This window comes from Microcebus murinus, chromosome 6 (genome assembly GCF_040939455.1).
Source record: "Microcebus murinus isolate Inina chromosome 6, M.murinus_Inina_mat1.0, whole genome shotgun sequence".
NCBI lineage: Eukaryota > Metazoa > Chordata > Mammalia > Primates > Cheirogaleidae > Microcebus > Microcebus murinus.
This window is the reverse complement of record NC_134109.1, coordinates 46254966-46399144: the sequence shown is the minus strand read 5'-3', so window position 1 is coordinate 46399144 and position 144179 is coordinate 46254966. Positions and strand designations below refer to the sequence as shown.

Sequence of the window (144179 nt, the reverse complement as noted above, 5' to 3'; positions counted from 1 at the left end):
AGTCAGCACTCCCTGGAGCATCCTGTGGTCAGCATGTCATGGAATGCATTCTTCTCGGAGCTATAGCTGGAATTTTCCAGGGCGAAGTCCGTGCCTAGGACGAGTCATAGGGGAGTTGAGGGTCTTTGAGGGTCCTTGCCTCTAACAGGGGACAGTTTTGGAGAACAGTGTGGGAAGAGACAGAGGCCTGGGAACAAAGATGACCCTGAAAACAGGAAGATGGCTGCCCTCCTTAACTTTTGCTGCTAATATTAACATGGAATTGGAAGAAAGCAATGAGCCATTTTATGCCATTCTCCTACTCTCTCCTCAATGAAAAAATCCCTGTTTTAAATTTCCTTCAACTCTCTTTTGTGTCTTTTTTGACAATGAAAGGATTAAAAAAAAGGGTGAGAGAAAAATAGCTTTGCTATCGAGACGGAAAAAAAAAAGAAAAACAATTAAAAAAAAAACAAAACCAGAAATCAACATGATAATCTGTAATCTTAAACACAAAGTTGCCCCAAGAGCCAGACCCTTATCCATTCCCTTCCTGTAGCTGAGAACTAATGAGATGGGTCGCCAGAGTGTGGGGTAGAAATCAGTCTCTGCATCTCATTGCCTTTCTAATGCAGCTACCAGCTTCCTTAGTCACTCTTGCTTTTTTAACTTCAAATTTAGTAGTCAGGTTCTGAATGATAACAACTTCCCAGGTACAATGCTCTTTGTTAAATGCTGAAACAAATGCCTTTGACACCGTCTCACTTCTCTGCACTTCATTCTCTTGGGCATCCAGTCTGGCCTCTGAGTGTGCCCCTGAAGGGGGTTTGCACAAGGACCCAGGAGTCCCAGCCAGTATTCCAGCTCCCCACGGCCAACCTGGTCTTCCCCACACAGGCTCCTGTCTATTCCCACTCAAAAAGAGTTGCCAGAAGATGTGAAATCACAAATCTGAAACCCCCACACTTCATAAATTCAAGGTGACATTGTTGCTGTTCTAATTTTTTTAAATTATAGCTCTAAGTTTTTCGCCGAAAAGGCTATAAACAAGAAGATAGTTTGGTTTGTGTTTTTTCCTCTTTCTTACCTAAAGCTCTCCTTTGAATTGCCGAAGGAAATCCGTTACTGGAACACAAACACAGAGTTATTACAGTGGATAGTAAAGTAAGATATGGTGAGCTCAGGGGCTCAATTTTTTGCTTCGTTCAGTAACATATTTCAGAAGAGCCTCAGTAATCGGGACATAATCTATTTATCAACAGGAATCCGGAATACTCCCTTGCAGTTGATTTCAGAAATCCATTTGACTCTTGCAGAGTGCTATAACCAAGGTGAGAAAGGATAGAAACAGCTGTAGAATTACAATTAGCAAAGGGAGAAGAGTTCACTGTGGATACTAAACACGCACTGGCATTTGGCCACCAAACTCTGGTTCTTCCTTGGAAGCTCCTGACACATCCCATTTGTAAAGGCGGTTAATAACAGCATCATACCTACACCCCCACAGTTACAGCTAAATAACAATTTCCATGATAAGCCTTTATTTTTCTGCAATTGAGAATTTAAGGCAGCAATTTCGTCTACAATGTCTAAGCCCAGAATTTATTTTTGGCTTTTTCCAAAGAAAGTTGTACCCATTTAACTTCGCCTGACAGTAAGAGAGAAAAATGTTTTTAAAAGTACGAATTTTAATTAGCTAGGCAATTTGCCTTTCTCTGAACCGCCAAACCCTGGCCATTGCTAAAGGCAGGAAGCCAGTTGAAGTGGAACCGTGATCAGATGCAGGGAGGCAATGTCAAGGGTTTGCAGAAAGCAACAGTTGCCCATAACCTGGGTTAGTAATATGCATATTATTTTAATGACCTATTAGTGCTTGGCTTTGAATGAAAATCAAGTGATTAGAGAAAAGGATATCTGGACAGCAATTTTTAGAACACGAAGGTAAGCGGTATTTTTCACCACTTGCTTTAAAGAGCAGCCTGATGCCCAGATGTTGACCTTTAAGCTACCTCTCCTAGCCCTGGGGGGCTTCTCCTGGCATTTCCTGGGCAGACCCCTCCCCCGACATCCCCTGAGCTCCAGCTTTTGAAGCCTCTGGCCAGGGCTGGTTGGATAGCAAGCAAGCTGTACCGTAAGGGAAAACCTGCTGGCTGGCAGTTTCTAGGGCTAATCTTATATTTTGTTTCCCAAGTCCATCTTTCTGTGACACTCCAGAGGAGGGTTTTACTGCCCTGGGATTTAGAATGTGTGTTTCAGGAAAAAAGACTCTTACAACTTCAGTCTGGGTAACTTACCTTTTTTTGCCTCCTTGGTGAGAGGAGACCTTTGTGGGAGATGCCTTCACATCAAGCCCATGTTGCCCTGTTTCCCTTCCCTTGTTGGGTAGTTACCTTAGAGTTAGTGGCAAAAATTCCATGTTCAGTCACTTGCTAAAGGACTCATGAGTGCATTTTGTTTGGAGCTTTGAAAATCTCTATAAATTTAATAAATGGCTCAAGAACTGCCTCCAAGCTTGGGTTGCTAGGTAAAAAAAAAAAAACAAAAAAAACATTTTTAATCATTTATGCACAAGTAAAACCACGAAGTAGTGACTTTGACTAGATAAAAGGCTTGAGACTCTGAGGATATTGTGAAGCCACTACCCATAAAAGGCAAAGGTCACAGTCCTGTGTCTACTAATATGCAGATAAATGTCTCCAATGGGTAGGTTTGATAACACTGAGCAATTATAATAGTCTCTATCATGGCTTAGCCATTTAATTTATTTTCTTGGCCATTTTCTTGGCAGTTAATAGCCTCTGATTTGAATTTTTAATTTTTCTTGTACCACAGTGGTTCTGCTTCCCTGATGAGAAGCACCAGTAGACAAGTCATCGTAGCCTTCTTGGCAAAACCTCCTAACACCAAAATCGGCTTCCCAAATGAAGACCCACGTATCCTGCCAATCAAAAATTGTCTTTTCAACACCCAGTTAGCCTCATTTGTGCAGTTTTTTTAAAAAAAAAATTTTTTAATAGATTTTTACAGGGTGGGGAACCTATGGCTTCAAGGCTACATGTGGCCCTCCAGATCCCCAAGTGTGGCCCCTTGACTAAATCCAAACTTCACAGAGCAAATCCCTTTATTAAAATGATTTGTTCTGTAAAATTTGGACTCAGTCAAAAGACTGCACTCAAGGATCTAGAAGGACAGGTGTGGCTCTAAGGCCACAGGTTTCCCACCCCTCCCCCTCTCCCCCTCTCCCTTCTGAGGCTCCAGAGTCCTTTAAGTGGCTCTGTAGGTGCATGTTCTTTTAAACGGAAATTCCCAGAGGGAGGGGTGATCCCCACCAATGACTCCTTAATCTGAATTACTCCAGTCAGAAAATCAGATGTTCCAGGAAATAGAATTAAGGAAAATGGAACTAAGTTTTGAACCCGTGGAACTCTGGGAGAAGGTGGCCAGACCACCAGGCAAGGCCTTTGTGTGTGTAAATGCAGGAGAAGGAAGGGTTGGAAAGAGAATTCTCACTCATTCTGTAACTTGTCTGTGGCTAGAAACAGACATAGAATTATGTCTCTAAGCATGACTGGATGATTCGGAGCAGGGTTGGCAAACTATAGCCAGCCACCTGTTTTTTATATAGCACACAGACTAAGGGTAGTTTTACCGTTTTTAAAAGTTGGAAAAAAAAAATGAAAAGAAGAGTACTGTTTTATGACATGTGAAAATTATATGAAATTCAAATTTCAGTATCTATGAATACAATTTCGTTGAAACACAGCCACACTGATTCATTTATGTATTATCTATGGCTGCTTTCATGCTATGATGGCAAAACTAGTAGTTTTGACAAAAGCCATATGGCCCGAAAAGCCTAAAATATTTACTTACTACCTGCCCCTTTACAAGAAAAGTCTGTTGACCCTTGATTTAGAGCAAAGTGTTTTTGTTCATTTCTTTTTAGCTATAATACTTTGGGTTGAACAGTTGTTTAACATTCATAAAATGAGCAAATAACATTTCTTCCCTTTCAAAAATAATTAGAATGTAGAGAAATAGTTACAGAAATGTTGATCCCAATGTGGTTAACGTACACACACATAGAAACAAAACTTTAGGCCTAACCATATGGTACTGGTTAAAGTATGGTGCATTTATATAATATATTTCTGTAAAAGCATTTATGGGTGCCATGATCTAAATGTTTGCCTTTCCCCAGAATTTATGTGTTGAAATCCCAGCTCCCAAAGTGGTGGTATTAGGAGATGGGGTCTTGGGAAAATGATTAAGTCACCTGAGCCCTCCTGAATGCGATTAGTGCCCTTATAAAAGAGACCCTAGAGAGCTGACTACCTCTTCTACCATGTGAGGACATAGCCATCTATGTACCAAAACTTGGGCCCTCACCAAACACTGAATCTGCTTGTACCTTGATCTTGGACTTCCCAGCCTTCATAACTGTAAGAAATAAATATCTATTGTTTATAAGCCACACAATTTATGGTATTTTGTTATAGCAGCCTGAATAGACTAAGACAAGGGGCACAGAACTATGCTTCCAATTTTAATTGTTAGTAGAGTATGAATTCATAAAAAGTGCTGCAATAAAAATATCTTCAGGCCGGGTGTGGAGGCTCACACCTGTAATCCAAGCACCACAGCACTCGAGCCTGGGCAAAACAGAGCAAGACCCTGTCTGGAAAAAAAATCTTCAAAAAAAAAATCCATATCAAAATTTAAACACATTGTGTGATTACAAGTAGTTTTTCTCTTCTTTTTTCTTCTCTATATTTTTAAATGGTTTTCAGTGAATAAATATTACTTTTACAAAAGTAAAAACATATAATGAAAAATGCTTTTTCCTTTCATAATAGAGATGGATAGAAAAACAGAACAAAAATTATCTAACAGTACATTGGATAATTTTCATCATTCACTAAAGGTAAAAAAAAAAAAAATCCTGGGAGATAGTGGAACAAGAACCTTGGCATCAAGTGGCTCAGAGACCAAGTCTGCTGATCACTAGTTATGTAATCTGGAGTGGACTGCTTACTGTCTCTGAGCCTCAGTTTTCCAAGTTCTCAAATAAGGAATATAACATCCTCTTGGGGCTTTTTAAAGCATTAAATAAAATCATGCATACAAAACAACTAACTCACATGGTGACAAGTATATAAGCACTAAAAAACTGTCCATTTTCAGTAATTTTATGGAGAATATTTGCTATAGAGATGTCCTGCATTTCATGGTAATTTCTCTTGTGATTAAAAAGAAGTCCTAAAGTGAAATGTATGGATCAAGGAGCAGGGGAAGGCGAGTGAGTGAATAGCAGAGCAGCAAGAGGACAGGAACACCACCTGTCCTGAGGACAATAGAAAATGGAGCAGTTCAACAGAGGCATTGGCTTTGTCGTTTGGTCAGGAAGCTTCCATCACTACTCGCAGTAGTTGGGGACCACTAGATTCGCTGGGTGTGGGCAGAGTGACTGTACAAGAGTGATGGTGCAGGTCTTGAACCGTCTTCCAACAGTTCACAGTTTTGCATGTCCTTTATATTAGAAACATCAGGGATCCCAAGATGCATAAGGCACAGTCCACTCCAGAGTGAGCTGCAGTCTCAAGGTGGGTTTAGAGGGATTGCTTTTGGTAAGGCAGTCAGCAATCAATCACTGTGTACCCACACACTTTCCAGTTCAAGTATTTAATAATTAGCATTCTAAGGAACGTTCACACACTCAGGGTTAGCAAGAAGAAAGATTATTACTAAAATACTATTAAAATAACCATGTTTCGAGGAAATGATAGGATATGACAGGGCCAGAAATAAAAAGAATCACTAAAGAAATTTCACGATAAATCGCAGGAACAAATGCTAAGAGCTTAAGAGAATGGGGAGAGATGAAGAGAAGGTTCTATAGCACATTGTATTGCTTCCAACAGATGCCAAGAGTATCTCTTGGGTAGGATAATGCCAAGTGGAAACTCTGCAATGTGCCATATTCTTTTCATCTTCCTTGCCCATCTTGTTTTCCAGGTAATTCTTCTCTGAGAGTTCATTTTCCACCTTGGCACTCTCACAGGCCCTCTCTACATTGTATTATATATTTCCAACCTCCTAAACTATTGTTTACTATTAATACTAGCAAGTGAATATGGTCTACTCTTCGAGATTATAAAGTGTCATTGGCCTATATGGGCTATGCTCTCAAGATAAATGAGGGGTAAAATGAAACAAAACACAACCAAAAACACAACCATCTCTTCATGAAGCCCCCTGTATCTCCACCCCTGCTGCCTGGCCACACATCTAATTTGTTACACAGTCATTACTTTTTCCATGCTATTTACTTCTCTGCAGGTTTCTTTTATATATATTTGCATTATGTTACTTATTCTAATTTTAGAATGGGTTTGCATAGGCAGGCCTTTTCTATGTCATACAAGGGAAATAAATCATTCTTACTGTGTCCATGCTTGAAGTATTTAGAGTCTATATAATTACATTGCCTATATCTTACTGCAAAAGATATGTGTTCTACTGGAATGTCTATCTTGAGGATGCTGAGAAACACTATACAGGATTAACTTTCTGTAGGATCTGGGATATGGCTCTTTCTGTAGCTGAGCCCCCTTGATAATTTGAGATGGTATGTGGACCTTGCAAGGATTGAGAATGTGATGTGGGTTATACATTTCAAGACCTGCTGAAAGAGAAGGCAACTAGAGTCACAAAGTATGTTATTCATCTATTAAAGGGAATTAAAGTGGCAAGTCAGAAGAACCAAGCTAGATCCTTGGTTCCCAGAACTTGTGTTCTTCCCACTGCTGAAGCTGGGTACACTGAGCCAAGCTACAGTGACTATTAATTACCCAGGCTCCATGCTATCATATTCAGAGGGTCAGAGAAATTATTGTCTTAATTGAAATTTGATGATGTAACCAGCAGTAAAATGGGTCAGTTTCCAGAGGCTACAAAAAGTGTGTTCTCTCCAGGGTAAGGTAAGGACCATCGTCTGCCACACCCAGGCATCCCAGTGAGGCACCTGGAAGTCCTCGGGTCTTCAAGCACCTGGCAACACCTCCTTCGGCTTCTGGCAGGAGGAAAGAATGATCCTCCCATTCTACACACTCATACACTCACATTCTTTCATATATAGACTTGTACATTTTCAGTAATATACATGGCTAGACATTCAAAAATACACATGCATAGCCATACATATAATGTGCACACATATAAACACCCATATATACATAGTCACACATATAAATACTTATGCATGACACATGACACATGCACACCCTCACACACACACACTCATGCACACATTCACACACCTGCTGGGCACGGTGCAGGCCCTTTCCAAAGAACAGTCTCTGGCCCCCAGCCTTCTCCTGCCTGCCACCTCTGCCCCACGGATGCTCTGGCCTTGGGCTAATCTCCAGGTGACCCTGGCTCTCCTGGCTTAGCTCATGAATTATTTCTGTCCCAATAACTTTAGGATTGAGTGTCTGAAATGAATGCTGAAAAGCAGGGAGGCTGTGTGTATTCGTCAAGGCTTCCCAGAGACAGAACCAATATGATATACAGATAGAGAGAGAGATGAGAGGAAATTTACCAGGGGAGCTGGCTCATGCGATTATGGAGGCTGAGAAGTCCATGCTATGCCGTCTGCAAACTGGAGACCCTGGGATGCTCAGGAGTGCTGCCCCTAGCGTGACTCAGCCCAAGTCCGAAGGCTTCAGAACCAGGGAAGTCGATGGCAGTGGCGCAACTCTCAGTCCAAGGTCAAAGGCCTGAGAACCCCCGTGGGGGTGGGAGGGCGGAGAGGAGGGGCGGGGGTAGGGAAGACACTGGTGTAAGTTCTCAAGTCCAAGGACCAGGGAGCCTGGAGTTGTCATCCAAAGACAAGGAAGAAGGAGAGTATCTCAGCTCCAGCAGAAAGAGCCACACGTTTGCCTTTTCCCTGGTTTTACTCTCTCCAGGCCCCCAGCAGATTGGGTGTCGCCCGCCTGCACAAATGGTGGGTGCTCCCCTCCTGTCCACTCAGACTCACATGCTAATCCCCTCGGGAAACACCCTTACAGACACACCCCAGAATAATGCTTTACCAGGCTTGTAGGTGTTCCTTAATCCAGTCAACTTGACACCTAAAATTAACCATCACGCTGCAGTTGGGAAAGCGGGAGGCAGGGGCTCTTTCTTCATCTAGGACAACGTCGGACCAGTTCATCTCTTCAGTCTCTTCTGGCTCAGAGCAATCCATGGGACTGTCGATGTTTGGTGCCTTGTGCTGGAAACTGTATTTGCGCATCCAGTTTAAAACTGAGGGGGGCAGGTGGGGCAGGTCATGAAGATCAAAGGGGCCCCTTCGCTGAGGTGCTAATGCCAGTCTTGACTGACAAAGAAATGACAGGGTTCACCTTTCCCATGGTTGTTTTTCCTTCTTAAATTTATTTTTATTTACTATTTTTCATTATCCAAAAACACGATGGGCATTACGGATAATATTTCGGAAATGCAGGTGAAGCCAGGGCCTCCCTTCCCCCATGCTGCGCCCCTTGCTCCTGGGGACAGCCACTGTTGGCAGGCAGCTGTGGCCTCCCAGTCTGTCCTGGTTGGTGGGCTCATCTTCCCGACGAAAATAGCACTGCAGGAATGGCCTTAAAACTGGCCTTTCCCCCCACTTAATCATATGTCTTCAAGGGCTTTTTATTAAGTCATTTTAAAACAAAACAAGTCACTGGCCTTCCGGGCGGGGCCCCCTTCCCTGTGTCTGCCCAGTGCCACGCTGTGCTTGCGGTTCGTCAGGCATCCCTGGTTCTGGGTCCCTGCCTCTTCCCGGCTCGCAGTCACAGCGCTCCTCCGCAGCGTCTGGGCTCCCGCCTGTCTGCTGTGGCCGCGAAAAGGAAGCAGAGTCGTCTTACTGTAATTATTTGAGGTCCGGGGCAGTTTTCTGTGCATCAGATCCAGTAACACAAAACAGAAGAAAACCATTATGCCCCAAACCCAGCTATTTTGCTCTCTCCCACACAGCTCTTTCTGGGAAAGGGCGACCGCGGTAACGTGGAAGAGGGAGCCCGGCCCGGGCGGGCGAGGAGCTGTGACGGCGACAGGCTCTGGGCGCCCAGGCAGGGCTGACCCAGGCAGAGCACGGCAGACAAGGCTGGGCTTGGGCTCCTCTGGGAGAGCAGCCCTATGACTAAAACAACACAGACGTGGTCACACGTTTTCCTCAAATCCTGGCTCCATGACCAGCTCTAGAACCTTGGGTCAGAAACTCATTATCTGCACGCCTTATCCTTTTCTCATCTTAGAAAATGGACTTAGCAGTAATTACAGCTACTTTATGGGGTTTCGTGAGAGAACGCATGGAAAGTCCTTAACACGATACCTGGCGTGAGGTAATTCCTCAAGAGGGATTAACTGCCGACTGAGCTTCCTCCCCCACTTCCTTCTCTCAGAATTCTTCTTGGTGGTTCCACCATCTTGTGTCTGCCCAGCGAGCCCCCCTCTCCCTGCTCAGGCACACTTGCGGTAGCTGGGGACCCCTCTGCTGCCCCGGCCTTCTCCAGCTGGGTGCTCCCCTGGGATGTGCCCTCACTCACCTTTTCCTCAAACCTCAGAGCTAATTACTTTAGAGCTTCCTCTCAACGCCCCACCCAACTGAAGCTAGCATCACTCCTCGGTGCATTTGCCATTCATTCTTTCAATACCTATGTGTGTCAGCGCCTACTGTTTGTGCCAAGCACTGGGATAGGTGATGGGGAGAAAGACACAGTCCTGCTCTGAGGAAGCCCAGTCCACTGGGGTCAGAGATCAGCAAAATGGCTATTACAATGTAGGGTGCCAAATAAACGTTCTGGTGCAAAGGTGTGTTCTAGATGTCTCCAGGAGGGCGTGCACACCAGCCTTGAAGTAGCTTTCCTACTTATTTATTTATTTATTTATTTATTTTGAGACAGACTCTCTCTCTGTTGTCCAGGCTGGAGTGCTGTGGCGTCAGCCTAGCTCACGGCAACCTCAAACTCCTGGGCTCAATCGATCCTCCTGCCTCAGCCTCCCGAGTAGCTGGGACTATAGGCATGCGCCACCATGCCTGGCTAATTTTTTTCTATATTTTTAGCTGGCCAATTAATTTCTTTCTATTTTTTGTAGAGACGGAGATCTTGTTCTTGCTCAGGCTGGTTTTGAACTCCTGACCTTGAGCGATCCTCCTGCCTTGGCCTCCCAGAGTGCTAGGATTACAGGCATGAGCCACCGTGCCTGGCCTTTTCTACTTCCTAGATTTTTCCAACTCTATCTTCTAAACCACCTATTGAATTTTTTATGTCATCAATTACATTTTTAATTTCTAAGTATCTTTTCTTGTTCTCTCTTTATTCTTTTTTCATAGTGGTTCTTAAATGGTGTGGAGGAATGAGCCAAACATGTAAATTTGGACCAGAACAGATTCTAACAACCTGAGCAAGAAACCTAGTTGTGATGATCCCAGCCGCTCAGTGTTAGGCTCTGTAAGATCCAAGGAGTCCATTGGCCAAGCTGATAAACATAGTTATTCATTCCTCACTCGTTGCATCCATATTGTTGTCCTCTGTGTCCCAGGTTGTGGTGTGGAGTGGTGAGGGGCATGGTCTGTAATTTCATGAGTTCACAGACAAGTGGAAGAGTCCAGCACATGAACAAACAATTACAACACCAAGGGATAAACTCCTCACGTGTCTGTGTATGGATTGCTCAGGAAATGGTTGAGGAAAACACTGGGAAGGGGTAGGGGGAGAAGGGGCAGCAGAAGAGACGATATTATTGCCATGTCTTAAAGGATACGAGGAAATTTACAGGCAGAGAAGGGGCAAAGGAAGAGGCAAAGGAGGGAACACACGCCTGGCAGAAAGGCATGCATTCTATCAAGGAGGCACTAAAGAGCTCACGGTATGTTTGAGATGGGGGTGAGCAGTTGTGCGGCTGGAGTTTAACATTCACTGGGAGGGGGAAGCTGGGGGAGAGGGCACTGGTAGTAGACACACTCCAGGGAGTTTGGTTAGCTTGGATTGTGCAGGGCCTCACCTGTCATGTTAAGGATTATTAGTGCCTTGTGTCTGTGGTTCTTAAACACTTAACATGGACCCTTTTTAAAATGTGGTGCAAATTATGGATCTTCTCATCCAAAAAATGCACAGAAACACAAAGTTTCAGAGCTTAAAGAATCTGAAGCCCATCCCTCTCCCTTTGCTCAGGCAGCAGAGAAGCCCCTGACAGTTTTTAAGTAGGAATGTCAAGTTCACATGAAGGATGGTGTTCTGGCTCTTCCACTTCTAGCTGTCTAGAGCTGTAGGGTCACCTCTGGTGTGAGCGTCACATGCCCGTAATCTACTTGTGGCTTCAGCTGCAGCCGTGGTGGGCAGTTCTGTGCAAGGTCTGACTTGCCCTCAGGTTGGCAGGCCACCTCCCCCGAGCTGGGCACAGGTTCAGTCCCAGGGCAGCCCTTGTCCCAGGGACCTATGGGAAAGGGGAGTTGGTAGAAAAATGCTGCTGTCTCCTTTCTCCAGGCCACCATTTCTCCAGCCACTTCCGTCTTCCAGAAAATTCTCAAATCTCTCATAAGCTGATAGCTTCCATCCCATTCTCTTTTTTATACCCTTTTAAAAAAATCTTTACTGTTTAGTGGCTATTGAGCAGAAAAAGAGATAAGTGCTTGTATTCACTTGGCCATTACTAGGTAGACATCTGTTTAATTTTTTTGTACTACTTAGAATAAAAAGTTTAAAATGTAAACTTTTTAAAAAAATTTTAAATTTAAAACAAATGTTAAAATTGAAGGAGTTAAGAAATTTAAAGAAATTAAACCAGGACCCCTAAAGTTCCTACAATTGAGTCTAAAGATTAAAGAACTTTAAAAATTACTTAATTGTCCAAGTGTAATACCATGTGCCCAGTGTTTCATTATAACTTTCCCTACAAAAGTCAAAATATTCAGAGTGTGTGGTATGGTACTAGTTTATGCATAAAAGGGAAATAATACTAAATCCTAATTTTGAAAAAGTGTATTTTCCCCCTGGTCCCAGGGTTAGAAATTGTTAAACACTCTGCAGAACTAAGAGATCAAAGCCTTCCAAGTGAACTCAGGTGTTTGTTTTTTAAGTGATCAATTGATTGAAAAGAAAATCAGAAAAACCAGTTGATGGCTATGACCTTGACTTTTTGTCTAACCTACAGTTGTGGCATTGTGTAGACAGAGTCAGAGTTTCCAAATGCACTGGCTTGCTTAAATACAGGCATAGGAGAAATTGGATGTGGGGCTTGCAAGCAGGAGAATGTGCCGGACAAATAAAATTATTGAGAAGAAATTGAGTAATCTTTCTATTGCTTCTTGGCTCTGTGATACAGGAAAACCACTTTTTGTGGTCTCTGAGCACGATCTCCAGAGAATGGCAAGCCAGGAATCTCTTTGTAGAGGAGAAAAATAAAGAAGGAAGCTAGGGAGGGGCAGAAAGGAAAACAGGAATGGGAAATTTAAAGAAATTTTTAATTTAAATTTCCTTAAAAGTATTGTGGGGTCTTATCTTGTTTTTGTTGTTGTTTCATCTTATTTTACCAGAATTTCCCATAGAAATTTATAGAACAACCTAGTAGAAAGAACTCTGGCACCAAAGAGAAGGGCTGAATGAACATCATGTAATCAGTTTGTTGTAGGGTTGCAGTTCCTTCTTGAACACACTGGAATCACCGGAGCAGCATTAAAAAGGACAAATGCAGTCGGGCACAATGGCTCACACCTATAATCCCAGCACTTTGGGAGGCCAAGGCAGGAGGATCTATTGAGGCCAGGAGTTTGCATCCAGCTTGGGCAAAATAGTGAGACCTCCTCAATATAAAAATAAAAAATAATTAGCCAGGTATGGTAGTGTGTTCCTGTAGTCCTAGCTACTTGGGAGGCTGTAGCAGGAGGCTACAGTGAGCTATGATTCTGCCACTGCACCTGAGCCTGGGCCATAGAGTGGGACCCTGTCTCAAGGCGGGGGGAGACTAATGCCTGGGTCCTGTTCCTAGAGACTCTAATTTAGTCTGGGATGCAACTTGGACATTAGAATTTTGAAGCTCTTAAGGGCTTCTAAAGTGTAGCCAAGGTTGAGAACCACTGTTTTTTTCTCACTTCATCTTATACTTTAATGTGCACACAAATCATGTGGGGATCATATTAAAATGCAGAATTGAATTCAACAGATCTGAGTAGGGTCTAAGAGTCTACATTTCTGTACAAGCTTCTAGGTGATGCAGATGCTGTTGGTCTGAGAACCACACTTTGATAAGCAAAGGACTAGAGATTTCTGGGGTGCTTTTCAGCTGTTACTACCAAGTTGCTGAATTTCATGCCTTTAAATATTACTCTATTAGGACTTAACTCCAAGCATTATGGTGTAAGAAGTTGGTGGACTATTATGCAGCCGTGAAAAGTTAAGCTAATAGAGATTATATAGTGATAATGGGGGAATGTTTACATAATGTAAGATGGAAAAAAAGTGGCAGAAAATTTATATGATCAAAAATATGTCAAAAAAGCATAGAAAGCACTGGGAAGAATTATATCAAATGTTAATAGTGACCTTGATGATGCTATTTTCTTCTACTTATTTTTATAGTTGTTAAGTATTCCATAATGAATACCAATTACCTTCATAGCAAACAAAATATTTTCAAAAGAAATACCCAAACACCTGTAAGCTGGAAAAATATAGTGTATTACATACTTTCACATATCTAATATTATGTTTACCTTCATCCTTATATTAACAATAAATACAGCTAATGTAAATCTCTTAGTAGATAAGAAACTCTAATGAGACAGGTGTTTTAATTATACAGCTAGTAATTTACAGAGCTAAGGATAAAATTAGCCTTGTTGTCATAATGTGGTTCTTTCCACTAAAACATTCCATCTCTCTGTCCAAATATATCATCTTTGCTTCTGTTCAATAACTTAGGGAGTGCTGCAAATTGTAAGTAGCCACATTAGACAAGGGAAAGATGGCTAAGCCAAGTGCAAGAAAACCTGAATTCTAATCTTATCTTGCTAGGTAACAAGCTACATTACCTTGGGCACATTGCTTTAATTCACTGAGGCCTCATTTTTCACTTCTGTAAAATGGGTATTAGTAGAAATGCCTACTTCAAAGATCATTATGGAGATGAAATGAGATTGCACACGCTCACTAAATGATGACTCACTTGAGACCTAACTCTGTAGGTTTTGATTTGCTTATCATGGAGTAAGAGAGTAGACTAGAAAAATCTCTAAGATCTCTATGCTTCCTTCAAAGTCCAACTTCCAAGATTGGAGAACTGTACTTTTGGAAGATCTGTAGAAACAAGACTACTTGGAATTTCTCTGGACATCAAAGAAGTTTCTGCCAGTTCTTAGCACTAGGCAGCAAGGACAAAGAGTCACATTCAAAGACAAAGAGCCACAGGCATGGTGGCTCACACTTGTAACCCCACCACTTTAGGAGGCTGAGGTTGGGGGGGATCACTTGAGCCCAGGAGTTCAAGACCAGCTTGAGCAACTGAGTGAGACCTCCATCTCTACAAAAAATAGAAAAATTAGTCAGGCATGGTGGTGTGTACCTGTAGTCCCAGCTACTCAGGAGGTTGAGGCAGGAGGATCACTTGAGCCCAGAGTTTGAAGTTTCAGTGAGCTATGATGATGTCACTGCACTCCAGCCTGGGCAACAGAGGGAGACCCTATCTGAAAAAAAAAAAGTCATGGTCAAATAAATTCAGTACAACATGGCATGTGCCATAACGGGGATATATAAAAAGTGCTATGAGAGCCCAAATATGGCTGTAGCAGAGATGGTGATAACATGGGGTTTGAAAGGAAAGGGGAGGAAAAGGCATTCAGGCTACGGCAAGCACAGGTGCAAAGGCTTGGAGGCACGAAAGAAGATGTCTTATGTGGCTGGAACATAGATGGGAAGAACAGTGGAGATGAAACCAGGACAAGACAGTTTATGGAGGACCTTTTTAGCCACCGTGAGTTTATAATTTAATCTTTGCACCAGAGAGTGATATGATCAGATTTGTGATTTTAAAATGAACTCTGACAGTAGTGAGAAAGATGATGTGGAGGAAGAGGGGTGAGTTGGGAGGTTATGACAGTAATCTAGATAATGGTGACAAAGAAACACAGAAGGGTGTACTGGAGAGACTGATAGGCCTTAATGATTGTTTGCACGTGTGGGTGTGGCTAAGGAATGAGAGGAGGAATTCAGAGATGCCTGTGACCCAGATAGAAAATGCACGACAAAGAGCAGGATCAGGGTGAGCAGTGCTAATCCATTGAGTTCCCAGGAAGACAGACTGAGCAGTTTCGTGGATGTGTGTATCTCCAAACTGGAGGGAGAGAGATTACAGACTCTGTGCAAGTGATGGGTGGGTCAACCTAGATCTCTGAAAACACCAGCAATATTAGAGGTTTCCAAGGCAGTGTGCCTTGAAATGTGGTGCAAGGACAGGGAGCTTTGCCTGCAACACAGTCCCCTGGTGCTGGGCTCTCTCAGAGGCCCGCAGAGACAGATTCTGCAGGCTGGGGGATGAGCATTTACATCTTAGCAAATCCCTCTTTGCTCTAAGAAAAAGGGCCCTTTGAAAAACTGATGAAAGCTATGGATCTAGTACCATGCAAAAAAAAATATAATGTGAGGCACCTATGTAATTTTAGATTTTCTAGGAGCCATATTTTTAAAAAGTAGAAATAAAGAGGTGAAATTAATTTTAGCAATATATTTTATTTAGCCCAATGCACACAAAATATCATAATTTCAACATTAACTAATACAGTAGGTATTAGAGAGATATTTTACATTCTTTTTATCACTGTAAGTCTTCAAAATCCAGTGCAATTTTACACATACAGCACCTCAATTGAGGCTACCATATATCAAGTGTTCAATATCCAGGTACAGTAGTGACCACTGCCTTGGACCATGCAGCTATAGACACCTCCCACTCTCCTGCCCTGAATAATACACAAGTACACAAAATTTTTCTAGAATTCTGGGGAGTCTCATAGGTCATAAAGCACATCTATGCTTGGCTAATAACTTTTTTTTTCTAGGGACTTTGGGTTTTTGGGATTTTTTTGAGACAGAGTCCTGGCTAGTGGGCCGTGGCTAGTGGGCCTGTGGCATCAGCCTAGCTCACAGCAACCTCAAACTCCTGGGCTCAAGCAATCCTCCTGCCTCAGCCTCTCGAGTAGCTGGGACTATAGGCATGCACCACCACACCCGGCTAATTTTTTGTATATATATTTTCAGTTGGCCAATTAATTTCTATTTTTAGTAGAGATGGGGTCTTGCTCTTGCTCAGGCTGGTTTCAAACTCTTGACCTTGACCAATCTGCCTCCCTCAGCCTCCCAGAGTGCAAAGATTACAGGCATGAGCCACCATGCCCGGCCAAAGGGACTTCGGGTTTTTTGAACCAGATTCTGGGAGAGTAAGGGACTTTCTTCAGTGCTGTAAGGCTTAAGTTTAAATATTCTAGTCACATAGACTATAAAGTAATGTATACCGCAGAATGATAAGAATTCAACTTTGCAATTAAAGAACAGATTATCTTTTTGTTCTGTGATTCTACAGTGGACTGTCTACTCCAAAAGATGGAGTTTTACATTTTCACAGGACACGCTGTTGGTTGCAGTCTTGGTGTATTAACTCTGTGGATATCGTTTCTAGGCCAAACAGAAACAAAGAGTTAATATGTGACATTTTCTTGGTAGATCATTTTAAATAAGATTTTTTTAATTCAGTGAATTCTTTTAATTGGTGTTGGTGGTTTCCTTTCCCCATACAGTGGTCATATACATGTTTCAGAGAAATGTCTTGACACACTACTCCCTTCAGACTCTTACGTGTAGTTCCTTTAAAGCAGCAGCCTCATAAAGAATACTTCTTTCTGAATCTCAGGCAGAATTATTTTTAGAAGCAGCCTCATGTTGTATTTGAAAGAATGACCCTTCCTGTAATTGGACCGTTGGGATGATTTGGTTGTGGTCTCACATAATTATAGACCTGTGACAACGTTCTAAGGGCCATCAGCATATTTCCAAAGCCTCCAAAGCAAGGGTATGTGGTTAATTGCTCACAGGTGTTTTCTTGTGCTTATGAATACACGCAGTCTGTGAGTTTTACAAAACTTGGCAGAAAGAAGGGCCATAAGGCTGAGGAGTTTCTTAGATTTACTCAGCTAATTAATCAGGCAGGGTAGGGATTTGGCTAGTCCACGGAGGGAGCTAAGCATTTAGAGTATGACTGACGAGTAACTTGTACTTTTGAAGGAGAGTTTGAGAGGAAAATAAAAGGAAACAGAGAAAAACTTCAGTAAGCTGCGGCCGCTAAAAGCTCAGTATAGTGGCCCAGTCTGTTCTGTCCACTCTGCAGAGGTAGGCCAGCTCTGGCCAACTGCAAAGAAATGGTGCTGAATTCTAAAATAAACCAGACTGCTTTGAGGTATGAATTTTAATTTCTAAAATTGTATACAAGATATAAGCCTCACTGTTGATTCTTGTTTCTTGTGACTACTAATAATCATTATTATGGGGGCAACGGCCTTGAAAAATATGGACATGCTGAGGGGAGGAATCCTATATTAGGTTTGTTTAGAAATCCATCCCAAGCAAGTAAATATGGCATTATTCGGTGGCATAATACAAAAACCCAAAAAAATAAACCGATAATTGCTGCAGATCATTTCTGTGTCAATTATCCATGGGAATGAAAGCACAAGGGCCTGCAGAAATGAAATTCAGTATAGCCAATTAGACCACAGCATTCTGCCCAAGAAGCTGGGTGGAAAATTGTTTTGTAATTCAGTTTCACAAGCACAGATTGAATGCCTATTGTTGGCCAGGTGCTGATGTTCACAAAGACGAACATGACATGGTTCCTGGCCTCAAGGAGCTTACATTTGAGGGGAAAGGAGGGAAAAACAAAGAGAGAACCCCACTTGAACATGCTTAATGCTTTGGAAGAGTCTTAATCCAGCCAGTGAATTCTAGAAATATTTCATATAGAGTGTAGCAGATGAGCCAAGTTAGGAAAGCTTAGTAAGAGTTAGTGCAGCTAAGAACGCCTGGTATTCTAGCGAGACTACTGCCAGGATTATGTGGAGAGCAGATGGATGTGAGCCTAGAGACAGAGGTGGAGATGACAAGCTCCAGGGACACCTTTCTAAAGATGAGAAGAGGAGGGGACTTAAACTTGTTTAGAATCTGAAGGGAAAGATCCAGTAGAGGGGAAGAGATTAGAGATTAAAGCAGGTCTTGGAAGATCTTGGAAGACATAGGTATAAAGGACATAATTTAAAGTGTTATCCTGAGATAGAAAGAGGGACATGCCAACCTCTAAGACTAGAGGGAAGGACAGCAGGGTGAGGGTGGATGTGGAAAAGCGAGAGGATAGGAAGTTGAGGGTCTGCTTTACAGCCTTACGCTTTCTGGTGAAGTAGGAGCTGACGTTATTTGCCTAAAGCCATGGTTCTGACCCTTGGCTGTACACTGACTGGAGTCATCTAGGGAGCTTTAAAACAATATTGATGCTTGGATCCGCTGCCAGTGAATACAATCTAACTATTCTGGGATGCAGCCTAGACACTGAGATTTTTGAAAGATCTTGGAATGATTGTAATGGGGTGCTACTGGTGTAGACCAGACTAAAGGGGTTGCAGGAGTGGTCAAAGTTGGATACAGCCACTGAGGGTGATGGAAAAGGGGACTGAGGATAAGCCACATAATAGTGAGACAGCTTTAAAGATCAGGTGAGTGCTAAGATCATTAATTTATGAGAACTCCAATCTACAAGGGCTAATATTTTTTTTCTTCCCAGCAGCAGTTACCACAAAGGAGGCTGGTTGTGGGGCTGTCCCAAGGTGGATTTACTGGGCTGGCACTGGTGAAAAACACAGGCTCAGAGGAACTGAGGTTTGAGAGGGGGCCCAGATCATTTCTATGCAGTCTAGGCTGGCTTTGGAAGAAAGTAAGGCAGGAGGTGGCCTCTCCCTATTCCACCATAATTCTATATTTCTGCTAGAGGAAGTTCTAATGAGCAGGAATATGAGCCAAACAACAAGCAAGTAAACAAACCACTGGGAGAAACAAAGGGACCAGATACTCCACCACCTATCTAAGTCCTGTGTCACCTAGAGGTGACCATGTGTTCTGCTTACTATGAAGATGGATGTCAAGAACTGCATATCATGCTCATCCCTTTTTGAAAATCACTTTATATGCCCATGAAACAAAAAGCCAGGTTATGTTTTATGCTGGGTATGGCCTTCCCATTTGTCATAGAAAGCTTCTTCTAAAGCATCAGGACTGCTGTGTGGTAGCCACCTTATTTTCCACAGGGGCAGGCAGTGTTGCTCTTGCTAAGGCAGTGACCTATTATTGAACCATTTTGCATGTGCACAGTGAGTCATTGTTCTGGCAGAATTCCCTGCTCTCCACACACATTTTTACCTACCTTTGGAATGTGGGAACACTGACCTTATATATGATAGCCTGGCAGAAAAGTGGCTCTGTCAGAGATTTTAGTACTGAACAGCAGGGGGAAGGGGAGAAGAGAAGGGAAGGGAAGAGAGCAGGCAGGGAGGGTAGGGGTGGGACATGTACAGAGAAGAAAGGGAATGATGACCAAGAGGAGCTAGAAATTATTCTCCCACCTGCAGTATTGCTCAATATGGGAAACCTTACTGAGTAAAGTTCAATACACCAGAACTGCATTTCAGTTACATAACCAACGTGAATATGGACCTATTACATGAAATATATTTAATATGATATATTACTGCACATATATGTGTGAGATCTTGGGCATTTTACCTAACCTCTTTGTACCTCCTTTTTTTCTTCTTCTTTTTTTATTTTTTATTTTATTATTTATTTATTTATTTTGAGACAGAGTCTTGCTCTGTTGCCCAGGCTAGAGTGCAGTGGTGTCATCATAGCTCACTGCAACCTCAAAGTCCTGGGCTCAAGCAAGCTTCCTGCCTCAGCCTCCCTAGTAGCTGGGACTACAGATGTGCACCACCACATCTGGCTAGTTTTTCTATGTTTTGTAGAGATGGGGTCTCATTCTGTTGCTCAGGCTGGTCTCCAACTCCTGGGCTCAAGCAACCCTCCTGCCTCAGCGTCCCAAAGTGCTGGGATTACAGGCATGTGCCACCATGCCCCAGTGTGGTGAGGGTTTTGAGAAAGAAAAACCAGGTGTATTGTTTGACAATAATTATATTTTCTGAGTACATCACATTACCTGCATTAGTCTGGGTACAAGGCTTTTCTGAGGACTTACATTTAGTTAGGACACAAGGATAGAAAGAAACTAGTTGACATCTAGGGCCTGGTAGACAGTGGGGAGGGAAGATGGGGGGAGGAGGCCAACACATAAAGAAAAAAATACTCTTTGGAAGAGTTGTCATAAACATGGCCAGAAAGATTTCTCCCCAAATACCCCATAAAACACACCTCGCCACATCACCACCTCCCAAACCTTCCCTAACTGCTCTGAAAGTGCCAGAGACAGATGGGGATCAGAGACTGACTATTCCACATTTGGAGCATAGAGGCTTATAGCTAATGCAGAGTGTGTGACGGGAACTGGGGACACAGATCAGTCCAGATGTTTGGGGAGCTCTGTACTTTCTAGCAGCTGGTCCACTGTACCTACCAAAATTATGTTCAGCTACTTTGTATACTTTTTGGAATATCTGAAATATCTCAACAGCTGAATTCCATGTGTTTTCTTTAGGGGTATAATATTACTCCATGGGGGAAACAGTCAGAAGGTAAAAAGAAAGATGAACTTGAGAGTACTAGCCAAGTCCTTCCTTTATGACAACGGTGTTCAAGTTGTCCTAGAAGACAAGTTATTTCCCCTGTAGTCTATACAGTCACCCAGACCCTTTTTACTTTCACAGGTGACCAGCAAATAGCTGTGTGATAGCACAAGTGAATTCACCTTTATGAGCCCCAGGTGCCTTATTTGTAAAATGAAGTGACTAATCTAAATGGTCTACATGAGATTTCTTCCCGGTCTATCCTTCCACATCTCTGACTTGGCTCCCTGGGAACGCTGTGTTCAAACATGTGGGGATTGGCTCGACTTGCTCTGTGGAGGTCATCCAAACCTGATTTCCACTCAGCCTGGCCTGTGAATTCTACTTTTAAATTGGCCTGGGAACTTCTCTAAAATTTACAACTAGATGGAATAAATCCATCCAGGGCAGCTAATTAGCACAAACATAGCTGCCAGCAGTAACTTAGGGAGGAAGTTCCATAAGGATAAAGGGGGAAAGATTCTCCCCAGACCATAAAAAAAGTTCCACTGATTTGGCACATGGTTGGGGACTGGGTGCCAGGAAGAAGGGCAGAGGGGTGATTACTGAGTCTTTTTCCCTGAGAAAGGTATGATTCCAAGGTGGAAATGTATAAATAGGCCCCCGTGATCCTCTATTTAGAATGAAGTTAGGCTACCCCAGTCCAACATTTGCCTGGGCCTGTCAGAGCAGGGCTTCTGGAACCAGCAGCCAAGAACCATCATCCTTTGACCCTTAGGGATGTCACCCTTCCCAAGATGTCTTGCCCACTCCACTAGCCTTTCTCTGGATGGTTCTCTTGGGCTTGCAGAGCAGTGGCAGTCCAACCCCAGCAGGACCTATCAAGACAGGGCAATGTGTAGACTCAGGCTACTGCCACTCCTATGGGTCTCAGCTGTTTTCTAAGGGCTTCCACTAAGCATTAGTGACTGAAAGCTGCTGTGCACCAAGGTCCCCAAGCCATATTGCTCACATATTGTTGGCGGCAAGCTGGCACCAGCCTTAGAGAGCTGGGCAGTGCACCCATACTTGTCTTCAAGTTCTGACATTCCCAGAGACAGTTCCCAAGTAGGAAGTAGTAAATTCAGGGAGAAGCAGCATCCAGACTAGCTGATTTGCCAGTTTGCTGATAGGATCAACTTTGTTTGCTGTGATGGCTTTCACACCACCACATTCTAGAGCTGAAGTATAATTAGCTTAAACACAGACTGGCATTTAACCACACCACTGTTTATGTGCCCAAATCAGCACTCAGAGGAAACTGCCTTTTAAACCTTAACTTTTTGATGTTACCTCAACATCGCATGTGACTTCGGCAGGGAAAATAAGCCTGGTTATTTGTGTTGGATGTTATATGACTCAAAGGCTCTGAAGTGGTGGCATTGGACCCAGTAGCCTACCCACAATAGAGCTGTTCTGACATCCTTACTGGTCCCGCTGTGCAAAACCAGCTTCTCGTGGGGGTGGAGTTTTCTGCCTTGCTTTTCTGCCTGCCTTTCTCTAACAGCGATGGACTGACACAGCGTGACCCACCAAGGCCAAGTTATTGCCTGGATAAACTTCCTTAGCTCCACCAGCACATTCAGATGCAATGTTGCACCCGAAGGACAGGCCACCCAGATGATCTTTTTAACCAGGCCTGTATGTCCTGCTGCTCCACCCTCGTAGGCTGTTCAGAAAGATGGGTGGATCCTCATGAAAGCATAACAGAGAGGACTGAATCTACTGGATTAGGTGTATTACTTACAGATTCTTGGATCTCTAAGTGGAAAACACTATATACATCAATTACTGATTTTTTTAAAAAGTCTTAATATATAATACCAAAATAATACTTTTTAAGAAGATAGAAAAACACACAACAGAACGGAACATTCCTTGCCACCCGCTGTAAATAGGTCAATGTGATTACCCCCGTTTTAAGACTGGGAAACAGATTCTACCAGGCCCAGCTGGACCAGAAAGCCAGTGAAGGTGCTAAAGTTGGAACTGAAAGCTCCTTACCTGGGCCCAGCTTGTGAGGTCACAGAGGGGACCAGCATAAATAGCATGATCATACCATTTGTCATGCAAACCAGGACTGTATTTTAGGATGAAAAGGAAGTTATTAAAATGTAAACAAGAATACCAGGCATAACTTGGAACTGTGCTGGCAAATGAGGACTTATATCCAAGCTATTCTCCTACAGCTTTTGCCAATGGTACCACATCTGGGTGAACCATGAAGCCAATGAGTGCAAGTTTCAGGTCCCTCACTTGCGTGGGTCCCTGTGAGTAAGGGAGTGGCTGGGATTTGATTTGCAGGATGCTGTAGGTGCAAAACAGAAGCCAGTTTATAATTAGGAAGTGTTTCTAAGCAAGCATTTCTGGTAAGTCATCTAAAGATATTTTAGGCAAAGTCCTAAATCTCCAAGCCTTCAGTAACCTGTTGTGATTACTTTCCTTGCTCTAAATAATCATTCATTTGTGCACTTAATTTTACATGTGATGTTTTATTCTTTTTCTTAAAGAGCATCTCCCTCCCCACCCCCTCACTCCCACCCTACTCATGACCAAATTGTAAAAGCTTGAGGCTCCACACCTTGTGTTAAGGGCACCTGCTTAGGTGGGGCAATAGGGAGAGAGGGGTAGGAATCAGTGTCATCCCAACAGAGTACAAATCAAGCTATTTCTGACCCTCACCATATTTATACCAATAACAATAGAATAAAATGATCACTAAAGGCAGCTCTAAAGAAAATAAATCTCCTAGCTGGAGCTGAGGATCACAGATAATAGATAGGAGTACTACTAGCAGTCATCCTGACTCCTAGTCCTTGATTATAGGAAGAAATACAGAAGAAAATGGTTCATTGTAGGTTTGTGAGCTTCAAGTCCTTTTTTTTTTCTGAGATAGAGTGTTGCTCTGTCACTCTAGCTAGAGTGCAGTGGTGTGATCATAGCTCACTGCAACCTTGAACTCAAACTCCTGGGCCTGAGCCTCAGCCTCCCAAGTAGCTGGGACTACAGGCATGTGCCACTGCGTCTGGCTAATTTTTCTATTTTTTTTGTACAGACAGGGTCTCCCTCTTGCTCAGGCTGGTCTTGAACTCCTGACTTCAAACGATCCTTCCACCTTGGCCTCCCAGAGTGCTAGGATTACAGTTGTGAGCCACTACACCAGCCCCAAGTCCTTTTATGGTATCCACTGGTAGAGCCATTTCCTGCCCTAGAGCTTCACTCTGAGTCAATCCCTGACCAACCCCCAACTCACACGTACAGTACATACTCAACTCAGTTTCCAGAGTATTTACTCTTATTCACAGTACCCTAAAGATTCATCCCAAATCAAGCTTTGGGAGCTCTTCAATATAATTCCTTCTCTGTAGCTTTGTTATTTGTCATACAATCCTCAGTTTTCTTGAATGTAAAATAAAAATAAATAATATCTGCTCCTCAAAATAATAAGAGATCAAATTTTAAAATCAACTGGCCTTTATACACATTGTTAAAGCAATACCTGTGTGTATGGAATGTGAGAAAGGAATAGGTGATTGTTAAAACAAAACAAAACAAAAATTATCTTGGTGGAATTCCTGACCATATTTTAAGAAATGAAAAAAGATTGTGGAATCTCTGCCCCCTTGGGTTATGCATTTTGAACCAGTCTCTCATCACATGTCTTGACTGACAATCAAGGGAAAAACCTTTAAGATGGGCTTTTGAATTCCACAGGTCCAAATATGTTAGATTATGAAAAACAGCCTGGCTGATCACTCTGAAAACTGTAATTCTGCAAATCACTCAGCCCTCTTCCAGCTCTGTCGCCTTTCATATTTTTGCAAAGGTCACCTTTACTTCTTCTCAATCTGGATGACTCCTCATCATCCTCCAAAGTTTTCCCAGCTAGCACAGTTTCCTGGAATGTTTCTGATCACAGCTGCCCCCTCCCGTCACCATTAGCACCTTGTTTCATCAGCACCCTCAGCATCACTGTGTTCTGCCTGTGTTGTGAAGTCTCATTGACTTATCTGTCCCTCCCACTAGGCTATGACCAAGCTGAGTGTAAAGACTGTGTTTACTGTAGTTGTAGGACATTCAATAAATAAATGAAATGAAATGAATGAAAGCAAGAAGACACTGTATGGCGATTTTAAAGCAAGAACTGTGGTTTAAAGCACCACATGTACTCACCAGCAAATTGATATTAACGAATCAACTCCTAAGTGGACATATAGGAATAATATTTATTGGGTGTCGGACAGGTGGGAGGGGAGAGGAGAGAATGGGTATACACAAACATAATGAGTGAGATGTGCAACTTTTGGGGGATGGTCATGCTTGAAGCTCCGACTCAAAGGGGGAGGGGAGGCATGGGCAATATATGTAACCTTAACATTTGTACCCCCATAATATGCTGAAATAATAATAATAATAATAATAAAAATCCCTGGGGAAAAAAAAAGAACTGTGGTTTAAGGGCTCTGGAAATAGATTTAAAAATTTTCCTATCAAACTTATTCTGATGTTTCCCAACTTAGAAATTATAACCCTTACTGGAACATCATGTGGGTAAACTAGTCAAAGATTGGATAAGAGGGCAGTCACCGTGGCTCATGCCTGTAACTCTATAGCATTTTGGGAGGCCAAGGCAGGAGGATCGCTTGAGCCCATGAGTTCTGTCATGACCAGCCTGAGTGGCATAGCAAGACCACTGTCTCTACAAAAAATAGAAAAATTAGCAAGGCATTGTAGGGTATGCCTGTAGCCCCAACTATTCAGGAGGCTGAGGCAGGAGGACCAATTAAACCCAGTAATTTGAGGTTGCAGTGAGCTATGATGATGCCACTGCACTCTAGTCCAGGCAATAAAATGAGACCCTATCTCAAAAAAAAAAAAAAAAAAGATTGGATAAGGATAATTCCAATGGTCTGGGAGACTGAGTGGAATATAAAAGGGTAAATTGGACTCTCCAACTTGTGAACTTTCCCCCTCTTGCATTCCTGGATTTCAATAGGGCACATGGTATGGGTGTGTTACCCCACTGTGAAATGTATACATCTAGCCCATTGCTCTGTCTTTTACATAACAGCCTTCACAAGGCTCTGCTTAGCCAGTGCACGATAGCATCACCTAGAGCTGCTTCAGTCCAGCAGCCCCAGAAGCCCAGAGGGATGCTTTCCACTTGCCCTTCTAAACTGCAGCGCTGAGATCGGTAAACATCAGCACCAAATCTTTTACGCTCAGCAAATTAGTGAAATGAATTTTTTTCAGCTCTCCAAATTTTAGAGCTGAGGGAGGCTGGGAAAGTTTGTTTGGGAGGCCAGCTTGTCTTCTTAAAATGCACCGAAATAATTGTTCACCTTAATCTTGTACAAATTAAAAACAGTAATTAAACATATTGGAAAATTTTTAAGTTGTCCAGGTCTCCAGAAAATTGTAATGATAATAAAAAGTTACATTGTATCTAGAAACCATGCTTGAAAAGCATAAAAACAGTTAACACTATCTATCCTGTTATACTAAAAAATGGCAACACTATCATAATTTTAACAGAACATAATTTACTGCTCACTCTGTCTTCAGCACAGTATAAACCAGAAGGGAGTGGAAACAGGGCAGTTTGAGGGCATGTTCATGACCCAAATCAGTATTTTGAACACTTGGTATGTTATTCCAGCACTCTGTGTATTTAGAATCGGATGAATTTGTGTATGTGTGTGTGTGTGTGTGTGTGTGTGTGTGTGTGTGTTGAGGGGAGGTGGTGGTGTTGGTAGACAGGGTTGTATATTTTTCTCATTTAGCAGAAACGAATTCAGAAGAGGTTCAATAATTTCTTCTGTTGCATTTTCGGAGAATAAATGACTGAAACTGAAAACAGAACCCAGAAATTCTGATTTCTAAGCCTATATTCGTCCCATGGCCCTTCTGGGATTCTCCTTATCTTTTTTCTTTTTTAATGAAAAAGAGACATATTTCTGCCCATGGCAGGAAGGAGTACTTGGGTAACTCTTCCTTGGCCCCTGACTGGAACTGAATTTCATTAGTGACACAGTGAGGTACTGTAAGATAAATTGCTATAGCCTTCAAATCTGTTTGGCCCCTAGCACAGACCCCATCACTGTAACCAGGTGAGTGTCCTCATTGTTCTCTGATACAACATGCTCATTTCAAGTTCCAGGTCTTAGAAGAATATTCTTCCCTCTCTTCTCTGCTTATCCCAACCTTGCCTTAGTATCAGGTCCACCTAGGGCTCACATCATTTGAGGAAGCTTCCCCCATTATATTCGGTTCATGTTAACTTCTCCCTTCTCTACATTCCTCTAGCATTTACTGTATGAGTCATCCTTTTAAGAACTTAATTCTATTCTCCTTTTCTTTTTACTAAATTATGCGATCCTGAAGAACAAGGTCCATGTCTTATTTTTCAGATGGGAGGGATTGTCATACTCTAAGTTCTTGCTAGACATTAAATAAGTAAGATAAATACTTATTCAAGGAGCCAAAAAATCATGTAATTCTTGGTGGTACTCCAAGGTTTGATGAAGAACAAGATAGCATGATGGGAAGCACATGGATTTTGAGTCAGATAGAATTTTTCTAATCTCCTCAGCCCCAGTTTTGCTTGTTTGTTTGCTTTCTGTTCTTTTTTTCCTATAAATAGGAGTAAGAATACCTACTTTACCAAGTTATCAGGATTAAAAATAATAAATGTGAAATACCAGTACAATGCCTTCTATGTAGAAGGCTCTAAATAAATAGAAGTTATTATTGTTTATGTACCAAGACCTGGAAGGTAATTATCGTATTTTGTATCTTGTTTGTCAACAGATTAAAGCATTCTGACATTTATCTTATTGAAGAAAAATAAAAATTATTGAGTAACATTATTTGAACCCATGATCAGAGACCTTTAGAGGGAAAACAGGAAAGTTTATAGTCTGTTATAGGCTTGCTGTGTGACTTTTTCTTTATTTGCCATCATCAGGGGCAGGACTGAGATTTCTGCATAGTGAATATAGCAGCAGCTACATCTTCATAATGAAAGGTTTTAAGGCATATTCCTCTGGAAATCACTTATTTCCTTCTCAGAATTTGTTGTTCTTCCCTACTACTTTTGCCTGATGTCAGATTAAGAAGACAAATAATTCTAAGACATACCAAAGGGAGATCTTAAAGGAATTTGATATATAATAATTCACCTTGAGTCAAATGATTAGTTTTAGTTACTTAAAGCATATGCATATATGCACTGTGTGATAATGTTCTTTTTTCCCCCCTTTTATTTCATCATATGATCGGAGTACAAATATTGTTAGGGTTATATATATTGCCCCTGGACCCCTCCCCCCACCCACATGCCAGAGCTTCAAGCATGTCCAATCCCCAGGTGGTGCACACAGTACCCGTTATGTAGGTATACACCCTTCTCCCCCTCTCCCCTGTCGCCTGCCCACCACCTGATAAAAGTGTGGTTTTTTTTTTTTTTTTTTTGACATTTTGGTTACATTGTATATATTTGCCTCTCCCTAAGAAGGGTTAGAAATATGCCCTTCCCCCCCACAATGCTCGATCTGTAATCCTTCCTATCTTTTCCTCAGTGGAACTGATGCCAAAATCTTTGAATTAAATGTAGCAAACAAAATTGCTACTTAAATCAGTTCTAATTACCTAGTAACCTAAACACAAATGGTTCTTTTATTCTCAGCTACTCCAGTGACTTCCAGCAAATGAAGAGTCTGAAACGTGCTGGCTGTCTGGAGAACCTATAGCTAGAATACAGGTGAGTACCCTACAAAAGAAGAGACTCTCGTTTAAGAGAGTTTTATAACCTGGTGAGCAATTTACAAAGCACTAAAGAGGAGGACTGTATAGCTCAAGGACAGAAGTCTACAAAGAACTGACTTGCTGCCTATTCTTGAATAAGAGTCATCTACCTTTCTCCTCTCATGGCTTCCCCATTTGTAAAACTGAAGGTGACCATTTTTGAAAAATATTTATCATCATGAGGTCTATTTAGGTGGTTAGTATAGGGATTGAAGACACTGGCTTTGGAAAACCTGAGTATGAAACTTGATTGTGCTACTTATCAACTGTCGCTTTGAGCAGAGAACTTTTTATGTCTTTTCTCCTCCATAACATAGAGATAATTATTGTACCTATCTCATAGGGTCATTGTGAAGATTAAATAATGTTCCTGGGATATCACAAGTACTCGATAATGTTAACTATAATTTGTAAAGTACTATAAGCTTCAGGGAAACAAGCCCCATACAATTCAAAATCCAAATTATTCAACTGGCAGATAGGCCTGTGAGAGTATATTCAGTTTTAAGTAGGTTTTAAGTATGCTTTCACTTTAAACAAGCATGGCACTATATGCCTAATGAGCTGATATTTAGTTGATTCACATAATTTCTGATTATTTTGCACAGCCTTTAGAATTGCAACCATCAGTATTATAAGTGATCATTTTTATTTGCATGAGATAGTGCTCCCTCTCTCTTGATAATCTTACTCTGAAATACTAGGACTGCATGAAGTTGAAAAGGGGCATTATTAAGGTATCAAGTCCTGAGTTAACCAAACTTCACTGTTCTTTGAGATCCTCAACCGCACTTATTTTCTTAAAAAATATAAATTGTAAATTAATAATTTCAGTTTCTTAGATATATGTTTGTGAATGAAACTTAGAAAGATTTTTTTTAATTTCAGAATATTATGGGGATACAAACATTTTAGTTACATAGATTGCTTTTGTACAGTTTGAGTCAAAATTATAAGTGTGCCCATCACCCAGATAGTGTGCATAGAACTCATCAATACATGAGTAGATTAATATTAATACAAAGACATTTTATAAGTGTCTGAAAAATACTGATTGAAAGACAGGGTTTTCCTTGGCTTGAAATATTGCATATTGGGATTAAGCCATATCAGAAGCAAATCTAGCCAGATAGGATACTCTGGTGGACAAGTGACCGAGGGACCAACAGATGGAGAAGCACAGCCCAGAGATCAGAAATCACGACAGAGCAGGAGTGAGAGAGGGTAGGGCAGAGAGAGACTGCTGGGTCATGACAAGAAATGGCAGGATGAACATGTTGGGTGCTGGTTCTCAAGAGACCAAACCAGGCAGGCAACCCTTGCCATTTCCATTCTTGATGCTCGAGAAAAGAAGCAGCTTCAGTCCTGCAGATCATCTCCCCATGCTTTCTTTGGCTCTACTGTCACCCGACCTGCATCTCCCCTTCGCTCACTGCCCCATGCCTTACCTATTTAGAAAGCTGGAGCACTGGGGCTGTTTACCCTCAGAGTCGCAGAACAGTGAACACAGTCATCCAGAGGTATCCTTGGGGGATTGGTCCAGCAGCCCCACCCCCATTCCCAGATACCAAAATCCAAGGTTGCTCAAGTCCCTGATATACAATGGTATAGTATTTGCATATACCTATGCACATCCTCCTGTATACTTTAAATTATCTCTAGATTATTTATAGTACCTAATACAATGTAAATGCCATACAAATAATTTTATACTGTATTATTTAGGGAATACTGAAAAGAAAAAAGTCTATATATATTCAGTATAGACACATTGTTTTCCCAAATATTTCCCATCCTTGGTTGGTTGAATCCATGGAGGTCTGACTCCATTTGAGCTGAAAGACAGATGTGTGCCTACTTCCAAGAATACAACTTGATTATGATATTCCCCATAACCACTGAATACTACTTTTAATATGGTGAATATCATTTCATGAATTACATAAGTATTCTTTTTTTTTAACAACTGAGGTATAAGTGACATACCATCAAATTTATCCATCTAAAATGTACGATTTAATGACTTTTCAGTAAGTTTTTAGAATTATGTAATTATCACCACAATCCATTTTGAGAACATTTCCAACATCTCCCAAATATCTCTCATGCCTGTTTTCAGTCAATCCCCATTCCTATCCCCAGCCAACCACTAATCAACTTCCTGTCTCTGTAGATTTTTCCATTTAAATGGAATCATTCTGTCTTTTGCACCTGCCTCCTTTCACTTAGCATAATGTTTTTGAAGTTCATCCATGTTGTAGTTTGATTCAGTAGTGTATTCCCTTTTATTGCAGAATAATGTTCCATTGTCCATGTACCAACTGATAGACATTTAAATTATTTCCAATTGCTATTATGAATAATGCTGCTATGAACATTCACATCCATGTCTTGCTGTGGATATATGTTTTCATTTCTCTTGGTTAATTCCTAAGAGCAATATCATAGGTGATATCGTAGGGCTAACTTTTAAGAAACTACCAAATTATTTTCCAAAATTAAAAATAGTTTACATTCCCAACAGCAGTGTATGAGGGTTTCAGTGGTTCTACATCCTTGCCAACACTTCTTATTGTCTTTCTCTAATTATACCCATTCAGTGGGATCCTAAGCATTGTACAGTGACTAGAGTCTACATATCAAATTTGAAACAGGCCCTTTGATGTCTGTGCAAGCAGAAAGGGATGTTTAGTTGCTATTTCTCATGTTAGTCAAATAGAATCAGTAGAAAAGAAAGCTAGTGCTTGATGTGGGCAGGTGCAGAGGCTCTGTGCTGACAAGTAGCCTTCTCCCTGCAGCCAACTGACCAGTGGCTTCTCCCACACGACTCTTCCTGTGCTCCAGCAAATTGAAGTAGATCCCTTTAGGATAAGCCTTTCATAGTCCATGGTGTTATTTCCAAGCAAGTCCTTTACTCTTGATTTTCTTCTCAAAATGATGGGATTGGGTGATAAGTTATACATACAGAGAAAAACAGAAGAAAGCAAGGAACTCAACATTTGTTAACTGCCCACATACTGGATATGAAATGAGCATCTCCATATTTTTTATATCATGAAACTCATAATCCTTGAGATGGTTTTATAATCACCATTTCACAGGTGAAGCAGCACAGGTGCAGAGCGATTAAGCAAATTATATAAGGTTGCACAGATAGTGAGTCAAGCTGGGATTCAAGCCCACGTCATCTGGTTCTAAGCTGGATTTTATTTCACTATGACAACTGAGAATAAACAAAGGAGAAAAATTTTAATGAGCAGAGAGAATAAAAGTAAATGTCAATTAGTGAGAAACAATGAGATTTTACAAAAGCTAATTATTATGCCTAAATCATGCAGCCAACAGTTATCCTGTGATACAGGGCTTCTACTCATTTCCACACGTTGGTGCCATATGTATATGCAAAGGTCAAATCCTGGGGACTAAGAGTCAAACTGGCAGCTTTAGGAGGAATGTAGAGGAGTGGGATTCTTGCTTATTGAAAAGGCATTTTGATTTTCTCCTAGCTAAGAAAAGATTGTTCATTCTGAGTACTTGCCCAGATAATGCAGAGAAAATCCAGAAAGACATTTCTCACCCAAGGTGAGAAACTGAGACATTCCAGAATTAAACTGGTACATTTTTTGAGTAATAGTTCTGCTTCCCTCTGGTAAGATGAATCTTTACTGATGTCACTGCCACCCACTGCCACCTGGCATTTCTGCATGGTGGCAGCCAGAGCAGTATATAGAAGGAATGGAGCACTTAGGAGAAGTTACAGGGCACTTGGAGAAATTCTCTCAAAGAAGCCCATTTACAGATTCCCCTGTGGATGCCCCTTACTCTCTGTCTTTAGGAACATTTGATTTGTGTCTCCCATTCCATTTTTCCCCATAAATGCTTATATGGTCATCATGAGATGAAAAAGTAATACTTTAGGATGTCTAGTTTCATTAGTTCACCTATTCTTCACAGAAGCAAGTTAGGTGTTGCTTGTGCCTTAGGTTGAAAATGTGGTAAGAGGAACAGGGATGGGAGGTGAGAACATGAGTGATACACTGTGAAATTACTTTTTCTCTTTATAACAACACAAACTCTGGTAATTAGAAATTATTTGGATTTTTATCAATTAAGTCTTCAAATTTTAGGGCTTCAAATTAAATCCTAACTTAGGCAGCAGCGTATTACTCAGCTTATCTCTCTTGTACTTAATAGCACTTAGAGGAAAAATTAGCAAAAGTGACTACAAGGTGTTTTGCCGTAACAAATTCTTATTGGTGTACCTAAGAAAAACAGTCATAATATTAGCATGGATTAATGCGCTCCCCAAAGCTATGTTCCAAGAGATATTAATAAGCAATCTGTTGGGAGAGGAGCCAAACTCCATAATCAAGTAAGTTTGGGAAACACTGAGTAAATTTCTTTGTAAAACACCAAAGAGCCTTTAATACAGTTGTTAAATGTGCATTAGGAGCCTCCAAAAGGGAAATGCTGTGTGGCATACCTCTTGAGCTGCTTGAAAAGAATAACTTTTTTTTTTTTTTTTTTTTTTTTTTTTTGCGACAGAGTCTCACTTTGTTGTCCAGGCTAGAGTGAGTGCCGTGGCGTCAGCCTAGCTCACAACAACCTCAAACTCCTGGGCTTGAGTGATCCTTCTGCCTCAGCCTCCCGAGTAGCTGGGACTACAGGCATGCGCCACCATGCCCGGCTAATTTTTTATATATATATCAGTTGGCCAATTAATTTCTTTCTATTTATAGTAGAGATGGGGTCTCGCTCTTGCTCAGGCTGGTTTTGAACTCCTGACCTTGAGCAATCCGCCCGCCTCAGCCTCCCAAGAGCTAGGATTACAGGCGTGAGCCACAGCGCCCGGCCGAAAAGAATAACTTTTAATCTCAGAAACATTTTGCAAAACATTTTGGGAACGATGGCACAGAAAATGCACAGTTCCTTTAGAAGTATAGTTTCTTGTCTATATAAAGTTCTCACATCCTAGAAGCCCTTTCCATCTCATTCCATCCTGTCTTTCAAAGATCTCTGAAAAGAATTCAGTCTGATAAATCCATAGAACATGGAAATATATTGAAAGAAGAATGATGTCTCTGACCCTTTCTACATCCGAACTGTCTTCTAGAAGCCTAGAGAGCCAGCCTGATTGAGCTACTGGTTAATGGTAGTTTCAGGTGAAAGGGGAATTCTTCATTAAAAAGCAAAACTAACTTGTATAATAATGAAATGTAATGCATGGAACTTGTTTGGTCCTGGATTTTAAGAAACCAACTGTAAAATGACATTTGGGGGATATGGAAAGTTTGAATGCTAAAGAATTATTAAATAAAATCCTAAGGGGTGAAAATGGTATCTTGTTATACAACAAGATGTCATTTCATAAGAGATGCATACTCACACATTTACATGAAATATCATGATGTCTGGGATTTGCCTTAAAATACCTAAAAAAAATAGATGTAGCAAATATGGCAAATGTTAATAACTGTTCAATCTAAGTAATGGGATATATATGAGAATTTTTATATTTTTCTGTAGGTTTGAATTATTTTCATGATGAAAAGTTTTTTAAACACAGATTTTTTCAGCCCCAAATCTACCAAATTAAACTCTTTGGAGACTGGGCCTAGGAGTCTGCTATTGTTTACCTCCTCCTCCTCTTTCTTGTTTTTTGTTGTTGTTGTTGTTTTTAAATCATACTGTCCCCAGATGGTGCACATCTCACTCATTATGTATGTATATACCCGCCCCCCTCCCCCCTCCCCCCTCCCCCCTCCCCAATACCCTATTACTGTAGCACCTGTGTGCCCACTTTGTCCGAGATTTCTAGTTGGAAGAGCTGAGATGTTGGCTTTCTCTGGCCTGTTACAGCCTTTACACTTTACCCAGTCATTCATAGCCCAGTACTTGGTTTTTTGTTTTTGTTTTTTTTTTAAACAGAGTTTCACTTTGTTGCCCAGGCTAGAGTGAGTGCAATGGCGTCAGCCTAGCTCACAGCAACCTCAAACTCCTAGGCTCAAGCGATCCTTCTGCCTCAGCCTCCCAAGTAGCTGGGACTACAGGCATGAGCCACCATGCCCGGCTAATTTTATATATATATATATCAGTTGGCCAATTAATTTCTTTCTATTTATAGTAGAGACGGGGTCTCGCTCTTGCTCAGGCTGGTTTTGAACTCCTGACCTTGAGCAATCCGCCCGCCTCAGCCTCCCAGAGAGCTAGGATTACAGGCGAGTACTTGGTTTTTTAAGAGCCGACAAAGCAGTGATGTAGGTGTGCGAGCTAATTTCAATATAGCAAAAAGCCTATTTATTGCCTAGATATGTAGTTTGAAGCTGCAGATGCTAACTTAAAAGATCAACCATCTCATTAAACAAGTTTAACATTGCTCGTTATTACTGATTAGTTTTGAAGTGTTTGTAGTTTACATCTTTGAATTAAAAATGAGAAAGTGAATAATTATTAGCCATAATTTAGAGTAACCTTAAAATTATAATCAAAAGAAATTGTTATGTTTTACAAATTAAACATTTTAAAGCAAGCAATACAAATTATAACTCTAATCAATTTCTAACAAGTATGCCTAAAAATAAGTTTCTTAGAGTGAATGGACTATGATTAGTATAATAAAGTTATGTGTTATACTTCACATACTAAATAACTATTAACTTTCAGAAGTGACATTTTCATGTATCTTTTAAAGAATACAGTGATGAACAGAGAAATTCAGTCCATGCAGAATCCATGCTATTAATTAATATCATCTGTACTTTTAAAAAACTCTATATCTAAAAATCTATACTTCTGAAATGTTATGGCTGAAGGTTCACGGAACATGCCCAAGCATCATGCCTACAGTTCATATGATCAGCATAAAGTGGGTCACCAGCATGATCCGCTGTGTCCTAAGACACAACAGCCATTAAATATGAGTTTGTGAGCTGTTTGGGTTTTTCTACATTGAAATGAATATGTAACTACACTGAATATATAACTACATTTTCATACCTTGAGATGAATATGTAGCTATTTTTTTAAAATGTGTGTCTGTCACCACCTAAAATCATGTGGCATACCACAAGTAGTACTTTTACTATACCTTGGGAGACATTAACCTAATTTAAGAGCAACAAGAATATATCAGATCCTTTGCTAATAGGGAAGAAAGGAAAAAAAATATTCCTCAAGGGAAAGAACTGTGCTGTAATTATATTTGCATAACCTGTACCTAGCACAGTGTCTAAAACATAATAGGCATGCAGTACATGTCTGCCTGGATAAATGAATGAATGCTTATCATAGCTCTGAATTATCTCCGTCCCTTATTCCCAAAACCAATTATTTGTCAAGGTGAAGGCTTTGATGAAAGCTTTTAGGTCCAGGAAAATTAAATTGCTGAGCCTGGTCCCTTTGTAGGAAATGTAAAACTCATGAAATCCAAGTACTCTGGGGAAATTCAAACACATTTTCATTTACCAATATCCATAAAAAAGTAAAAAAAAATAGCTAAATTCACTAAATTACATGGATGTTGAGCTTTTGACATTTTTAAAAATACAGAATAAAGAAAACAGAAAACTCCCTCACACAAATTTAGAGATAGCTGAATTAGGATAACTGAAAGAATGAAATCAGAAAGACCAGACTTGAATCCTGGCTGTGCCACTAGTTATGTATAAAACTGGTAAAGTCAGTTGCTCTGAGCTTCAGGGTTTTTTTTACCTATAAAATGAAAATGTTAGGTTAAATTATTTGTAAGTTTCCTTCCAGCTCTAAAATACTATTTTCTGATTTAAATAAAAGCCATTATATCAAAATCTTTTAAAAACTGATTTTATTCTGTAATTAATTGATTGCTTCCATTTAGTATATAATTGAATGATGTCAAATATTAATATATGTCATTCTTTTATTTAAGGAACACACTGTTGGTCTGTGTGTGTGTGTGTGTATTTGGAAGAGTAACAAGAGTGATACCACTGGCTAGAAATAGTTGGGGGCTGCGGGAGGGGGATGTGGAACTGACCTAAAGCAAATGGCATGTTATCAGTACAGATACAATTAGTAACATTTTACAGTACCACACATACTTGCAAATGCAATGTATCTAAAATAAACTTAAAGGGAATGGAGAACAAGGAAAACACTCCTTGGCCCTCCACTAATTAGCATAACAAGTCACAGAACTAAAGGGATTTCTTTCGACATCACAATTACAAATAGTGGGCCAGGGAGAAGTGGCTCACACCTGTAATCCTAGCACTCTGGGAGGCCAAGGAGGGAGGATGGCTCAAAGACAGGGGTTCGAAACCAGCCTGAGCAAGAGCGAGACCCTATCTCTACTAAAAATAGAAAGAAATTAATTGCCAACTAAAGAAAAACATATGTATAGAAAAAATTAGTGGTGCGTGGTGGCACGTGCCTATAGTCCCAGCTACTCAGGAGGCTGAGGCAGGAGAATTGCTTGAGCTCAGGAGTTTGAGGTTGCTGTGAGCTAAGCTGATGCCATGGCACTCTAGCCCGTGTAATAGAGCGAGACTCAGTCTCAAAAAAAAAAAAAAATTACAAATAGTGGGGGAAATCTCCAAAAGCAAAGATAAAGATTAAATTTAGAAGACAAATTGGTATCTGTACATTTGCATGACTGTAAGCCATAAATCCAACTAAAAGTTTTTTCAGATCCATTCTAATTTAACTCATCTTTTCCCAAATCCCCCAAGAGATTTTTAATGGCTGGCTTTTCTTGAAACTCAAGGACATTTACAGGACAGCATGGTGCCCAATCCCCAATGCCAGTGGGAAGGGAAATTTGTTCCTACCTCTCCATTCAGACTGGGAACCTCCAGATGTGGGTGGTTCTGCATTGTCTGCATTCCTCCTAGAGACTCTCCGTGCTGGGCCACTGCTATGGCAGCCACAGCTGACATGGGAGACTCTTGTCACATGCTATATTTTACCACCTGGATCAACAATGATAGGGACTAAAGGCAAAAGTGATTCCAGGGACTGCCAGTCAGTTCCCAATTTGTGACCTGTATTGTCCAACTTTCTCCTTTATACTGTATGGCTCAGATTAAATAATTAGAAATTTAAAGGACAAAAGCTGAGTTGCAGGTAGAATGCAGAGGGGTGTGGCAACATACCTGAGAGCTTTGGTCATTCTTCCTTGAGTCTGATCAATTTAAGACATAGCCAAGCTTAAGCTGTTGGAGTGGAAGGAGCATCATTGAGCATTGCTTTATTGACTCCTTCTTGCCAAATGACCTCACATAATTCTCTATAATTATTTTTAAATAGTTCTACCTACTGGAAATGGGCTGAGAACTTTGTACCCAGCCCTTCCTGTTCCATATTTGGGTTTGAATCACTTTAAATGGGCACATATCTTGAGTACTTCTCCCAGTTTTCAGGCAGCTTGCTGCCTGAAAATCAGAAACCATTGCTAAGAAAGTGAACACTCCAATGTCAGGATTTATTTCTTTGTTTTTTTTTTTTAAATAGAAATGAACTGTTTCCATTTTTTATAGGACTTTTTCCTTTTCTTCTTTTTTAAAAAAATTATTTAGAAACTCCACTGCCAATGAGCTGTTTAACTTTTGAAAATTTGTTTGTACCCTGATTTCCTTATTTATAAAATAGGAATTATGATGGTACCTATTTCATAGGGTTGCTGTTATAATTAAATGAGATAATAAACTTAAATAATAAACTCAAATTTGGCAGTAAATAATCAATAAATCATCAGCTGTCATTATTTTAAATGCATTGCATTCCTGGAAACCACCCTTTTTAATTCATCATTTATAGAACAAAATAATACCTATTCATGCAACATTGTATTTATCTATGAGGCATCACCTTCCAAAGCTCTGAGTGAATCTGTACAATGGGGATGAAATGTATCCCTATATATGTGGAAATATATAGATGCTCATTAGGCAGCTTCAAAAAAGCAAAGCTATGGAATGGGAAGAAGTAGATATTGAGATGCTCATATATCCTGTTCAGTCTATATTCCATTTTCTCCAAGCTGCCCTTCAGCATATTTATGGAAATGTTAATTAAGATTATGATTCATTTACACACTATTAGATTGATGTAGAAGTTTCTGGGGACTAGATGCAATTATGTTATTCACTAAAACTGGTAGGTCCCATTGCTTTATCTTTAGTTGAATGGCTTTTTATTGACCAAATTAATAATTACAATTTTAGTTATTCCATTCACATACAGGAAATTAAAAATAGGCCAACCTTCCCTAATGTGAATTGGATGTGCTGACGTAAATGTCCTTATTTTGATAAAAAGATTACTAATCACAGTTTAACACATTCTCCCTCCCCCACGTTTTATTCATTGGAAGGGGGTGGGAGAGTTACAGCACCCAAAGCATGTGTGGGCTTCAAATTAAACATTTCAAAACTATTTTAAATTGACCCTCTCCATTTAAAATTTGCTTTAGCTTAAGCATCAATAAGGCAACTACCCATATGGTCATGAATGGGTGTCAGAGTCATTTAGACTTTGTTGCTGTTACCTTAATTCGAGACTCCCAGCCCTGTCACCAATTCTTAAATGGTTCTGATTGCCAAGTTTGGAAACCATTGACTAAAAGAAATCTGCTAATAAGTCTAAGTGGAAATCAGGCAACATTTGAAAAAGATGCTTAATGATCTCCTTTTTACAGCTACTCTTGTTGGGTTTTGCTTTCATGAGAATTTGAATATATTTGAATATATACTTATATATTCTTTATTATAAATGCTAGTGATATGATGAACAGTGAAAGTACAGAGGTAAGGACATGGTTTTAATCAATATGAATATGATCAATATGATTTTCACAAGCAATTTTTGATAGGCCTAATTATCATTTCAAGGTTAACTTCTACAAACTTGGCAATGGCTATTTGTTTAAAATGTGCATAGTTTAATCTATTAAATACATTTCTACTGCACCACTTAAAAATAAAATTCAGCAAATTATTTAAGTAACCATAATTATTATCCACTGTAAGAGCCAATATCCACTCATGCCTGGTTAAATTTTGGAATTTATACTTTGTTAACATAACTCTTCTTCTTGAAGGCTATTTTTCATTCACTAGGTTGATTCTTAACTGCTGCTAATCTAAGTGAAAAGTTTGCGTTTCCAACTTTTTTTAATTTTTTTTTTTTTTTTTTATTTTTGAGACAGAGTCTCGCTTTCTTGCCTAGGCTAGAGTGAGTGCTGTGGCGTCAGCCTAGCTCACAGCAACCTCAAACTCCTGGGCTCAAGCAATCCTCCTGCCCCAGCCTCCTGAGTAGCTGGGACTACAGGCACGAGCCACCATGCCCGGCTGATTTTTATATTATATATATTAGTTGGCCAATTAATTTCTTTCCAATTTTTTTTTTTTATGGTAGAGACGGGGTCTCGCTCAGGCTGGTTTTGAACTCCTGACCTTGAGCAATCCGCCCGCCTCGGCCTCCCAGAGTGCTAGGATTACAGGCGTGAGCCACCACACCTGGCCTAATTATTATTTTTTGTAGAGACAGAGTCTTGTTATGTTGCCCAGGCTGGTCTCAAACTCCTAGCCTCAAGTGAGCCTTCCACCTCAGCTGCCCAAACTGCTGGGATTTCAGGCATGTGCCATCGTGCCTGGTATTTCCAATTTTTTTCTTCTTGGTCTTTGCTATCATTTAATTGGGATTGAGATAAATCTTGTCCTAGCTATGTTGACAAAGAGGATATGTTCTACCACATTAGAAATTTTACAGTCAGAGATAGAAATTATACCAATGTAAAAAAAAAAGCTTTTGTTTCCCAGATAAAGGGATTATCCTATTTATCTTTTCCCCTCAAAATCTCAACATACTAAAACAGACATACAGAAAGACATAAAAGATACAGAAAGACATAAATGTGTATTGAGTGTCTTGGGGCTGTGGAAACATCCAAATAAAATTAGGGTAAGGGGAGAGGTAAAAACTGAGCCCAATACTTTACTCAGTAGGTCCCAAAGACATGATCTCTCACTTCCAGCAACTCTTTTCAGCAAACCCTTGGCAGGCTCAGCCAGCATCCCCGGATGAAACCTATACCCCACCCTGACTGATCATCAAAATGTTCCAGGCATGTTTACCTTTTAGATCAGTGGTCTCAAGCAGGGGCAGTAATTCTTTGTTGTGAGGTGCTACCTTCTGCACTGTGTGATGGTTGGCAGAATCCCTAGCCTCTGTGCACTAGAAGCCAGTAGCACTGTCTGTCTTCCCCCCCTCTTGAGGTAACTTTTGCAGGAATACTTTTTAGTTAAAGTACAGCTAGTCAGTCAATAATGACAGAGGGCTGGTTTTCAGAACCTTCTCGGGTCTGCTCAGAACGGAAGGTAGAAAGACCTAGAGGGTTCTGGACATCTTAATTGGGCTACTTTTTAGAAAAAGGAAGCCAGAAACTAATAACAAACTTCCAAACCTTGAATAGTTTAGCTGGAATCATTCATCCATCTGTCAAACATGTACCGAGTGCTTTGTGAGGTGTGGTACTAGATGTATTATGAAATTCACAGTGACTTCAGCATCTCTGTAGGAGGAAGAAGGGTGAGGATGGTGAGATGTTGAATATTTAAGTGGGACAATTTGAATGTAAAGCTCCAGGATGGGAGATTAGGTTTTGTTTACCTCTGTGTCCTTAATGTCTCATACACAATAAATACTTTTTTTTTTTTTTTTTTTTTGAGACAGAGTCTTACTCTGTTGCCCAGGCTAGAGTGCCGTGGCATCAGCCTAGCTCACAGCAAGCTCCTGGGCTCAAGCAATCCTGCTGCCTCAGCCTCCCGAGTAGCTGGGACTACAGGCATGTGCCACCATGCCTGGCTAAAATTTTTAATATATATATATATATATATTTTAAGTTGGCCAATTAATTTATTTTTATTTTTAGTAGAGATGGGGGTCTTGCTCTTGCTCAAGCTGGTTTCGAACACCTGACCTTGAGCAATCCTCCTGCCTCAGCCTCCCAGAGTGCTAGGATTACAGGTGTGAGCCACAGTGCCCGGCCGACAATAGGTACTTAATGAGTATCCACTAAAGGAATGAACAAATGATTGATGGAGAAGGCCCCAGGAGAGCTAGAGGAGCTTGGGTTGCAGAGCTTTGGTAGGAGGAGACTGATCGGGAAGGGTCAGGAGAGAATGGCCTGAGAGAAAGATCAGAGAAGTTTGGGGGCAGAGAGGACTAGAGCTCTAGGGAGAAAATGCCTGACCAACTCTGCACCAGAAGGAAGGCAGTTTAGGGACAAAGAACAAGACCTTGAGTCAGATTTCCTGGGTTCAGATCCTCACATCATTGCTTATTTTCTTTAAGGCCTTGTGCATCTGTAAACCAAGGATGATAATAGCATCTTCCCCAAAGGGCTGTTGTGAAGAATGAACAAAGTAATACCTATAAACATCATAGATCAGTGACCAGAGTCGTCATCATAGATCAGTGACAAGAGTAAGGCTAGGTTGATGCTTGAGGGTGGCAGGAATTCAGAGTGGGACGAGGGACTTGAAGAAAGCCATACGCATCTCCACAGTCACTGTGGCGAACAGAAAGTGAGTCAAGCAGGGATGAATACAAGGTGACCAGGCATCTGTGAGGGCTCCACTGACAGAACTGTTGTCTTGGTGATGTGATTAATTACTCATTTACTCAATTTCTTTAAGCTTCCTCAGTGACTTTAAAGCAAAATGTAAGAAAACAGATGATTGAGTTGATCTGAATTTTGGGTTTCTTAAAAAAAACCTGGATAAGAAGGTCAAAGAGATTGGGACATGAGACTACCCCAGGGATTAAACTGAAAAGGAAAGAAGTCAAGCCAAAAAACAGCTAAGAAACTGAAAAAATTGGGAGGGATTTGGGGACCAAAAGTCTCAAGGTCAAACAGCAGGTCTAGGAGGAGATGGTGGATATATGACAGGATGTGGTGGACAGTTTCCACAGTTTCCAATCCAAGGGTTCAGAGGTGGAGCAGCTCTAGATGACACACGATCCAGTTAAACTTTACAGGGGGGTGGGGGAGACTGAGCAGATGGAGACATGGACAGTCACTTTCCCCTTGTTCAACTCAAACCACTCTGTTCCCAAGCTTACCTCATCAGAAGGTTGTGTTGGCAAGGAATTCAACAATTGATAACCACTCTAGTAAAATCCCTCTAACAAACTTCTTAATATGTTGACAGGCTATAGGGTGTGTAGTTAAAGGCAGTGGGAAGGCTGAAAACAGAAAGAAAATATACAATAAGGAACATCAATAGATATAGAATATTGATCATTGTATCATGTATTCATACTTGAAAAAAATAAACAGTGAACTGGCTGCTATAAGGTGTCTCATTCAAATCAACCAAAAGTCTTCTTTAGGGATAGATCCTTTCTTATCAGTACCTGGGATGTCTGCCCAAGAAGCATATCAAAAAATTTTAATCCTTGCCTGCTCTCATCTCAGTGCATCTTAATTCTCTCTACCCTACACTTCACACACACATACTCCCTCCCTTCACATAATTTATGGGATGTATTCATTTGACAAATACATGCCAGACACTGCTCTAGATGATGGGGCCATGGCAGTTAGAGAGATTTAGGTCTGTGTTCACATGAAGCTTAAATTCTAAAAGGAGAGACAGTTGATAAATAAGTGAACATATCCATAAATAATTTCAGATGGTGAAAATGCTATGGAAATAAGTGATATGATAATATTTTATATTGACTTATATATTAAGTCTGTATTATACATAAAATTATCATATATTAGGTCTATATCTTTATTATCCTTTAAGAAATTGGGGTTTATGTGACAAAAATTATGCAATATAGACCATTAGCAGAACAGAAAATTACTAATTTGCTGATTCTCTTTTCTGCTCAAAAAGTCACATAGAATGTTTGGCTTAAGTATATATGACTCAAAAATATATAATAAAAATTTTTAAAAAGAATATGTTTAAGAAATACCTACCCCGCCCTCAGTCTTAGCTTCAGAGCTAGATCCAGTTAAGAGTGCTATTATTGCCCAGCACTGTTTTTCCCTCTATGCTGTCAAAACTAAACGTCTGGATCTGAGGGCCTTTGAGAACAATCTTCCAATCCATGATTTCTAACTCAGACACCATTGGCTAATTAACAGTGTTCTTTCCTTGAAGAACTAGATGTGTAAGAATTCTATTACACTAACAGCATGATTTATTAGATAACCCTCAAAAAAGAAAAATCTAGGCCAAGTGCAGTGGCTCATAATACTTGGGAGGCTGAGGCCAGAGAATTGCTTGAGTTCAAGAGCTCGAGACCAGGTTAAACAAGAGCAAGACCCCATCTCTACTAAAAATAGAAAAATTAGCCAGGATTAGCCGGGTATTGTGGCATGTGCCTGTAGTCGCAGCTACTCAGGAGGCTGAGGCAGGAAGATTGCTTGAGCCCAGGAGTTTGAGGTTGCAGTGAGCTATATGATGACACCACTGTACTCTACCCAGGGCAACAGAATAAGACTCTGTCTCAAAAAAACAAAACAAAACAAAAAAAGAAAAGAAAAATCTAACCACTGCCTTACCTGTAGAAGACTTTCTTAAGATTTTTTTTGCTGTCTGGCTCCATAGCCAAGCCAAACAAGAGTGAATGCAGATTTTGTTTCTAACCTAGGATCAGGTAAGAGGAAAAATAGGGATCTAAGGTAGGTATCCCAAAACATTTTCTCCCTTTCATCCAGTTGGCCTTGTTTTATTTATGTCTCAGGCACACACTGATAAGGCATCATAAAACACGGAAGAGAACTTCAGTGGCTCAAGACATCCATAATGTTATCATTTGTGTTTGAAAGTGACTCCTCCAAGAATATTATCTCAGGTGAAGATAATCAGAGTGTGCCTGAGGCATAACTCTGGAGTAGCCAGTCTGTCACCAGATTCCTGGCTTCTGTTCCTCTGTCATCCAGCTCCCCCAATGGGAATGGAGGGAGTTGCTTCCCAACTCAGGGAGGGGGTGGTGGGTAGGTGTGATTTTTTTTTTTTTTTTTTTTTGTAGCTTTTCAGAGAGTAATCAAGGAATCAGAGATGAAAACCTACTCTGGGACCTTTAAGATCCATTGCATAAGCACACAAATGGCATTTGTTAACTTAGTTTTATACTCTAGGGAATCTACCCTTTGTCTCACCCTTCTGCTCAACATTTTCCTATAGTAGAGACCTTCTACCTGTCCTCAGTCTTCTTCTGTATAAAGTAAAGCCTCTTACATGAGGCAGCAGTCCTATTTTCACACATAATTCCTCAACCATATTTTAGTTAGCAGCAGTATCCTTTAACCTAGCCTCTGCCACCTGCTTTTCAACTCCAAGACACCATTGAAATTCTCTATGCTGGGTTATTCTACCTTGTACAAGTAATACCTTCAGGACAGCCAAAGGCTGGGCCCGGTCCTCCCAGCCTTATCAACCCTTTCTTTTACATCTGGTACATTCAAGTTTTCAAGCCCTCGAGGAACTGTGATGTGATGTTTGTGGTAAAACTAAAACCATAATAGAATGGAAACAAAGTAGCTTTTCAAATACGTCTCCTGTAAATTTTACATGCTGTATTAAAACCAAACTTTGACCTTGGTTACCCTACTTTTAAATCAAGTTACCTTACTTTTAAATATTTTCTCAAAATTGGATGAACAGGAGAGCAGAATTTAATAAATTTAATTTTTTCAACTTTGTATCTCTAAATTGGATAAAGGTAAATCTTCTTGAGTTAGATTGCTACAAAATACCGATCTCTGTGCTATGCTGCCTCTGCAAAATAATTATTTGTATTCTTGGTTAGGGGCTCCTGGTATATGATAATTAGACAGCTGGATTAAATGACTGATGATCTCCTTGAACATTCAAGTCTCTTTGGGTTTTTAAATTTTTTTTTATTTTACAGAACACAGTAATATACTAGATGAGACTAATAAAAAGAGTATTTTTAATGTTAGGCAGTGAAAACCAGGACTGTAACACTGGACTATTTAAGTTTCCATGTGATATTATTTTCTTTCATTAGCTACAGGGACAATTAAAAGCTTAAAGTAGGACTTCAAATTTATTTTATTTGTTTAAAGTACATTTTGTTTTGCTTTTAAAAGAATCTCAGCAATTACCGAAAAGAAAAATGAACTTAATTTCTTTATTATGACCTTCAGCCAGAATGATGAACAGTATTTAATTTTGGAAAACTATTCTTTAAAAGCCAGTATGTCAAATTACTGACTTCTCTCTTGGACTAGAACTTACATTTCAAAATTAAAATAAACTCTGAATCCTAGATAACCTTGAATTATACAAAAGATGAAAATAATTAATTTTTTTTCCTTCTAATATGCTGAACTAATCTTAATTGTCAATATATCATGTTGGTGTCTGGCAAATACTTGCAAAGGAATGTAAATTACAGCAGTTCGTGTATCTTCATTTTCTATATAATTGTGTCTCTTATACCAGAAAGTGTAAATTCACCCACCAAAGTTTAAGCCTCTTCAATTACAAAATGAGGCTATGGTCATCATGCTTTAAAAGCACACTTCCAAGTGCTTTTCCATTCTGTGTCTTCTACTTGGGATACGTTAACCCAAGGGTCCCAAATATGCCTATACTTAAAATAACCTGGGAATACTTAAAACATCCTAAAATATACCCAGCCCAATTACATCATATGCCTGGGGCACAGGCATTAATAGTTTTTAAAAGTTGCCAGGTCATTCAACGTGCTGACAAGTTTGAGAACCACTGCCTAAACTGCCTTGTATCCCGGTAAACTTCTGTTCATCCTTCCCACCTCAGTTCAGGGGGGATGTCTGTTGCTGTCCCTGATGGTCCTAGGCCTTCCCCCTATTCCTCCTGCAGATCTCTACCATAGCAAGCATTAAGTATGTTGTAACTGTTTACTCACATGCCTATTTCCCATTCTACCATAAGATTCAGGAGTATTTTTATTTTTGAATCCCAGAATGTAACCCTGTGCCTGGTGCATGGTAGTGCTGGATAAATTCATAGAATGAAGAACAACTTCCTAAAATAAACACATGCAGAAATATACAGTTGTACTAATATTTAAATGCCATGGAAAAGAATAGTTTAAGATGTGTTTAGGATGATGTTTCATTGGTAGACAATGTCCCATATTTAGAAAAACATCTCATCATACTGGTGAAAATAAAACTATATCCCAACATTAAAAAGAACCATAAAATATAACATTTAATTACCCACAAAATTGCATTCTTTATTGTAATAAGCACCCCAAAAATTTTCTGTGATAAGAAAAAAAATCTAGCTGGGCATGGTGGCTCAGGCCTGTAATCCTAGCACACTGGGAGCCTGAGGTGGGAGGACAGCTTGAAGCCAGGAGTTTGACACCAGCCTGAGCAACATAGCAAGACATCCCACCTCTACAAGAAATAGAAAAATTAGCCATATGTGATTGTGCATACCTGTAGGGCTAGCTATTCAGGAGGCTGAGGCAGGAGGATCACCTGAGCCCAGGAATTTGAGGTTGCAATGAATTATGTTGACACCATTTTACTCTAGGCCAGGCAACAGAGCAAGACCCTATCTCAAACAACAACAACAAAAAAAAACAAACTCAGCTCCTCTTCCATCTTTAGTGGATTATGTATTATTTTCCAGTCAATCCTTTCTGAATTTTATGCTATTATAGGGGCTTATAAAACTCATTTTAACCGCTTAAAGTACTTAGTTAATTCAGATGAGGTCTGACACACACACACAAAAGAAAAAAAGTACTTAGTTTACAAAATGTAAGAGTCTATGTTTATTGTAGCATTCATATTGTTAATATGATCATGATTCAGAAAATATTCACATAGTAAAATTTCCTACAACCTAATTTTAGACAATAAACCCAATCTTAAACATGTTTTTAAAAAAGCTGCTATATAAAATATTTTGCTCTTTGAGTCGTCTAATTATTTTATATTTGCAGCAATGTTTCACAATCTAACAATATGTTGTTCTTTATGTGTTACATTTTGATGCAAGAAGCCTGAAAATAAATCAGATTTAGGAACTGTTTTCCAAGTTCATAACACATTTCTCATTTATATCATATTTATCTCATTTATCTTTACATATGAAATGCAGGATTGTCATTAGACATCAAATTAAAGACTTTATCAACTAGTATTCAACATGCACTCATTATAAATGCATACAAAAGACAAAAGAAATGAGAAAAAGTACAGTCCTCCACTTTTAAATGCCTACGTTGTGATCAACTACTGTTAATCACTTTAAAGTTTTAGTATATTAAGTACAACTAATTTCCAAGACAGTCATTGAAACGTATTTCTTGTTCTCCTTTCCATAATGGAGTTAGGACTTGAAATTGTTAGGTGCAATATCCTTAGAAACTGCCCAGCCTTATCAGAAATAAGCTCCGAATGTATTACCAATTGTGAAAAGACAAAAGATTACAGTTCCTAATATTCAGTTATAATATCATGATTCCCAAAATGTAAAAGCGGTGAATGAGGCAACTATTCCAAGTGAGCTTCAGTTGTAATGAACACAAAAGTGAATTTCTTTTGCCATGCAAACAACAGGCACACTTTGAACCCGAAACAGCTAGCTTTATTTATTAATGTCTGGGTCAAAAGGGCAAGGCAATTTTAAAGTTGACTTCTGTCAGCATCAATCAGATTTTGGACAGTGTCCTTCCTCAGGTCCTCCTCTGCTTCCTTGCCTTCTCACCCAATTGTCATAGCCAGACACACAAACAAACCCCTCACTCCTTCAGTGAAGGGCTCAGTGGGGGTGTTTCTGCCACCTATGGCCAGGGGTCACTGGGTCAGCAAAGTTAACAGAAGGTCTAGAAGGGCAGAAGCGCAGGAGGTTGGAGCTCAGTAGGTGGCTGGCCCGGGGGCCAGGTGGAGGGTGTCTCTCCCTGCGTCTGCAGTCCCAGCAGCAGGTCCCGACGGGTGCAGGCTGACCTGTGTTGGTAGCCCCTTCCCCAGACCCAGTAACTAAAGTTGGCAATGAAACCTCCATCTGCTAGGTCGATTCTTAGAGCTATAAAAAAAAAAAATCTTCAACTGGCCGTTTGCATCACCCGCCGCCGGCCCCCCAACCAAAATAGGGAGGGGGCAAAAATAATTTCTGAGGGGCCGCAGACACTAAAACCACAGCAGGCAGAGGCTGTGTCCGTCTGAAGAACCCAAGAGGCAGCGTTAGCCGGGGAGGCTTGGCTTCCTCGGCGGCGCCCCCTCCCTCCAGCACAGAGCTGCGAGGGCGCGGCGTCCCGAGCGGCTGGTGGGCAGCCGGGTGCGGGACAGGAGGACCGGAGGGAAGCGCGGAGTCACGAAGCCGCCTCCGCTGGGCGCCGCCTCCTCTCGGAGGGGCCTGCCCTCCGTCGTTGCGCATTAGTAAGACGAAGCTCAGGCCAAACAGCCGCCCCCGGCCAGCCTGACTCGGCTCCAGAGGGAGAGTCCCGCGGGAGCGGGGGCCCGGCGGCGGGGAGGGCTATTCGGCCGGAAGGGGGGGAGCCGACAGTGTCGCCTCGCGCCCCGGCCTCCGTCGCAAGGGGAAAGGTCTAGAGCGCCGAGGTTCACACCACAGCGTCCACCTGAGGCTCGTCCTCGCTTCCCAGCACCCTGGAGAGTGGCTCCCTCGGCTTCCTCCGGCCCCCAACTCGCCGCGCCCCTCTGTGGGACGCTTGGTTGGGTCCGGGGCGGGGCGGGCAGGCGCTCCACGTGCGGCCGTGAGCGCCGCCGCCGCCACCTCGGGGCGGGCCGGGGGCGGGGCCTCGGGGGGCGGGGCGGGAGGCGTGGGCGGGGCGGACGCGGAGCGCCCGTCTGGCTGCAAACAGGCCGAGGGGCTGAGCGGAGCGGGCAGGCTCGGCGCCGGCAGGGAGGCGCGCAGAACGGAGCGGAGTCCGACGCCTGGTGCTCGGGACTTTCTCCGAGGTACGAACCGGAACCCGGCGTCTAGGGCCTCTCAGCACGCCCCCTCGCCCGGCCGCCCGGCCCGGGCTGCCCGCTGTGCCCCCTGCCGGCCGGGCGGCGGCGGTCGGACCGGGTTTCTGGAAGTCGCGAGTCCAGCGAAGGCAGTGCCCCCCTCTCCGCCTCTTTCTTCGCAGCCTTCCCGCTCCCCCGGCTCTGGGCGTCGGGCACCGGGCGGGAAGGCTGCCTCTCCGCGAGTCGGAGCTCGCCCACGCTGGGGCGGGAGGACGAGGCCCTCGGGCAGCCGAGCGGGGCAGCGGGGGAGGCGCGGAGCTCCGGGGCCGCCTCTGCGGCGAGGGCGGGAGGCCGGTCCCGGCTGCGAGCTGCGCCCCCGGGCTCGGTGCACCGCGCCCGGTCCTCGGGATCGCGGGGCTCCTCGGTGGTCCCCGGCGCCCAGTTTTGTGTCGCAGTGACGGGGTTGCCAGGGCCAGCACCCGAGCCCCGCATTCCTGGGGGCTACGCCGTTGTGCGCGCGCGGAGGCCCGGCAGCTCGGCTGCTGGGAGGGACCGGAGCGCGGCGTCTGCCCCGCCGTCCCTGAAAGTGCCTAGTTGGGGGAGCGGAAGGTCGAGCTGGGGCCTGTCGGCGCCGCAGGGGGGCCCCGGTGGAATAAGAGTGGGGGGCGCGGCCTGCACGATTCGGGTTCCTGGAGGAGCTCGCGGCGCGCAGGCCGAGTCCCAGGCTAAGGGGACCATCAGATTCCGCTCAGGGCGGGTGGGCCAGGTGCTGTCAGGTATGGACAGCTGGGGGCCACCCATGTCAGTGCCACAGGGATTGAAACAACACCTCGAGTCCCGGGACGGCGTACCTAATGGTGAGGGCGTTTTCTTAAAGGCTTGAGTAGATGGAAAGCTGTCAAAATAAGCATATTTTAAAGTTGAAATGATAGCTGGCATGTTTTCAGGCCGTGCAGTTGTGTAGCTAGTGTCCAAAGAAATGATTAGCTCGTTTTCCTCACACCTTTTTCGTTTTTTTTTTTAAGCGAAAATCTGCTTTGCCCGTATTTCCCACAGGAGCTGTGCATTGCCCACAGCGGGGAAGGAAAACTTAAGCAAGCGTTCTCAGGTTGCTTTTGACTTCAGTCGTGTGCTCTACTACAGCATTTCTGAATGTGGAGAAAAAGTATCTCTTGTTAGATTTTCCATGGATGATTACTTCCCTTTTTCTCTGGGATCCAGCAATGTTTGTGGGGGTATAAGCATCTATTTAAATTTAGTGTTTGCACGAAATACTCCCTCTTGCCACAGGGTGTAGTTTAGGGATTAGAAAATGCTGTTGGAGAAAGCTGCTAGTGGCTTCATTTTCCAAGAATGTAAGTCATTTCCTTTCTGTGATTTCAGGGAGTTGATATTTCACAGCATCAAAACTTTGTGGGGAAAATTTTCCGTAATACATCTGTCATTAAAAAAGGCTTGTGACTTTTGGGTTTCCTTCTTCTTAGAGCACTGTATAAATTTAGGCTTAGCATTGTTAAAGAATAAGAAGTTTTTTAGAATCTAGAGCATTATGGGACTGTTGTAGAAAGTAGTTTTAACAACCAAGACCTACAAATGGCCTGCAGGATGGAGAGTGGGGGAGGGGAGAAGACCAGAAGAGAGAGGCAGGAAAACAGATGCCTTTGCTGTTGTCTTTTGTACTATAAAACTTTTTGCACCTAATCATTTTCCTTGGATGTGGTTTTGAGAAATAACCGTTTTGTGTTAAAAATGAAAATACTCCAAAATATGAGACGACTGACATTTGAATGCTTTTTCAATATGTTTGTAAACATAGTGGATTCATATTTCATATTAAAATGGACCTTTGGTAGTATTATTAGATGAAAAGGGTCCCCCAGGGGATATCTAATATCAAGTTATCTGCAGGATATCTTCTCCAGAAAGCAGACTGACTGTAATATGAACTAATTTTCCCCCTCTTTGAATTGCTCGTAAGAATCCCTGCGATCTGACACTGATGGGCCATAGTAATCAGCAGTTCTTACTGTGCTCAAAACATTTTAAGGGATAGAAAATCTTTATTTCCAACCCCCTTTTATCCGGGACCACTGGGGTTAGCTGCCAGCCTTAAGTACATAATTTAAACTTGCAGATTTAAGATGCCCCTGGCTCTACAGGCAAATGCCTGAAAACAACCCAGGCCAGGATGAAGACACTGCTTTTGAAAGCAAAATGCCAATGTGCTAGGTAACAGTTTTTAGCTACAAATTCTTTAAAAAACTGTTTTTCAACTGGGCTAGCTAAGTTGGGGGGGGATTGTAGAGCTTTTTTAGTTTCTGGATTTTGTTTCTGTGTTTAACTATGCTTATAAAGCTTTTGGCTTTCAGAACTTATGACATAATAGACCGTGTAGCCTTTTGTGGTAGATGCTTGAAATGAAAGTTTCTAACAGAATTGTTTTTGACTGAGCTGTCAAGTTCAGAGTTTAGTGTAAATGAGTCCTGTCTCACAACTAACTTTTTTGATAAAGGAATTCTTTGTAGTTTTCAGCTTGGATGTTGCACATTTTGATTTCTAAAGCTGTGGGTTTAAAACATAAAATAAAACCTGCAAACAATTATTTTATTACATGAAAGCCAGTACCAAGAAAAGATTAATTCAGTCCAGATGTAAAAATGTATGTGAATTTTAGATTTGGATGATCTCAACAAGTTTTCCCTTTTGTTGATGAGACTGCCTGGATCCCAGATGCCATTCACAAATTATCCGTTAGGTAGTTTTCTGAGTAGAGAACTACATTTCATGGGCTTTCTCTAAAGTCATTTTAGTATTAAGTCTTCTAAAGGATAGAAAGCTTTTGCATTTATGCAGAGTTGGGTTTTTTCTATTATTCATTAATATAAACTTCAAAAATGCTCCAGTTTGGTAGATGAAACCTACTTCTCTCATAAGTAGGAAAACAGGAGGTATTCAGTTTGTGTATCCTTATGGGCAAAGTATAGAAGCTTTGGCTTTCATTTATGCATTCCAGCTTTCTTCTTTTAAAGAAAAAAAGTTTTATGTATGTTTACAGTCTTCACTGGAATGCTGTCGTAACAGTTTGGATTTTCAGATATAGCAGTTGGTCCTTGTAGGATGATCCTCTACCTCTTCTGCCATCCCAACAGGAAATAGCAAACACAATTTATAAGAAAACTTAAGTATATTTTTAAACCTGTACTCCCAATACCAGAGTTATAAAGGCTGTTTGTTGCACACATTAAAATTATATTATTTAGGAAGTCTTTGTGTGATTATATAATTACACATTTTGGGAGTTTGCTTACATTGTGATTGTGTATAAACCAGTTGAGTGTAGGAGGAGGGACTAGGAAAGATTTAGGGAAGGAATTTTAGGAGTGGTGAAATATTAGTTAAAATGTATCTTCCCTAAATCCCAAACAGGAAAAATGGTATTTTTGGCCTCCATGGTTAAACTTTGATAAAGGAGGTAGTTGAGAGGGCTTTTTGAATTGTACATTGTCCTGAGGAAGAGGCTTTGGGGGCCTATAACAATCAGTAGAAACAATTTAAAGGGATAATTTGGGGGGGAAGGAGGAAGTAGAATACTAGGCATTGAATTACAAGAAAAATTTTAGCTTAGAAGGATAAGTATTTAAAACAAGGTTGAAGTAGGGAGAACTTTCTATTTGAAAGTGAAAATTAAAGAATAAGATCTTTTTAGCTGAGAAAAAAGTATTAGAATGATTAGAATTAAGGTGCCCTGTAAGGTCTGTGTGTGTGAAATAGGTAGGGCTGCTAATTGATATTTATCCTGGAATCCTTGCCTGCCTTAATGTTGAATCATTAGTTTGGTGTTAAATAATGTGTAGGGACTGGATACTTATTACTGTATCCCCTACCCCCCAAAAGCTGCTTCCCATTTCAAAGACTGGAAACATTTTTTGTCTAAGTGCTAATGATTCTACAAATATTTAATTAGTCCTGTAGCATTCGGAAAAACTACTAATGCCTGCCTCCTGTGCTGTGGGACCAGAGAGGCTCTATAGCAATAATGGCTGAAGTTATTATAACATTTTTGGAAAAAACAAGCAATCTGTGCTTCTAATTATCTTATGTGATTTAGTGATATAGTTACTTCTAATGTAAGTTTGTGTACTATCACTTTTTATATATATCAAATGGCTCAATCATGCAGTATATCATATTGATCAAAGAAGGGTTACAGAACAATGAGAAGGTGAAAGAAATCATTGATCCGACAGCTGATTGTATTACTTCAGGAAGAGAAAAATGTGCTGAGGCAAATTCACAGATGAACCGAATATAGTCTCAAGGAGAAGGCAGAGTTTTCCTGGAGCTTCCTTGCTCTTGGTAGCACAGCATTTTCTTGAATGTCTTTCCCTACACGTGTGGCCTCACCTAGCAGAATTCAGTCTATATAGCAAGAAACTAGATAGAGATTTGATCATTATCCAATTCATTTCATTAATGTGCTGATAATTGGGATAGTTCTGACCCAAAGTATTTAGATCTTTAGTATTCTAAATGGGTCATCTTGGGGTATTTTCAGATGTTTTCTAACAACTTTGTCTTCGTACATATACTTTGTAGAACTTTGAGCAATAATGTTTTACTGGTATACCTTTGAGCAATAATGTTTTACTGGTATACGAAGACAAAGGGAAAAGCAGTATTTTATCTTAATTTATAGCCATAGTTTCATGGGAGAGAGGAAATCATTTAAAAAAAAATCTAGCAAATTCTGGATGAAGATTTTAGGAAATTAAAGTTTCTCACTTAGCTTTTCAGGTGATTCTCTTTCTGGTCACAGTAAATGAAATATAATTAATTTTTTCCCACAGGTAACAGCACTTGTGCTATACAGCTTCAGTAGATGACTTTTTTTTTTTTTTTGGCCTTTTTAGCTTAGTTTCTTTGAACTTGTTATTGAATTATTTCATATGACCAGACAAATGCACAGATCAGAAGTATACAGCACGAAATGATCACACCTGGGCAACCAGCATCCAGATTAAGAAATAGAAGATTGCTAGCCCCCCCCAAAACCTCTCCTTACAATCATAATCTTTGCCCCAAGTGTTACTACTATTCTGACTTATATTGTCTTAGTTTAGTTTTAACCTGTTCTTAGACTGCATTTCAATATAATCAAATATAAGTTCTTCTTTGTCTTCTTTAGCTCAACATAATGTCATATGATATATCTGAATTGATGCAGATAGCAGTAGTTCTTTTATTTCTGTGAATAAATACACTCAGTTTGTCCATTATGTTGATGGATGTTTGGGTAGATTGAGACTAATACATGGTAGATGACCTTTTGTTGGCTCTAAAAATATTGAGCACTTTGGGATTGAAAGCAGTGCATGGTCTTAAGATTAAAGAAAAAAAATAACTTCAGAAATAAGATATGAGAGAAAGCATTATCACAAAAACACTTAAGATTCAACTCAAACCAAAGAATCCTAGCGTTTTGGGGATACAGTTTGGCATATACCAACTACATATTGCCAGATTTCACCTGACAGTTGGGAAGGGAAAGGGGACCTTAGATGACATCTTCGATAGCCCCGTCACTTTTTTAGAGATGAAGGCCTCCAGAGGTGGAATGACTCATACGGAGTCTCACACATAGTCAATGACAGCAAGAGTAGAAGGTGCTACTGACTCTCAATCTAGTCTTGTTTTGTGCCACATGCTTGTGGGAGAGAGAGGAGGCGAGATCACAGCTACCACCTGGAGCTGTGCAGGCTTTGCCATGTAAGGTGGGTCTGAAACCCAGTCCCTTACACTGTAGTCCAAGCAGTGAGTCCACTGGGAGGATCACTGCCTGGAGGATTTGTGCCCTTTTCTGATTCATGCAAAGGCGTCGCAAGGCTCTGTGCAGATAGACTCAGACCTGCTCAGAGAAAATGGAAGTAGATGCAGCCCAGTGAGGAAGAATATTCCTTCCTCCAGCCTGCTCTACCTTTGCCCTTCATACAGAGCTCTGTTGGGGCTTCTCTTTTATCTTTTCCTCCCTCTCTCCCTCACTTCTAGGGCTTCCCAGTGAAACTTTGGACTATAAGTGCCAAGTAGGTGGTATCTTGAGGTCCCTCTTGATTCATTGTTTCATTGATCCACAAATAATCTAGAATGGACCCTAATTTCAAAGGACTGCCTTTTAAATATTTTCAGAATAGTTCATTCTTAAGAAAATGTTGCAAAAAAGATTCATTTTTTTAGACTCCTCGTGTCTTTATGCATCCCCTGTCTCTACACAGGTTTTCCTTGTTTGTGTCCTCTTCCCACCCCCAATCTAGTTATCTTTTCTTAAATATCCCTGGAAATGTCCAGTCTTTATCTACTGAGAACAGCAGTGAAAATTCTAATGCTAAAGTCTATAGCAGTCCCCAGGAAGCACTTATTGAAAAACAGGATTATGATTTCACTGAGAGATCTAATAGATAAAGCAAAGTGCTTGCAAAGGAAAACTATTTAAATATTTTCTTTCATGTTTCCTGAAAGAGTAAAGAACATTTTCATGGTTCAAGAAAAGGCTCAGAGTTTCAGCTTAGGCAAATGCAAAAATTGAAAATAAGGCAAAATTATAGAAGTTTTATAAATAAGTAGTAAATATATCCTGCTCAAATAAGATACTGTTTATCACAGCAAAATTTAACATGTGTAATGTTAGAAAATAAAAAATATGCTGACCATAGGGCTACAAATTTGACATGTTGTTCAGTGGAATTAGTGCAGAAAAGAATAATATGTTTTGAAGATAGCATAGAAGAGAGGCAGTAAATTTTAATGGTAAAAATGAGATCTTTGAGATCGGTCTTCTGTGGTCCAAATTCAGGCTGCAGTATTCTCCAGTGTGTAACCTTGGGGAAGTGACTTAACTCTCTGAACCTCTTTTTCCTCATCTGTAAAATTGGAGGTAATAGTTACTATCTCATAGGGTTATTTTGATTATTAAATGAAATTGTAAAGCTGCTGGCATGGTCTTTGACATACAGTAAATAGTCTCAAGTGATGTTAGCCATTATTGCTTAAGACAAGAAACGATGTATAGAGGATTTATAGTTTTCTTGGAGGTCCCTGAGCCTTTGGTTATAAGCAGTTCATAGGATTTTATTATACTTTGTTTTTTGATGGCATTAAGCAGGCAACAAAACAGTATTTCTCAGTTACAGATATTGGGCAGTCTATGTTGCTGCACTAGGAGCAGGTGGCCTGTCTTACTAATCACTAGTTGATCAAGTTATTTTTGCTAATTCTCTTTTAACTTCCAGCCATCTCAGCCCCTCAGTTTCTGCCTGCTAGATAATTGTTTTTTTCCAGATGACAAAAAAGCAAATCTAGAGATTTAAAAAAGTTCTCTTTATGGTGATTAATGTGCATAGTTGTTTAAAACTTAAAGAGTACCAGTGAGTACCCCATGTCTTTTGCTCATGGCTCCTGTAGAGTTTCATGTGAATCCTTTTAAAGAAAACCACTTATTGATTGATAGGAGGCAATTGTTTGTTCCCACCCCTCCCACCATTGGCACCATTTATATTAATATCATGTGGGTCAGAACCTTTTATGATTTTCTGTTACGAGTGCCAAAGTTTTAAGACTTTAAACCATTCATTCAAAGGAAATGAATAGTTTCAAAGGGAGTGCTTAAGAAAAACAAACTTAAGCACATTAGAAAGACACATTTAAATCGAAACAGCCTAATTAAAAGCTCAGCCCAAATCAGCACAGGATGCTCTAGAAGAATCATGTTGTATCATTCTGATCTGTTCATTAAAGGGGCTGCCTACCCAGGCAACCCTGTTCCTTGTCATGCACTGTATGTATAAAATCTTGAACTTAGTAGACTTAACACTTTAAAAACGTTCATTATGACCATCAAAAAACGTGTTTGTGAAGTATTCAGGCCTATGCTGAATACTTTGTGCAATTTCTGCCAACTTGTTTTGTGTCTGGCTGGGGGGAACAAAATACATATGTGTGGAATGGTATTAGATATTTCCAGATGAAAAATTGAATTTTGGTTTCAGGTACCAAAATCAAGGATGGCCAAAGCTAGGATGTTTCCAACTTCCTTAGGGCTGCTGGATTTATGTTGGACAGCAAAGTCAGGCTGAGATTTTTCTATCCTTCAAATACAAAGGGGTTTTTCTAGGAGCAATGAAAATGTTCAGAATCTGGTAAAAGTCTCAAATATTAAAAGAAAACTATGAACTTGAAATTATTAAATGTTTAAATTCAGTCATTTAATATAATGTATGCCTCATATATGCCAGGCACTGTTTTAGACTCCACAGATATGTCAGTAAACAGAATAAAGAAAAAAGCTCTGCCTTCATGGAGCTTATATTCTATTAGGAGACAAACATAAGAAAGTAATGTTATATAGTTTTTTATTTTATTTTTTTTTGAGACAGAGTCTCACTCTGTTGCCCCGGCTAGAGTGCTGTGGCATCAGCCTACCTCACAGCAACCTCAAACTCCTGGGCTCAAGTAATCTTTCTGCCTCAGCCTCCTGAGTAGCTGAGACTACAAGCATGTGCCACCATGCCTGGCTAATTTTTAGTTGGCCCATTAATTTCTTTCTATTTTTTTAGTAAAGATGAGGTCTCGCTCTTGCTCAGGCTGGTTTCAAACTCATGACCTTGAGCGATCTTCCTGCCTTGGCCTCCCAGAGTGCTAGGATTATAGTCATGAGCCGCCCTGCCCAAGTATTTTAGAAGATAGTGCCTTACCTGGGAAAAAGAAAAAGTAGAGCAGGCTAAGAGACATTAGGAGTGCTGAGGGAGGGAAGCGGGGACATCGAGATTTGGAGGAGTGTGTCAGGGTAGGCTTCACTGAGAAGATCACTTGAAAAAGGAAGTGACCTATGCAGAGATACTTGGGAAAATGTTCCAGTAGAGGGACTGGCGAAGGCCTCGGGCAGAAGTGTGCCTGGTGTGTTCCAGAAACAGGAAGAAAGTCACAGTGCTGGAGCATTGACAACAAGGAGAACAGTTGTGGATGTGGTCAGAGAGGTTTGGAGAGCACATCAGATAGGGCCTGCCTGGACCAATTTAAGGACTTTACTCTAGGTGAACTGCAGAGCCATTGGAGGGTTTTGAGCAGGGGAGTGAGGTGATTTGATTTGCATTTTAATAGAACCACTGGCTGCTGTGTTGAGAATAGAAAAATGGAGGGGGTGGTCAAGGGTGGAAACAGGGATACAAGTCAGCAGCTGTTGTCAATAATCTACTTGAGAGATGCCAATTGCAGTGGACAAGATGGTGAGGAATGGCCATGATCTATTTGAAGATAGAACCAGTAGGATTTCCTGACCAACCGAGGGTTATGGGAAAGAGAAATCAGAATGAAAGGATAACACCAAAGCCTTTTTTGTAATTATGGAGTTGGCATTAACTGAGATAAAGATCTCATAGAGGAGTTTGGGGAGGATAACTAGGACCTGTTTTGAACATGTTATATTTGACTTTCAGGTGGAGGTTGAGTGGGTTGTTGGCTGTAGGAATCTGGAGTTTAGGGAAGAGGTCCAGGTTAGAGATAGAAATTTGGAAGTTGGCAGGACAATTTGGATGAGATCGCTTGGGGTATGTGTGTAGACAAAGAAAGAAGCTCATGGACCAAGACATGGAGCACATAAATATTTACCGTTTGTGGAGAAGAGATCTTATAAACAACTATTTTAAGCAAAAGGAATTTATGCACATTTTTTCAACATAGTGAACCCAATTAAGTGTCTGCATTCCTTGAGTAACAGTGTTATCATTAGAAGCTGTTGTTAATTCTGTTGACCCAGAGTGTGTGAAGAATGAATGATGAGTTTTTCTAATTGTAATGATGGACTCAGGCTAAACCTGGGATGCTTCGTCCTTAGAGAGGTTGAATTGTTAAGGAGGAGCCAGTAGAGAAGACAGAGAAGGAGCAACCAGAGGAATAGGAGGGAAATTAGAAGAATGTTCGTGAAGTCAAGTAAAGGAAATGTCTTAAGGAGGGGAGAGTGAATCAGTGGTGTCACATGTTGCTGACAGGTCAAGTAGGGTGAGGACTGAGAGTTGTCCATTGGATTTGGCAACATGAAGGTCATTGGTGACCATGGCAAGAGCTGTGTCAGTGGAGGGGTGGGAATGCAAACCAATTGGAGTGGGCTCAAAAGAGAATGAAAAGCTTATGATATAACTGTTATTTGTAATTCAGTTTTGTATATTATAAATATTTAATATTGGATGTGAGTACATTTTAATATGTCTGATAAGATATGGGGTGAGACTTAAGAAATTGGAATATTGAGGGTCATGAGTTTCTTTAGCAGGCTGTGACAGGAATGGGAAGTCTTTGAGCTTTTCCTTAGTTATTGTTGGTAAGACTCTAGTGTGTAGATTGTAGTTTGTATATTTTGAAATAGAAAAACAGTTCTAATGCATTTTATTTATTTTATTTTACTTATTTTTATTTATTTAATTTAATTTATTTATTTCTTGAGACAGAGACTCACTCTGTTGCCTGGGCTAGAGTGCATGGTGTCATCTCCGCTCACAGCAACCTCAGACTCCTGGGTTCAAGCTATTCTTTTGCCTCAGCCTCCCGAGCAGCTGGGATTAAAGGCACTTGCCACCATGCCTGGCTAAGTTTTTCTATTTTTAGTAGAGATGGGGTCTCGCTCTTGCTCAGGCTGGTCTCGAACTCCTGACCTCAAGCAATCCTCTTGCCTCAGCCACCCAGAGGGCTAGGCCACCGTGCCCAGCCAGTTCTAATGCATTTTAAAAAAAATTTTATTATATGTCTTTAAGCAGTTTTCATAGTTTTGTATTTTATGTTATAATTATGCACCAAGAATTTTGTCTTCTGGGAATTATCTTTGAATGATAATGCTAACTTTCTGTAATACTGTCATCAAACAAATCAACATATCTCTTAAACTAATTACCTTTTCTGTCTCTAAGCTTATTAAAATGTTAACACATAGGCCTTTAATGCATAAGTATTGTTTTTGGATAGTTAAAAGCTTAGAATGATTGGTAGAATTAAAACTTTGTTACATGTATTTGAGTGTTGTTTGGTAACAAAAGAAAGTATAGTATTAGTCTTTAGAAAGTTGCTAATTATGGGAAAATGCTGGAAAGGAAAAGGACTTTTCATTTGCAGTGGATTATGGCATTTTTTTGAGAAGTGGAACTTGTGTGATTATATGTGTGTTTGTAGTGGGTTGTGGCATATACTCATAATGTCAGCATTCTCTTTGGTACTACTCTGTCAACACTGTTTTATTAGTATCATTTTGAATGTTTTTTCAGCTGAAACCTATAAGTTACTCTACAGTTAGTTAAATGAATGTAATTGGCTTGTAACAGAGAATGCACAAGGCCAATGTGAAATAATTTGGCAGTGCTAAGCGTTTTACATAGTAGATAATGGAGTGTGCAGAGGTATAAACCTGAGCAAATTTTGAATTAAATGTTAAGTCTCTTAAGTCAGTGACTACAGGATGAAGTCCAGATCTCTTAGCGTGGAATTTCATCATGCCAAATTGGAGTTGTGAGCCTGTGGCCCACCAGCAAAATTGGCTGCAGACATGTTTTTGGCTTTTAACACAGTGTTAAAAACATTTATTTGCCAACATTTAAAATTTGAGAAATTTTACATTTAAAAAAATTGAATTTTATGCCTTCTCTTAAAAAATAAGAAGCCTAGCATGATCTGTTAGAGCAACATACCAGCTTCCCCCTTTATAGGGGATGTGTGTTCTGTAGTGTCCCACCATCCCCATCAGAGATCCTCTTGCCCCAACAGTTGAGACCAAGTAGCTGTAGGCATTTTGCATCCTGCAGGCTTCACTCCTTTGTTCCTGCCCTTGTAGGCATGTGAGTTTGCTATACTTGTGTTGTAGATAAACTTTTCCATTGTCATCTCAAAGTTTCTTAAATCTAGCCAAATTGTTCTCACTATTGTGCTGTCTAACACATACACACATAGTCTATGTCACATTTTCTCTTCTGGTTTCTGCTTCCACTTTACCTGGGCTGCATAGTGCCTATATCACATCATTGGAACCTAGCACACCCTACTTTGTATAGTCATCTTTTTATGTATATTTTCTAGCTCCCCAACTGTATTATACATTTCTTGAAGGCAAAGATCTTTATTGATGCCTAGCAAATTTATTTTAGATGTATTAGATAACTATTATTAGATTTAGCTTCCAGTGGGTGGTAATCTATGATTATGATGCTGTAGAAGAACTAGAAAACATCAGCTATCTTGTGTAAAATCTACTTCCTCAAATAGTGCTTTTTAATTTACTGTGTCCTTTCCTTTGTAGTTTTGTAGTGGCATTTATATAATCTGTTTGAGTATTAATTCACCAAATACCTCATTTATTGCCAATTCCCTCATTCTGTTACATAGATGGATGAAGTTTCCAGGTCATTACTGCATACCATTTTATTATTTTGAATATGCTTCTTCCTAATAACTAATGCTATTTTAAATGTCTTATTTTTTCACCTATTTGGCAAATAGTGTTGTATACTCTGTACCTGCCCTCTTGGAGCTCTTACCTTTTAGCTTGAAAGGCAGATTTTAAAGTAATAGAGTTTATAATGATTAATTTTAATAAATATTACTAAGAAGTAGAGGTGCTGGTAGACCTTGTAACAAGGCACTCTGGTCTAGGGGTGGGGGCTGCAATGGAGAATGTAATAGGACTGAATTCCAAATTTTTTAACTTTCTCATATATTCCATAACAGTTTGTCAAATAAGCAGAATATAAAAATTCAACTTTTTTTTTTTTTTTTGAGACAGAGTCTCACTCTGTCACCTGAGCTAGAGTGCTATGGCATCAGCCTCGCTCACTGCAACTTCAAACTCCTGGACTCAAGCGATTCTCCTGCCTCAGCTTCCCCAATAGCTGGGATTACAGGTGTGTGCCACCCCACCCGGCCAATTTTTCTATTTTTAGTAGAGTCGGGGTCTCATAACAATTTAACTTTAGAAACAAACTAAGAAATAATTTCTGTAACAATATAGTAATAGCTTAAATTTTTTTTTTCCCCCCGAGGAACTTACCCTTGGCTGTAGCTATTGTGTTAGTGATAAAGAATTGTAATCCATAGCTCTGGAATTTATTGTTTGGTACCTGAGTTCAACTCTTTAAATAAATAAAAGACGAAAGGGAAGTTGGGCTAGAAATTTCAGATATGGGCTAACTTACAAAACAACTTTTTTATGAAAATACAATTATTTCAAAGATTTACAGTGAGGACTTTTCTTATGGCCTTCAAAAATAGAATATAAAAAATAAATTTACTTATTCCCCCAAAAGTCACTAGTGGATAAGCACTTTTATTTAATACTTCCAAGCCCATGACTGAAAATTATGAATAGTTTATCAGTCGCATCTTGGAGTGAAGTAATATGGTATCATAAAAAAACTCAGCAGTAAAGTTAGTGACATCTGTGAGCCAAAAAATAGAGTGGAATTTTGAGTGGTTACATATATTTTATCACAACAATCATATATGCTTTATGTATTTTTTCCCAAAGAAAATAGAATCCTATACTTAACCCATCTAAATATAGTGGTAAAGTTAAGTTTTTGCATAGTTTAGTGTCACACTGAAAGGTCAGCTGTAGTGGTGTCATTTCTGAAATCTCATTTGAGGAACTCATGTTACTTATAATTATAAAAGGATATTCAGAAAAATTATTGTACTTAAGAAAATTTTAGTTCAAATAAACACAAGATTGTCAAGTGTAGTATTAAGGATGTTTAGGGAAATCAAATCAGGCAACAGTTTTTAAGAATGTCAAGTGTCTAGAATTTAAAATAAATTCTAATTAAATCTTTAAAAGAAAATCCTTTTAAACCCAAATATTCATTTTCTGAGCCCACATTTATTTCAAATCTGCGAAAAAGGACATTGAGCTGATGATTTATAATTTACTGAATTTGCTTCTACAGGTGCCTAAAGAAATGTGAAGAGAAATTTTCATGAATTTCAGCTGTAGAGTAAAACCTAGCAGGGAAAGCTGATTAAAGTTAGCTGATTTCTAAAACAAAATCTCCTTTAATAACTGCCTTATGTATTCTTGAACTAGGTTCATGTTCCTGATCAGTAAGTTTTCAGGAAATTTGTAATCAGTATATTATAGATATAGGATCTAAATTCACACAATCAATCCTTTGTTCAGAGCAGCTTGTTAACTTGAAAAATGCTCTATTAATTTATGGGACTATTTAGAAAAGGGAAATTAAAATAAAGGTGTTTTGAAATGATTGCACATCATACATTTAAGGGTGAGACATTAAGTACAGTTGCTTTACTATGTAGAACATTGTAACATTTAAATTGGAATGAAGGTGGCTATGAAGCTTGAATGAAATAATGCTCGTGTGCCATGGAAATGCTGTCCACCATAGGCCTTTCTGTAGTTTTCTTACACATGTGGACTTTGCAAATGAAACCAAATTCAGTAAGAGAACATCTGCAATTCATTCTTTCATTCAAAAATCATTAATGTGCCAGGTATTTTGCTGGAAATCCAACAGTGGACAAAGCATGGGCCTGTATTCTAGAAGCTAGAGCCTGGTTGAGGAGGAGAGACAGACCAGACAAGCAATTTATACAATGTGATAAGTGAAGTTTCGCCTGTTTAAAACTCTGATCTGGGCCAGGTGCGGTGGCTCATGCCTGTAATCCTGGCACTCTGGGAGGCCGAGGCGGGAGGATCGCTCAAGGTCAGGAGTCGAAAACCACCCCGAGCAAGGGTGAGACCCCGTCTCTACTGAAAATAAAAAGAAATTAGCTGGACAACTAAAAATATATAGAAAAAATTAGCCAGGCATGGTGGCGCATGCCTGTAGTCCCGGCTACTCAGGAGGCTCTGAAGCAGGAGGATTGCTTGAGCCCAGGAGTTTGAGGTTGCTGTGAGCTAGGCTGATGCCACAGCACTCAAGCCTGGGCAACAGAGTCAGACTCTGTCTCAAAACACACACACACACACACACACAAGCTAAAATTCTGATCTGTAGTTTTTGTCGAACAAGAAACTTTCTTTTATCTTTCCAGAATTGTTGCTAGGTGATACCTTTGGTAAACATAAAAGGCCAACCTTTGTTTTTATTTAGTATCCTGGAAAATTATAGTCTCATTTTCGAAATCTTTATGACTTCCCACATTTCAGTTCTAAGGTTTAGTTTGAACTTTCTGAAGCAATAGATTTAGCTAGTTTAGCTGAATTTGTATTGTGTTACAGCAGGTCCTCAAATAACATCATTTTGTTACAACATTGATAAAAGAATAAATACATTGATTCCCCGTCAGGCCACTGTCTCCCGATATTTGCATAAGTTTTCTCCCAGTACTCTGGTTTCCTCTCACATCCCAAAGCTGTGCAAGTGAGGTTGATGAGTTGTCCATGTGTGAGTGGGTGTGCTGCCCCTTCAGTGGGTGGTGTCCTGTCCAGGACTTGGTTCCTGCCTTGCGCCCTGAGCTGCTGAGGTGAGCTCCCCCACCCTCCAACCCTGAACTAGAATAAGCAGTAAATAATTATCTTTCTTGTTTTTATTTATATTTCTTGAATGTATGTATAGCTCACAGTTATTTCAGTGTTTAATATTAGAAGTGTTTTGGTCTTTATTTAGAAATTTGGTAGGTGATAATGTGTATGTGACCAGAAATATGCCATAGGAACTTAACTCTTGTTTATATCCATTAGTCCATGGTAAAAAAAAATTTTTTTTTTTTATATATGTTGTTTCACTTAAAGTTGAGATTTCCAAGAACCTATCCATGATGTTAAGTGAGGATGTAGTGTATTAAATTTACACCCTGCCTGGTTAAACAAAGGATCTGAGGCAATATAGTACTACTTAACACATAAGGCACTTTAATGAGCATAAACATTCATTAATTTTTTTTTAAAATAAGCTTTTTTTAATGATAAAGTATGTACAATAAAAATGAAATTCACAGATTTTAAGTGGATAATTTGATGAGTTTTGACAAATGTATATAATCATGTAACCAGCACTGTAATCAAGGATAGAGAATATTTTTGTCAGGCGAAAAAGTTTTCTACAGCTCCTTTTTAGGAAATCCTCTCACCCCCACCCCTGCCTTGCCTAGCTTTTTTTTGTATCTGGCTTCTTTCACTTAGTATGATGTGTTCATCGATTTTGTCGCACATATCAGTAGTTCCTTTTATTGTTGGGTAGTATTCAGTTATCACAATTTGTTTATTCATTTATCTGTTGTTAATTTGAGGTTATTTCCAGTTTGGAGCTATTGTGAATATAGTTATTATACTATGAGCATTCATGTATAAGTCTTGGTGGACATGTCTTTTCATTTTAGTTGCCTGGTAAATGAATGTTTAACATTGTAAGAAACTGTCAAGTTGTATTCAAAGTGGCTGTACCATTTCACATTCTCACGAGCAGTGTCTGAGAGTTCTGTTACATAGTTACTCAGAATTCTAAACAAGACTTGGTATTGTCAGTGTTTTTAAATTTTAATCATTCTAATGTGTGTATAGTGGTTTTTATTTGCATTTTCCTAATGCCTAATAACATTGAGCATCATTTCAAGTGCTTATCTGCCACTTATACATCTTCTTTGGTGAAGTGACCATTTAAATTTTTTGGCCATATTTTTAACAGTTAAGTCTTCTTGAGTTGGAAAAGCTATTTATATGTTCTGGACTGTCTTTAATCAGATGTATGTTTTTAAGATATTTTTCCCAGTTTGAGGATTTTCTTGTCATTTTTTAAGTGACTTGCAAAGGGTAGAATTAAAAAAAATTTTTTTATGGTTCATGTTTTTTGTGCCCTAAGAAATCCAGAGTCACAGAGATCTTCTAGAAGCTTTCTGTAAGGTTTTTGGTTTTAGCTTTCAATTTTGGACCTATAATTCATTTCAAGTTGAAGGTAAATTTAAGGGTTGAGGTAAATTTTGTCCATATAAATACCTAATTGTTTTAGTACCATCTGTTAAAAGTTCATTCCTCCATTGAATTATCTTGGCACCTTTGTCAAAAGTCAAATGGCTTTCTACATGTGGCTTTATTTCTGGACTCTCTATTTTATTGGCTATTTCTGGTCTCTATGTATTCTGTTTCATTGACCTATACCTCTGTTTTTAGGCCAATATTATACTGTCTTGATCACTCTACACTTTATAGGAAATCTGAAAATCAGGTAGTAAGCCCTCCAACTTAGTTTTTATTTGCAAAATTGTTTTGCAAATTTGGAATCATATTGTTGATTTTTACTGAAGAAAAATAAAGGTCCCTGGGTTTTTTTTAAAAGTCTACTTTTAAATAAATTCAGACTCACAAGAAGTTGCAAAAATAATACAGAGGGTTGTGTGTGTGTACCCTTCAACAGCTTCCTCTAGTGATAATCATAACTATAGTATGTTTTCAAAACCAGGAAGTTGACATTAGTACAGTACTAAGGGACCTTATTTGGATTTCTTTGTTTTTTTCATGTACTCAGTTTTAATACTTCTGGGATTTTGGTTGGGATTGCATTGAATATATAGATCAATTTTGGGAGGATTGATATATCTTAATATCAATTGAGTCTTGAGAATTGAGCCTTCCTATTCATGTACATTATATCTCTCCATTTAGTTAGATTTTCTTTACTTTCTCTAAGAAATATTTTGTTTTTTCAATTTATAGATCTTACATGTTTTGTTAAATTTATCTCTAAATATTTCATATTTTTTTGCCATTACAAATGGTATATTAAATTTCAATTTCCAATTGTTTCATAGTGTTCAGAAATAAAACTGACTTTGTTATATTGACCTTGTATTTTGGACCTCTATAACCTCACTTAATAATAGCTTTTTGTACATGTCTTAGGATTTTCTGCATTGACAATTATGTCTGCAAATAAAGAGTTTTACTTCTTTCCAACCTGGATGCCTTTTCTTGCCTTATTGCACTGGCTAGGACCTCTCAATATCATATTGAAAATGAAGTAGTAAGAGCAGACATCTTTGCCTTGTTCTCATTCTTAAGGGAGAAAAGTATTCAATCTTTCATCATTAAGTATAATATTACTGTAAATTTTTTACAGATATGCTTTATCAGGTTGAGGAAGTTCCTGTCTTATTGCTAGTTTGCTGCGGGTTTGTATGCTTTATCATGAACATATGTTGAATTTTATCAAATGGTTTTTTTTTGCATCTATTGAAATGATCATATAATGTTTTCCTTCTGTTATTATGGTGAATAGCATTGATTTTTGAACATCAAACCAATCTTACATTCTTGGGATAAACCCAACTTGGTCATTGTATGTTATCCTTTACATATTGCTGAATTCAATGTGCCAAATTTTATTAAGGATTTTCATGTCTATGTTGATGAATTATATTGGTCTTTTTTTTCTTATGTCATCTAGTTTTGGGAAATGCTGGCATTATAAAAAGAGTTGGGAAATATTCCTTTCTCTTGAGTTTTCTGGAACATTTGTACAGAATTGGTATTATATTTTCTTTAAACATTTGATAGGGTTTACCATCTGAGTGAAGCCCATCTGAACCTTGAGGTTTTTTGTCAGAAGATTTTTAATTAAAAATTCAATTTATTTAATAAATATAGTTATTCGGGTTAGCTATTTTTTTCTTGAATCAGCTTTGGTAGTTTGTGTCTTTTAAAAGATTTTCCCATTCTATGTTTTTGAATTTATTAATTTAAAATTGTTCATAATATTTTTTATCATTGGGTGCTGGATTTTGAGAGTTTGGGCTAAATTACTTCATTCTATTGTGTAGGTAAGTTACTTGGGTTTTGTTCTAACCGTCGGTGAGTTGCTTGGGCTCAGTTTGATCCTTCCAAGGCTTGCTTTTAAGCTTTGTTAGGCTAGGTCCAGAGCAGCCTTCAGACTAGAGCTTTATCTGCACTGCTAACGTGATATTTTTCAGGATAAGGTGTCTGATGCCATAATAATACTACAAGGTTTCTCCCCTGGCTAGTGGGAATGAGAACTATTCCCAGCTTTGTACGAGCTTCAGGAATTGTTTGGCCTATTGCTTTCTGAAGATTCGTTGTAAAGTTTTTCAATGTAGGCACAGATCAATACCTACCAATGATTTGAGTGGACCTCTTTGTAGCTCTTTGTGTCACTACTTCCTCTTTGGTATTCTGTACTGCTCCACAAAGTCTAGCTGCCTCTGCCTCCCAAACTTCAATGTCTGTCTTCTCAACTCACTGAGACTGCTCAGCTCTGTTTAGGTTCCTTTCTTCACTGTGGACTGAAATTGCCTCCAGCAGTGAGCTAGGCCACGCAGGTGTCCTCAAACTACTGCCCGAGGGCCACATGTGGGTGTTTTTGCCCTTTCGTTTTTTTTTGTTTTTTTTTTTTTACTTCAAAATAAGATATGTGCAATATGCATAGGAATTTGTTCATAGTTTTTTTTAAATTATAGTCTGGCCCTCCAACGGTCTGAGGGACAGTGAACTGGCCCCCTGTTTAAAAAGTTTGAGGACCCCTGAGCTAGGACAATCATTAAATTCTCCCAGTTTGTTTCCCTTCAATGTCTAAAAACTGTTTGATATGTTTTGTCCAGTTTTCTAGTTGTTTATGGCAGACGACAATTCCTATAACAATTAATATTTTTTTTTTTTTTGAGACAGAGTCTCGCTTTGTTGCCCAGGCTAGAGTGAGTGCCATGGCGTCAGCCTAGCTCACAGCAACCTCAAACTCCTGGGCTCAAGCAATCCTTCTGCCTCAGCCTCCCGAGTAGCTGGGACTACAGGCATGTGCCACCATGCCCGGCTAATTTTTTTATATATATATCAGTTGGCCAATTAATTTCTTTCTATTTATAGTAGAGACGGGGTCTCGCTCTTGCTCAGGCTGGTTTTGAACTCCTGACCTTGAGCAATCCGCCCGCCTCGGCCTCCCAGAGAGCTAGGATTACAGGCGTGAGCCACCGCGCCAGGCCTAACAATTAATATTTGATGAACAAGAATTGGAAGTTTCTTGATATAACAGGAAGAAATACTTGGAAAAAATGTGGAGAGAAAAAAATTACAGAAGTGGTTTTTTTTGCATAATTTTGTGTAGAATATGGTGCTTATAGTGATTCCAAGGAATGGTCCCTAGAAGTAGTCTCTTGCCATTGACAGTTTGTAGGTTGTCCAGAGTTTATGGTACAGGTAACAAGTTAAGACTGTGAAAGGAAGTGTTTTTTTTTTTTAATCAGAATCTTTGCTCTTGATGGCTTTATTCACTAAAGTGGATGGCTTTATTCCCTAAGGTTTTATCCACCTTAGTGAATAAAACTTCCTCAGCTACCATTTCCAGTTACTGGAAAAGCTTAGGAAACTCATGACTTCTTGTACTCCTGGATCAAATAATTTTCAAATTCTAGACAAATGGTATTCAATTGAAAGATGCTTTTGAAAGAAGGACTCTTTAGAGGGAATTTCAAGATTTTATCTCCTGGTTATTGAGACCTGTATGAAAGGTGAAAAGCCAGTAGATAATTTACACCTTTGCAAATCTTGTATCTGAGAAAGAAGAATCCAGCTTTCCCTAGAAAGCCCATTACTAGGACCAACACCATGTTTTCTTAATTCATTCTTCCAAATGTGAAGATCATGAAGGAAAATAGGCACTCCTCTTCATGAGTGCCTCTTAAACATTTGACTGGTTTTGCCTCTGGGTCAGAGACGGGGTGATTCCAAGGCAATTTTTGGCAATATGTAGTCTTTTCTTGGGCAGGATTAAAGGAGCCAGAGGACAACAAAGCACCATTTGATGGCTGACCTTGGAACAGGCTGCTCTTCGGGTTTCTCCAGGATGAAGGCTATGGGTCAGTCACAGGACTAGTTGCCTTTCCAATATAATTACCACCACATGAAAAAGCACTGCTCAGCAGTGGTTTCTGTTTTTTGTTTGATAGGTTAGGGTTTTGTTTTTGTTTTTTTTAATGCTAACCTTCAAGGTTGAGGTATGGTTCCATTTTTCATGGAGGATTAACCCTGTTAGTTTAAAGTAAGGTGTAATTCTGATTTCCTTCCTCCACACCCTTTGAAAGGCAGACTTTAAGTCTCTCTCAGAGCATAAGCAAATGATTACTATAAGAAGGAATGCCTCTCTAGGCAATGTGGAAGGGGGACACACATCAAACAACCAGAAAATCCAATGAACAGGTAGGTCAAATGGAGGTGACTTGACTGGGCTATTCAGTGACTCACTATTGGATTTTGTTGACTTCACCCACCAGAACCCAGAGTTTCACTATTAGATGGCTTTATTTCTAGTCCCTTTAGAATAAAATGGGTAATATTAATAGTTGAGTTGACCTTCCGTTTGTATCTCATTTCAAAACCCTAGTTGAGAAGAATTACAGAAATAAGGCCTGTGAATTGGCATATCAAAATAGAAGGTTACTACATAGATATGTACAACCTGAAAATGAAATTGCACACTTGGTGGAACTGGCAAACAGATGGTAGTTACCTTCCAGAGGTAAGCTAAGGGAATTAAACACCGAATCATTGGTAGAAGAGACCCGATTGAAGATTCTCCTGGCAAAAACATAAAGGGTATAACCCTGGCTCCCAGTGATGTTCCCTTCAGCCACCTTAATAGTCTTGCATTCGTGTCTCTCCAGAATGCACAGGCCACCTTGGTCTCCTTAGAAGATTGGCTAATGATTTGATGACACCCCAGGGAAACAGGATTGCTTAAAGTTTGGAGTGTTGAATTCTGGTTAATGATGGCTTTGTTTAGGACAGAAGTGTCTTTTAATGTGCTGGAGATAGAATCCCTACATGGCAATGACAATAGTAAATATTTTGTGAAACTATAATAAAGCCATATGTAAAATTAACATTTTTATTGTTTCTCTTAAGGGCTTTTAGAACCATGAATTAGAATATTGTCTTTTTAAGTTTATGTGACAACTTTGTCTCCAACCTAGGTATTCACTGCAAAACTCTTAAGGCGTTTTAAATAAGGAAGCATGCAGCATTATGAGGTCTTGTTAGAATGTAATCTTTTACTTTGAAGTCTATAGACTGTGCTTTCGATCTTCTCTACTATAAAGAGTGCCTGCCCCTGGGATCCTCACTTTGCACCATTCTGCACGTGTACAGTATGTGTGCGTGTGTGAGGGTGTGTCCTGCTGCAAATGCTGCTCCTTTGGGTGTGTCTGAGTGACAATATAATCTCAACCCCACAATTTATGTGTATAAGGGTAAAAATTGGATTCCTGGCACCTCAAAGCCTTTTTCTGGCTCCATGAAACTTTTCACATATAAATTCTACAACTATCAATGTTAAACACAGGTTTTATTAGCATTTGGATATATGTTTAACTTAGTAAATTGTTTTAACACATTTCTTGACTTTCTATTTAAATATATAAAACATGAACTTTCCAAAAGAGACTAGATTAAGCTAAACTGTTTCTTACCCATGGGAGTTTTTGATAGAACTTAGAGAAGAAAAGTCCTATAAGGAAAAAGCATGCTTGAGTCCTAAAACCGACTCAATCATTTTGGCCAGGACATTCTCTCAGTGTGTGAGTTTCTTCACCTATAAAATTAAGGGGTTGGACTAGATCACCTCTAAAATCTGGTACAGTGATAATGTTTTCACTTGATTGTACTTTAATACATTTTCCCCCCATTTAGTCATAGATAGGAACTCAGAAATTAATTAATACATATGTCACTAGATTATAAAAACTCCTATAAGAATTCATTAATCTTAGAAGCTCTAATGTTCTTTTTAGTTTTAGGTCCATGAAAACAATCACATAGTAAGTCAAATAATAGTTTATAAAGATTATTTTAGTGTGTGGTACATAAACTCTGCATAGGGTCCTCAATGGATTCATCTTATGTGAAATGTAGCAGGCAGTTATAGCAGAATATGTTATACCTTATGTATTTTTTTTAAATTTAACCACCAGTATGTGTTTATTCATAGCATTTTCAGCATTAACATTTATAATTTATTTTACTTTTTAAAATTATGAAATGCACACATAGATGTTTATAATGTCTATGAACATTTTAAACAATAATAGCGATGAAGGCTGGGCGTGGTGGCTGACTCTTGTAATCTTAGTACTCTGGGAGACCGAGGCAGGAGGATCACTCAAGGTCAGGATCATCCTGTTCAAGACTAGCCTGAGCAAGAGTAAGACCCCGTTTCTACTAAAAAAAATAGAAAGAAATTAGCTGGACAACTAAAAACATATGGAAAAAATTAGCTGGTCATGGTGGCACATACCTGTAGTCCCAGTTACTCGGGAGGCTGAGGCAGAAGGATCGCTTGAGCCCAGGAGTTTGAGGTTGCTGTGAGCTAGGCTGACGCCACGGCACTCTAGCCCGGGCAACAGAGCAAGACTCTGTCTCAAAACAAAACAAAACAAAAAACAAATAATAGTGATGAAAGAGCAACATTTTATCCACTACCAAGCTTAAGGAAAAATGTTTCTCTGGAACTTTCCAAGCTCCCTGTTCCTTTCTGAGTATATCTCCTACCTCCAACCTACTTCCCCCACCCCCTGTACCACTATTATCATTTTGAGCTTAATCATTCCTTTGCCTTTCTTTATAGTCTTACCACACATATATGTGTCCCTAAATGAATCATTGTTTTGCCTGATTTTGAACTATCTATTGATAGAATCATACCATATGTATTCTTCTTCTTCTTCTTCTTCTTTTTTTTTTTTTTTTAGAGTCTCACTGTATTGTCCAGGCTAGAGTGGTGTGGCTTCAGCCTAGCTCACAGCAACCTCAAACTCCTGGGCTCAAGCAATCCTCCTGCCTCAGCCACCCGAGTAGCTGGGACTACGGGCTGTACCACCGTGCCCAGCTAATTTTTTCTGTTTTCAGTTGTTTGGCTAATTTCTTTCTATTTATAGTAGAAACGGGGTCTTGCTCGTGCTTAGGCTGGTTTCGAGCTCTTGACCTTGAGCGATCCTCCAGCCTCGGCCTCCCAGATTTATTGCTACCAGATTATGAAAATTTCACAGCGAAGTTGTTATCTAGAAAACAGCAGTTCCTATGTCAGAAAATGCTAGAATTACAGGCTTGAGCACTGGGCCCGTATGTATTCTTCTGTTACTTTTTTTTTTTTTTTTTTTTTTTTGAGACAGAGTCTCGCTTTCTTGCCTAGGCTAGAGTGAGTGCCGTGGCATCAGCCTAGCTCACAGCAACCTCAAACTCCTGGGCTCAAGCGATCCTCCTGCCTCAGCCTCCCGAGTAGCTGGGACTACAGGCACAAGCCACCATGCCCGGCTGATTTATATATATATATATTAGTTGGCCAATTAATTTCTTTCTATTTTTATGGTAGAGACGGGGTCTCGCTCAGGCTGGTTTTGAACTCCTGACCTTGAGCAATCCGCCCGCCTCGGCCTCCCAGAGTACTAGGATTACAGGCGTGAGCCACCGCGCCCGGCCTTCTGTTACTTTTTTTGCTTAACATTGTTTTTGAGGTTCATACTTAGTAGTATGTAGCTATAGTTCACTAATTTTCCCTGCTGAATTGTTTTAATGCACCATGTTTTATTTATTTTGTTATTGGACTTTTGCATTTCCAGCTTATAAATTTCATTGTTGTTGTTATGAGCCATTTATTGACATGGAAAATGCTTTTGCCATGTTATAAGAAAGCTAGCTACTTCCCAAATGTTTAGTTCAATCTTTGTTAGAGGCATTCTGCTCTCTTTGGAAAGTATTTCAGGAGAAAAATAAGTAAAGTTAATGTTAAGATTCATATATTGCTACCAGATAATGAAAATTTCACAGCAAAGTTGTTATCTAGAAAACAGCAGTTCCTGTGTCAGAGGGAATTGAGTGCAAGTCCCATGAATGAGGGAATCAAAGATTTCATTGTGGAAATTAGAAGCAGATGCTTCTAAGTTGAAGGATTTTCCCTGAGAACAGCACTTTTTGTTGGCAATGTCATGCTAGAAATTCATCTTGGTTGAAAGGAATTTTTGTGCCTGGTTGCTAAACCTGATATGACTTTTGAATACAGATGGCTGTGAAAAGAGTTTCTCTGGTTTAAAATTCATGAATTTCACCATTGCCTTTGTTATTCTTGTTAGTTGCCTATCTAGCATCTCCTCTCATCTCCCAGCTCCCTAAAGGCACCCAGGTTTCAGGGGAAGTTGATCCCACCTGCAGGTCTAGAAGTGGGACCTGGGTGATTTAATAATCTGACTATTCCTTGCTCAGTGATGGGGGGGGGAGGGGCTTGTGACCTAAGACATCCAGTCATGGAGAGATTCAGTATCCTTGTTTTTTCTACATTCTGGTTGATTTGGCCACTCTGAAAGATGCTAGCCTAGAGCTGGAGCTGATTTCAAGGTGCCAGGAAGAAACTAGATCCTGGATGACACTGTGAGCTACCACGTCAAACCACCCATGAGCCCACCCTTCTTACTTTCAGGGTTCAAGTTATTTTAGTTATGTTTAACTACTAACAGTTAACACTTATATAGTGCTTACCATATGCCTTATAATACCCTATAAAGTGTGTACTGTTATTTCCATTTTACAGATATGGAAGCTGAGATAGGGAAGTGAAGGAAGTTGCCCAAGTTTATACAGCTAATTGTCTGCAGTCATGCAGCTAGTAAATATTAATGGCTGGGTAGGAGACCTGGCAACTGGGCTCTAGAGTGCTGGTTTGAGTAGGATATTTTTGGTACTTGAAATTTAGTGCATCCTAACCAGTATGTCTTCTTTCATATAAATTGGCTTAACTTGACACACACAGAGACTTTTCCAAAAACTATTTTGTTGACAGTGTTGGAGAATTATGTTCTCACACTACTTGTCCACTAAATTTGGAGACAAAAATGTGCACCATTTCCTCTGTAACTAACGTGCAGAAAATACTCAAGAAGCTGAATATTCAGTGACCAACAGTGACTCCCATTGGAAGGGGGAAAAGTGCCTCTTAAAGAAACATAACTTTAATTTTAATTACTAGGGAATTTATTCACATTTCTGTTGAATAAGCTTCAATGACTTATTCAGCAAGTCCTGCTTGGTGTCTGTTACAGAGCCAGTACTACCTCAGGCATTAGAGACCAGATGCCGACAGAACCTGCCCTTGAACAGATTCTGATCCTTGGAGGAGCAGAAGAAACACCTCTTAGCTGCCTGGGAGGGTGGAGGCATGCTTCACACACCAGTGCCAGGAGCTTTCCAGGGAGAGTGAAGATGTTTTATTTTGTTCTGGAAGTATGTAGGTGGGTGGGATAATATGCAAGGGAGCATATTCCAGGCAGAACAGCATGGTCAAAAGCATAGAAGTATGAGAGCAAGATTTGTTCAGGGACCCACAAGGAAAAGAACTGCAGTAATTCAGAGCATGAGTTGGAAAACGGTCACCCTGAGGATTGATGGAGCCCAATGGCAAAAGATTGCTATGCCTTAGCGTTTAGGTGTTATCCCGTGGAAGTGCTGAACCATTAAAGAATGTGAGCAAGGGTATGATAGGCACAGTCAGATATGCAATGTAAGAGGTTACCCTGGAACTGTTGTGGGGGATTTAAGGAATGAGACAGGACCAAGAACATTTGAAAGTCCAGGTGAGAACACAGCCAAGCTGTACAGTAGAGGAGAAAGCCATTAAAGAGATAGACTAGACAGAATTTTTTTCTTCCTAAGATTTCTTTTAGAAATGTATATATATATATACATTATATATATATAATGTATATATATAATTTTCCTAGACTTTCAATCATTGAAGATCACTTTTATTATCATTCCTATCCCCCACCTTACTCAGTCCTTATGTTTGGAAAGATTGCCTATCAAAACAAATGAAGACATTTGTTTTCATTTTTTCACTCTGGCATGTAAAACTAAGTGTGCTGTCAAAATAAGCACTTAAAAATGGTATTAATGTTACTTAAGTTAATGATCTTTTAATTTCCCTTGAGATATTAGCAGGGGTAAATATGCCATTTCTATCAGGCTTTTTGAGATATTTAAAGATCCCTATTATTACTTTCATGAGCTCTGGTATGAATGCCATTGTAATAATTGATTAACAGAATTATGCTAATTACTGTTCAATTTAGAGAGGGTATACCAGAATCGTCCTTTGAAGGAGTTTTTTTTTTTTTTTAATTTTATTTTAAATATAATAAAATAAAGTAGAACTTAAATTCCAAGAACGGCCTGTCCCGAGTCTGGCACGTGGCTAAAGGCCTGGGAGATGATGTGGAGGAGTTGTTTGTTTGTTTTTGTTTGTTTGTTTGTTTTGTTTTTTGAAATAGTCTCTCTCTGTTGCCCAGGCTGGCAGTGGCACAGTCCTAGCTCACTGTAACCTCAAACTCTTGAGCTCAAGAGATCCTCTCACCTCAGCCTCCCTAATAGCTGGGACTACAGGCACATGCCATTTTAAATTTTTTGTAGAGACAGGGTCTCACTCTGTTTCCCAGGCTGCTATGGAACTCCTGGGCTTGAGTGATCCTCCAGCCTCGACCTCCCAAAGTGCTGGGATTACAAGTGTGAAGAATGTTTTTAACTGCTAGTATAAGACAAGTGATGATTTTATTTCCCTGAGTACCGCTGTTTTCATCACCCTTCGATTTGCCTCTGTAATCAAATAAATGGAGTGAGTATGGTGGTAGCAGAAAACAATGCCAACGAAGAGTAGGAATGTTGAAAGAGTCGGAGTGGGAATAGAACAGGGTGCCAAGCTGTTGCCAAAGCTAAAGAAGGTGATCAGTTAATGTCGAACAGAACTTTGAAAGCAGCCCACAGTATCCAATTCCAGTGAGTTTTGTGAGAAGCCTGTCAAGTTATTGACGAAAATGCCTTAAGTTGCAGGGGGACACTCTGCAACCTAATTTCTCATCGCATCCCTGACTTTGCACAGGGCAGTCATGCAGGGCCCAGGCCTGCCTCTCCATCAGGGCCTGTTTCTGTATTCCTCCCCACCCTTGCCATTCTGCCGCCTTCTCCCCGCAATGTACAAGCCATTTCCTCCCTTCATGAAATTGTTCCTGAATTCTATACTCTCTCCAGTTCTCAGCCTTTTCTCAAATCCCACTGCCTTTATTTAACCACACCATTTAGCATTTAATTTAAAATACGATTACATCTCTCCCTGTTGTTTCTATTAATTTTGTTTCTTCAAAGAGATTATAAACTTTCTAAGGGCCAGAATTTAGAAATGGTGTTAAAAGACAAGTGTTTAACAAGTGCTGCAGTATTCAAATACCAGTCAGTTTATTATTGTTCATTAACTAACAGAATACTCATGATTTTTTTCTTTCTTTTATTTTTTTTCCTTTTTGGTTTAGAAGCTTTCTTTATTCCTGATAGTTCTATTCTAAGAACATACAGCAAAACAAGATAATTTTTGGCTATAGTGAGTATTTGTGATTTGGGGAGAATATACTCAATAAATGTTTTTATATAATTTTTGATATACTGTAATTTACTAATCTGTTGTTAGTCTACTTAGATTTTTAAAAAAATTTTTTTACTTTGATGGATAACACTTCAGTGAGTACTTTTGTTTAGAGGTATAGTATGCTTTGTTTCAATTATTTTCTTATATACTCCCTAGAAGTGGGATTATTGGGTCAAAAGTTATGGACTTCTTTATGGCTCCTCCTACAAAGCCAAGTTGTTTGCAGTGATTTACAATGTTAACCACAGCTTATGGGTACATTGATTCGCTGATTTTTCTCATTATTGCAATCTGAAGCTCTTTGCCTGTCTTTCATATATTCTCCCTTTCCTACAGCCACAGACTAGCCACATAATTTTTTTCATTAGTGTGTGATGAGCATTACTTGGCGCCGGTCAAGCCCACTGTAATTGGAAGGTTCTTTTTCATTGCTTATCTCAAGGTGTAAAAAATCTCATTGGTTAAATACAGAAGTGAAATGATCTGTTAGCTGCCAAGAGGAGAAGAACCCCATTCCTTTTAGATCACAAGATGTGGCAAACAACAGAATAGACAGAATAAATTATATGACCACTACCTATTGCCAAATATCAATGCTTTCCATGATACGAAGCCAGCTATGTTTGTTGGTATGTATGTTGTATTATACTGCCTGTTGCTATACAGTATTCCCAAATTTACCTTTCCATTGATTTCAATAACTAGCCTGCATCTTGAGTGACAATACACAACCACTTATATTTGTATAGTGTAATCATTTTAGACTCAGACACAGTTTTTATTAGATTGTATTTGGTCATTAACTTAATGGTTTTTCCTCTTAACAGATTTATAAAATATGCCTGAAATTAAAGTTATTTTTGCTAAAATCACTATGATTATACAGTTAACTGATCAATTTTCAAATTATTTATCAACCATGCTTTCCAGTTATTTTGTTTGCAGAAAAAGTATTTTTTTCACTACTCTATTACAAATGGACACAGTACAATAAAAGCACATTCAGCATCATTCTGGAAAAACATATTATAGTCTTTAATAAGACAGGACTGTTCACCCACACATTAATATTCAAGACGAGATAGTCCTTTGTTGCTGAAAATTATTGTAATGAATTAATTGTCCAATATGCATTGTTTGCCTTAAATGAATTTATGCTTTATTCCCATAAATCACTTGCTGTGTGTACTGCTCTTAAAGAGTGGTAGTGTCTGAATAGCAACCCAACCACCTAAATTTTTCAGTTCAGTTTTTTTCCCCCTCACCTTCCTAGAGGCCTTTTCTGTTTATGATGAATATTCATCATAGTGAATATTCTCCTGTGTTTGTAAATGGAGAGAAACTTTAAAACTTAGAGCAGTTTGTTTTCAAGTAAAGTAAACATTGATGCTGGCATAGCCAGTGGTAAACATTCAGTGAATTAATGAATGAATGCATCAAGCAGTCAGTTAGCTTCTTGTTTAGATGGGCTGTCTTAGGAATTATTCAGTTACAAGTGGCAGAATTAGCTTAATAGAAAAGATAATTTAGTGGCTCACTACACAGGAATTCCTATGGATGGTTTCTGGCTTCAGATGCAGCTAGACACAGCAGTTCAAATGATGTAATCAGGATTCTTTCTGAGCTTCTCTTTCCTCTGTGGTGGTGTCCTTCTCGGGAAAGTTCTTACCATGTGGTATCAAAGATGATTGCCAGCAGCTCCAGGCTTATGTCATTTTCACAAATAGCAATCCAAAGAGAGGAGCAGCCCTCTCTATCCCAGCATTTCTATAACAAATTTCATGGAGGAATTCTAGTTTTCCTTAGGTTTTATGTTCATCCTTTAGACCAAGTACTGTGACTGGAGAATGGGGCAGTCTGTTTGGCCAGCCCTTGGTCTCAACCCTACCCTATATCACCTGTCTGCCCTCCAGGACAGAGAACACACTGTGATTAGTAGTCCTACTGGAAACATCTGGGATGGGAGAAGATGGTGCCAAGCACATTAAAACAGAGATCCTCTACCTTCTATCTTTTGGTCAGCCAGTACATATTTGAACCCATGCACCCATACATACTCTTTCCATACATAACATTTCAAAGGGGTAACTACCTAATATAATGCTACTGTCCCGTTTACAACCAACAATATACTTAACTGGCCCACCCCAAAGTGTAGACCTCCCAAAGTTTAGCCCAGTTGCTACATCTGGCTCTAAGGTCTGGATCTCTATATGTAAGGTCTGGATCTCTATGTGATACGTATTATTGTTGATCAGCTGTAGATAGTCTTTCTCATGAGCTAGCAACTCATGACTGTTATATTAACGAACAACCTCTCCTACCCAAATAATCTGGTATCTAATACTTTATAGCCATTACCTCATTTAATCTTTCCAAAAATCTTAGAAGGCCAATATTACAGATTTTTACAGATGAAGAATCAGGCTCAGAGGTTAGGTAACTTGCCTGAGGTCATATAGCTAGTATTGTGGAATTGAGATTAGGATCCACAGACTAGGGCAGTGAAGTCCCTCTTCCTAATCAGTATTCTATCCATATTGTGTCTAAACACCTGAGGCTCCACTGTATCAAAGATGATCATAGCCTTTTCACAGTGCCTCATTTGCCCATCAGAGCAATGGTTGGAAGGTGGGGGAGAGAGAGAGTAACAAATAGTCTGATGTTCTTTACAGAGCATTTGGCTCCAGATGGTTGATAGATGGCAATTACTCTCTTTTTAGGTAAAACAGAAACTGCAAAACAGGTCACTGAAGCAGAGAATGTTCAGTTTTCTTCTCAAAGTAAGTGAGGTGATTCCTAAATGGCTTTTACAAGCAAATGACCCTTAAAAAAAATCCTCATAATACAGAGTAAACAGACAAATTAGAAATCAGGTATCAGTTGTTTCCAGGTCAGTTTTTGTATTCCCAGGTACTAATATCAAAATATAGAACTCTCCAGGAATAAGTACCTAGTAATAATGGAAGTGTACGTGTGTGAAAATTTTGGCAATACACTATATAAATATTTAAATTTCAAAGTTAAACTTTAAAGCTATTCCAAAGTCAGAGGCCATACACATTCAAGACGTCAAGAATTTTGACTTTAAAGTTCAAGCTAAGATTTCTGAGATTGGAACTCAATTCCTGACCTTTAGTTGGAAAATATATATTTAATAATAATTGTGTTATTAGATAAAGAAACAGCTGGGTGGCAAAAAGTAGTCCATAATGTCTCTGTGTGGAAACCTGTGGAGCGTTGTTGATTTTCAGCCATGGGTAATTTGCCTCCAGGGGGCATTTGGCAATGTCTACAGACATTTTGGGTTGTCACAACTGGTAAGAGAGTGGCTCCTGGCATCTAGTAGATAGAGGCTAAGGATGCTGCTGAACATCCTATAATGCACAGGCCAGCCCCCCCTACAAAGACTATTTGGCCCAAAATGTCTGTAGTGTCAAGGTTACAAAACCCTGCTGGATTCTTCGTTGTCCATGTGAAGATTACTACACACTGGACATGTGTATAGTAAGCCAAACAACTAACATTTAATGAGCATATAGTATGTTCCTGGCATTGGAGATTTAAAATATAAATTATAGCTAGTTACCTTGCTGTCAGAAGATATGAGTAGAAGAGATAGACAAGAAAAGTAACAATTACAAACTGCTGAACTAAGTGTTAGTGTAACGATAAGTGCTTTGGGACAGCAGACAAGGAGTACTTGCACAAATTGATTATCCATGAGGCAAACCTTCTAACTGAGCATGAGTTAGTCACAGGGCCAGCCCAGATTCATAAATTTTTAAATTTTTTCTTTCTTTTTTTACTTTTCAGAGACAGGTCTTGCTAGATTGCCCAGGTTCTTGAATTCCTGGCATCAAGCAATCCTTCCACATCAGCATCCCTAGTAGCTGGAAATTATAGGTGTGTACCACCATGCCTGGCTCCCTAGCCCAGATTCAAGGGGATGGGAAAAAGATCCCATCTCTCAATGGGTAGCATGGCAAAAGGTCTGTGGTTTTCTTTAATATACCATAAGTACTTGACAACAGTGCCTGGCACATACTAAGTGTCTAATAAATGTTAGCTATTGTTAGTACTATTATTTTGCATTTTCTGAACAATAAGTGAGTCTTGGCATTTATTGTTCACTCTGCCTGGAAAATTCATTCCTGGGATGGATGGAAGGAAGGAAATGACATCCCTCTCTTATTTTGATGTTTGCCCAAATATTGGCTCATCAGAGATGCTTCCCCTGATTACCCTGTATGAAGTAGCACCCAGACCACCACCTTATTTCTATCAACTCTCTCACCTACTCTGGACTGACTTTTCTTCCTAGTACATGTCACTGACTACATACATTATATGTTTATTGTCTGTCTCCATTAGAGCAGGGTATTTATTCAGTGCTGTATACCCAGTACTTAACACTTGGCACATAGTAGGTGTTTAATGCATATATGTTGAATGAATGAACAAATAAATGAACAAAAAAACATAACTTATTTTACCAAAGGCATTTTTATACCACTTTTAGGATAGGATACAAGACATTAAAGATAATATACTGTTGTATTTCAAAGTGATCTTAGCCACAATATTCGTAGCACAGCATGTACATACTTAATGCTGTTGTCCATTATATCATCCCTTGAGGTTGATATGAGAGTTGTCCATCAGAGCATGTGTGCTCTTAGGAATCAGGGAACACTGTCACCTTAAACTTCTTGGCAGTGATGTGTGTCCTTAACCAGATGGTGAACTTATGGGTGTTGAGGGGATATCTGTTGCTTTTGTATTCTGCTTTTCAGCAAATAAGTATTACAGTACTGTGTGCATAACGTGAGCTTTATAAATGTGTAATGATTAGAAGATAGGGCTCTCTGCAATCCAGTTTTCAGGATAATTTTTTGCCTTGTTTTTGTTATGTAGTAAAGATACTGTATTGACTGTTGAGAATGCCTGCTTAATCATGTTTGCCTTATAGTAATCTTGCCAACTTACTTCTTTTTACTTTTTTTAGGGAGAAATCCTAGAATTGAGAATCTTCTTTGCCTCTATTAAAGATGATACTATATTAGGTGGGTGGAAAATTTCTGGTGACCTACTTTTTTTTAAAATAAATATTTTTGTTTTAGAAGTTTTAGATTTATAGAAAAGTTGCAAAGATGATACAGAGAGTTCCTGTGTACCCGACACGCACCCAGTTTCCCCTGTTCCTAACATCTTACACAATTATGGAACATTTGTCATAACTAATGAACTACTATTATTCATACATTACAATGGAAGTCCATACTATGCAGTGGTGACCCAGTTTTAAAGCTTATTTTCCACAGTTTCTAAAAAATGGAAATCAGTGCTGAATGTCCATAGATAATGGCTTCCTGATTCTTAGAAGAAAATAAGTAACTTTGTCACCAATGGGGCTTACCAGGAAATAAGGGACCTATATTAATGTGGGCTTAAAATTCAAGGGAGGGAATTGTATAGCTTAACATATTGTGTTTGTATCTTGGGTATTAATAAAGATGGCAGGGCGGAGTTTGATCACTGTTAAAGCTGGTTTTCTGTTGTCTGGAAAATAAGTTTTTACAACATGGTTTGTCCTTCATAAATAATCTCTTCTAAGGTCATTGGACAGAATAGGGTTGCCCCAGAGTAGGAAGTGTGGCCTCTTGGGACTGAGTTAGAATTTAGCTTAGGACACAGGATAAGAAGCTAATGGCTGTGAGGCTGATTTCTACAATTCAAATGGGCATAAATTTAGTCTAATTCTTTTCCCCAGGACTGCCCAATTTAAGATTAAATTTTATACTGGTGCATATTAGAGAGATGGTTATTTTGCTACTTCAGTGGAGCCTTTTAATCAGCTTTAATGCTGTCCTGGGTAAAGTAAAAACTTAATCTTCTCTCTCTTTACAGACTCTTCTAGTTTGCCATCCTCAAAGCAGAAAAAGCAGCAGTGAATCAGCACTGCTTCTTACATACTCTGCTTTTATTAAATTTGCTTCAATAATCCTCTTCCAGTCTTTTGTGCTGTAAAAGAAGTATTTTCACCATAAAATAAATAAAAATTGTACCCAAATGAAATTTTCAAGTTATTTTAATTAAGCTCTGGAAAACATCCTAAACCTCAGAAGATAAATTTTATTCCTAGTTTATTTTTTAAATTCTAGAAAGTAGGTCAGTAGGAATACCCTGCTTTAATTGGTTTAATTAGAAATGAAAAATTACAGGACTAACTCAATTTGAAATGTAGATTCAAATAAGAATTATACTGGGATTAATGTTAATATTTAAGGGTTTGAATTTAAATAATATTCATTTAATCAAAACTTATAATTTCTTATTGAACAAATTTTATATAGCAAAAAAAGAGGCCCAAGTGTTACAATATACCAATACATATGGAAAAATGTTGCTATGAAATATTAATATTTGACAAGGTAATCATTGAGAATTGTATTTCTAAATGGCCTGCCTAAGAATAACATGTATTCTATAGAACCCTAATAGGTATGCCATGGGGGGGGGGGAAGCCTTCTGTGTTTGAGTGAGTTTGAGAAATACTACATTAAATTTAAGAAGTTGCCGGCAGAATTTCTCAGAGCCTTTAACACTTTCTGAATTTCTAAGAGCAGGCTTATATAGGGTGTGGCACTTTGCAAACTTATTTATCCCTAGATCACCGAGTAACATTTTTCAGGAAAATGTTCTGAATACACAAATTTGACCTGTTTTAGGAATTTATACCTGTGATGATGTTGAGGCCTTTTTTTTTGTAAGTTATAGTGATATATCATTCATATATGTTGCTTCTCCATAATTCTTTAGGATATTTTCTCGATGTATTATATCTAACCCTCAGCTCAGTATCTTCCCTCTGTTAAGTAAAATGGTGGTTTCAAAACATGGCTGTACATCAGAAATACCTGACCCTATTCCTGGAGATTCTCTGTGATAGATATGTCACTGTGCTCAGGATTCTGTATTTATTACAAACACCCAGACGATTCTGATGCAGCCAACACTCCAACTGTTGCTTTGGAACTTTTGAACTAAAAACACGTGTTTCTTTAGATGGGTGATTGGATTTGGGGGTTCAGTTTGCAGTCATAGAACGTATGGGTTAACCATCATTTTGGAGCAAACTGTGGCACTGACTGCCAATGACTCCGTGAGGTGATGTGCTAACTGTAACCTAATGTGGAACAATTATTCTTTATGAAAAGCAAGCCAGGCATGGTGGCACGCACCTATAGTTCCAGCTACTTGGGAGGCTGAGGCAGGAGGATCATTTGAAGCCAGGAGTTTGAGAATAGCCTGGGCAATATAGGGAGACCCTGTCTCCAAAAACAAGACAAAACAAAAAAAAAAAAAAGAAGAGAAGAGAAGCAGAATACTCCTAAGTAATCTTTTGGTCACCTTCCTAATAAGAAAATACTACATATAAGGTTATGATTTGTTTTTATTTAGTTTTGAGTAGTTTCCTTGTGGTTGGTGTTTTATTTATACTTTAAAAAGAATTACATGATTATATTTACTCGGCCATCTATTTAAGAATATATTCTCTCCCTTCCTGCTGATAAGAGAAATACATACTTAACCTTAAGAAGCAAATAGGCCAAGATTCTCATTTATGCTTTGATTTATGTGAGTACTGACAATAGCTTTTCTGTGAAAACTGTATGGTTATGTATATTCTGCCTAGTGAAACAGTTCCATATTCCTGGAAACTGTCTTTCACATCCTACAGATATATCTGGAAAGGAATAATATAAATACTAATGGTTTAAGAGACAACTAGTCTTGACATATCTTGGTTGAATACTCTTCCGTTAGCAATATATGAAACTAGACACACTCATCAAAAGTAGGAAATAGCCACTGCTTTAAAATTCTGTAAGGTCTCACCAGTGCAATGAGACATGAAACAAATAAAAAGTGTGATTATTGAAAATTGGAGATAACATTTTTATTACTTGCGAACAATTGTTTACATTAAAAAAGAAGTTAAAAAATAAAACTAATATGTTTAATAGGACTAATTAGATATGAGAGGTATCCAAAACCCATAGTCTTTTTACACGCAAACATGATTTGATATGCCCAGTCTTGTTATATCTATGTATTAATTGGTTGGTGAAATAGTAAATAGAAAAGTTAAGTTTGCCTTATCAGGTTAGAGAATCAGGAGAGAACAACACCATAAAAATTAAGAAGATAATTGTAAGGAGGGCTTACCAACCATGGCAAATATTGTAGCGACATCAGTTAAACATATCCTACGGATACTACTAAGGGTCTAGAGCTGCCGGGCTTCCTTTAGCAGAGCCACATTGGTAAAGAGAAGGATGTGGAAGCCAGACCACAGTGCCCGAAGATGAATGTAATGTAAGAGCCAAGACATTTATTTTAGCTCGATAGTAATGGAAGAAAAAGAAGCGAGTATTTTGTTGCTGCTGTCTTTGTCATTTTGTTTGTTTGTTGTCAGAACCTTTTGTTATCTCCCTCCTAAGAATGGAAACTTCTCAGAGGCAAGACCTCTGTTTCCGGGAGCCCTGTAGTGCATAGTACTGCCTTGAACGTTTGAGGCTGTCATTGGCTTTGAGTTTAATTCCTGCCTGTGAGTGAAAGTTTTAAAACAGTATTAATGGTCACACAGAATAAATTTCAGTGAGTTCTCGAGTATTAAACTAGGCAGCCCCGGCTTTGAGACATGCTGTCCCTGTGCTCAGAAGAGCAGTCGTGCTCTGCTGTCCTCACCAGTCTCACAGCCTTTATTCATGAGCCTCCCTGTGGGCTTTTTTTTTTTTTACAGCTATGAAACCTACGTAGCTGAACACATACTTCTCCTGTAGGGTATGTGATGAGGAGGAGAGTTTGGCGTTGGAGTGCTGGGAACCTGAGGAATCGCAGAGAACTCAGAGCCCAGCCCTGACTTCCGGAGAGCCCACAACACAATGAACAAACTGAACTTCCATAACAACAGAGTCATGCAAGACCGCCGGAGTGTGTGCATTTTCCTTCCCAATGATGAATCTCTGAACATCATCATAAATGTGAGTAGATCCAATTTTAGAAATGTTTAAATATCATGTTTTTGCCAGTGACCACATTCAGGTTATGGCTTGGTTAAGGATAAAGACATTATGGAGCGAGACCCACAATAATGTGGCAGAATTGGGGTGTGAAGTAGTCTATACAGGACTAAAGCTAGTGTTATTGCTTATGTGCTGCTGCCTTCAACAATCTCTTGCCTGGGGCAAAATTAGAGAATTTTGGTTAACTATTGAAAAACAAACACTTGCTATTTTTAAACTTTTCATTGAGATTTGTACTGAAATGTAGACATCTTAAGTGTGCAGCTCAATGAATTTTTACAAGCGTGTACATTCATGTAACCATCACAGCTTGAGATGTAAAACGTTCCCAGCACCCCAGAGAGATCGTTTATGACCCCTCCCAGTCAATAACCTCCACCCAAAGGGTAACAACTATTCCAGCCTGTATCACCATTGAGTAGTTTCATTCGTTTGTGAGCTTCATGTAGCTTAAATTATGTGTTATGTTCTCTTTTGTGTCTGGCTTCTTTTACTCAACATTTATTTGTCCTGTGAATTCATTTATGCTATTTCATGTGACAGTAATTCTTTCCATTGTTGTGTGATATTCCATTGTATGAATATGCCCAATTCATTTAGCCATCTACTGTTGATGGATATTGGGTTGTTTAAAGTTTGGGGCTATTTTGAATGAAACTATCATGAGCATTTTATGTGTATGCACATGTCTATATATTTCCAGGTTAATATCCAAAAGTGGATTTGTGAATCATAAGCTACATACATGTTTAGCCTTGGCAGAGACTGCCAGACAGTCTTATGGTAATTGATGTCATGACTAGCATTTTTTGACCCTTCTCTATTTTATTAACTTTTGTATTCTTTCTTTCACATATTGTATTGTTATGGAATTAGGGAAAAAATTGCTTTAGTGTATCCCTTGAATTAGTGTTCTTTCCTATATGTTACTATATTTTTTAACGCAATTGCTGTATAAAAGAGTATTTCTAAATGTTATACTGATATATATGACATTTAAACAGCTTCATTAAAAAGTTTAGATAGTACAAAGATTCTGCTTATTACCATAATCATTTTGGCTTTATTCTGACAGTCAGCACAGTTTCTTGATTTTCTAATGTATCCTCGTGTTCACTCATAGGGATTGTCTGAGCATCAAGCCTGCCTACTAGATGAACTTTATCATCTGTTAGGCAGAATTTCTAGTAATTAGCTACATTCTTGCTCAGAGAACCTGAAGTTGTTTTTGGATGTATGAGCAGTAGGCTATTATTTTGGCAGCATTTTGTTTTTAAAACCAAATAAAAATTGGCAATGTATCTCTTTCAGCGTGGGTACTGGCAAAATAAGTTAAAACAATTCTACTTATAGATGTGAATATGCTGTTTTTGAGTTCTTTTATATATGATACATAGTAAGATATCCACTGAATTTTTAAACTATATATAATCCAGGACATATAGCATAAGCACTTAAGAAACTTCTCTCACTTCCATTCTGTGTTTTCACGCAGTGGAATATGCGTGCATGCGTGCGTGTGTGTGTGTGTGTGTGTGTGTGTGTGTGTGTGCATAAAGGATATGGAATAAAACTCTACTAGCTACAGTTAAGTGAAGGGAAGGCTAATCTGACTTAGTGAAAAATACTAAAAGCTGACATAATTTTCAAATAATCTGTACTAGAATCTAACCAGAGGAAGGAAATTATGGAGAACAGACTGGAAGATGGCCAGTTTATTTGTTCCTATAGATTAGTGGTTTTGAAACTTAAATGGGCATCATAATTATTTGACAGATCTCACTAAATATGCAGATTGTTGGACCCCACTCCTTAAAAATGCTGATATAGGAAGTCTAAGGTAGGACATAGGCATCTATGTTTAACCAGATCCCCTAAATAGATGCTATAGATATGCTAAAATCTTGAGCCAAACAGGCAAAGATCTGTGTACCAGCACCACTCAGTGTCTTTCACTCTCCAGAAGTCTATTTACTGGATTGTGTTTTTGGCATTATGTCAGTGGCCTAGCCCTTTGACCAGTACTTGATCCATAGCAAACACAAAGTAAATGTTGGTTGTTTTTAGTAATAATAATCATCATCATTATTTACATCACTTACAAGTGTAGTTAATAGAGTGTTTGTCTTTTTGCATGTAGAACAAATTTAATATTTTGGTCATTCTGAATTTCCCATGAGTTATACTAATTGGAGCTATTTTAATTATGGAAACCTGGAAAATTTTGTAAGTAAAATCATGGTAAATGTAAAAGCCATGAAGTTTTAAAGTAATATAAATTCGGTCCAAGAGCATATACATCTTCACTAAGGCTAGAGTGAACAATTCTTTTTTTCTAGAGCATATTTTGGACATTTTTACACAATAACCATTAACATTCAGGAAGGATCAAATGCTATTTTAAAACTAAAAGATCCATATAGAGTATATTTTTGGATAAAGCTTTAACTCGTACTCTTAATACCTCATACTGTATAGCACTTTTTAAGGTTTCCATTGCTCCTAAAGATTAAAGGACTTGAGAAATTTCACAATCAGCTAAAATGTGGCCTTAATGACTCATAATATGCAAATACAGAAAACTCAAGCTTCTTTTCACAGCAGGTAAGACTTCAGAGCCACGGCCTTATTTAATTATATTTTTTAAACAAGTACACTGTACTTACTTGATAGTTGTTAAAGAGCTTTATCAGTAGGTTCCAAATGCTTGAACTAGCGGAACAATAATTATATGGGGTGCATGGTGGAGATGTAGGGTATTATTTGGACTACAGTCACACAGAGTTACAACATAGTTTATTTCCTATACATTTAGTTTATGGTTTGGAATTTTAACTTTTTATTGCATTTTTGTCCTGGCTGCTTTGTGTTCAACATTTTTTAAATGCAGTCAAACTAAGCTTTAAGGTGCTCTAAATAATGTGACATTTTAAGTTCCAAATTTGTAGTATAATAGTCCAACTTAAGAATTTTATGTGGCATTTGGTACTTTCTCTTCTTCATTTTTTTTTTACTTTTAAATTTTCTTTAGAGACAGAGTCTTGCTCTGTCACCCAGGCTGGAATGCAGTGGTGCCATCATAGCTCACTGGAGCCTTGAACTTCTAGGCTTAAGCTATCTTTCCACCTAAGCCTCCTGAACTACAGGCATGCGCCACCATGCATGCCCAGCTAATTTTTAAAAATTTCTTAGATGGGGTATGTTGCCCAGTGTGGTCTTGAACTCCTGGTCTCAAGCAGTCCTCCCACCTTGGTCTCCCAAAGTGCTAGGATTACAGGCATGAGCTACTCACTGTGCTCAGCCTCTCCTTTTCTTTATTATTGTTTCTTTAAGATTATTTATAAAATAGAATTGTGGTAGGACAGAACTCAAAATCCAGAGTCGTTTTACTCAGTGTTAGAAATAACATAGGACTTCCATAGGACAGAAATCAAGGATCTCAAGTGGGCAGAATCACGCTAGCTATATACAAAGGATGATACTGATTCCCCACTGGCAGTATGTTTTCTCAGAGGTGGTGGTGGGTTTGTATTGATAACGTTTTTTCCTAAATTGCTGAATGGCACATTGATAAAATGGTTTGGTCAGTAAATCAGGGAGTAGTGTGTAGTCATGGAACAGAACAAAGATGAGGAGGAGCCTACAGGGAGTCAGATATCTGGCTTTCATTCATCAAACAGTTACTGAGTGCCTATTATTTATCCTGAAAATAAGACACTTGTTCCAGCTTGAGTTCCTGGTGCTTCTAAGCAACTGACTTGGTTCTACTCTGGCCTTAAATATCTTTCTCTCTTTCCAGTGGGTAAGGTGCTCAGGTTGGTTGCCATTTAATAATGAATGTGGAAAAAAGTAGTAAACCTATTCTTCTTTACTGTAATTGGAATTATCACTGGTTCTGGATTGTCTGACTTTCAATTTTTAGGAGATCTCAGCATGTTTTTATTTTCCTAATCTGAATTTCCATTTTAAGATATGATTAAAAAGTCATTGATTCAGAGTTAAATAATCTAGAACTTATAATAATTTAAGCTTTGATTGTCAACCTTATCATTGAAGAAAGGATTTGAAAGCTAAAGTTCCAATTAGAGGGAAAATGCTACATGTGATGTGTACAGCCAAAATAATAAACAGTCATGTTGCATATGTTTTAATGTACATATATAAAATGTTTTAATACATGAGTTGCTGCCTTTGCCACTACTAGCTACATAACTTTAAGCTTTCTGAGTTTTATTTTCTATTTCTATAAAATGAAGAAATTGACTTGAGTAGTTTCTCAAAGTCAGTGCCAACTCTAATAAACTTGTGATTCTGAAGTCAACAAGATAGACTCAGCAGAATTACTGCGCCGCACAACACTTCATTAAATATTTGAGAAAGCGTTAAAATTGTATCTTTTAGAGACTCTCTAAAACATGTGATTTGTCCTAGTAACTTATCCCCACAGTTCCAAGTTAATAAGGTTTTATAGTTGAATTATACTAGGACTCAGAAAAGGAATATGGTTTAGGTGCTAAAAAGATATTAGACAATAACAGTCATTGATTAAAACAAATAAATAAAAACTAGGCAGGCATTCATTGTACAGTGTATGCTATTTTGCATAGACTGTCAAGAGGAAAACTTTCCTTGAAAAGATACTTGCCCTAAGTAGACATTCCTCAAAAGAAGAAATACAAATGGCCAATTAGATATATGAAAAGATGCTCACCCGGCTACTCAAGAGGCTGAGGCAGGAGGATTGCTTGAGGCCAGCAGTTCGGGACCAGCAGACTATAAAAATAAAAACAAGCAAAAATAAGATAAAATGTTCAGCATCACTAATCATCAGAGACATGTAAATTAAAACCACATGAGATATCACTTCACACCTGTTAGAATGACTACTATCAGAAAGATAAGAGTCCAGAGGTGACTTGTGCCTGTAATCCCAGCACTTTGGGAGGCTGAGGCAAGAAGATCACTTGAGGCCACAAGTTCCAGACTAGCCTGGGCAACACAGTGAGACCCCATCCCTATAAAAAAATTTAAAAAATAAGGCAGGCGTGGTGGCATGTGCCTGTAGTCCCAGCTACTCATTCGGGAGACTGAGCCAGGAGGATTGTTTGAGAGACTCGGTGTTGGATGTTATAGTGAGCCACTGTACTCTAGCCTGAGCATATAGCTTGACCTTGTCTCACAAAAATAAATAAAATAAATCAGCCAACCAACCAAAGAGAACAAGTGTCAGTGAGGATGTGGAAAAAAGGGGAACCCTTGTACACTGTTGGCGGGAATGTAAATTAGTACGGCCATTATGGAAAACAGTATGTAAGTTCCTTGAAGAATTAAAACTAGATCTACAGTATGATTAGCAGTCCCTCTCCTGGGTTTATATCCAAAGGAAATGAAATCATTATGTTGAAGTATCTGCATTTCCATGTTCATTGCAGTATTAGTCATAATGGTCAAGCTATATTATCAATGTAAGTATCCATCAGTGAATTAATGGATAAAGAAAATGTGGTATATATACACAATGGAATACAATTCAGCCTCAAAAAAGAAGGAAATCCTGTCATTTGCAACAACACAGGTGAACCTGGAGGACATTATGTTACATGAAATAAGCCAGACACAGAAAGACAATACCACATGATCTCATTTATATATGGAATCTAAAAAAGTCTAACTCGTAGAAGCAGAGAGTAGAATGGTGGTTACCAGAGGTGGGAGGATTGAGGAGATGTTAGTCATAGGATACAAAAGTTCAGTTAAGAGGAGTAAGTTCAAGAGATCTATTGGGCAACACGGTGACTATAGTTAATAACAATGTATTATGTACTTGAAAATTGCTGAGAGAAAATTTTAAGTGTTCTTACCATAAAAAAAGTGATATGTATGTGAGGTAAATGCATATGTTAGTCTGATGTAGCCATTTGACAGTGTATACATATGTCAAAACATCATGTTATACATGATATAATTGTCATTAGTCAATTTAAAAAAATGAATAAAAGATTTTAAAAAATAAAAGATACTTGTCAAATGAATACTTTTGGTAGTCTGAACAGGGTGTTCTCCATACCTTCTGAAATACTGATTTATCACGTACTGCGGTTTGAGAGCCTTGTCCATATATCGTAAGATTTATGAGTCTCGTGAAAGAATGCATTGGTGCTAATTTATTACCATGTTGTAAAAATTTGTATTGTGATAATCGTTACTGAAACACCACCACACATTAAAGTGATTTTGATAAACCAGCAGTTTTGCTGGTGTCAGCTTGTCCTTTCAAGACATATGTTTATGCTTTAAATTGCCTGACCGTGGCTCCCTATGTGGACTTGGTTGAATTGTTATCTCAGTCATGCTTTCTTTCCCCTACAGGTTAAAATCCTTTGTCACCAGTTGCTGGTCCAGGTTTGTGACCTGCTCAGGCTAAAGGACTGTCACCTCTTTGGACTCAGTGTTATACAAAGTAAGTCTTAGTCCCATCTCTGATGGATATAGCCAACTATCCCTGAGGAAATGACCCTTTATAGCTGCAACTTAAATTTGGCTTCTTGTTATAAAACTGTGATTATCAAAATATCCATAAACTGATAGTTATTTTTAGTCTAGTATTCATTTTTTAATCTCAACTACTGTATTTCTTGTAAGATTTAGGATTTTAGCCTTGTTTTTATTATAGTTTGAACTTGAAAATTGATCCCTCTTTAGGAATCTAGATTTTGTGTGTTTGCTGTTTTCATGTTTTAGTGAACTAAGCTTGATTTTTGTTTCCTTGCATTCACAGAACAGCTGGAGTTAGTAGGAAAGTATCCTAGATATATTTGTAATTTAATTTATATTATAATTGCTAACATTAGACTGACTTTTCTCTTTTCAAGTTCTCTTGTTATTGACTGTATAGTATAACAAAGTGATCTATTAATATAATCTTATTTTCCTTTTTTATCTCTTACCTCTTCTCTTTTTTTCCAGTCAGACTACATGACTTTGAAATATAGGGTCAGTTTCTTCTGTATTCTTTATGTGGATAAGATTTTCCAGTAAAGGACTCCATTGGACCTTTCTTCCCCTATAATACCTTAAAGAATTAGATTCCTAGGATTTACCTGCAGCCATTCTTTATAAGCTTCCTTCTTTCAAATCATCTGTTTAAATTTCTCTGATTTAGTCTTTTTATGCCAAAAACTTTTCATATCTTTGCTCATTGTGTCAAGAAGATTTTTTTGTGAAATGTATTTAATTATATTTTATACTTGAATGTGGATTGTTTTGTTACTGGAATTGGTTTAAAGGCTTAAGATACTTTGAGGATCTGGTCAATATTGTAAAATGCTTACAGTTGCCAAGTTGGAAGGTGTATCATGGTCAGCTAATAAACAAGGCCCCTTCTTCAAAATGTGAACTGTTTTCAGTTGCCTTTTTATTTTTGTTTTTTTTTTTTTTTTGACCCCATTTAAAAAGTTTGAATCAGTTGCCTTTTTAGAGGAGGCTAAAGAGCATTTAGCAGGACTCTTGAATCAGCCATTTGCTCATCAGTTTCTTCCTGCAGCAGTTAAAGCAATAAAAACACAAATGCTAAGCTCCATCCTAGTGTTAGTACATATCTCAGTCGTTCTATCAAGGAAGAGTCTAGGAGCAATAAGATACCATAAGATTCTAAGTAACTCATTACTCTATGCTCAAAGATAATTCTTCTTACTACAGCTATAGCCAAACTGTTGATCTTTGTTGTTCAACAAGTCAGTCCAATAAAACCAGTTTACAGTTTCCTTAGGTTTCAAAATAATAGCTCAGATATCCTTTTCAAAAAAGAGATTGTAGTATGGTGAAAGAACATTAGAACAGGAATCAGATGACCTGGTTCTAAATTCTGGTTCTACCACTAACTAGCAGTGTGGCTTTGGACACAGCATTTGACTTCTGTCAATGTCAGGTTTTTTTTTTTTTTCCACATGTTAAATAGAAATTATTGCTCCACTGGCTTTATAGAATTGATGTGTGCTTCAGAATTCTTAAGGTATAAAGCTCTGGTCAAATTATAGTAGAGATACAGTGGTAGTTTAAAAATACAGATGTGCTATTGTGGTGAACAGTCTCAATTCTTCACGTTGCTCTCTTCAGACGGGAACTCAAGCCAAACACAAATCAGTTTCAACAGGAAGATTGTCTGGTCTTGTCCATTTCATGTTTAACCTGTAATATGAGAGATGGGATAGTGTTCGTTGATCTGATAACTGGATTTAAGTAGCATCCCCCCCATTTTTTTGTTCTGGGATCTCTTCCTTACCCCTTTCATTGAAATTGGTTGACTTATAGCCAGAGAGTAGCTTTACCCTTCCTATTCTCTAATGGCATTTTTCCAGACAAATCCCAGTATTTAGCTAGGAGTCACCATGTAACAAAGTATGTTTATCCTTGGAGTGGTTGAAGAGACACACTTCCCTTCCAGAATGAGTATGTTTTTATGCAGAGCTTTCTGTGAGGATGTCCCCTTACTGATGGTTAGAGAAAAAGGAATACGTTTTTTAAAAAAAGATTTAAAACTTTGTACAAGATAAAAATACTTAAGGCTTCTCTTATGAAATATGTCTCTCTTAAAAGGTCCTTTTTGGGAAATCTGGAAATGTTTGTTTTTTGCCAGCTCGTTTTATGTTTAGATCATTTTTACATAGGTTTTAGCAGTCTTATTTTCTGTGCACCTTAAGAACATCATCCCCTCGAAGGGATTTTTTGGCATTCATGCTTGTTTTTCATAAGATTCTTCTCTTTCCATGAGATCAATCCCAAAGTCAGTGTGAGTAATAGTTTATCATTTTGTCATGCTGTGTTTTGATGTGTGGGAAAGAAGAAGAAGAAATAGTTTTAAAGATTATTCTTCACAAAGTGTGTGGGTCAGGCTTCATCTCACTTGGAACTGGGCTGATATCATGAATGTTTTCTAATTTTTTAAATAGCAATTAAGTTGGTGTTTCTACCCTGTTTCACAATTTTGCACATATGAGAACAGTCTTCTGTGAGCTAACTAAAAGCATGTTTTTCTAAGACTGATGCCCAGAGAGTTGAAAGTTAGACTATATGTTTAAGGACCCTAGAAACTAAGAAAAAGCAGGAGTTGGAAACTAACATTTCTTTTAGATGTATTTAATAGTATGTACTCTGTATTACAAAAGCAAAATAATTCATAAAGTATCTCATTACTGGCCAGGCATAAGTGGCATGCACTTGTAATCTCAGCTACTTAGGAGGCTGAGATGGGAGGATTGTTTGAGTCAGGAATTCGAGGCCATGCTGGGTGACATGGTGAGACCCTCATCTCAAGAAAAAAAAATCTCATTACTGTCTACCCTACAGGACCTTTTATCTTTTAGGGTCTTAATGAGTTTTTTTGGTAGTATTTGAATTCAGAGTACATTCACAAATCTTGAGACTTTAAAAAAAAATTGTTTATTTGTATATTCTTGTAAAATCTTTCTTTTCTTTATCATTCTGTCTCCTTTTTTAATGTGCAGATAATGAACATGTATATATGGAGTTGTCTCAAAAGCTTTATAAATATTGCCCAAAAGAATGGAAGAAAGAGGCCAGCAAGGTACGACAATACGAAGTCACTTGGGTGAGATTATATTTATGAGCAAAATTATTTTGATTTTTTAAAATTGTTTAATTTTGCTGTTATACATTAGGAAAATAACTCAAGCAATACTTTATACCGTAGAGAATGGGAATAGGAAATGAATTATAAGTTCTAAAATGTCACAGTAATCGAGTACTAATAGCTTATAGCATATAACAATATATTCTATATGTATGTTAAATAATGTGTAATAACTTTTTCGTAATCTCGGGATAATACTTTGAAGTGAAAAGCATGAAAAAATTATTTGCCCCTCTCCTATGGCTATGCTAGTTGTCAAAACCAATGTTCTAAAAGTTATTAGTAATTTTTAAATCCCTTTTTAATATACTTACATTTGTTATTTTGTAACAATGTTTTGTTCTTGTACTGATGCCTTTATTTAGTAAATATCAGTTCCATTTACTGGAAGACCATTCATAAGGAATTAACCTAGTGTTTCCGGGATCACCCTCATAAGTTAGGAAGAATAATCCTAGATTCTCCAATTTGTATTTAAGAATTCTTGGAATAAACTAGAAGCCTACTTCAAAGACAACTACAAAGTAAAGAACATGAATGTCTAAATAAATAAACAACATAGTATAATAGAATTTGGTATGTGGAATGTCAGAGGAACAAGAGAACATTTATAATAAGGAGCAAATGGTCACCACAGGGGACAGAGCTGTACAAGGAGCTGGATCTCAGCTAGAAATTTCCACTGGCATTTATTTTTATCTTCCCTTATGTTGTCATTGGCATTACAGTGAATGAGAATCAGGTAGAGGGATAGTGCCCTGTTTTGCTTTATAACTTCCTCATTTTACATGAACCTGACATGCAGATGGGACAAGTCTCTTCCCACTGTAACCCTCACTCACTACAAGTAGATAAAACCTTTCATTGTTTAAAAAGTATCCTGCAAATAATGGTATTTTGGTTGCTTTTGAAACCCATTTTTGAAGTAACTAGAAATAGCTTGATTTTTATGTGTGTCTTTGTTTTAGGGTATTGATCAGTTTGGGCCTCCTATGATCATCCATTTCCGTGTGCAGTACTACGTGGAAAATGGCAGATTGATCAGGTATGAGGACAGGGAGAGATTCTAAACCATTATTTTCCCATAGGACTTCTTTAAACATGCCAAATAAGTTACTTGTGTTTATTGTTTGTCACCACCTGTTAGAATATAAACTCCATAAGAGCAGTGATTTTTTAAAAATCTTTTTGCACACTCATGTATCCTTAGCCCATAAAACAGAGAAACATTAGGCACTCAATAAATATTTGTTGAATGAATGAATGATAATGTTAGACTGTTAATGAAAATGTTAATATCACTGGCTCACATTTTCTATACTCTTCATTTTCATAAACAAATCAGTCTCCTGAAAGATATTTATTTCAAGAAGAAGCTGACACTTTTGTGAAGAGTGGAGAGATTGGTTAAAGGACTGAATTCTTTTCCTGTGGTGGAGTGGAGTTTGGGGCAAGGACAGGAACTCTCCTGGAAAAGTGCATGGGTGTTTATAGAGCCTGTTTTTCACATTTTTGGGGTCTTCCATTCTTGGCAGTACCTTTAAAGCTAAGATAAGGCCCAATGGAGCTATCCTGTGAGAATCTTAGATACAGTTTGACAAGGGCAGGTAATTGATTCTTTTTCTGGAGGTGGGTATATGAACAATACTATTAATATATAATTGCTCATGATACAAATTCAGCATTTCCCATTTCAGAAGCTCAGTTTGTAAAGGAAGATTCAGTGCTGGACTGAAATTTCAGAAATTTTTTTGGCCTATAGAAAATACTAGAAATGTGAACTCTGTTTTACTTACGTATTTTTAAACTTTGAGAAACTCTATGTGAAAGAAGCAAAGATACGTTTGGCTAGTGAGCTATATGTATAATTAGCTTGTGATGTATATATTTATATATATAATTTTTTTATTCAGTTTACCTAGTACATGTGGAATGCCCTGGAAAGAAGGAACATATAGTAATTAGCAGTTAATCAGCCCCCTGGGGTTAATGAATGTTTAATCGATCCTTATACTTCTGCCTTTTTCCTCAGGGATGCACCTGTCCAATCAATGTGTGGTCAGCATTGTAAAAAGTGCTTTGAAAAGTACTCTGTCTCAAGGGGAAAAATTACATAAATGCCTTATTTTTAAGTTCTTCGTACTTAAACATGGTCTTGGTTAAAATTAAACCCATATGTTTTTATTATTATCTGCTAGCGATATTAGCTGTGAATCTGAGGGTAAACATTCAACCTAAAATAATACGGAGGCAAATAAACTTACTAAAATACACACACACATTTTTTTCTTACATTTTTACATTGATCACAAAAGCGTGCTGTTTTCCAGTGAACATTTTTTGGAGCTTTGACCATGTTTTCCCCAGTCAGCACTTCCTACTCAGTGTATTTAATGGGAACAGTATTTACTTCTGACCTCAATGGATTGTAATGAGCAGACTTTTAGTATTTCCTTTTGTGGGGAGTATAATGATTGTCATGGCATGTGCCTATAAAAGCACTTTTTGGTAACATTCACTTAATAAAAAACCAAAAACCAGATTTAAGGAAAGCTTTCACTTATTTACTCTTAGTGAATTTAAAAAAAAAAAAAATACCACTACGGTTAAGCAAATTTTTTTTCTAGAAGCGTATATAAACAGAAACATTTTTGAAAGGGTCTTAGAGTATTTGTAGCATGCTCAGCTAAAAAAGCAAAACAAAAAAAGAACAGCAGAACATTAAAGCCAGGATGGCCCCTCAGATTTGTCCTTATTTATGTTGTGTGCAGCGTCACTGTGGCAAAATTACCACAGACAGCCAGTGTCTAGCTTCTGTTCTGTTGCTTGTTCAGTGAAATATTTACCATATTAGAGTGGAATGTTTCAGACGTTTTCCCCCTCTGAATGAACCAAATGTTATAAGCCTTAGGAAATGTTATTTTTGTTGTCTGGGTAGTCAGTGTGACATGGAGTTCTGAGCCCCTGCGACCTCAGTGAGGCAGAGGCGGTGACCAAGTATTGGCCACAGCCTCCCCCTCTTCATGGTGGGAGGAGGAGCAGAGACAGGCGGGCTCCTGTCACCAGATGGAGAGCAGGATTTGGGTCTGTTTACATGCCATTGGATTGTTCCATCAATGTTCTGTTTTCTTTTATTTTCCTAGTGACAGAGCAGCAAGATTCTATTATTACTGGCACCTGAGAAAACAAGTTCTTCATTCTCAGTGTGTGCTCCGAGAGGAGGCCTACTTCCTGCTGGCAGCCTTTGCCCTGCAGGCTGAGCTTGGGGACTTCAAAAGGAAAAAGCACTCTGGAAAATACTTTGAGCCGGAGGTTTATTTCCCATCTTGGGTAGGCACTGTTTTCAAATTCTAAAGAGTGTTTTCTCTAGCACATTTCTAGTTCATTGTGCTGCTACTCATGCTGCTTCAAGACATGGGAACCAGATGTTTATGGCCAGTCAGACTCTTCATGATGCCCAAATACAAGTTCAACATGTGAGAGCGTGGTACACGAGATGTCTTCATGCCCTCGGTCTGCTTACAGTTCATGGGGAAGGGGATTGCTGTCCATCCTAAATATGGGGGAGGGTGGGCTTGGAATTTGCCAGCCTCCTTTTGGCATTTACATGACTTTGAGCATCTTATGTTCTTTTCCTGGAGCAGCCTTTTCCTCCTTTGAAGGGAAAAAAACATTACTCTTTAAAGGTAAAGCTCGTTCACGGGGTTCCCTGGGCTGAGAAAACAAATACAAGTCAACTTGTTGCTTGCTCCAGCCTCCATGTCCTTCACTCCCAGGAGAGGCGCCACCGCTGTATTTTGGCAAGAGATTGGAGGTTATCCCAGCACAAACTGTCTCAACTACCCTTTCTCCACCCCACCTGATGTCTGTTCCCACCCCTCCTCCACGTCTCACCCACCCATCCTGGGGAAAAAACTACCACTCTTGCCTTTCCTTCTCAGTCAAGCCTCTTGAAAGGTCGTGTATATTGGATTTTTCAGCTTCTTTTCCTCCCATGTGAATTCCTTAAGCCACCCCCACCTGCCTCCTTTCCCCACCCAGTCCACTTGTGCTGCCCTCGGCTCACCAGTGAGCTCTGTGTTGACAGATGCAGTGGATTCTTCACCGACTCTCACTGCTGCCCTTGACTCCTAACCACTCACCTCCTGAGAGATCTCATCCATATTAATGCTTTTAACCACCGCCCACATGGAGGCAACTCCCACATCTGTTTCTCTCCCCTGTATGCCTGAGGTAGCTATTTATCCATAGGCACTTCAACCCCAGAATGTCCTAAATCAAATTCATCATCTTCCTACCGCAATTCTGTGTGTTCCTCCCTCTGAGTCCTTAAGAGTCCTAAGGAGAAGTCTACCTTATCACCATTCCTCCTCCCTGACCCATCCAGTTGGCTACAGCACCCTTTAATATACGTACTTGATTACCCACCACCCAGCCGAAGAAATACAGTTCCATCGCATGTTTGTTGCTGTTAGCTTTCCTCAGTCCTCGTTGTGTGCGTTCCCCACCATGGCCCTGCTGTTTCCCAGGTTCCAGCTCTCAGCAACACTATTGCAGAAGCTTGTCCCTGCTTCAGTCTTTACTCTGCAGCTTGCAGATGGGATGACTTTGCTTCTGATTTAATCCTTCAGGGGCTCCCCTTTCACCTGTGGAGTGAAGCTTGGCTCCCAGGCATAACCTAGAAACTCACCAAGACACAGTCACCACCAGCCTTTCCAGCTTCCTGTCTGGTTGTCCTGCACTTTGAACTTTATGCTCTGGCAATGTCCAGCAATTGATATGTCTGCACCCTTCTGGGCCTTTGTTCTTGCAGTTCCTTTAACCAGCAAGACCCCACTCCCCATTTCACCTGGCCAACTCTTACCCATTCTCTAAGACTCAGCTCAGTTGTGGTTTTTTCTAGGAAGACCATCTAGGTGCTCAATGCCCCTCCTCTGGGATCAAGAAAATCCTAGACATAAGTGTCTTACATCTTATTTCAAATAATCTGCTTATCTCTTGCCCCCAGTAATATGCTCTAAAGGACAGGCATAAACTTAACCTTTTCTGTTTCATCAGCATTTCACATTGAGGTGCTCTTTAAGTTTTTATTGACTGACTTACAGTGCTTAAGAGAAACCACAATATGTGTCAAGCTATTACTGTCTGTAGCATGTATACATTCTGTAGTTGTCATCAGGTACTCATTGAATCTTGGTAATTTAAATCATAACTTCCCAGTGAGTATCCCATGGTGTCCACTGTGCTGAGATACTAGTTTCTTCCACCCTTGGAATCACCAAAACCATCTACTTCAGTGTCCTTACAAATATTATTTTTCAATGTGTTTTTGACCTGAAAAAAGGTTGACTAGTACTGATTTAGATGATCACCATGAGGCCAGGCATGGTGGCTCACGCCTGTAATCCTAGCACTCTGGGAGGCCAAGGCAGGGGGATCGCTCGAGGTCAGGAGTTCAAAACCAGCCTGAGCAAGACCCCATCTCTACTAAAAATAGAAATTAATTGACCAACTAAAAATATATATACAAAAAATTATCTGGGCATGGTGGCGGATGCCTGTAGTCCCAGCTACTTGGGAGGCTGAGGCAGACGGATTGCTTGAGCCCAGGAGTTTGAGGTTGCTGTGAGCTAGGCTGACGCCATGGCACTCACTCTAGCCTGGGCAACAAAGTGAGACTCTGTCTCAAAAAATAATAAATAAATAAATAAATAAATAAATAAATAAATAAATAAATAAATAAATAAATAAATAAAATAGATGATCACCATGTAAAAGGAATCAAGGGGGAAAAAAATCTGTAACTTACAGTTCTTGGCAGAACTTGATAATTGACCAATAATTCATCATGTTTAATTCCCTGGAAAATATTCAATAGGAAAAAACCAACTGTCAATATCTATAAAGACATTTTAAAACTAAAAACTCTCTAATTTTTTTATTCCGATCATTTTAAGCAGTACTCTTTTTGCTTGCATTGCCTAATTCTTTCCATATTTTAAATTAGTCCTCAACTAAGACTTTAATCAATGCCTGTAGCTGCTAGATACTATGTATTTTTCACATCTAAAAGCTGAGACTGTCTGATAAAAACCTAAGCCACAGTAAATGATAATGAATGTTTGAATGAAAATGTTTTCTCATTAGTATTCTAATAGAGTGTTCATATCAGCTTCTTATGCAAGAACCAAGAATGTCAGAGAATTTCTTCTAGTCCCCTGCCTCCTGTGACTAACATTTAGTACCTCCCACTCTGTGGCTATAACTTTCAGAGTTAAGTAGATCCAGAACCTTAAGATGTGCCTATAGTAGAAGTATTTCATGGTACCAGTACTTTTTCAAATATAAACAATGATGTGTATGAAATTATACAAGTTTCCATGTTTTCTTTATTGGTGACTTTAAAGCCAAGAGAACCTATTTTTCCTATTTTTTGTGATTTTTGTCATCTTAGATATGCAGTACTACACAGCTAAATTGACTTTGTACCTTTTAGTATTAGCTGATTCAACCTAGAACATAACAGATGGTGAAAACAGAATAAAAGTGGGAATTTTCTAATGGAGATCAGCCAGTTTGTATGTCCTATTTTAGATTCTCTTCCTTTCATCATTTTGGGGGTGGGAATAGTACTTACATCCCTCCAACAAATGTTGCATTACACACCCCTTGTATCCCAACAGGTTGTTTCCAAGAGGGGGAAGGACTACATCCTGAAGCACATTCCAAACATGCACAAAGATCAGTTTGCACTGACAGCTTCCGAGGCCCGTCTTAAATATATCAAAGAGGCCGTCCGACTGGATGACGTCGCCGTTCATTACTACAGATTGTATAAGGTACAAAACTGCAGTAAGTCTGTCTACAGCTTCTGAGAAGAAAAAATTCTATTGAAAATTATTTTATTTTTTAAAAGGCTTTTAAAAGAGTTTAATTCGAACTGCCATTTGTTATTAATATCATAGGTCAGTCTTGGAGGCAGTGGTGCTTTTTCTCTGTCCTGGAAGGAGGATAGAGTGTTTTTTTAATGGTTCTAATAATGAGATGACAAATGGCTGCAAATTGTGAGTCCAGCTTTTCAGTGATTATGGTATAGTTATTTTTCTTAACCCCAAAACTACTATTCTGCTTTGAGGAGTAACATTTGCAACTTGTTTGATCAATAATTAATATTCCTCAAAATGAAGCCACATCTATATTGTATCCATTAATTATAAGACCATCACCACAACAGCTAATGTTTATGGAGTACTGTGTTTATTAGGCACACTTCATTCTTTTTTTTTCCTTTTTAATCCTTACAACTCTATAAGAAAGGAACTGTAATCTTCATTTTATAGAGCAGGAAACTGAGGCTTAAGGAGATTGAATAGTTCACCTAAGATCACGAAACTAAGTGGCTGGCCTAGGATTCAGTCCAGGCCTTCTTCGTAACAAAGCCTGTGTGCTTAAGCCACCGTACTCCATGCTTCCCATACTCTGAAGTTACCTTCCTTTGTGTCCTGTGCATCTACAGCCTCATTTTTCCATCCTGGGGCAGAAGTCACGCATCCAAATAACAACTGAGGCCATCTCTGCAGGGAATCACTGAGACTACTGTTTACCATCTTGTCGTCTCTTCCCTTCCTCCTCCGTACCCCTTCCCTTTTCCACAAATAACACTTTGTTGGCAAAAAACTCCTGAATGCCCATGTCGGTATTCAAAGGTAGATTCTCAAACTAAATGGGATGAAGTGGTTAAGAGCGTGGTCAGTTAGGCGTACCTGCCTGGGATTGAATCCCAGCTTGGTTTCTTACTGTGTGACCTTATGCAAGTTATTTAACCTCTCTGTGCTTCAGTTTCTCCATAGTTAAATGGGGACAGTAATATACCTACCTCTTAGGATCACTGAAGGTTAAAGGAATTAATGGATAAAAAGTCCTCAAAACAATTCAGCACAGGTTAAGCATGATGGCATGCTTGCTACTATTAGCATTACCATTGTTGGTATTGTGCTTGTTATCTCTATACCCATTGTGGTAAGATTAGCAAAATTAAACCATTGGAGATGGGGCTCTAGTTTGGCTACATCATTTGGTAATCTTCTAAGCTGGTTCGGAAAACTTAATAAGGGACCAACTGATGGTTTTTCTGTCTCTCTTCCATGCCCAAGAGATGCATTGTTAATGCCCCACCATTCTTGAAAGGCATAATTAAGTTTCATAAGGTCCCTCTGGCTCAATTCCTAAAGGACTGAGCTGTGGGTTTATTTTCCCTCCCTTAAGAGATTTCATTTGTGATACTCAATTTACATGAGAAAAGGCAAAAAAAATTACATTTTTGACAGTTTATGTCTTAAAATGTATTAAAAGTACGAATGATATATTGGAAAGACTGTGGCCTTAGAATCAGGTATCAATTAGAAACCGTATGTCACTACTCACTGTTGCTGGTGTCCTAGGCAACTACAAGTATAATCCTGAGCCGTCTATTAGGTGGGAGTGATATAATATACTTCACAAGGTTGGGAGGATTCAATGAGATAATGAATTTGAAATAACAAGGGTGAAATACCTGGAACATTAGCGAGTGCTTAGTAAATATTAATTGCTTCTTGCCTTATTTGCCGGGAGTCTTGGTATTTTAACAAATCCTGTTAAGAAATAAAAATCAAACACTACATGTTCTCATTAATAAGTGGGAGCTAAACAATCAGTACACATGGTCTTTAAGTGGTGTAATGAACTTTGGAAACTAAGAAGAGGTCGAGGGGTGAGGCATATAAAATCTCACCTATCGAGTACAATGTGCACTCTTCTGGTGACAGGACACCAAAAGCATTGACTTCAGCATTATACAATTCATCTATGTAACAACACTTGTACCCTCTAATATTTTGAAATAAAAATTATTGAAAAAGAAAAAAGAAATAAAATCTTTTGGTGAAGTAGATGTCCCCAATTTGCCTTTCATGTAAAAATTAATTTTCAAATCTGCTTAAAGTGTGGTATTTCTAAATTACATAGAAAATGACTCTTTTCTGCTTAAAACAAGATATTTAATAAAAATGTAACTTAATTAAATGGGAGAATGGATATTGTTACCTGATGAGCAGTTTTTCATTCTTTGGAGAAATCAAGTGGTAGTTATTAAATCTGCTTTACTTACGGGTTGCTCATAAACTGGAAATAAGGTAGACAAAAGACAGGAAATATTCTGAAAAAATTATTTTCTGTCCCTTTCCCACCAACACACACATCATATGTGAACAACCAGCATTTTTATGAGCACAGTCTTATTTCAGAAAGCAGTCGGTACAGCCTTGAAAGGGAAATTGGCCTAAACACATATAGTGATGGATTGGTTTCTCCTTTTAAACCTTATACTTCCTTGATGTAAAAATATACTAGTTGGAAAGAAATAGTCTAAATAGTGAAAATAGGCTGTTTTCTCTTTATTATGCCAGCTGAGGATATTCTAAAATTATTTCTTCCCATATTCATGGGAAAACTGGCACTAAACTCAATAAAGATATGCACATATCCATTTATTTTTGTTGAGAAATCTCATAATGAAAATACTTTTGCAATTTTATTTATCTTCTTTTCTGAACTTCATACCTTATATACACTTATTACATTATGAGCACTTAAAAGATGTGACCAAATTTTAGGGTACATTTTTAATTGTAGAATTTTTTTTACTTATGCATGTTGTAGTTTATTTTTTACAGTTTATGGTTTAGCTGGTAGAATGTGTATCATATTGGCAAGTGATAATGAAACTTCTTAAAAATAAGTATTTCCAAATGAACCAAATGTAAAGCTTTTTACAACTTTATTATTTATCCTCATGAGAGAGTCTTAAATATTTAATCATCTTGCCTCTAATTTTGGCTTCAGGGCTGGGAGATTTGCCCAGTTTTAAAAATACAAAATTTGATTCATTTCAAAATATAACTACTGCATTTGACTAAAATCCTAATATCTGAGAAAAGAGTAAGCATAAGATGGAAGGTTTAAAAAAAATTAAATGATACAAAAACTGCAAAAATATTCTTGTTTACTAGAGTTCTCAGTAACACAAATATTTAGAATATTGTCAGATATGAAATTGCGTATTATAGTGAAAACACTAAACTTTGAGATCTCAGAGATTTAAAAAGTATAGAATACACCATTATCGATTTAATATGTGCCCATGATTTTTCTTAAATCTTATAAGAAACTAGGGATGTGGAAAGACTTGAGCAGTTATTTTAAGTCAAAAACTTTCTAATCCTGAAATTTCTATGTTTCTTTGGTGCTGAATTATCCACTGTAGAAGAAAATGTATTTTTTCATAAAATCTTATTCCTACAGGATAAAAGGGAAATTGAAGCTTCCCTGACCCTTGGATTGACCATGAGAGGAATACAGATTTTTCAGGTTGGTAAATGAGATATAAGTGTCAAATGCTATTGACCATGTCTTGCATTTACAGTGTACCTGTGTGGTCCTGCCATAGGTTCAGTGGTTCATTTTCAGCCATTGACTAGTCATTTCCTACTTATCTGAACAGATGTGGATGATAGGATGGATAAAGTGACTTAACCTGATCCTTGACAGTACTAAGTCCTCAGTAACAAAAAACAACAAGCCAAAGATTAGCCCAGGTTCATCACTAACAGATCACTAACAGATCATTAATATCTAAACATTTCTCTTGGTCATTGATTTTTAAATGTTTTCTTTTATCCTCTGGAGCATTTATAACTGTGGAAAGAAAAATGACATTTTAGTATGGTGCCTGGCCAGACGTTTTAATTTCCATTACACTTTTCTGATAAAACTTGTTCCTCAAATAAGTAATAACTGTCACCCTTTAATAGGTGGTATGGTGTTATCCTACAGCCATCAACAGGGGAGAGAAAATAACTCTTTATGCAAGACATAAGAAAATATAAAGATGTCTTATCTTTGATATAGGCAAATTTTCCAGTTATGAAAGTCTGAGTGCCTTATCTCATCTCTTGAACGCCTGAGTCTTTGGGGCTTTTTATTTAAATTCGGGGATGGGCCAGAAGGGAAAAGGTTGCACTAAAGAGCCAGTTCATGCAGTCACGCAGGAACCAAAAGCTACAGACTTATATCACTAATCTTTTTAATCACTATCTGCACTTTTCCAAAGAGAGTTGGGGACCTCTTTCAGATTTTAATTACTGTATTTGAGTTTTCTGGGAGAGAAATTAGAGCCATTTTAGATTATCTGTCATTTTCCCCATTAACTCTATATGCATTTTAATTCCTTCCGCAGAATATAGATGAAGAGAAACAATTACTTTATGATTTCCCCTGGACAAATGTTGGAAAGTTGGTGTTTGTGGTAAGTTTAAAATAACCTACTTTTTTTAAAAAAAATCTCTTCAGTCATTTGTTTTTGTGGATTTTATTATTTTTTGTCTTTTGTTTTGTTTTTAAACAATATTATCTCAGGCACAAAAGTTATTTTTAAAAAGTTGAAGCTGAAGATGATTTGCCTTCTTATATTCTTATGCATATGTTATAATTCTTGGTACTCTTATCAGTAGTGAACTTGAAATCAAAGAATCTTACAGCAAAAGAAATTACTAATTTTAATTTTGTGTCTGGTCCCTACCATACTACCCTACATTATTCTAGTTGCAGAAGAAATGTGGTGAGAAAGGTTCAAGATGAGTTCATTAAATAGAATTATCATAAAAAAGCCTACAGCAGAGGGATTGGAAAACAGAAAGCCATAATCACAGGGTAAATTATTCTTAGTATGGAGGTTGGCCAGTTCTCTTCTTTTGAGCAAAGAATAGAGTTACATAAAAAGATGTTTCTATTAATATCCGACTATTTAAAACTCATCTTTTTAAAAAAGGTCTGCAATTCTTAACAGGAAAAGTATTTTTATTTTTACAATATTGAAAATGATACACTTTCTTTTATTAAAGCAAATTTTTCCCAGCTATTTCTCTATTTTGCCAGCTATATTCATTTTTAGATAGAATTTGAAGAATTATGATTAATGTGCACATCTAGTGGTCATTAAAATATGTAATTATTCTTTGTTCAGAAATAATTGGAAAAAATACACAAAGAAAGGAGGAAGATAAGGATTTATATAGACGTGTGTTGCTCTCCCATAAGAAAGATAGCCTGTATAAAAAAAGCACTATATTGCAAGTAGAATGTGGGCACTGACCCCACACTGCCCTGTTAGTCAAAAGACCTGTTTCTGATTTCATATTACTTTAAAAGACCTGTTTCTGATTTCACATTACTTTAATTATTTGGGCACAGTTCAATCTGATTTCACTTACTCATACATTAAATAGGATTTAGCCAGCCTCCTCCTCACTGACTCTTTCTTGTTTAAGCTCTTTGTGAAGGATTTGAGCTGTTTGAAATAAAGTGCATTTATGAAATTGAGTTCTTTTAGGGTCCTGGATTTAGTGGTTACTGAATCTATAATAGTTGTGCCTCAGTCTTATCTGAAGAACTTATTAAAGATACAGATTTCTGGGGTTCATCTTCCCTCTCCCAAGAGTTTTTTTTTTTTTTTTGAGACAGAGTCTCGCTTTGTTGCCCAGGCTAGAGTGAGTGCCGTGGCATCAGCCTAGCTCACAGCAACCTCAAACTCCTGGGCTCAAGTAATCCTTCTGCCTCAGCCTCCCGAGTAGCTGGGACTACAGGCATGCACCACCATGCCTGGCTAAGATTTTCCTATGCATTTTTAGTTGGCCAATTAATTTCTTTCTATTTTTAGTAGAGATGGGGTCTCGCTCTTGCTCAGGCTGGTTTCGAACTCCTGACCTTGAGCGATCCGCCTACCTTGGCCTTCCAGAGTGCTAGGATTACAGGCATGAGCCACCATGCCCGGCCCCCAAGAGATTTTTGGCACAGTGGGTCTGGGATAGAAACCAGGAATCTATTTTGACAAGTTTCCCAAATGATTTTTCTTGCAACTAACCTAGCCCTGCCTAGCCATGGTACCTTGAGCAAGTTCTGTGACCTCTCTGTGCATTGGGTTTCATTCTAAGATGGGATAATTAGTACTCCCTCATAGACCTGTTGTGAAGATTAAATGAGTTAATATGTGCTTGGTGCTCCATAATTGTCATAATTACTATTTCAGCATCGGGATCCACTGGTGGTTCCTTTAAAATGAAAAACTCAGAGGTTAAAAAAACATCCCATCCCTATCTAGGTTACACAAATCCATATTGCTTTGTACCAAGTTTAAAGAGTGTAGTTAGAATTTGCCTCTCTCCCTGCTTTACTTTGCCCTCTGGCTGAGAATCATTTTATCTGAAATATTCCTTTTTGTAATTCTGTTGCCTTATTCATTATTAGAAAAGTTAAAGGAGTTTGTTATATCTCATAACTGTAAGGAACTTTGCCAAACTCTCACCCTCGACTTAGGACTTTATGTTAGAGATCCTAGACTTAAAGAATGAGATTCCTTCTCTCTCTGCTGGTGGCCGCCCTTTCCCTTTCCCTCCTCATCCCTCCAACTGCCAGCTTCCCCTTTTGTCCAGCTAGAGAAGTTCTCCATTTTTCTAAAACCTAAATAGATATCCTGTATTGTTTACTGTATTTATTTCCTTTCCCAGAATTATCATAAATTGTAATTATTTTATGTGTTTATTTACCATCTCTTCCACTGGGATGTAGCTCCATGAGGGTAGGAACCTTATCTGTCTCATTCACTGTTATTTTTTCAGTGCCTAGCACAGTGTTTGGTACATAGTAAGTATTCAATAAATATTTCAATGCATTCATCTCTTCTAGAATTTGTCATCTTGTTTGCTGAGTTAGGGTGTTGGGATTCCATCTGAGGGTGCCCTTCTTCTCCATTGTAGAAATAGCCTGACCAGCCAGAGAATCCAAAGATTTCTCAGCTATCTTACATAGTGTTTACTGGGACCCTGGCTAGATGCTTCCCTGAAGCATTTTCCCCTGAAATATTTAGTAATCCTCAGTCCTGTGACATTTTTGAAAGGGAAAATAATAACTTATCCTTCAGAGAATTTTAAATGGAGCTTTATACATCTGTTTCTGAATCTATAGTTAACCTTTAGTAAATAAAAAACAAAGGGGACCTTGTCAAATCAGAGATTTTTCTTCCTGAATTTGATTCATGCTTTCCCTCCACAGGGTAAGAAATTTGAGATTCTGCCAGATGGTTTGCCCTCGGCCAGGAAGCTCATATACTACACGGGGTGCCCCATGCGCTCCAGACACCTCCTGCAACTTCTGAGCAACAGCCACCGCCTCTACATGAACCTGCAGCCTCTCCTGCGCCACATCCGAAAGCTGGAGGAAAACGAAGGTATCGCAGGGTCTCGGGTGGGGAAGAGAATGGTGCCTTTGCCACCTGCGGCCTCTTACTCTGTGGCTGCGTGAACTGGGGTTTTAAACTCCTATAGAATGGGATCTGGGGACTAGGACTGGGGCTGTCTGGATTCAGAGCAGCATTTCCATTTACATCTCAGTACTCTTCCAGAAGACAAGGGGCCAGGCTTGAGGGCCACTTAGCACAGCACCTATTCACAATATCTGAGGTTACCCCAGGCATTTAGCTATCTCTCAAGTATAGTCTCTTTAAGGTTCCCTATGCCTAGCCTGAAAATCTTTGCAAGTAGCCACCCTATAAAGGCATGGGCCAAGGGTTTATCTGCAGCTCGGATTTTATCTGCATCTCAGAGCTGTGTATATACAATGACCTACCTTGGTGGTGGTATCGGCAGTCTGGAATTCCTGCCAATGCGAATATTCCTTAGGTCAGAGTGATAATAAAGATGGGTCACAGATGTGTCTCCGTCCTCTCTGATTGACAGCTGAGAGGCCTCCAAGTCTGGCCTAGCAAGAATGACAAAGAAGAGGGAAGTTTTTGTTTGAGGATTTTGTTGGGTAGTTCTGTGGGGGCTTTGCTGAGATACAGATGGGATAGAGCAATCTGTTTGGGACCCTAGAGTACTGGGTCCTAGGAAGAGGGGCAAGTGAGGTTGGGGAAGAGCAATGCAATGTGAGGGGCCTCTACCATTACACTTCAGCTTTATAATGTTAATCTAATGGTTAGCCCATTATCCTGAGTTGTGGCACTCTGGGGTTTCTCAGTTTAACACACCCTGACTTCTAATCACCAAAAATTCTATGTTGCATATTTATTTTTTAATGTTTTTAATTTGTCTTACAAATTCACGTTGTAGTAATTCTTTTGATCTTACCATAATTCAGTTAGACTTGGAGTATTTGCATCAATATCAGGATGCAGATTCATATCTTAGGTTCATGTCTGAAACTAGTTCCCACACCTCAGATCTCACCCTTCTTGCAGAAAGAAGCAAGACAATCACCCATTCTCTCTTTAACAAGCAAAAGACCTTGTAGCAGTTTGTGCTTCTGATGGATTTCTCTCAAAAACTATTTCTCAGTCCAAATGAGACCCTGTTTGGAGACTCCTGTGTAATTTAGTAGCAATTAGAACATGAATCATTCCCCCACTGTCTGCCACCAAACTGCATCTGTCTTTGGAGAGAATTGGTGTAACTGTCAGGTGTATTGGCTTCCACTGCTGCCAGACTGCCAGTTCTCCCCCACAGTGACTCATCAGTGTAACAAATATATCTCTCCTGTGCTGACATGAATGCTAAGAGGAGCTCAGATGGGGACAGAAACACCATGGGATCCTGTGAGGAGAGGTGACTTAATTAGGTGCATAGCCCAAGTCTGCCTCAGTCCTAAACGGCCAACATGGCACCTCGAGAAGTTCCTTTATTCCATCTGCTCTCTACCTGTAGCATTTTAGTAAATTCTTGTTTACATAACCTTAAAGGAATCCTTTGGAGCTTGAAAGAATTAATGACTTCCTCTATAGGTTCTAAGGTAAAATTACAGGGAATTTTGAGTTCTTAGAGGCGCAAGGCTTTGTCCATTGCCAAGCATAGTACCAAGTATATTTGGGGGCTTAAGTGAGTAGGTGTCTCAGTGTGTTTTGTGCTGCTACAATAAAAGACAGAGACTGGATAATTTATAAAGAATAGAAGTTTATTTTCTCAGTTCTTGAGGCTGGGTAGTCCAAGATCAAGGGGCCAACATCTGACAAGGGCCTTCTTGCTGTGTCACCCCATGGTGGAAGGTGAAAGAGCAAAGAGGGGGCAAGAGACAGAGACTAAAAGTGGTCTGAGCTCCCCCTTTTATAATGAGTTCCTGCCTGCAGCAGTGACATTAATCCATTTATGAAGGCAGAGCCCTTGTGGCCCAATCATCTCTTAAAGGTCCCACATCTGAATACTGTCACAGTGACAGTTAGATTTTAACACGAGTTTAGGCGGGTGGCACAAACATTCAAACTATACAGTAGGCAATGAAGGAATGATGAAGATGTAAATTGTAAATTGGATCTTTTATTTGGATGAATGTAGACAGATTAAAGGGGAAGCCTTGTTTTCTTCTTCCATACTTAGTTTCTTCTACTTAGCAGTGCCTCCTCATCTGAAGAAGGCCTAAATCCAAGTTTCTCTGGGCCAGCTTTGGCCTGAAGCCAGTTATCTTACCCACACTTAAGGGCGCCATCATTTTAACAAGGAAAGCCCTTTTCTTGGCATCAGGTTAGCACAAAGAAAGTCAGTGTTTTTCTTAATTAAATTTCATTTAGAGACACCTTGTTTGAAACACTATTTTAGCATTTTATAGTAGAAAATGATCACAAGAATTCTTCCATAGGGTTCAGAAGAGAAGGCAAAACATGCCTTGTGTCATTAAAAAAAATTTTAAGCCAACTTTATTCAATAGCTCAAGCTTATTTTTGGTCAAGAGGTCACATTTACTGCATTATATTCCAAAATCATGTATGCAAAATTTGTTGTCTCTGGGCTTTTACAACAGGGAATAAAAAGAACACAGACATATGGAATTGATGATCCACACCACTGATGCCAATGATTATCGGGGAGGAGAGGTTGCATTTTGCGTTTCTTACAATAATTCAGAATTATTTAAACATTTCCCTCAATTTGTAACTGGGTGGTATGAAGCTTCTTAAATGTTTGCAAAGGGCCTCAATGATACAGCACTAGGAAGGGAAGAGAAGCCAGTGGCATGCAACACTAAGGCTGTACTGACATGCGGACAAGAAATATGATTTACACCAGCCTCCTTTTAGGTGGAAGGCAGGCTGGCAAGTACTTATGAATATAGAATAACTGTAATTGGCTCTGAACCTATCAGGAAGTTGGGAATATAAAGGCTATTTTGTAAGGAGGCAGAAAAGCTATTAAATGAGAGTATATTCACAATTCCTACTTGTCTTAGAGCTATAGAACTCCAATGCCTTATAGCCTTTTTTTTACTTTTTTCTCTTCACTTTCCACCCTTCTAAGGGCCACATAGCTAATTATCGTGTAACTGCAATGAATAGAAACTGTACGAGAATTTTGTAAGTCCCTTTAGCTCTTCGTCTTCATCTCTACCTCTGTTGACTGCAGAAAATAAGGGATCATTAGAACTCAGTCTACTCCCTGAGCAATGAGTTGTACTTGGATGCACTTCCGTTGTAAATTATGTGTGTGTTGAGCTCTGGTGTCATTTCCAGCCTGCTTTCGGTGTGGCTGCACATGCTCGCCTTTGTGTTCCAGCCTGATCTCTTAGACCTGCAGTCCCCACCCCCCAGGCTGTGGGTTGGTACCCGTCTGTAGGCCACAGAGCTCCTCCGTACCCCACCCCTCTTCCATAGAAAAACTGGCTTCCATGAAACATGTCCCTGGTGCCAAAAAGGTTGGGGACCTCTGCCTTAGAATGGCATGGTTGGGCTGGAGCCCGGAAATGTACACATAGCCTTCTCCAAAGCACTTTTTGCGTTTTGCATCCTGGAAGGTGTGTCTGGGGAGCCTGTGGTGATTATACTTCATAGCTGGATTCAGACGTCAGGAGTACAAGTATTTTCACTTAACCAAAAAACAGGACAATTAAATCTATTAACAGTCACAGGAGAAACCAGTTAGTCTACTAGTTAGCAGTTTCTAAAATGATACCAACTTAACATTCCCCAAATGCACTCTCCATTCTTAACATTGTTTCAGTGTGTTATTTTTCATTAGCATTAAGAAGGCAAGGAAGCTGAAATGTTTCTTTGTTTTAGATTTCTGTTCTGAAACACAAAAACATTTTTTGTGTCAGTTATATACCTGCAGCTGTGCTGTAACTTCGTGCCTTCATGGTTACTTTAGAATTTGATGAAAGGGATTCCCCGGTGTTGTGTCTTTGCAATAAAGAACAGCACTGACATTTTAGGTCAAAGAACAAATATACCAATCAGAGATCATCAAACCAGTAGTGATTACTGTGTTTTCTAAGGATGATAAAGCCTCACTAATTCGGCCTACATGGAGAAAAAGCAATCATATTAATGAAAATCTACACTTTAGAATTTTTGCAGGAAATTCTCGGAAGAATAGTTTCATTTTAAATTGTATTCAGCAGCTAGAGCTAAGCTAACAATGGAACAAATTGAAGCAAATGAACAAATAAAATGAAAGGCAATTAGCATAATTATATTTATTAAGTAGTCTTCTTTAGCAGTGCTTCTGAAATTATCTGTGGAGAAGGGCCAGATTTTTAAAATATCTAATATGCTATGGACTGATACTTTCACAAAATGCAAAATCACATTAGTGGCTGTCATGGCAATGTCAGATAGCTATGGCAGTTTCTAAATGTTCATTCTCAGTTACTGAACTTATTTTACTATGGACCAGTAACAGTTTGCGTACAAGAAGTGGTCTGCAACTGCACTTTAATAGCACTCTTCTTATAGTGCCGGAGGCTTCAAAACTCTTTTAAGTAGTTTAAATATTCCTCTCAAATCTGTTGCACTGTTCTTTAAATTTTCATTTTACAGTCTTCTTCAGGCAAGCTCCTAGCTAAAGTATCACTACTTTCTAGTCACTAGATTCCGAGTGTGAAATTGTCCTTGTTCTTGTCCTGATGACTCACTTAAGCTAACCAGCCGTTCCTTCTGTCTCGGTCAAATATGATGATGAGCTGTGTTCCTTGCCACAGAGAAGAAGCAGTACCGGGAATCTTACATCAGCGACAACCTGGACCTCGACATGGACCAGCTAGAAAAGCGGTCGCGGGCCAGCGGCAGCAGTGCAGGCAGCATGAAGCACAAGCGCCTGTCCCGTCATTCCACCGCCAGCCACAGCAGTTCCCACACCTCGGGCATCGAGGCCGACACCAAGCCCCGGGACGCGGGGCCAGAGGACAGCTATTCCGGCAGCGCCGTCCACCGCAAGCTGAAAACCTGCAGCTCCATGACCAGCCACGGCAGCTCCCACACCTCAGGGGTGGAGAGCGGAGGCAAAGACCGACTGGAAGAGGACTCCCAGGACGATGGTAACAGTACTGTCCCCTCACTGGCTCTTTGCTTTTTCTCCCCCAGTTTTTTCAGGCATTGATTCTGTAGAATGGATATCTGGGGGAGCTTACATAGTAGTAATAGAGAAGAGTGTATCTTGCCTTCTTCCGTGGTGACTTGGTTGAGTTGCTCGTGTTCGGCTGTGAGCAAAGCATCTGTCTAGTCATGATCCTCTGCAGCCATATGGTGGACGGTGTGGACCCTAAGTCTTAGCCGATCATATGAAAGAAGAAGACATTAGTCCTACAGCCTTCATCTCTGTGTTTCTGATTCACAGAGTAGTAAGGCAATGGTTAGGACACCAGAGTGGAGTGCACTGACAGTGACAGAAACGTCTTGAAGTCCTGGACATACACCCTCCCACCCCAAGAAAGATTTGAGTCCATGCCATTGGGTTAAGTAGGAAAGTGTTTTGTTTCTTTTTTTTTTTTTTTTTGAGGCAAAGTCTCTCTATTGCCACAGCTAGAGTGCTGTGGCATCAGCCTAGCTCACAGCAACCTCAAACTCCTGGGCTTAAGCAATCCTCCTGCCTCAGCCTCCCGAGTAGCTGGGACTACAGGCATGCGCCACCATGCCTGGATAATTTTTTCTATATATTTTTAGTTGGCCAATTATTTTCTATTTTTAGTAGAGATGGGATCTTGCTCAGGCTGGTTTCGAACTCCTGACCTTGAGCAATCCACCCGCCCCGGCCTCCCACAGTGCTAGGATTACAGGCATGAGCCACTGCGCCCAGCCAGGAAAGTGTTTCTTAAGTGTCCCCTATGTGACCAAAACTATCAGGAGTATAAAAAAATATATGTAGCACCTGGCTGCTAGGAACTTACTTTGTTTTAAACAGATAAGACTACCAGCCTATGTCAGCCAAACTTAGCATTTGTATACCTCTTTTATATTATTTTTCTGTCTCAAATAAGTGCTGTAGTATTCAGGTTTAGGGAAAAGATACTGACTTTGTTAAGGAAAACGTCAGGACATATGTTTAGTTCCTGTAGCATTCGTATGGATCTCAAATCAAGTCACTCAGCGCTCTGTGAGTGGGCAGCTGTGGGAATGGAGAGTTTTGTGGCCCGCTCAGCTGCCTATGTCAACGATCCCTACTTTGGCATTAGGCAAACGGCTCATGAGTTTCACTTTGCCATTTGTCATTGCAGCACGGTAGTACAGTTTTTCTTATCTTTTAAAAAGTAAGGAATAACTGATAATCATCCTGGCATTAGAAGATACGTAGATAACACAGCAAAACCTATGAAAAAAGAGAGCAAGTAGCACCTACTTGAGAATGGTCTGTGTAGAGTTTCTTGTTGAAGAGTCTCGTTAGTGAATTTATGTTCAAATATGAATAATTATGTGGCCACCCTCCAAGTGTGGCTGTGGATTATGATGGTCATTTCCCATCATGTCATTAAATGTCTTTTCCTTCTTCTGTGTCAGAAATAGAGATGTTGGTTGATGACCCCCGGGACCTGGAGCAGATGAATGAAGAGTCTCTGGAAGTCAGCCCAGACATGTGCATCTATATCACAGAGGACATGCTCGTGTCGCGGAAGCTGAATGGACACTCTGGTGAGCTCTTACGGGAAGTTCTCCTTAGGCAGCAGATTATTCTGGTCTGAAAAGCAAGTGCCTTGGGAAATAGGGATGTGTGGGGGGAGCTGTAGGTCAGAGAGAGGACTGGAATAAGAGCCTCTCCAGGTCAGGGTCATAGACTGCAGCATCCAGGGCCTTCTGTTGTTTTGTTTTATGTTTCCCATTCTGTTTTACTGGTACAGGAGTCTGGGAGAAAAAGTGCCAAAAAGGGTTGACCTAAAAAGAAACTTTTAAACTCCTCATTGGTATGAATTCTTTTAGAAAACATGCATTCACTGTAATTTTAATATAGGTTTATATAATAAATCCGTTTCTATCTGTCTTAAAAAAAAAAAAAACAGGCAGTAGTATGAGCTTTGTTTTTAAACCTCAGTCACTTCTAACTGCTTTTGTCACTTGTCATGAATTAGTCTCTGTTCTTTAGAAAAATGAGCCTTGGGAACCACCACTATTGAAGTGGCCCAAGTACGTATTGTTCCGTCACTTCCAGCCTTGGTTGAATAAAAGACCCTGTTACAACCGGGGCAACTGTGGCTGCCCTGTCCGGCACACAGTCCCCGGTGCTCAGGGAGCCTCTCCCGGAACAAGACCAGCCCGCAGTCCCCATCGTCCTGGCACTTACTCTGCAAGAGCATGAGGTGCCTTTCATTTCAGAATTCCCTTTGCGAACCCGCAGAGCTGTGGCCTCCAGATGCTCTTCCAGGAGCAGACCTGCCCGTGCTGTGTAGAATTCCTCTCCCGGAGCAACGCGGTCGCATCAGGCTGGTTGCTATAGACATGCTTAGAGTTCACATGCAAACGGTGGCCCTTTGTGCCCATTTGCTTAATGATACTGAATTTTTCTTCTTGCAAGTACATTTTAATGTATATTAAATATAAATAAATTCACAGTTATAAATTCATGCACCTACATTATGAGTGCATGAATAGCTCTGTGTATAGATGTTTATATAATGGAAATGGTCTGAAACAGTGTATGCTAGAGTGCCTATGGGAAGGAGGGCAGGGATATGAGGGAAGCTGACTTGTATCATACTTTGTATTTATATATTTCCACATTTAATTTTTATAAGATTATTAATTTCATAATTTTAAATGGAAATAAAATTTAAATAAACTAGGATGGCTATGTAAGAAGACTGATATACAAAATATGTTTATTGAAATGTTATAGCAAAAAAATAACAATGAGTGGTTAAAATATATTCTGTTCATACAATGGAATATCATATAGTCATTAAATATGAGATTTTCAAGGAATATTTAGTAACATAAGAAAGATAGGTGCTGGGCGTGGTGGCTGACGTCTGTAATCCTAGCGCTCTGGGAGGCCGAGGCGGGCGGATTGCTCGAGGTCCGGAGTACGAAACCAGCCTGAGCAAGAGCGAGACCCCGTCTCTACTATCAATAAAAATAAATTAATTGGCCAACTAATATATATAGAAAAAATTAGCCGGGCATGGTGGTGCATGCCTGTAGTCCCAGCTACTCGGGAGGCTGAGGCAGGAGGATGGCCTGAGCCCAGGAGTTTGAGGTTGCTGTGAGCTAGGCTGACGCCACGGCACTCACTCTAGCCTGGGCAACAGAGTGAGACTCTGTCTCAAAAAAAAAAAAGGAAAGATAGGTAAGAAAAACAGTGGAAATTGTATAAAAGTATGGTCTAATTTAAAAATAAAAATGTTTATATGTCTATAAAAATAAAATACATAAAAATATTAATAGCCTTTTCTCTGGGTGATAGAATTATATGTGATTCTATTCTCTTCCTTGCATCATCCTAGTTCTCCAAATTCTCTATAGTTTGAACATTTAAACATTGTCTTTAAAACATTGAGCTAAGATGGAGCTGTGATGAAGTATGCCACTGTCCTTCAATCTTGTTGAAGGAGTTGGTTCAGTGTTTTGAGCACCAGGCTCAATGCTGACTTTTCTCATAGTGGGTCTGGGTTAGGGGAAGATTATTTGTAGGCATGGTAGCTGGGGGTACATTTATCAGGATATCCAACAGGAACCATACCAAGTGCCAACCAGTGCACAAGTCCACATGTTCCTATGAGGATTTGTTCAAAGGTTTAATGCTTTATAGAAGAGAAAGATCTTTCTAGAGAAGGACTCTATAGTATAGCAATTTGTACTAAACCCCAAAATATGAATATCACCTGAGCACTTTTAAACTATCTACATGGAAATCAGAAATGTTTTCATATTTCAGGTTTCGGTTGAACACTTCATATATTCAAGGCATATGCTAGACACTGAATCATTATGAGACAGTTCTAAAAAGTTAAGGGATAGAACACAAAAAGCCATTCCTGTAGGTTCCTAGCAGTGGTTGGTCGAATAAAAATCACGTTACTCAAGTTGCTTTTTCTATAAGGTGGAGATGGACTTTTCTTAAGAAGCCATTTGGCTTTGTGGATCTAGGGCTGGACCTACTCACTTGCTTCATCTGTCGGCAAGAAAAATTTCAGCAGTGTTCACTTAACCAATTCAGTTCTTGTTGATAATTTTACCTTCTAAAATATGTTTTTTCTGGGTGCCTCACTCACATGTCATAGTCATATGGGGAAGTGTCAGCCTTGGATTTCTGTTCCCCCAGATTTTGTGGGTCTCCCCTCAGCACTAAGGTGATTAGGGGCTCCGTTGTCCTCAGTGACCCAGTACTGAATTTTCACTGCGGCTGCCCATTTTGGTCTCCTCCCCTGGGGTCAGCTGCAGGAGGTATGTGCCACAGTGCCCCATCAGCCAGGCAAAGCTCTCACTTACCGTGTCCATGTGCAGGCCCTATACCTCACCCTTTTCATGCCTTTGCTGTTGAGTCCTCTTTAAAACTCTCGTGGACAGGTGCTGTTACCGGCCCCATTTTGTACAAAGGGGAGCTGAGACACAGGGAGGCTAAGTGATGGGCCGGGACACACAGCTCGTTACTTGTCTGGGCCGGGACACACAGCTCGTTATTTGTCTGGGCCAAGTTCCAGCCAGATCTGTGTGACACCAGAGGCCGAGCCCCCGCAGTTCACCCCTGCACGTCCAAGTGGAACGAAACCTGGAAGGCTGCGTCACTGCTCAGCGAGGATTGAGTTCAACATTGGTGATATGTGGAAAGGAAACGAGGGGAAGCTTTGTGAGATATAGTAAAGAGTGCTTCATACCTACAGTCTTTGTTTTTTATTTCTAACTTCATAAGCAGCATAATCAGGATTTTATTTTAGAAAACTCAGACTCTAAACTCCTTTCTGCGCTCTAACCCACATTTCCTCACTACCCGCTGTTTACCATAAACAAGAGAGAATTTCATTCCTGGTAATAGTATATGTCAGAATATGTAGCAAGAAGTGTGAATTATTTGAAGAATTCATTATTTTTTTCCCTCTGTGTTTTGTTTCAGGGTTGATTGTGAAGGAAATCGGTTCTTCCACCTCGAGCTCTTCAGAAACAGTTGTCAAACTTCGTGGGCAGAGTACCGATTCTCTTCCACAGGTACTAAAGGAACTGAAAAGTTTAAATTAGGAACTGAAGTTATAGAAAATTTTAAGTAAGAAATTACATTTATATTTAAGCAAAAATTAAGACCCTAAGAAAGTGATTCTTACCAGATACATGCATTCTAATTTTATTCTGAATTTATTTCCATTTTATTTGCTGAATTCCACTTATCTTTGCATTGATTATTATTTGGATAAATTATATATTTCATTTCACACTTTATTTAGGTGGGACACCTTCTGGTCTTCAGGCTTTAGGTTATCTCTATGTGAGTGTGTGTGTTGATTGACCTTAAAAACCTGGGAGAATAATGTTCTTGTCAGGTGTATTATAGCAGAAATGTTTCCACACTCTGGTTATTCCATTCAGATTGAATTTTTAAAGTATCCTGAGCTAGAGCATTTGACAACCTGTGATCACCAGTTAAAGCATTAAAATGTCAAAAGATATAGATAAAGTACTCTGATTCATGGTTTTAGCATTTGGATATAATCTGCAACTAATACCTCTATTTTCTGAGAACTCTCTCCCTGCTCCTGTCTTTGTTTTATGGGCTTTCTTTGTATCTTGTTCTTTGTTTTTTTGGGTTTTTTTTCCCTCCTGTCTCTCTTTTTTTTTTTTTTTTTGAGACAGCGTCTCACTCTGTTGCCTGGGCTAGAGTGCCCTGGCGTCAGCCTAGCTCACAGCAACCTCAAACTCCTGGGCTCAAGAGATTCTCCTACCTCAGCCTCCCGAGAAGCTGGGACTACAGGCATGCACCACCATGCCCGACTAATTTTTTCGTTAGATTTTTAGTTGGCCAATTAATTTCTTTCTATTTTTAGTAGAGACAGGGTCTCGCTCTTGCTCAGGCTGGTTTCAAACTCCTGACCTTGAGCGATCCACCCGCCTCAACCTCCCAGTGTGCTAGGATTACAGACATGATCCACCACGCCAGGCCTCTTTCTTTCTCTTAAATGCTGGCTCTCTTTGTCCCTGATATTTTCACCTTCTTTCTTTCCTTTTTTCTCATTTGCCCTTCACTTTCATTAAAGTATCCATAATGTGAAAATGATATTTATTAAATATTTTCTGAAAAGTCTGATGAGTAATCTTTAAAGCAGTGTGTGTAGCGTGGTGAATTGGAGTGCAAGCCCCAGAGTCACCCCGGCTGGGTTGCACCCTGGCTCTGCCACTCGGTGTTAACTCTTATTGTGAAAAATGTTTGTGGGGTGTGGCCGAGAATCAGATTCCACACTTAACAGCATGGGGAGAACATCTATATCTCTGTCTTGAGAGTTTGTGGGGATGGCCAAATGATTTTATGTGTGAAATCCTCTTGGGGCCAGGGAAGACTGCATCAGTGCAAGGGATCCTGCTGTACTGGGAGTGTCATTCAGGCACCTTCTAGTAAAATGCCCTCCTGGAACTCTTGCCTCTAGCAAAAGCAATACCTTATTCTAACAAGGTTGCCCTTTGTGGTGTTAAGCAACAAAAGTTAGAGATATAATGCCTAGTTTTCTTAGGTAATATGGCGAGTATCTTCCATCCATGTAATTATCTGAACCATTTTTTAACTTTTTTATATTTTCCACTAGCACCACCCCTTGGGATAATGGGTTCCAAAAGTCTGCTCCCTGCTAGCTAAAGCATTTGGCAGAACATGACCTCCATGAGTGTTCAGGAGCTGCTGCCTAGTCCTGGTGCTTGCCCACCTTTTCAGCAGCAAGAACACTTTATAGCCTTATTTTAAAGCTAATTGCTTGATTTCTGAAATGCTAGGGATAGTTAGATTCCTGTTGTATCTTCATCTCTGTGTCTTGGATGATTTATCTGTAAAATGCGGCGGAATAATAGCACCTGCCTCATGAGGCTGTTAGGGAGATTAACTGAGTTAATACATGCAGAGTGTTTAGGTCAGGGCCTGGCACAAAGTAGGTGTTCAGTAAATGTTAGCTGCTGTTTTCGTTGGTGGAGGTGGTGTTGACGTATTTCCCCACAGGGCCTTAGGGGCCCAGAAGCCGCGTAGATTGGAAACCACTTTCTAACATACAAGGATTACTTCACCTTTTATGATTTCGCGGCATCTCTCTTTACAGGGCAAACATGCTAGCCTTTCGCTTTAGTCTGTGCTCTTAACGTTGTCTCAACCGCCCCCTATTTTGCAGACTATATGCCGAAAACCAAAGACCTCCACGGATCGACATAGTTTGAGCCTTGATGACATCAGACTTTACCAGAAAGACTTCCTGCGCATTGCAGGTCTGTGTCAGGACACCGCTCAGAGCTATACCTTTGGATGTGGCCACGAACTGGACGAGGAAGGCCTCTACTGCAACAGCTGCTTGGCTCAGCAGTGCGTCAACATGCAAGATGCCTTTCCAGTCAAAAGAACCAGCAAATACTTTTCTCTGGATCTTACTCACGATGAAGTTCCGGAGTTTGTCGTATAAAGTCCATCCGCATGCAGCCGTACTGGCAGCCTGCTGTTTGCTTGAGGATGTGAAAGTCGTGGGTTCTTCATTATTTGTGCCATATTTTCTTCACTACAAACATAGCTCTTTCTTTATAATATTCGTGATGGAAACAAAAGCCTTGAGACAATCGCACTTTAAGTATCACACAGAAGTGAAAGAACTACAGAAAATGTACAGGAAGACGAGTGCCCAGAAGTTCACTGACCTTTTGGAAGGATATGCGCTTTACTGATCACCAAGCCTTCAGAATATCAGACTGTGGTGTGTTTGCTCACTTGCTGTTTTTTAGGTCAGTTCCACGTAATATCACACTTTTTATCACATGAGAGATGTTTTTAGGTTTGTTCGCTTGTAAATTTTTTTTTTTTACCACTCCCTCATAAAAATGTTCATGGTTGGAGGGAGGGAAGGGGGAAGGTTCTCTCTTTTAGCAGAGAGACCATTGTCTAGTACATAGCCATTGCCACCTCAGTGAGGCTGTCCCAAAGTGAACACTGACGAAGTGGGCAAAATCATGTGGTTCTAGCAAGCCAAAGATACGTACGTAATGGAAGCACCTGCTCGGAGGTCCAGGAAGACAGGAATTAAGCAATAAACTGAAGATTCTGCATGCTGTGATGCCTTGTGACTCCGACACACCTGATCAGTGCCATGTCCTCCTCTTTGATCTTCCAGAAAGCTCCACGGTTCTGTTGAGTTTCTCATCCAAGTGACAGATCAATTGTGTTCATGTCATAATGCATTTTGTGGAGTTTACAAAAGTGGTTTCTGTTAGAACCATGGAAATGTCTTAGAAAATGTTTGTGCTTGGTGGTATTTTGTTCAGGTTTTTTTTTTTTTTTTTTTAAATAATCAAGAACAAATTATGGTCATGTTAGTTTCTGCTTAACCAAAATACCCTAACTATGTGTATATGTTATACACATATATAAATACATGGGATTGTGTGTGTTTATATGTGTTTAAAGCTTACTAAGTCTTCATTTTGGCTTTGCTAGCTATCTTGTATACATGGAATTCCTTGTTTAAGATTGAGGGTACATTACCAAATGAATGATCCCTGCAGACAATCAGTTGCTGAATGTAGAGTTAAGAATGACTGTTTCCTCATGTGCCTTTGGCCATGATTCTCAACCCTGATTGCATAACAGAAATTTGGGGGAGCTTTTAAAAAATAATGTCTGGGTCTTCCCACCAGTCTCTTATCGTGGGACCCAAGTAGAGTTGCCTTTTCTTTTAAAGTTCTCCAGATGGAGCTAATATGCAACAGGGTTGAAAACCACTGATCCAGAGGGTGTCTTTTTGTTAATTTTGAAGTGTAAAAGTATACAGAAGATGTGGTGTATAAGAAAGGGCCACTTATAGGACAGTTACCCGCCATGCTGCTGTTATGACATTTAATGAAACCAAGTCAGAGACTGAATTTATCAACCTTTTGATGTATAGTAAAAACATTGCTCGCACTTCAGGAGAGAACTTCATAGCACAATGTCTTTCTACGAGATGTTTTTAATGATTTAGTATTTTACAACATTTGTTTACCATATTTTGATACACCATTTTTTCTATCTGCCAGGTTTTATTAAAAAACTATATATTATTTTCTAAAGAAACAGTCATATTTTTGTACAAAATTATTATGTTTTCCAGTAACAAAGAAATAGAGTTAGGGTAAAGCAGAAACATAAGCAGTGTTACCTGGGGATGGGAGTCAGTATTATAAAACATGGTGAACATGCCCCACCTGTGCTGTCCCTCCTATGCTGGGTCGCAGACGTGTATGCAACATGCCTTGTCAAACTAGTTTCACCTGACACTTTAAAAGGAAAAAAGTTCTATAGTCATGGAATTATTTTGCTCTTATCAAATGCTTTAATAGAACCAAAGTTTTGGATATCAGAATGTATAAAAGGATCTCAGTCTCTGTGTAAAAGGATAAAAATATGAAAGGATCATTTAATGGCTATTTTACTTGTAAGTCATTAAATAATCCACTTCTTATAGATAATGCTTGAGATAGACAAGTCTTAGGAAAGTTCATACTCTAAAGAGCCCAGATCATATTGCAGTGCGTTTCCTTAGCTCTTAGAGTTTCTTACAAACATAAAGAAAAGGAATATTTAAGAAAGAAACAAAGAAAGAAACATTGAATTACTATAAACAGGTAATGCTTTATACTTTCTCTCCACTTTAGCCAGAATCAGGTCTTTAGGGTTTTGCCAGCATTGTTGGTGGTTTTGCACACCCTCTTTCTAATTGGATTTATAAATAGTCTTGTGGGTTTTCAAAATGAAACATGCTAAGGAACATTTTTGCTTTTCAATCCACTGTTTCCAGCAGAATTATATATATATATGTAAATGAAAATCCACTTTGAATAATCTACATTTTTGTATTTTGAAATTGTTTTTAAAAATAAAAAGAAAAGTATAAAGCTGTTATTTATTCTGCATTTCTTACATATCCATTGCTATTCAGTATACCAGTTTGGTATATATTGCCTCTACACATCTACATTTGTATTTGCAACAATGAGCTTTATATCTACGTAAACTGTAAATAATCCTTTCTGTGAAAGGATCATCATATCAGGATGATACCAAAAGTATGTTAAAAAGAAAAAACAAAAGACATTATTTTGTAATTATTTCTTATAGATGTTTCATGGTAAGATTAGCAGTCAATAAAGTTACTTTTTTTTTGCCTTAAATTGCTTTTTTTTTTTTTTTAATTATTTTTATTTTGGCATATTATGGGGGTACAGATTTTAAGGTTTCAATAAATGCCCATTTCCCCCCCTCCCCCCAAAAGTCTGAGTCTCCATCATGACCATCCCCCAGATGGTGCACATCTCACTCACTATGTATGTATATACCCGCCCCCCTCCCCCCTCCCACCTGCCCAATACCCTATTACTGTAGCACCTATGTGTCCACTTAGGTGCTACTCATTTAATACCAGTTTGCTGGAGAATATATCTGGTGCTTGTTTTTCCAATCTTGGGATACTTCACTTAGTAGTATGGGTTCCAGCTCTAACCAGGAAAATATAAGGTGTGCTATATCACCATTGTTTCTTAGAGCTGAATAGTACTCCATGGTATACATATACCACATTTTATTAATCCATTCTTGGATTGATGGGCACTTGGGCTGTTTCCACAGCCTTGCAATTATGAATTGTGCTGCTATAAACATTCGAGTGCAGGTGTCTTTTTTGTAGAGTGTCACTGGATCATTTGGGTAGATGCCCAGCAATGGGATTGCTGGATCAAATGGTAGATTCACTTGTATCGCTTTAAGGTATCTCCATATTGCTTTCCACAGAGGTTGAACTAGTTTGCAGTCCCACCAGCAGTGTAGGAGTGTTCCTCTCTCTCCGCAACCACGCCAGCATTTATTGTTTGGAGATTTTTTGATAAAGGCCATTCTCACTGGGGTTAAGTGATATCTCATTGTGGTTTTGATTTGCATTTCCCTGATGATTAGAGATGTTAAGCATTTCTTCATATGTTTGTTGGCCATTCTTCTGTCTTCTTTAGAAAAATTTCTGTTCAAGTCCTTTGCCCACTTTTTAATGGGGTTATTTGATTTTTTCTTCCTAATTTTCGTGAGTTCTAAGTATATTCTAGTTATCAGTCCCTTATCGGATGCATAGGATGCAAAAATTTTCTCCCATTCTGTAGGTTGTCTGTTTACTTTGATGACTATTTCTTTGGCTGTGCAGAAACTTTGTAGTTTGATCATGTCCCATTTATTTATTTTTGTTGCTGCTGTGATTGCCTTTGGGGACTTCTTCATAAACTCTTTGCCCAGGCCGATGTCTAGGAGAGTGTTTCCAACTTTTTCCTCTAGAGTTCTAATAGTTTCATATCTTAGGTTTAAGTCTGTTATCCAGCGTGAGTTGGTTTTTGTGAGAGGTGAAAGGTGTGGGTCCTGTTTTAGCCTTCTACAGGTGGCTATCCAGTTTTCCCAGCACCATTTATTGAAGAGGGATTCTTTTCCCCAGCGTATGTTTTTGTCTGCTTTGTCAAAGATGAGATGGCTATATGAGGATGGTTTTATATCAGGATTCTCACATCTGTTCCACTGGTCTATATTCCTGTTTTTGTGCCAATACCATATTGTTTTAATTACTACAGCTTTGTAGTATAGTTTGATATCTGGCAAATTAATGCCTCCCATTTTGTTTTTGTTGCCTAGAATTATTATTAGAGCTCTCTCTCAAGCAAGAAGCATTAAGGAATGAATGTTTTCTTTGTGTTCTTTCCTGCAGTGGAGCATGGTAAATAAAGGTCCCATGTGATAGAACTCCAAGTAAAACAGCCTTCATGGTAACGATAGTAATAGCTGATGCTGAGTACTACCAAGTGCCAGACCCTGTTTCATGTGTTTTAGAATTGTATGTGTTTAATTCTCATATTCCCATAAGGCAGGTACTATTCTCAAGCGAGAGATGAAGAAACCAAGTTTCCAAGAGGTTAAGTCCAAGGGGTTGTGGTAGTCAGCCACTATTCAGTCCCAAATTGTGGGGCTGAAAGGACTCTACTTTTTAAAATATAATATTTTTTTAAAGTAAAATAACTAATTTAGACCCTTAAAACAGTCATTATTAGACTGTTGGGTTTTCTGTTTAAGACAGAGTCTCGGCCGGGCGTGGTGGCTCACGCCTGTAATCCTAGCACTCTGGGAGGCCGAGGCAGGCAGATTGTCAGGAGTTCAAGGTCAGGAGTTCGAAACCAGCCTGAGCGAGACCCCGTCTCTACCAAAAATAGAAATAAATTAATTGACCAACTAAAAATATATATACAAAAAATTAGCCGGGCATGGTGGCGCATGCCTGTAGTCCCAGCTACTCGGGAGGCTGAGGCAGTAGGATCGCTGAGCCCCGGAGATTGAGGTTGCTGTGAGCCAGGCTGATGCCACGGCACACTCACTCTAGCCTGGGCAACAAAGTGAGACTCTGTCTCAAAAAAAAAAAAAAAAAAAAAAAAAGAGTCTCATTCTGTTGCCAGGGCTAGAGTGTAGTGGTGTCATCATAGCTCACAGCAATCTCAAACTCCTGGGCTGAAGCAGTCCTCCTGCCTCAGCCTCTCCAGTAGCTGGGACTACAGGCATGTGACACCACGCCAAGCTAAGTTTTTTAGTATTATTATTATTTTTTGTAGAGATAGATTCTCAATATTGCCCAGGCTGATCTCAAACTCCCGACCTCAAGCAATCCTCCCACTTTGGCCTCCCAAAGTGTTAGGATCACAGGTGTGAGCTACTGCACCCAGCCACGACTGTTGGTTTTAATTTCAAAACACTAAGTGGTTGCATTTAAAAGTATGCATTCACAAGACTGTGAGGTCAGCGTGGCATTAGAGAGACAACTCAGAACTGAGAGTCAATAGGCAGAATTCTGAAAAGCCCTAGTTCTCTTTCTAAAGGGAAATCCATTGCCTTCTTTTTGCTCCAGTTTGCTTAGCTATAAAATGGGTGTAATAATGCAAAGGACTGTTTGAGGAATCAAATAAGGTCTTTGGTTTAATGTGCCCCTGATGACTAGCATGGGAGAGAGGAGGGCTTTCAAATGTAGCAAACATTTAACTTTTATAGAATAGAACCACTTGGCCATTTAGAAGCATATGGTCCAAAACAAAAGCTTTGTAATGGTGTGTTACTCATGAGTTTTGCAGAATACCTGGTAAATTGTACAAGGGAAGAAAATATTTAATACCCGGTCACCAACTATACATCTGATAATACACACACCATGTCTAATCCTCGTAACTCTTCAAGGAGTTGTCACCCCCATTTCACAGCTGAGGAAACAGTTAAACTTGCCCAGTATCCTACAGCTAGTGAGTGAGAGAGCAGAGCTTCAAACAGGAATCTGTCTCCAAAAGCTTTGCTTTTTTAACTACATACACTATGGTTACCCATTGCCCTTAGAGAAAGCTCAGAACCTAATAGGGAAGACAGACTCTAGTTTTGATGGTGTGATAAATTTATTTGCTAAGTAATTTTTTGAGCATCCACTGTGTGCTACACATACGAGGCTTGTATAGGCTTTGCTGTGGCACAGAGGCAGTAAAGACCTGGGGGGTGGGAAAGGGGAGGCGGGAAGATCAGAGAAGGTTTTACTAGAAAGAAGAGTCTTGAGTGGGGACTTCTGGCAGGATGCGGCAAGGTATGGTCTGCCCAGGCAAAAGCTCAGAAGCCAAGATAATGGTCATTCAGGGACCTGTGAGGAGCTCAAGGGACTTTTTGGTTTGAGTAATCAACTTCCATCCTAGTCATGAAAGGTCCTGGACGCCCAGACGAGGACACCAAGTTTTCTTCTAGACAGCAGGGAACCACCGAAGGGAGTTACAAAAGGGAAGAGACATGTGTTCGAGGTTTGGGAGAAACAATGGGAGCAGCACTAGCAGAAGGTTGGGAGGAAGTTGGGAGATGATGAGGGTCTGAACTGAGAGTATAGTAGCAGGGAGGAAAGGAAAAATTCAAAAGCTGTGTGGGAAGCAGAACCAAAGGACTGTGTTACATACACACACACAAGGAAGGATGTCATCTCCTAAAATAGATACTACTGGAGAAATAGGCAATTTTTCCTTACTTGGCAAAGGCCTTGGGAAAACTAGAGTTAATTTGTGCTTTCTTTATATTATGAATTTAAATCTACTCTGCATAGATTCTTTGCGTGTTAAAGCTTGGCATGATGGTCACAACTATTCTAGTCTATAGCAGTGGTTCTCAACCCTGGCTGCGTGTTAGGATGACCTGGAGAGAGCTTCCTTTAGACAGTGATGATTGGAGCCCAGCCCAGAGCTGCTGGTGTATTTGGTCTGGAAAGTTCTGCAGGTGATGCTAATGTGCATCAGCGTTGCAATCCACTGGTCTACAGCTGAGCCTGAGCAATATAGACCAGCCAGGCCATCTGCCCTGAGCTAGCATGACCCACAGTTAGGATGAATTGGGTCATCAGAGTATCCAGGTAAATTGCATTTTGTGAGAATGACATTTTTTCTTTTGCCAGTAAAGCTGTCAGAGAGTGGGCCAACTTTCAAGTATGGCACTCAACTCACCATTTCAGAAAGACCGAATACACCCACAGTTTAGAGACCAGGGTGTTACATACACATGACAGTTTGGCTAAGTATGAGGGTAGGGTTTATGTGAGTACCATAAAATGTTTTTAAATCTCCCTGTCATTGTTTCATTTGCCCTGCCAGTTTTGTTTTGTTGTTTTGTCTTTTTTCTGAGACAGAGTCTTGCTCTGTTGCCTGGGCTAGAGTGCCATAGTGTCAGCCTAGCTCACAGCAACCTCAAACTCCTGGGCTTAAGAGATCCTTCTGCCTCAGCCTCCAAAGTAGCTGGGACTACAGGCGTGCGCCACCACGCCCAGCTAATTTGTTTCTATTTTTAGTAGAGATGGGGTCTCGCCCTTGCTGAGGCTTGGACTTGAACTCCTGACCTCAAAGTGATCCTCCCGCCTTGGCCTCCCAGAGTGGTAGGATTACAGGCATGAGCCACCACACCTGGCCCCTGGCATTTTTTAATGCTTTATACAAGTTGATTCCCACACAGAGGTATATGGAAAATAAATAAGCTAATTTCACCCAGCCCTTTGATTTTTAAAACATGTATTTTGAGTTAATGGAGAAGCCTGACCTCTGAAAAGTCCTGTTCAGATGCTATGAGCCATTGTAAGAGATGAAGTTATATACTCTCAGGAGATTAATTGAAGGTCTATAAACATGGCACAGCTATAATTAACCAGCTCATTACTTAGGATGGGTGTTTACCCATCTGGTGTCAACTGTAGTCAGCTGAGGTCTCCTCAATTTATTATTGTCATTACAGCAAGAGATGTATTTCATAAGAACAGACAGTTCCCAACTTAGGAAGGAAGACTCAGTTCCAAGTTTGCTTCTAAATTGGTTGGTTGACATTTAGAACACATGTCCCCAACTTCCGTAACTGGCCCATAAATGCCTGTTTAACCCAGAGATATTATTAGAGATGATTTTCTCTCTGTGCATTAGTAACCATCTGTCAAAGAAGAGGACTGTGACATACATAAGGTAGGTGGAGTGACCCCACAACCAGATAAAGATGGTAGCATCCCCCTGTAGTCCAGTAGTTCAATCTTCAGGTTTTACTTCTCATAGTATGATACATCCATGCCCAAGTATAGATAAAAGTAGAAGGAAGCTTCAGGCAAGCCATGCCAGTATGAAGCAGCTCTAAGCCAGTTTCCACCTTGAGGTTCCATGAGGGATGCTTCTAATGTTTTTTCATCCACCCCCAGGTCCTCTAATCCAGAACTGCTCAATGCTGCTCTGCCATCACGAAAGAGTCAGCTGGGACAGGCCCTGCCCTTCTGATCTACAGAGGTGGGAGGAAGAGGATAGAGTCAGGAGCTACTCTAAGGAGCAGAAGTTCCAGGGTCCTCTTTTGTCTCTATTGCTGACTTCCTACAGGGCAAGAATAAAATGTTCGAGAAAAGTCAAGGAGCCTATATTGGGGCCTTTAAATGCAACATCAGTACAAATGTGTAAGACAATAAAATCCACGGGAGGATTTAAAGGAAGCCTAAATAAATTGATGTACCATTTTCTTGAAAGAATAATATATATTAACTTTTCTCATCAATTCCAATCAAAATTCCAAATAAAACATTTCAGCCATGATGGAGGGATAGGGAACTAGTTTTACTCTACAACCTTAAATAACTAAAAGAAAGGAAAATATGAATAAAAAATGTTTTGTAGACATTTAACAATAGGCAGTGTAGTAGAGTAGCTCTCAGAGAAAGGAAACTGAGCATTTTCATTGCCCCATCTCACTGCCTAAGAGTTTCCAGGCCACAACACAGAGAGGAGGAAACCAAATAGATCCTAGCAGTCTCCCTAGGTAGACCAAGGTCGCTAGAGTTCATAGGGCAGAAGAGAGAGCTGTCCAGAGAGAAAGAGAGAGCCCTAATTTGCAGAAGGTTCTCCTCAAGTCCTCAGCTGAGTGCTGATCAGCATATACCTGTGAGGAAAGCACTTGGGGCTGGGAGTGAACCATGAGAAAAGAACGAAGTGATCCTGGAAGCTCACATAAGGGCAGGAACAGTCCGATTACCCACCAATTAGAATGAAAAAGCCTGTAATACATAGGACACCTAGTAAAGTACTCAGAAAGGTATTGCTTGAGGTCACTCTGGTCCTGCCTAACAAAACTTAAAGAGCAATGGAAATGGTCTTAAAGATGGAAAGAAAAATGCTGTTAAGTCAGAATTCTATACCCAGCAAAAATCTCTTTCAAAAACAAAGATGAAATCAAAATGTCTTCAGGTATGTAAAAGCTGAAAGAATTCAACACCAGATCTGCACCAAAAAAATGTTAATTGAAGTATTTCAGGCAAAAATAACCCCTCAAACCCAAAACCAAATAAAAAACTGGATCTATGTACAAAGAATGAAGAGCCTCAGAAATGGTAACTACGGGAATAAATATAATTTTTTTTCACATTTTAAATTTCCTTACAAAATAATTGACTATTTAAAGCAAAAATAAAAACAATGTATTGTAGGGTTTATGACATATGTAAAAAGTAAAATGTCAGACTACAGTAGCACAAAGCCCAGGAAAGGGAAATGAAAGTATGCTGTTGTTTCTTATGCTATACTTGAAGTGGTACAATATAACTTAAAGGTGGTCTATGGTAGCTTAAAGATGTATACTATAAACTCTAAAGAAACCATTAGAAATAAACAAAACAAAGAAGCATATAGGATAAAATGGAATAATAAAAATTATTAAACTCAAAAGAAGGCAAAGAGAAAAAAGTGTCAAAGAGCAAATAGGACAAGTAGGTAGGCAATGTGCCTACCTACTTGTGAGTAATGTACTCACAAGTCACACACACACACACACAAAGTTTGATAAATTTGAATACAAAAGGATTTAAAAGCTTTCATATACCACCATCTTAAGATAGGTAACAGGGAGAAAGTATCTTCAACTTTTACAAAAATCAAATAATTGTTATCTGTAGGATATAAAGAGATTCTGCAAATCAATAAGAAAAATACAAATGACACAGTAAAAATATGGGGGGGGATGTGAATGGGAAATTCATAGAGAACAAAATTAAAAACAGCTAATAGATATGGGAAAAGCTGTAAACTTTACTGGTAACAAGGTAACAACATGAATATACTGATAAGATATTTTTTGCCTATCAAATTGGCAAAATTTAAAATGATTGATAATATCCAGTGTTTGTAAGAGTGTGAAGAAATAGGTACTTCTATAATTTTTGACAGATGTGTAAATTAATACAACATTTTTAGTAGGACAATTTGGTATTTCCTATCAAAATTTTGAATAAAGTTAGCTAGCAACTCAGCAATTTTATTTCTAGATATTTATCCTATAGAAATACAAGTAAAAAAAGATTTAACTGTATTGATTTGAAAAGAGACACATGTTACATGATTTAAGTGTCAAATAAATATTGGCAAAATCTTATTGTGGTATAGTATGCAGCAGTTAAAAATAAATGATTTAGACAGGGCCCGGTGGCTCACCCCTGTAATCCTAGCACTCTGAGAGGCCAAGGTGGGAGGATCACTTGAGCTCCCAGGAGTTCGAGACTAACCTGAGCAAGAGCGAGACCCTATTTCTACTAAAAATAGAAAAATTAGCTGGGCATGATGGTGCGTGCCTATAGTCCCAGCTACTGGGGAAGCTGAGGCAGTAGAATTGCTTGAGCCCAGGAGTTGAGGTTTAGTGAGCTATGATGAAGCCACTGCACTCAACCCAGAACAACAGAGTAAGGCTCTGTCTCAAAAATAAAAAAATAAAAAGTTTAGTTGTACAGACATTAAAACATCTTCAGCATATATTAAGTACACAAAGAAAGACAAGATGCAGTACACTAGTGTAGTGTAGTATGAATAAAAGATAAGGTACATAATCACATGTATGTATTTAAATGTAAGTGCATGAAAAACAACCTTGAATTACATGTAACAAACTAAACCACAGCTAATTCTGAAGAGAATGATTAAAGGCAATGGAGGAAAGGGAAGTTGTCTTTTTTAAAAAACTCCATATTCTATTAATAATCAAGAAAAAAAAAGCAACAGAGATAATTCAGGGAACAAAAAACTTTTGAAAAAAATAACCAATGTCAATGTTGTCAGAGAGATAGAAAATATTGCACTCAGAAAATTGGAGAGGTCTGCTCTAGAGATAGAAATATAACTATGAGCTTTTAAAAATATGATAGCCAAAATAAATGTTTCAATGGAAGGGTTAGAAGATAAAGGAAATCTCTCAACAGAAGAAAAAGACAAAGATGGACAGGAGAAAGGATAGAAAATGAGAGCTGTCCCCCATCTAATGGTAGATTTTGGCACAAATCTGTACCTGGAGATAGACATAGGAAAAATGGACGAAAATTTCATAAAAGAACAGAAAGACATGCATTTCCAAACTGGAAAAAAATTGCCAGGAATGCCCAGAAAATGAGTAATAAAGACCAACCCAGAACACATCATCATACATTTTTTAAATACTAGGGATAAAGAAAAGATCATGAATCCTTCCACAGATTTTTTTTTTTAGCAAAACAAAGGGGTTTTATAGTTCTGTGAAAATTTTGGGAAAATTTGGTGATATCTACATAGAATAACTTAGCAAGTAAAAAGAGGAAATTATTAACTCAGAACAAAATGTCGAAGAGAAACATATAATCGTAGTACACTTACATGGCTCAACAATGAGCAACACTGTACAATCATAAACACTATTATAATGTCAATTTGACAAAAAACATAAATATTGAGAAAGGAGGGAAATTCTGTGTAGATAGTGAACGTGTGTAAAAGTCCTATATTCTCATTTTTCATAATAGGAAGCTGATACTGTCCCAAATTGAAAAAAAATGAAAAATCAGTATACAAATATAAGAATATTAAAAATATTCAGGTTAATACTTTTTTCTTTTTTAAAATCTTTTTTATAATTTCAAAATATTAAGAGTATACAAATATTTTTGTTACATGGATAGCTTTATAATGCTTTAGTCAGGGCTATAAGTGTGCCCATCACCTGAATAGTGTTCATTGTACCTGATAGAAAGGTTTTTATGCCCCTCCCTGCCTCCTCCCCCCCATAATACTTTTTTTCTAAAACCACTTTAAGAGTTGAACGTGTTAGTGTTTAGGGAGGGAAGGAAAAGGAAACTGCTATTTTTTTGTTAGAGGCTTTGTAGTACATTTGAGTTTTAAATTATGTAGATGCATTACATGGATAAAAATAAAAAGTTTCTTTTTAAGAAGATAAAAATTATTTCAGTCAGTAGCATAGAATCTTGTAATAACCATGGGTTTCTGGAAACCATAAAGAGAAAAGGACCAACAAATGGAGGGAAGTAGGAGTGGGTGGGTGTTCAGTCTCTGTTTTGAGGGGTGGGCTGTTAAATTCGTCTTGAATGAGCAAGCGGCTGTGGGCGCCCAGCCCGGGGGGGAGGAATGAAAGAGGGAGGCTGTTATTCCTTTGGACGTGGGCTCTCCCTAACAAAGCAGGCAGGCTATTCTGGGAGGTGTTGAGATATTAATGAAAAGGCTCTGCAGAGCCTTAGGGGAGTTGTTGGTAGTGCAGGTGCCAGAAGGTGAGGTGGATCCCCTTGCTCCCCGCACAATGGGGCGCGTGGAGCCGACGCCTGGTGAGAGCGCCCTGGCTCCCGTTCCCTTGGCGAGGACAGCCAGCAGATGGCTGTCTGGTAACCCAAAGCCCTCGCTGAAACCGCCCCGGTCAATTGCTCCACCTGGCACTGGGGCTGGGACCGACTCCGGTTTCAGCCACGGGCCTCTAGGGGGGCTAATGACAAAAAGTGGAGCAAAAAGACTGACCCTGAGGCCTGGTGTTCAGAGGGAGGGGAGGGAGACATGGGTGGTGGGAGGGACTCCTGGGGCCAGGACGGGAGGAGAGGCTAATTAGGAGACTGTTGAGCAGCCCCTCATTTTAAGGGTTCACAAACTTAAATGATTCTCAGAAGTTCCAAAGGAGCTTTGTTAAAGTATAGACTTATTTCCAACCTTCGCCCCACATCCAGTCAGACCCTCTAGGGGCAAGGCCCAGCACTCTGATGGACCCATTCATTCTTTGGCCACCCTTGGGAGCCTGCTGTGCCAGTTCCAGACCACCCTCCCCTCTGAGCTCTTTCTCTTCTTCCTCCTTCATTAAAATTTCAGATGCAATGGGAACTGTCTGAAACCCAGGGGTCTGAGACAATATTGTTAAAAATCTACATTTTGCCAGATTGTCGGCTATGAATTCATGCTACAGGTGGAGCAGGTGCTTCCCGGAGGGGCCGTGGCAAAGCTCTCCTATAGTTCGGCACCGTTTTTTATTCCAGTCACTCACCTTCAGTGAGAACCTCTGAAAGGCAACTAAGGGTTGAAAATACAAATACTTCTTCCTCCTTCCACAGCCGCCGAGGTCTGGGAAGGGTGTGGTGAGGGCTGTTAGCACTAGGAGCTCAGCACCAAGCGATGGCACCAGAAATGAAGACGGACTGAATGGGCTGAATTCCATTATGGAAGACGGAATTCCGTTATGGAAGCTCTGCTTCTGGAATTCAATTGCTTTTCCCATCCAGGACACAAAACACTGGGTTAGTATAAGGGGAATCCTTGAGAGCTAAGAGAAGCTTTTTTCCCCAAAGATGGGTAAAAGATGGTGGCTGGAATTTTTAATCTGAGCCACTAGATGCCGTGGTCAGCTGTCTGGGATCTCCGTAGCTGATTTCCCCCCTTGAGTTTGGTGTTTGTGGTCACAAAGCCCTCCTCATCCGGGCCACCCTCATTCAAAATCCAAAATAGATTTTCCATGATGAAGAAACATGGTAAACTTAGAAATGGAGGGTCAGCACAGCTTTAGTGTTTAAAATTGCACCAGGTTATAAGCTTCCTGAGGGCAGGAACCTTGCCCCCGTTTACCGCTTCATCCTGAGGAACTAACACAACCCCTGGCGTGGGAAGATGCCCAGCACATGCTGAGTTAAGCAGTGAGCGAAAGTTCTGCAGCCACGTGCCGAGGTGCCAGGGCCACCTGCAAGAACCACAGATAAGTCCTCCCCACCCAGGGCGGTCTTCCCCTGGTCCTGCCCTTTATTCTGTGCTCAGCTCTGTGACCCCTCCTCAGAAAGTTCTTCCTTGAGCAACCAATTCTGAAACTGGCCTCTCTATTGTGTCTCTACTTCATAACCCTATTTATTTGTTAATAGCCCCAGTCACAATCTCCAGCTCTCTGATTTGCTAATTCATTCTTTCATGATTCTTTGATTGCCTGCCTCCTATGCCGGGCTGTAGGCGCTGCGCTGTGAAGGTGAGCACCTTGTCCCTTGTGCTTCGTGGCGCCACCCCCAGCACGCGCAGCAGGTGCCTGGCACAGCAGGCACTCAGTGAATTTGGGTTGAGTGAATAGAGTAACATTCAAGTAGAAGAAGAGAGAAAACCTTTCCCAATTCCAAAAGGCACGTTTTATTGATTCTGCAAGGGGGCTGCATCTTATAATGGTTGTGCGTATTTAATGTCTCCTGAGTTTCCGTGTTTCGTTCCCACTCCTCCCCGAAAGCTGCTGGTACATCAGGGGGACTTATGTAGGAGACTGTGTCTTAGCACCAATGAAGGACAACAAACAAGGATTATCTTAAGCAGAGAGCTTAGCTGCTTCTAAATCCAGGATGTTTTTCTGAGCAATGAGGAGGATAGAGGCACATCAAAGGGGATAAAATAAGGAAACCAGTGCCCAGAAATGATTGGAAGAAACGTGGAGTATGAAGGCATCCAGAGAGGGCAGGGCCAGCCGGTAGTGGTCTTCATCCTGCACAGAGCAAGAAGAATTCTCCTTCATCCCAGCCTGGGTGTTTATTACTGTGGCCAGGAGTAGCCATGTCACTTCAGGTGTGCCAGCCACCACACATTCGATGGCCTACAGCCCTGAGGTGGCAGGGCATGTGGGCCTAATCCCATCTGCCTGCTTGAGTCCTGGCCAAAGCGCAAAACCAAAGGCTTTGCTTCAGGATGGCCCTGGGTTTGAGCAACTGCTAATAGCATTATCTGTTCAAAGTGTGGTCTTGCACCTCCTGCATCAGAACCACTGCAAGAGTTTGCATAAAACACAGATGCTTGGGCCCAACCCCAACCCCTAGAATCAGCCTTCAAAAGCAGGACACAGGAATGTGCTTTTCTATAAGCTCCTCCCCACGTGATTCTTAGGGCAGTGGTTCACAAACATGACACATGACAATGGGGGAATGACCCCAGGCAGCTTCTGGTGTGCCTGCCCATGGCTGTTTTGGATGAGAAAGGAATCCCGCAGGCCATCGCTGGTTGGGCTCCCAGGCATGCCCTGCAGGGCCTGGGAGGAGACAGGACAGGGCTGTACTTTGGGGATCTCCAGCCTGTTCCTAACGGCAGCCTGACCTCTGGTGGTCAGAAGGGAGTGGGCTGGTAAGAAGGACCCGGAGTGCTGAGCGTTTTGTGATTTTGGGGGGAGGAAATGAAATCCTTTAAACTCCACCTCTACTCGCAGTGGCTCTGTTGCCAAGACTGGGGCTATTTGAAAGCCAGTTTATGCCTTTCCCAGATTCTTTGTTTTGCCTCTGCTAGACTCATCTTGTCGGCTTCCTCCCACCTGAACATTTGTAGGTGACATTTTAGTTGCATTTCTGCATTTCATCTGAGGGAGCAGGAGAGAGAGAGAAGAAAAGAAGAGAGGAGAGGAGAGGAGAGGAAAGGAGAGGAGAGGAGAGGAGAGGAGAGGAGAGGAGAGGAGAGGAGAGGAGAGGAGAGGAGAGGAGAGGAGAGGAGAGGAGAGGAGAGGAGAGGAGAGAGAGAAGGACAAGATGTTGGGTCTTTTTCACAATACATTAATTTTTTAAAATATGTTTTTTTTGGGGGGAGGTGTGGTCAAGGTTGAAAAACTGGCAGCCAGACACTGTCAAAGGTGTGCTTGTCTGTGGCTTCCATTATTCATGTCACTGCCATTCTTCTCATAGCCTGGATCCCTCTCTGCCTCTCACCTGGTGGGATCACCTGAAACCACTGGGGACCGGGCACGCTGGCTCCACTGCGACTGCAGCCCCTGCTCTGTCTCCCACCCCGGGCCCAGGGTGGCTCACCCAGCATCCAGCATTAACCTGTTCACCTTGCTAAAGCGTGATCACTAACAGGATGAGAGTGGCCTTAGAAACACTTACAGAAGTCTCCCCAGCAATGTATCGTCCTCTCCTTTTCCTTTTTAATTCTTAGGAATTTATAACCAGCAGAAATAGATCACTTGCCTTCAGTGATGAATAATAATGTGCTTTTGTATTTCCAGAACTGAAATACAGTGCCCAACTCAAGGAGCTATTATTCTTTTGTCTAGTGATTGTTTGCAAAGAAGAATTAGCCTAACAATGATGGTAAACACGGAGAAGGTAGGTAACACAGTGGGATGGGAAGAGCCCAGTCCGGGAGCTGGGAGCTGGAGCTGTTGTCAGGGCAACTGTGTGCAACTCATTCAGTCGGTCATTTAACAAACTGTAGTGATGGCCCTCTATGAAGCAGGTGGAGCATGGAATTGCATTCTAGAAGGACAGAAAAGTAAAATGTATGACCTCTACCCTAGAGTTATTCTCAGCCATGTGGGAGGCAGTGGAAAGACATGTAAACCAACAATTATCAAACAATTTGGGGCATGAATTCATCTGGCATGTTTACTCTTTGATTTGTCATATGGTCATCATCATTGTCAAGCTCCTTCAGTGGGTGCATAGAATCTCATTCAGTTCTCACGGTAATCCCATGAGGGAGGTCCTCTTATTATCCCCATTTTATAAATGAGGAACCTGAGTCGTCAGAAAGATCCGATGGTTTGCCCAAAGCCAGCCAGCTGGTGAGTGGTGGAACCGGCACTGCGATCCAGAGCCCATGGTGGTGTCTGCCAGGCAACGAGGTCTTCCAAGCTCTTCTGCTGCTCATCTGGTTTCTGCTGCTCTCTTGCTGAGAGTCTGCTTCTTGCCCTCTCATCCAACAAAGTCCTCTCTACCCACCCAGCCATCCTGAAGGCCTCCCCTCCAGCCCAGAAGATGAGCCACACACCCTCCTGCCGAAGCTCATTCGCCTCCGCCACGTCTCCTCCCGCCATCTTAGGGTGACGTCCCCTCATCTCCTTTCTCCTGCGCCTCCACTCTACTCATTCTTCCCCTCCATCCCTAAACATGTCAAAGGCTCTTCTGTTCTAAACAAGCCCATGGACAAAACACAACAAAGCAAAAGCTTCCTTTGCCTGGTCCCCACCAGCCCCACCCCGCCACTCGCCTCTCTCCTCCCCTTCCCACACAGCACCATTCAGGAGCGACTTTGCACTCACCATCTCCACTTTCTCACCTTCCATTCACTCTTCCATCCACCTTCCTCTGACTTCTGCAGCCTTCTCATTGCCAAATACCATGCAGGTTTCAGCCCTCATCTTGCTGGGGGCTATGCTATATTGGAGACCGTGGGCTCCTTCTTCCTTGAGGGTGTCTAGTCACCTGGCGTCTGTGGCATCACGCTGTTCTCCTTCTCTTTATACCTCTCCCACCATTCCTCTCTCTCTCTCCTGCATGGGCTTCTCTTCCCAACACTTCTCTCTGCTACTTACCCTTAAATGTTGACGTTCCCGAGTTCTCTCAACTCCTTGCCTTTTTCCTCTTCACTTGCTTCCAGGACAATTTCATCCACTCTCCTGGTTCTAACTGTACACACCTATTGGTGTCTCCCAAGTTGATTTCCCCAGCCTAAGCCCTCCCTCAAGCTTCAGCTGTGTCTACATCTACCTGCTTGCTGGTCACCCCCACCTGGATGTCCTCCAAGCACTTCAGACTGAACATGGACAAAGCCAGTCTTATCACCAGAATTCCATTTGAAACCAGCTCTTCCTCTGAGAGTGCTGACAATGCCACCATCTTCTTAGTCCTTTACACTAGAAACTTAGAAGCCACCCTGCTACCTTACAGTCAACCAGTTGGTGGGGCCCTGCTGAGTGGATCCTCTAAATGCTGTTCCTTGTGTCATTTTCCAGTATCCTGGCCATGGCCACTATCATCTCTCTCCTGAATTACCGCAATAGTGTCCTAACTGGTTTCCTTATGTCAGGAATATCCTTCCTAAATCTCTCCTCCACCTTAAGGGTACAGCAATCTATTTAAAATATGAACTGTCTTCATCCAACACTTCAGCAGCTGACCATCCCCGAGAGCAAGAGCCCAGCCCTTTTGTAGGATATACAAGGCGCCCTGTGATCTAGTGGCTGCCCATGGCAAGAGCTTCTCCATCTTTGACTCTCTGCATTTCCCTGTTTAGCAGAACAGGGCCGCCCATGGCTGCTTGCTGGCATCTTGGGGCACCCCACCTCCACCGCTCAGGCGCTGCCTCTGAGGAGAGTATCTTTCCTCGCCCCAGCCCACTCCCCTACCCAGCTAAGCCCAGCTAACCCCTGCCCGTTCATTCACTATGAATCACCTCTAACCCACCCTCCCCACACCCTCAAGTTTATATTCCACTTATTTATCTATGTGCCTGTACCACATTCCTCAAGATTTAATGGAAAGATGATGATAGCGATTTAAGTGCAGGGCTTCTAATTACTTCAGGCAATCAAAATATTTTCCTGCTTGCAAAATGAGATTTATGAGCTACTGAGGAGGTATTACAAATGCTTTAGGCTCCATAATCTGCCTCCAAAAGATGTTTAGATGCTAAGTGAGGGGGAAGGGCTTGGAAAGAGGACGAATGCCCTGTCAGCAGAGTACTGCATGGAGCCGGGGCTCTGCGGGTGGCCAGGACTACTTCAACCCAGGCCTGGTGTGTCTGAGGTGGGATGGACATTAATATCCACTGCGCCTCTCAGTACTGGCATAACCACAACAATACATGATGACCAAAGTAGACATGCATCAGCACAGAGCACGAGGGGAATGTAAAAAACATGCCCCTGATGTTATGGAAAAACAGATAGGAAATATGCTCACATATTTGTGGGTCTAGAAGAGGTATTCAGAATTTTAAAGTCTAGTCAAGGCTCAGACAAACCTTTAATCAAGGGCAGAGACCTTATCTAATCCATTTGGGGGTTCTGAGCTCTGACAAGAACGTGGGCAGAGAGGAAGGCAGTGAGACTGCAAACACCAAGAAGGCAAGTCCAACAGCTTCCAGTCAACTCTATGAGGTCCCCCTACTTCCATCTCCCCTTCCTCCATTATCTTTGTCCCTTAGCAGAGTTTCCTTGTGTGCTCTTTAATTTGTCCTTACTATCTTAATAGTGAGGGAGGAAAATTTTTTAAAGAAATACATTATCATCTGATTTGAAACATGCTAGGTTTCAGAAAGATGCTTCATGAGCTTTTCTCCTCTGAAAGAAGAGAGTCGTGTGCCATCTTGTGGTTGAGGGTGGCTATAACAACGATTGTGTAGTCCCAGCTGCCTGCCCAGTCTGCTGCCAGGGTTCCCTGGTGTACAGCCCTGGAAAGGGGCGCTAGCAATCAGAGAAGGCACCTGTGGAGAGGCAGGTGTCACACTGGGGACTGAACTGGTAAGTAATTAGTAGCATTGCAGTAAGGCCCAAAGGGATTTTTCCTGGTCTCTCAACCAGTACGATTTTGTCTCCAGATGCCATTTTCCCCCTAATTAATAAATATATTCTGATTAGTAGCAGTTTAAAAGAAAATTACCTTGTGCAGTGGCAAGAACACCAAACAGAGAGCTAAAACCCCTGGTTTCTAATTGCCTCTCTGCCACAGACTACCTGGGTGAACTAACAACAGAGGACAGCAGAGCGACCATGGACTTGGGGCCAGGAGGTTTGAATTATTCAAATGAGACTCAGTCTAGCGGTTACCTTAGGGAAACTGTTTTGCTGAGCCCATGCCAGGTGCTGTCCAAGGTACTTTCTTTGTTTCTTCCTATGGGGTAGTGTTCTACAAGGGAGGAAACTGAGGCTCAGCAAGATTGAGGAGCTGTCCAAGGTGAGACAGAGCCAGTGAATAATGAGTCAGGATCTGACCTGTGGTCTGACTCTAAAGCATATGGTCTTTATATTTTTAAATTTATTTTTCTTTTATAATTTTTTTTATCATATGACTATGTGGGAGGGGGAGGGGGGTCATACATATTGCCAGAATGTATTGAGTCCCTTGGTGGTAGGGCAAGCCCAGTTTTCACAAGTGCTCAACAAAGCTACAGATACTTATACTGTTGCTTTTTAATCCCCTATGTGTTCGCATTTTTCCCCATCTAATTTTGTTATAAAAGTTTTAAGAGATCTAACTACGTCAGCTTCAAAATTCGTGTCCTTTTGATTTCTAAAGATAAAAGATACAACCTAGGGAGAGAACACTGCCATTCTGCTTAAGGATTAACAGGAAAATTAAGTCCTTTACGGAGAAGATAAGATGCTCTACATGCCATTGA

General features: G+C 39.7%; 1 protein-coding gene across 5 annotated transcripts; it reads left to right on the top strand.

Annotated features, from left to right (window-relative positions):
• The first annotated feature begins 49452 nt into the window (after window positions 1-49452).
• FRMD6 (FERM domain containing 6) lies at window positions 49453-124535 on the top strand. 5 transcript variants are annotated; one of them, XM_012757974.2, is made up of 16 exons: window positions 49453-49583; window positions 80737-80796; window positions 83022-83079; window positions 86823-87063; window positions 93475-93565; window positions 96609-96712; window positions 97723-97799; window positions 99898-100084; window positions 103438-103593; window positions 107096-107161; window positions 108030-108098; window positions 110900-111074; window positions 115805-116140; window positions 117597-117728; window positions 121141-121232; window positions 123386-124535. In XM_012757974.2, exons 4-16 carry the CDS (start codon window positions 86965-86967, stop codon window positions 123668-123670), a joined length of 1869 nt encoding a protein of 622 aa, XP_012613428.1. In that variant the 5' UTR covers window positions 49453-49583; window positions 80737-80796; window positions 83022-83079; window positions 86823-86964; the 3' UTR covers window positions 123671-124535. The 5 variants fall into 5 exon arrangements, with proteins under 5 accessions (XP_012613428.1, XP_012613431.1, XP_012613435.1 ...); XM_012757977.2 differs by lacking the exon at window positions 83022-83079; XM_012757981.2 differs by lacking the exons at window positions 80737-80796; window positions 83022-83079 and having other exon boundaries at window positions 96609-96688.
• The last annotated feature ends 19644 nt before the right edge of the window (window positions 124536-144179 follow it).

Bases quoted from the DNA above. Each gene is read 5' to 3' on its own strand.
- FRMD6 (XM_012757972.2), top strand. From the start codon at position 86,965: ATGAACAAACTGAACTTCCATAACAACAGAGTCATGCAAGACCGCCGG. The intron at 93,566-96,608 runs GTAAGTCTTAGT...TTTAATGTGCAG, and splicing joins TGGACTCAGTGTTATACAAA to ATAATGAACATGTATATATG. The intron at 96,713-97,722 runs GTGAGATTATAT...TCTTTGTTTTAG, and splicing joins GACAATACGAAGTCACTTGG to GGTATTGATCAGTTTGGGCC.